General features: G+C 38.5%; 2 protein-coding genes and 1 pseudogene across 2 annotated transcripts; 1 reads left to right on the top strand and 2 right to left on the bottom strand.

Moving 5' to 3' along the window:
- Positions 1-7,876: 7,876 nt before the first annotated feature.
- Positions 7,877-38,770, bottom strand: PUM3 (pumilio RNA binding family member 3). Its single transcript, XM_063295090.1, has 18 exons — positions 38,703-38,770; positions 37,151-37,236; positions 34,974-35,150; positions 34,437-34,572; positions 33,891-33,966; positions 33,043-33,136; positions 32,765-32,831; positions 27,006-27,180; positions 24,769-24,872; positions 24,275-24,353; positions 23,465-23,563; positions 22,555-22,608; positions 21,796-21,876; positions 16,919-17,061; positions 14,937-15,159; positions 13,458-13,545; positions 12,514-12,604; positions 7,877-8,078 (listed from the first exon to the last, which is right to left on the bottom strand). The coding sequence occupies exons 2-18, from the start codon at positions 37,224-37,226 to the stop codon at positions 7,946-7,948; spliced, it is 1,896 nt and encodes a 631-aa protein (XP_063151160.1). The 5' UTR covers positions 37,227-37,236; positions 38,703-38,770; the 3' UTR covers positions 7,877-7,945.
- Positions 38,771-51,931: 13,161 nt separating this feature from the next.
- Positions 51,932-130,148, bottom strand: LOC134491372 (histone-arginine methyltransferase CARM1-like). The gene is made up of 13 exons (XM_063295088.1): positions 129,734-130,148; positions 107,790-107,915; positions 97,636-97,742; positions 97,202-97,306; positions 92,888-92,998; positions 83,904-84,081; positions 81,930-82,020; positions 61,129-61,210; positions 59,105-59,190; positions 58,015-58,104; positions 56,343-56,480; positions 53,503-53,592; positions 51,932-53,006 (listed from the first exon to the last, which is right to left on the bottom strand). The coding sequence occupies exons 1-13, from the start codon at positions 129,894-129,896 to the stop codon at positions 52,997-52,999; spliced, it is 1,377 nt and encodes a 458-aa protein (XP_063151158.1). The 5' UTR covers positions 129,897-130,148; the 3' UTR covers positions 51,932-52,996.
- A 4,936-nt stretch (positions 130,149-135,084) lies between these two features.
- Positions 135,085-135,256, top strand: LOC134492641 (U4 spliceosomal RNA; annotated as a pseudogene).
- Positions 135,257-144,179: the final 8,923 nt, after the last annotated feature.

Raw genomic sequence — 144,179 nt, 5'->3', positions numbered from 1 at the left:
ATTGAAAAGAGCATTCAGTCATGGGACTCTGTGATTGAATAATCTGAACTTGTGGTGGTTTTTCTAGCACACATGAGACATATATAAGCCAATGCATTTTATTGGATCATCTTCTGGGACTATATATTTCTCAGTCTTTTAAAATCTGCAAGGTAAATCATCTTACTTACTGCATAGAACTGAGTCGAACATTGTTAACAAGCTGAGGCACTTAGACAGACTTCTATAATGTGCCTTTATAGCATAGAGAAATTAACATTCTGTTCCATGTGATGTCTTTAGTTGAAATTGTCTCACCATTGGGGGTAGGGGAGATTAATGAAATCCTTGAGACACTGAAGGTAGAGCCTGGTAATAAGATTCTCTGATGCTGGATGATCTCCTAGCAAAGAAACAAAGTGTTTAACCTGGGAAAATCATAAACAGAAATTAAGAATCCAACTGGCCTTTCAGTGGGATCTCTCTTGATAGTTCTACTCAAATGTTCCATCAGGAAATTAGGATTTGGGGAGAAAAGGTCATTGGGAACAAGTTCTGCACATATAGAGATACCCAGCAACCAATTTTGCTCTCCCGTTTAGAAATATAGTTATTGAAAAGGTAACTAAAACCCACAGTTGACTGGCCTGTTGGTTTGATATTCAGTGCTCCAAGGCAGATAATATTTAATCTTACATTGTGTCTCATTTATAATTTAGGAACCATGACAATAGTTATGTCCCAAATATGATACACCTCGATAAGCAGGAACAGTATAAAAACCTAGTCAGCAAGCAATTCTATTCAAGTTAGATATGAGCTGAGAGATATATTTAGTTTCCTAAATAACAAATCTTTTCCTTGCAATGCACAAATTTATTTGGCTCATAGTGATCAGCTGTTTATATAACCTTTATTAATCTCTTTATACAATAGTACAATAATTGTACAAGGTATCACTGTAATCTGAATTTTACTAGTTCCATATGCCACAAGAACCCTTTTTGGAGTGTATCCTCTGTGGCTATATTAAATGGACATACAAAAATGAATATAAAAATAATCCCTGGAATATTCAGAGAAGAAATTGCTGAAGAAACCTGAGTTGATTTGGATAAAGAGTGTAGTTGTGACTGGCCGTACTGATTTCAGATAGTTTACTCTGTCTATATAAACTTCCTAACAATAAGAGCTGATTGTCAATAGAAACAAGTACAAAGAGAAGTAATGGTCTCCCTTTAGGCAGCCATCTATCAAGAATGCTTTTATTCACATTCCTGCTCGTAGCTAGAGGTTGGACTTGATGGCTTAGATGCCTCCATCCAATTCTATGATGGTCTGAGCACAACTGTTTGTTTTAGGGTATATGACCAATCCCTTAATGTAACTCTGCTATATTTCCATTTGTATACTGTCTAGGGTTAACTTCACAACTCCCTGCACCAACAAAATTTTGCCAATGTTTTTTCCTTACCAAGAGTTTTGTGATCTATATAGAAAACCTGTTTTTATTTTCTTACCTATTTAATACAGTTGCAGAGCTGAAAGGGATCATTTAGGTCATCTAGCTCAACTCCTACCAGTAGAAGAATCAAATTAAATATCCCTAACAGATGGCTGTCCAGCTTTTGCTTGAACACGTCCAAATGGAAGACCACCATCTTTCTCAGTAATCACTGTCAAACTCCTTTTACCTTTAGGATTTTTTTCCTTATCTCTTCCTAACCTTTGCTATCATTTTCTTCTTCTGTCGTCTCTCCTGAAGACTAAACGTTCCTTGGTCCTTAATCTCTCTTTATTGGATTTAGTCACTGGCCTCCTGATCATCTTTGTTGTCTTTCTCTGCACCTGTTTCAACTCACCCGAATCCTTCTTAAAGTGCGATTTTCAAAACTAGACACAGTAAGTGAGATGGGATCTGATCAGAATAAAGTCAAATTAGTACTTATTCTTGTGATTTAGAAATTATGCTTCTGTTGATGCAGTCCAAAGTTGCATTTGTCTGAGACACAGTCAATTTGGAATCCCCACATAGAAACTAACTAAGTCTTATCAAATAAGACTGTAAAGTAGGCTGTTTTGTCTAACATTGTTTCCACAGTGGCCAAATAGCTGCTGATGTGAAAAGCTCACTAGCAGAATGAATGTGAGGGCAATAGCACCACCCATTTTTGTTCCCCCTGATACTACAAGTAAGCTAAATTTATCTGGCTTCCTATAAAAGTGTCAAAAGGAATATTGACTAACCAATTAGGCAAATATAATTAATAAATGTTAGAGAGACAGATCCTAGGCATCTGTAAGGAACTAGCAGGACATTCAAATTGAGATATTTTATTATAGGAAGAGAGAAAGAGAAGATTAGGAACTTTAGCTATCAAGCAACAAACAATGACCTATATGGAATAAAGCACCTTTCTCTGCTTCTGCCTCTGAAATTACTATTTGAAAATTATCTCTTGATGGGTGGGAGGCAGGCAGAAGACTTGGAAAACTGGTGATATTCAGATTAAACTGATCAGCCCCTAAAGAGCTACCAGCCAATCTATCACTTCAGTCATTACTGTAGTCGAAGGTATTCTTTGGACATCTTTCAAGATACAGGACAGAAAGGTTACAGTATTTGCCATGACAGTCAGACAATAAAGTCACCATCATTCCACATATTTTTTTTAAAGAAGGGAGAGCTGGTTTTAGAAGATATGCAAATCAAAGGCAATCAATATGGCAAAAGAATCAGAAAGTCTTTGTGGGGCCTATCCTTAGGTAAACAGTGATAAAAAAGTGACTAGTTGAAAAGCAAACAGTTCTATGTCTATGTCTATGCACTCTGGGTAGATGAACAGTTCATTCCATGATTAGGGAACGCCGTCCATTCCCCCAATCCTGAAGGCACAGAACATACATTGCTTGCAGTTCTTTTCTAGATTTTTTAGTTCCTGCCTTTGAAATGTTTGTAGAAAAAAAAATTGGCCAAAAACAACATTTCAGATATAGGTACACAAATGCACACTCCAGGAATGAAGGATAAAAAAGCAGTAACCAAAACAATCCAGTGACAGAATACTTTTTGATAATTTCTTAAGCTAATTATTTGTTGCCAAAACGACCTGCAAATATATATGTTTATATGCAGTTGGAGAACACCTCCCCTTGTAATACCTATTTTCAAATTAATTATTTTAATCTTCCATGGAAGATTGAGCGTTGAGCAAATTTTATATTCCAGGACATTTTAAAACAAAATCTTTTAATGGAGAATCAGCAGCCCTGAAATGTATGCTTTGGCTTGGCCAAATCTCTTTGGAGAGGGAGATGCTGGATTTATTGAAAACAAAGTATTGCAGCCAACATTCGACTTAGAACTTCTAGTATCAATGCTTAGTAATGGGAACTACGAATTAAAAATCAATAGCATATTGGAGAGAAACAGATTTAAAGCATGCATAGGCAATGTAGATCTTGTGGACACTTCCTCTGCAGTCACTGACCTCCCTAGCCACACTTGATTTTATCTTTCAGCTACTTTAAAGTTTAAAAGTAAATCCCAAACGGACATGCTTCAAACACGATGTGCCTTCCTCTAGTATCCACTTTGCTTACAAGAATGCCATTAGGTCCTACGTGGACCTCAAAACTACTCTTTGAACATAAAATAGCAGGAGGCTGCAGGCCACCACTTACTTTGGAACTGTTTCCACATGTCCAGCAAACACACACACATAAACACACACATACAAGCTTGTGGCAGGATGTATTTGGGGAAGGGGAATAAAAATGGGTGCCAGGGAGCCCTCTCACCACTGCTTTTGGGTAGATGGGTGTTTTGTGACTGCCCACTCTCACTAGGGTATTATTTTTAGGAGCAGCTGAGTGCCTCTGGCAGTTGTTTTGTGGGAACACCCTCAACATGCTCTTAAAATGCTAAAATTCCACTTAGTCCAGAAAAGGTTGCCTACCATGATGTTAAAATAATTTTATGAAAAATAACCCAGATTCTATCCCAGTTGGGTTTTTTTGGAAAACCAAAACAATGTATGGAAACAATCTTTAAATATCAGCTGCTAGGAAGCAACAATGAAAGAGGTCCTATCACCCTTACATTTGCTTGTGGGCTTATATGATCCTTGTATCCCCAAAGGGATGGACCCTGTGATGATCCTCACTAAATGGGCTTGATCTGGCACTATCTCTGTTCCTAAATACAATATTGATGTTAAAGTGGGAAGAGACCATTACTATGGATATTGGACACATGAAAGAATACCATATGTAATTCTATCAGAACCAAAGTTCAGAACAGTCTTGGTGTGTGCAAAAGATTATAAGAAATGCTTTGTCTTTTTAAAAGATAGCTCATTTTAACAGGTCTGCAGCTGTGTCTCAGCCCCAGCTGTCTTTTGTAGCAATGTGTCTTTCCACCATCATTTCATTTTACTTCTTTCTCAAAAACCATGGAGATATAGGACAGCAACAAAGAATTGTTTGAAGTCATTTTCTAATGACCTTTACATACATAAGCCAATAGTAAGCCAACATGTATTTCATGTCCCAAGAGACAATCCTAGTAGCAGAACCTAGGAGCTCTTCCGAAGCATCTCGGAGGTGCTCTGGGTGCAAATGGTTGTGTCACTGCCAATTAGACCTAGTTGAGATTAACCTTTAAGCCTTATCCAGGGCAATAAAGTTTAGGCACTATGCTTTAGTCAGCACTGTGTTACCTAGGCAGACAGATTGTTTATCTGTCCAAGCTTTTTTGGCTGTGTAACCTTTATGTCAAGATTAGCTAGCATTATTTGCTTACTTACAAATCAGAGTCTTGTGTCAATGCAACTGGCCAAACATCACTGGCAGAGCATTCTCTCTCTCTCTCCCCCTCCTTTCTCCATAGTAAGATCTTTCTAGTTGATTTAGGATGGCAAATTATAAATTATTTTAAAAGGGGAAGATGAAAATAATTTACCGTCACTCTCCTTACCATGACCTGTGTCGGGAACAGGCAACCATTTTGGGCAGGGGAGATGCTGAAAGCATCTGGTGAGCTTGTTCCTAAAATGGTTGCCAAGGGAGAGTTGCCTGGTCCCACAATGGTTGCCATAGCAAGCATGGCCCATCCTAAAATACCCATTTAGCAGAGAATGCTCTCTACCCTCTGAGTGGAATGCTTGGAGGCTCCATAGCATTCCTGGAAAATAATACACGAGAGACTCATGCTTTGCTTTGTCTCATGCCAGCTTCCTGTTGTTGTTGTTGTTTCCTAAGAATAAGTCAGATGAAACAGCATGCCTAAGAGCACCAAAGGGTATGTCTGGGGGCATAATGATGTTATCTACCCTTAATATATTAAATTGTAAAACAATTTAAACATTTGAAATAATTTATGGAGACCAAAATTAGTCTCTTTCAGACTCATGAGGTAAGAGATTGCTCTAAGGGATGTGGCAGACTAAAACCCAAACTTCAGCAAGTGCTGCATCGCCACATAATCCCTTCCAGGAAGGGAGTTTTACATCTCTTTCTTCCTGGTCCTTGTTAGGGGAGTTTCTGATCCAGACTGAATCATGTGAGTTTTGCAAAAAGAGGAGACACATTTTATTCTTGAGACTGTTAGTTACTCCACTGGACTATTAAACAAAAAAACAGTGTTCCACATAGTAAACAAAATGGAACTTGTATGGAAACAGTGTATAGATATAATCATATAAAATATCTTCTGTTATACAGAAGAGAGGTTTTTGTTTTGTTTTTTAGGAGGGGGAAAGAGAGAAGTGAGAGCTTTTTAAATCATCCAAGGTTAAGGAAGTGGAGACAATGAGGTTAAGGTTAGTTCAGACACCACAGAAGCAGGCAGATAGCCCATCACCAAATTTATTTCCTACCTACCATTCTCCCCTTGACAACAACTCATCATTTACTGAGATATCCAAGACAGTTGTAGAGAGAGTTGCACTATCAATTAGTTAATTCACAGAACAAGATTTAAACAGGAGTCTAACAGATTTCAGCCTCTGCTAATTAAGGAGCAATTAAGATGTAATTAAATCCTAACCAGCAAAAGCTGAGGAAGTCACACTGACTCCAGAGCTGTGCTCCTAAGCCTGTGGGAATTTTGGCAAAGATCTGGCAATCTTGGTGCATATCTGAAGTCAGCAATGAAAATGGATTTTCCTAACTGAATCAACACATGGAAATGTGTGGCACTACTAAGTTAGTTAGGTAAAGGTAAAGGTTTCCCTTGACATTAAGTCCAGTCGTGTCCGACTCTAGGGGGCGGTGCTCATCTCCGTTTCAAAGCCGAAGAGCCAGCGTTTGTCCGTAGACGCTTCCGTGGTCATGTGGCCGGCATGACTACATGGAACACCGTTACTAAGTTAGTTACATTAACATAAATCAGGTCACATTGACTCAAAATAGCATCTCAAGTTACCACTCTGATTTGGAGAACCTCTTTGCTAAGTATGACCTTATTTCATCTGAAAACAGCAAATCTAGTAAAACCAGTCTAGACTGTGATATGCGGGACTACCCACTTCTGCCCATCCCACCATATATGGCAGGGTGAGCATGTGCCAAGGCCCTTCTGTGAAACAATGCCATCTAGCAGTCATCTAAGAGACATGCCGCCTCTGATGTGGGGCCTGCCCTTTGAAACTGCCTCCCTCCTAATTTCTGAAGAGTACCAATCCTTTCAGCCTTCTGGGGCACCAGGGCCTGGATATTAGTGGAGCCCCACCTGTTTGTTTTGTGCCTTGAGAGCTGATGAGGACCCTCATTGGTTTTGAATTATATGTTGCTTTGTGGCTTTCACATTATTTTATGTACTGGCTTTTTTAGTTGCCTGGAGATACTGGTTAAGATGGGCAGCCATATAAATAATTAATTAAAATAACAGGTGGAAGGTCCTGAATTTATTGACAATTTGACCCATCAGGTTTTGTACACCTAGAGTTTGAAATACAGAACACAGTCTATGTAATATTTTCTGCATTTACAAGAAGTATAAGAGCCCGCAGTTGTTCTCAACACTTTTAGAAAACAGTAGTGACAAACCATGACTTTCGTGAGTCTGTGCATGGAATGCATTGCAGGACAGGCGCTGATCTATCAGTTGCAAACCCCATGCCAAGGAGCTCCCCGTAATCCGGAGCAGTGCATTTCATCTCCACCATTATACGTGCTTCTCTTCAGGCTGCACACATGGTTGGCTGGACCAGTGCCACTGACAGGACTGACGGATGGCAGACTAATTTACTTGCTGCTTGTGTTTACTTTGTGAGTTACACCATTGTTTGACTTTAACTTTGAAAAGGAGGAGGGTACACATGTTCTATTCCTTGGTATTGTATATACCACCACCCCCGGCCCCGCGCAGTAGCTGAGCTACATCTTTCCAAGAAGAAGAAAAGGGGCCACTTTTCTTCCCTGCTTGCATTTTTTTTACTTCTACCACTACTAAGACGCACAGCTAATTAAATGAAGGTGGAAAAGCAGACCAGCCACAGCCTCAAAGACCGGAGGAGATAGGAACAGGATCAGAGGCAGCCAGACTGTATCTGCATCTATTTCTTTGTTAGATTTATATGCTGGCTTTGGTACATAGTGTTCCATCCTCCTCTTTCCCTCACACAAACAATAACCCCAGTGAAGTGGGTTAGGCCGAGAGAGGGTGGCTGGCCCCAAATCATCTGGGGAGCCTCCATGGCAAGGGGGGGGGCAGAACCTGGTCTTCTTGCTCCCCACCTAATGCCTTAGCCACTGTACCATATTGACTCCATATAAACATATATACACAGTGGGAGGTTAGAGACAGAAGTGTGCTTTGAGTAGCATTCAAGAGGCAAACATTTAAAAAGGTAAAAGCATTTATTGGAAAATTAAAATTATGTAATTTTGTCCAAACCCCTTTCCATTTAAATTTCTTTTAAAAAGGCATCTGGTTGCATAGAAGACTTGAACAATTATTAAATTAAGATAATAACTTCTCCAGCAATGCCTTTATTGCTGCTGCACTGTCTTTAGTCCTTTTTAGCTTTGGAATAATACTTTTTAGTCCATCTTTGACTTGTGTTGCAACTTCTTGATCAGAGCTCTGAAGAAGACTGTAAAAAAGGAAGAAAACAAGTATTTAAAATGTGTTATAAAAAGTATCCTTTAAAAAAGAACGCTCATTATAAACCGAGTAACACATGACAGACAAATCAGCATATGACTGAGTAGTTCTACTGTGTTAAGGAATTGGGGTCACCACCTCCTAGCAAGTGGGTAATGACCATTCAGTTTAAATATTCAAATTCTACAGAATAGTACAGAGACTTTGTGTTCAGCATGCACTTTCCATTAAGTTTAATTTCTTAAACAGGACTGTATTTACTCTGGAATTTTATTTATTATGAATGCTTTCATGCTGCCTCAACCATTTTGTCTCTAAGTGGCTAACAAGCAGCAATATACAATACAAACTAGTACTAAATCATAAAAATTGCCAGTATATCAAACAATAAAAATATAATCAACCAACATAATATGATACTCATAAAGAACATACCACTGCATATCATCAGAGAAAAATAAAATCTTGGGTACCTCTGCCTAGTCTCACTTCAGCTCTCAAATGCATTTTGAAAAAAACCATGTTTTTAAAAGTGTCCTGCATATTAAAGGGCATGAATCTTATATCCGGTGGGAGGGCATTCCAGCTCTAGGACCAGTGCACCAGCTAAAACTGGGCTAAGGCCCTCCTAGCCACAGCTTTCAACTGCTGTTCCAGGAGCTGAGGGTCCAGGGGTACCCCAAATTGTGTGGCAACACAAACCTGTCTAGAGCTAAGGTTGATACTATCCTAAAATCAGTCAGCTTCTGAACCCACAGCCACTTGGTCTTGCTATGACTGAGTCTCAACCTCTTTTCCCCAATTTAGACCCTCCCACCATGTCTCCTGGCAGGGATATATAACTGGGATATATAACATCAGCAAATCAATGATTCTGCACCTGAATGGCTTAAAGTAGATACTAAACAGGATTTGGGATTTGCTGAGGCATCCCATGCCAGAATGTCCAAGGGCTCACCTTTCCTTCCTCCCAACTCCGACTGGAACTGCCCACTCAAGGAGCTGAACCATCAGAGAACGGCTTCCACAACTATCAACTGTTGCAGATAGTCCAGGAAGATACCATGGTCAGGGATACCAAAGGACACTGAGAGATTAAGCAGAACTAGTAGGGTTGTCCTTCTTACGTCTAAGCCCTGTTACAGGTCATCAATGAGAGCAACCAGTGCTGCTCCCATCTCATGCTCAGGTATGAACCCTGACTGAAAATTGTCCAGATAATGTTTTCTCCCAGAGCTCTTTCTGTATTTATAGCCGACCACCTGTATAAACCAGGTCCAATGTGAGCAATTCCTGTGCAATGGACCTGTGATGACTTGGAATAAGCCCACAGTAGCTATGAGGGCCATGAAATCCTGACCCACTTCAGAAGCCACCCATCCACAGATGACAGGTTGAAATCATTCAATAATTTCAACCTAAGTTTGCATGTGGAGCAGAGATTCTAGGGACCATCAGGGTTTCCTGATGGACAAGAACCATTCCATTCCATTGAATGCCTCCAGATATACTCTTATGACAGTTGTATTATGGGAGTTGTAGTCCCAATATATCTGGAATAGCCACAGGGAAGGCCAGACCATCTGGTTGTGACCTGTAAACACATTTGACCATGACCAACAGCTGAGAAAGGAGAAATAACCTCCTCTGCTGGCCATGAACTGTATACTGTATCCAGTAGAAGAGAATATATGTAGCTAAGGGTTGAACCGTGGAGTCCTTGGTGCTCTCTGAGCTTGGTTGTTTTCATTACCCAACTTGGTAACCTCATCAGTGCCAGGGAGTGTGGGGTTTGCTCCCTGCTTATATACAGAAGCTTGCCCTGCCAGTGCTGGTGGGGGGGGTGGCTTTCTCCTTGGTGGTTCCTTGATTAGGGTGTTGTTGTCTGCTTAATTGTTTGCCTGGTGTTAACTCCTGCTTATCTGGGTGTTGGCTGCTGGAGAGGAGGTGTTCTGGTCTTTTTGCTTCCTTCTTAGCTTTTTTAAATTGTCCTTTTGAATGGTGTGTAAATATGGTTTATTTCTATATGTCTATTGATGGCTGGTTTGTCTGAGAGCCAAGCTTCCAGGAATTCCCTAGCATTTTTGGATTTAGCTTGGTCTAGGACGCTCAGTTTCTCCGTTCCCTTGAAGGACGACAGGCAAAAGCCTAGCAGAGCGCATCCATGAACGCCAACTAGCAGTCAGAAGACACAATGAAAACTCCTTAATCCCACAACACATGGACAAACTCAACCATACTTTCAACTGGGATAACTATGCTATATCTCAATACCTCTTTGCACAGCAAATAAAAAACTTTGCCGCTTTGATTGAAGCAGCTCCCCACAAACCTTTATTCAATATCTGTGTGTGAGATTATGAATTTTAAAAAGGAATTAAGCATTCTTGTCAAACGCAAGGGTTTGGTTGTAAGGTATAATGGAAAATCCCCACAGCTCTATTTTAGAAAGGCAGTAGCAGAGCACTAGAACTTCTCAGTGATAAACCTGTAAAATGGATGTTTGATTTAAGCCTGGTGTTTTTACACTGATCCACAGAAACAGCAACATTTTTCTGATCTGTATCAGAAACACTAGAAAATAAAAAAAGAATGGGATAATGAAGAAGGAAACCAACTATTTTCAAGAGATGTGTATGCAGTGGCTGATCATGATTGGCTAGGAAAGGCAACGTGTTTTTGTGGAGTAGTGGGTACCATCAGACTGACTACATAAGGTGCTTTGGGATGGACCTATAGACCATGCAGGCAGGGAAAAGGGCTAGAACTTCATGCATTCAGAACTCTGTTCCCCCCACCCAAATTCAGATTACTGGAACAAAGTAAGTTATTGTTTGCTTTTCAATGATCCTAATCAACATTTCTGTTAACAGAAGCAAGGAAACCGTAACCTTTCATAAGGGATTACTGGTGTGAGGACTGCAGGGAAAAAGCAATCTTGATTATCTTCTCAAGTTCAGAACATTTCAGGAATGGTCCTAACCTTGCTGGAATGGCCGATCTGGAACTAAAAATTTGCACATCTCTACATCTCCCCTGGACATTTGGACAGGGTACCACTTGGGTACTCAAGGGCAAGTCAGAACAAAAGTCCATACGAAGACCATGGCAAATAACTTCTATAACATGTGCAAGAAAACTCCTTATCACCAGGAGTCAAGCTTGACTTGAGGGTGTCTTGACCTTTTATTTTCCCCTCGTACTGATCATTATTTCAGGAGGCTTGATTAGAATCCTGGAACATAATTAAAAGCCTTTCTCCTTTTCTCTTCCCCTGCGACCTTGACCAGGTTGGCTGGGACGATTATAACCTCCTCAGAAAGCTGATAAGCAGGACTGTTCCCCTTCTGTCCAGCTTTGAAGTTCAGCTGTCCTGCAGCCATATTATTTTCTGGTCTCATTTTAGTTTGCTTTCACTGAATGCACCTCTAATCCTGAAGGAACATTTATTCTTTGTCAAAAGGCACCACGAAAATATTAGCAAACTCAATCTGGTATCGGGAGATAGTCCAGGTACAGTTCAGATACATTTGATCTATTTCTAGTGATTCTTTGAATAGATTCATCAGTTTTAACTTAATGGAACATGTTGCTATAGTGATCCCATCATTACTATTCCCTGAGAAAATGTACAAGACAGAAATTGAAACCGAACTTGGAAGTATTGTCAATGATTCAAATGGAGAAGATAAAAGCAGGTGCTCACAATTAATAAATACAAGTTAAAATATATTTTAGTTCTGTATCCCATCAACTACTTTTTAAATAGTTTTATAAATGAAGATGCTGCAAATACTTTACTAAATCATCATATTGATTTATTCTAAAAGAGAAGAGCTGTTATTTTCAGGCTGCTTGTTTGAAGTCTATGCCAATAATTGCAGCAAAAGGGGTATAGGAGCTACAGCTTCAAGCTCATTTGCAATGTGCACTGTATTTAACAGAACCAATAACGTCTGTATTATTCACATTACTGAGTGAGCAATCTTCATGGATTGCCTCATGGAATAAGTGGAATTACCACATGATAGAGAAGGAATGTGGTACTCCTGAACAGCCATGACAGCAAAGCCTCTAGACATCATAAATTCCAGGTCAGCCAAATATTACCTTCAAAGAAAGACAGTCTGACAGGAGGAGACAATCAACAGCAGCTGAATATTTTTAAAAATTATCGCAAAACTTCAGCTTACTTTGTTTGCACTTTAAAAAAAAAAACGAAGTTGAAAGCAATGAATCTTTTTTTGAAGGCAATTCAGCAATGCTCAACAAACAAGTTAACTCAGCTGTTGCCTACTTGCTAGCAGGCATGGTTACAGGCACTTCTTAAAATACAATTGGCTAAAAAATATTAATATTAAACAACTAGGTCACTGCCTAAAAACATTCAAGGATGTTTAATAACCTAGAAACCTTCTACATACCGGCACAGAATAATTGCACCACGATTCACATCCACCCAGGTTTTTAGAAGGTCAATTCCCACATGTTCTACCAGTATTCTTGCAAAACAACCTGTTAAGGAGAGAATCCAGAGCAGGCATTATACAATTTTTTAAAATCCCTTTATTAATATTTTAAATGCCTAATTGCTCATGGTTAATCTCAAAATAATTTGATTGTTCAATATATTTATATAAATATGACCACCATTAGCAATATTAAGAAATAATCAGAAATTTACAGCAGAATTCTTTGAAGAGTTTCCCCCCCCTTCCAAATTGTTTTGAAAAAAGCCTTCCTTTCCAAAATGATGGGAAGTCCAGGATGAGGTCCCAGAATTCAAGAGGCAAATTTACCTTTGTAGTTCTTGGTATTTTGCTCACTGAGGTATTCCTCATTTATATAGATTACAAAATATAAGTTTTAACCTGATTAAGGGCTCAAAAAGCAAAAAACAAAACTCGAAATATCACAAAGCAGTGGGAGAGAGGTGGTGGTCAGAAAATACTGTGATAACTCATTTAGCATCTCAGATAAGTTATCAATGAATACTAAAGCTGAATCAATACATCTGCATTCACTTTAAGGAGATATTGGTTAGATTACACACAGTGTTGGTTTGTAGCATTCAGAGCACACGTGCTTTGAATCTACTTTTCTATGTTATTCACATACAAATCAAATTCAAGGAAAAAGGAACTCATTCCTTTAACTGCCTTGCAAGAATATGCTCTTCCTTTTTAGAAATACTTTCCCATTCTTATTATGAGCAATTCCCCCTGTCCTTTGAGCCACTCCATTCACAGAAGCTTTTTAAATTAAGGTACCCAAAATGGAAACCAGGACCTAGTTAGCCTGCCCAGCCCTCCACTGATTAAGGTCTATTAATTAATTTCACCTTCAGTTTACAGATTTACCAACATACCTTCTCTGCCAGCCTCTCTCATCTTCTCATCTTGTTCTATTAGCCACTTAAGCACCAAGTGACCTGCTGGATGTTCAGCAATGTGGAGCTTTAAAATAAAATAAAGCAAGTATATGTCAAGACCTCACCAGGCTCACTCTTCATTATTCACCCATGTATAGCTTTTAAAACTCTTCAAAAGTAGGTCAAGTCATAGCACATGAGAAGCGTCCCATGCACTTTTCTTCATATAATTAAGTGGCTGTTAAGTAAACAGTGAGCAAATAGCAAGACAGTCTAAACTTTAAACAGCCAGAAATCTTGGTGCTCAGTCAGAATAGACCAGTGTTTTTCAACCTTGGCAACTTTAATTTGAATGTATGGACTTCTACATGCTGGCTGGGGAATTCTGGGAGTTGAAGTCCAAGCAGCTTAAAGTTGCCAAGGTTGAAAAACACTGGACTAGACATATACTTCAATTTGAAAAAAAAACATCATCTTCAGTCTCCAATAATGTCCTTCAATATCTTCTGCCACTAATCCTTTCGTAGTTCCTGAAAGCACTAGTCTGACAATTTTTGCAAAATGCTTCTAATTTTAGCCCAGTTAGGGTACTTTCCTGAACCCTCAGGATGTCTTCCCTCTGCTTACTGGCCTCTTTTTGCATTCCATCGATCCTGCCCTTTGTGTTGAGCAAAGAAGCCTCAAGGGAACCATTCTGGTCTAAACATAAACACAGCTCCCTCCATTATACAGAACGCTCACAAAGCAGTGTTTAGGATCACAGACAGCTATAATTCTATTTTAGTTTTCCTGTAAGACTTTCCACCTGAATGTGTGGAAAACAGAGCGTGTGTGTTGGGGGAAGGGGGTAACAGGGCACAAAAGCATAGAAGGCAGAGTACCAAGCAAAACCCTATCCTTTAACCAGGTTCAGATCTTCATGTATCCAGGCAAATATGTAAACACAGCTAATGCCACCAACATATATGCTAATGCAGTATTTTGGAATCATATACACATTTGGGTCCAAAGCAGTATGAAGAACTGTGTCCCAACTAGGCAAAGGTGAGTCAGTTCTGGTGTAGACACCCTGTTGTATGTTGATGGCTCATTAGAAAAGCCATGCTTTTCCCTAGTTTCTCAAGGTAGCTATGTAGATTCAGGAATATATGTGCCTGAGTTAAGGATGTGGCAACATGGAGAAACTACATGGTTACACCCTGTTGCTACCTCCTTTATGCCTCCTTAACACAAACATGCATTTTCCTGAGCTTGTGCAATGACTGTGAGACCAGGAAAAGTCATGGTTCCTTTAAGCAAGTTCCTGAATTTCAGAGTAAAACTATCAGCTTAGTCTTATAATTTTAGATGGAACCTAAATTAAGTTATTTCCCTAGATAATCACTATTATCTAGGAGAGATGAGTGGACAACAATCAAACAGAAACCTGCTAATATTTTGGGCTGCTTATTACTGTTTGCTTTGTGTATAGCTTACTTGCCCATCTTTTCCCCCTGGAATCATCTCTCTCGCAGCAAGACTAGCAATGGCTTTCATCGCTGGCTGCACATCGCCGACAGCAGCCTTGAGGATGCCTGTCACTGCAACGAATGCAGCTTTGTCCATCACCATTTCTTCAGCATCTACACTGAGGTGCTGTAATAAGGGAGGGGAAATGGCTTCCAGAAGCTCATGATGGCGAACATCTACATCCTTTTTACTGGTGGAATAAAGAAGACAGACATAGGAACATTTGCTCTACAAAGGAAAGCAGGTATAATACAAAATTTTGCTGTTCAAATAAAAAATCCAAATTCAGCAGCACATTACACTCATGTTCTTCCCAGAACTATCTCCAACAATAGAAGAAAGGTTTTGATTTACACTCCAAACCAGAGCCCTAGAGATCACCTTTGTTCATGTATACACTGGAAATTTGAAAAGCAGCTGTTTCTACTAAAATCAGTACAGTTGACTCTGCAGAGCAAAGTGTTTATGAAACATATTCTCATGAGAAATTGCTGGAATGGAGAATTCAGCTTCAGGCCAAAGACAAGTCTCATAACAGTTGCAATCCCCAGATCAGGCTCCATTTCCTTGGATGTGCAATTTTTAAAGGCCAAGAGTAGTCAACAAGAAGGCTATTTGTATGGCTGTTAAATTATTGTAATTGGAAAGATCAGCAAAGAGTCAGATAGTGGTGTAAATCTCATGGCTGCCATGCATATGGCCTGCAGAGGGGCACCATTTTTACTCAATTAGCAGCTGGCATATTTTGAGGTGCCATTTAATTACCTGTGGGGTGATATCAATCAAAGCTGTCTAGTGGCAGGGGCAGTGAGTATGTTTATGGTAGGAGTGAAGGTGACAGTTGGCTTTTCCCTATTGTACTTTGATCTATGACCCGAGTTTCAAGTCATTTATTAATACTTGCAGAGGTTTGTGGGATATAAATCTTTCAAATAAAATACTTTGCCTCAGAAGGGTCCAACAGCTATTGCCTGAGTTTTTTCAACATTTTATTGCATCAAACTAATTAATAGGAAAAAAACACCAATACTTAATAAAACTTAGGTCATTAATAAAACTTGGAAAAAATTGACCAGAATGCCCCAAAGTCTTTTTTCTTGCCACTTTTTCAGAAACCACTTGCCACTTTGACAGACTATTGATATCAGCCCACTGCTGTAAGTCTAGTGTACATTTGTCCTCCCAATACTGCACAATAAACTTCTGGATCACCTTGTTGCTCAAAATGTCCACACTGCCCACATGCAAACTAGATGACAGCCACCACACCTATTTCCTGGTTTTATCTTCCCTTAGTGAAAGGACCTTGGGAAAAAAAATAATTTCTGTTCTGCAAGTATTCTTTCACTGAAGCCTCTTAACTGGCACATTGTTAAAGGCTGACATCCACAACTCTGCAGAATTTCTGTCTCCTCTGGATTCAATAGCATCACTCAGCCTTGAATTTGTCAGACTGATCTGTATCCTTGTAAGATGAGCAGATTTTTCCAAAAAGTTTATATATGAAGGCAAGATACAGATAACCACCCAGCAAGTTATCTTAAAGCAAGTAAGATGTGGGACTATTGAAATGAATATTCAGAAATGAATCTAGTCCGTATCATAACCAGCTGGAGGTAAAGCATAATATGCGCTATTCTGCTATTGTTGAAATAAACACCTGCTGTTCTTATTTGCCAGCTGACTCACAGAATTATAAACATCTTATTTTACCAAATCCACTAAAGTTTATTTTTTTAAAAAACTATCTTGCTACTCTACGTTTTAAGGCCATTTATATAAAATAAAAGCACACATTAAATTCCACTTTGCACAGCATTCTTATGCAACTGTATAGCCATCATTCAATCCATTGGGATTTGGAAGAAAAAGTACTAAAAAACAGCACACCTTCAGACATAGCTAGAGAGGAAAAGATGCAGAGATCTCAAGAAATTGTACATGACTACCTGTAAGCATTTCCATCACCTTGTTGCAGGATTTTGATTATTGCTGGGGAAAAATATGTGGGGTCCCGTGGACTTAACAAATACAGCAGGACTTTCCTTCCATATTTGTTGTTTATAACACTGGCTAAGTTAGCATCCAATTCCTAAATGTTGGGGAAAAGACAAAAATTCCTGTTAGTAATGGTAACACTGTTTTCAGTTAACAATTTTAGCTTCAGTTTTTTTGGAGGGAAGCCAACTTTTTATCCTTATTCAAATCTTACCTATGACTAAATAAGACATTATGCTGATGCATGGCACTTGCTCCAAGAATGGATTAGCCACATGTTTATATGGGAATAACATCATCCCCATTCCTTGCACTTTCCTTTTTCTTATACTGCTGAGCATTTCCCCCCACATTTTTTTTTCATTTCAAAAGCCATCTTTAACAACCTTGCAGGTAAAATTAGTATAACGCTTTTAGACAGATATTAAAGGGCAACACTGTTTCATTTTGTTGTTCACAAACTTGGCTCTTCATTATGAAAAGAAAAGAAGTATGCATCATAAGTGCAAAGTCTAACTTAGACATCTTCCCTATACTATTGATCATAGTCCCTTAAATATATTTGCACACTGCTCTTTTGCAAACACAACAAATTGTAGTCATCCTCTTCATCCATCAAAATCATTTGGCTTAAGAGTATTTAAGTTTACTCCATTCATTCTTTATCCATGAATGAGCAGAGGAGGTTATAATTTTTGGAGCCTATATATTCAAATTCATCACATGATAGATCTTTTGTCTCTTGAGAATGTCCATCACTGTGTGACAAAACTGAAGATTCCCCTCTTGCTTTACTGCCACCCCTTAAAAAAATGGAGAAGACACGAGGACATATATATATCCTACAGAGCGAAGGAGTGGTCCTGGCTTCTTGCTCCGCATTGTTCCAGTGAACTATTTGATGGATATCACACTCTCGCCATACATGGGACAAGACAGAACTAAACATGAATCTGAAAGGCAGTTTGGAGCAAGCTAAGTTAGAGTTTTGACGCCCAGGTGGGATAGGATATGAAAAGTAACACAGCCTTTCAAACCGCTGTTACTATTACAAGCACAAGCACCAAAGTTCATAACTGTTATTGCTGCAGTTGTCTTTAATAACGGAGAAAGTAGAATTGCTCTCACAGGACAAGCAAATTACAATCATAAACAGAATGATTCTTCACTCAGGTATAGCAAGTCAGACAATAAAGCATAGGGAAGCTGAAAGGATAAGATCTTAACAGCCTAGCATTGTTTTGGCTCATTTCCCTCCTGTTCAAAAGCGTGGCCTAAGGTTGAAAGAAAGAAGGAAGAAAAGGAAGAGAGTTCACATTGCTGGGCAGCAACTTTCAACAAAATTCACTGGAAACTATTCCTCATATTTGAAGTATAAAAAACACATGCATAAGCAGCCCTGTTCAGGTGATGCGTCTGCCTACAGAATCCCGATGTGAACAGCAGTGAGCAACACCTCTCCCCTGTAAGTCATGCTGGGGACATCAGTGAATAGCCATTTCTCTGAACATGCAACTCAGCTGCCTTCAGCGGGGATCCTTTGCACACACCCTAAGGCTTTCCAAGTGAGCTGGAACCCTGAGAGGGCAGAAGACTCTCTTCATCTGTGTACCGTAAGGCTATCTGTTGCAGACAACTGTGCCATATTTGTTCACCACTCACAGTGCACCACTGAGAGGGGAGGAGGTGCTTATATATTCTGTTCTACGCACAAAGGACTGAAGAGGACTAGTGGTTTTCTCAAATATTTCACTGAGTTTCAATCTGGATAATTAAACTGTCAAATATTCATGTGCAACAATGAGAATTATATGAACCAACTGAACCAAGACATTTCCAATCATGTTTGTCATCAAAGGCCCACAAGCAGTGCTTTACTTTCAATTCAAATGTTGATGTTACCAATTCAAAACATAGTTACATATACAGTAGTTAAGTTTCCCACAGGTGCCCTCTAGAGGCCATGACACATTAAACAGAATAGACCTCCTTTGCATCTACAGTACTCCTACATCTGTATTTCCCAGATTCATACATATACATATGCTGTAAGTTTCATCTACTCTAAACCCATTAATTATCACCAGCATCAACTGCAACCATCAGCTGTGCCTCTTGATTCTGTTCAAACACTGTATTAACTTAAAAATTATGTGTAGGAACAACATTTACAAAGAAATGAAAATAGCTTGGGAGAACAGTGAAATATTGTAAAAAAATGGGTCTGTGCACCCTTGTTCTGCAACCTGCCTTGGCATGTATCTTGGTAGTTCCCACTGTCAACCACCACTCTTCTAGGGAGTGCCTCAACTGGTGTCCTCCTTGCCAACTTTAGCTTATGAGAGGGATAATGCCCTGATACTGTGTGTTACTCTCTGACAAATTAAAGGGGAAAGAATGAGGAAAAAAATGAAATAAATTATATACTGCCATCTCCTGGCTTGACAGAGTCAAGGTGTATGACTAGCAGAATTATCCTTCTTCCCTTGGGAGACAGACCAATCTCACAAGAGATAAACAGAATCAAGTGTTATTTTTAAAAAAGTCAATCAATCAAGCAGCAAACAACAGCCTAATCAAGGAACTACCAAGGATAGAACAACAACCCACCAACACAAGCAGGGCAAGCCACTATATATAAGGCTCAGAGAGCATCAAGGACTCCACAGTAATATAGTTCTCAAAAGGACAGCACAACTGAAGTGTCACCGAAGCTATCCCAATGGACATTGTATCAATTGTGCACAGCATTTTGTAGAGCACTATTGCTGCTTTGGAGGCTGTTGCAAGCGTGACCACTTTCTTTACCTCTCAGAGCTGTATGTTACATTAGCTGCTTAGGCTTTGGGTGAGTAAACAATGTTACAGTTGCTAAAGACCTAACTTGGGATAGTAAAATATCTTTCAAGTTTAAAGTCATCGCTTCAGGATATAATTATAACAATACCTGAAAAGTCTTTTGGGAATAGCAAACATGTCGCTAAACATTTCAGACCATTTGATTTTGGACTCTATTATACAACTTTTTGAGACAAAGGAAATGTGATGTTGGTCAAATGAAGGTTAGGGTCACAAGAGATTCAGTCATGGTTCTCTTTCTTCATCTTACTCAATCTAATCTTTATCTCTGCTATCCTCTAATTTAATTAGAACAGATATGTGCCTCATTAACCTGTCATTTCACAGCTTCCCCATCAGTAGAAAGAAAGTAAAAACTCATTAATTTCACCACTGAACCAGGATTTCAACATTTGCTTCAATTTTAGCTAGGTTACTCTGCTGATCTCAGAAAGCTAAGCAGGATCAGACTTAGTTAATATTTAGATGGGAGACTACCAAGAAATGCCAAGGCTGTAGCCTAGACCAGGAAATCAAAAATCATCCTGAGAGAATGCTTGTACTGTTGCCAAGAAAACAATACAGTTGTGTCACCAGAAGCTGAGCTCAATTCAATAGCACCTTTACCATTTTTGGCTGGAAAGCTGAAATAGGATAATAGGTAAATGGAGTTCAACAAAGATAGCAATTTAAGCACCATTATATATTCATACATATTCAAGATATGCATAGCAACGGAGCAATAAAAAGAAAGATGTAATGCAGTGATTGTGAGATGGTTCAAAATACATCTAAAGCATCAAATGTTATTGCCAGTTTGACTAAGATGGCCCTTTAAGATGAATTATTAGCCACACTCCTAATCTCCCTCCCTGCTGTCCTACAAACATAGTATCTGCTAAGATAACCCTTTAATTTTTATATTAATACCTACTGAGGTAGAAATGTTTTTTAGCTGCAGATGGAGACAAATGATTTTAACTAACTGTAGAGGACATAGGGAATGACCTCGAAGGACAGAAGGAAGAGCTGCAACCAAAGCAACGGTCAATTAAGAGGGATCTGAGTCTGAGCCAGGAAATTAGTTTGAGTAAACATCTCAGACAAACTCCTCCCATGTTTACATGAAGATAGAGGGAAGGAGGGAGAAGCACATTCAGACTTGCAAGATTCCGTTGCTATAGCTATTACAATAAAAGTAGTCCTAACCTAAATGGCAAAGGTTTCATAGTCTGGTCTACCTTTTTGGCCTGACAATAAGAAAGAAAGTTTCATAGGAATAAAATAGTGAATTGCTAGAGATTCCTCCACCCACTGCAGATAGAACTCCACTATATGAAAAGATCCTTATATGACAGCTCCATGAAGGCAAAAAAAGGAATAATATGAGAGTCATCCTTGAGACTCCCCTCCCTCAGCATGCTTCCCATAGTCATCTTTTGGCACTGAAGTTGTTTATTTTATCTTGGTCCTGGATCTGGGCATGGAGGAAGGAGGACGGAGAATGGTCTATGGAAAGTAAAATCCTAAGCATTTCTCCCCTATTCTTTCTATGCCTTCAGTCATCTCTTTTAATGTCAAGATACAAAGAAAAGCATTACACTGCCCCATATTTTAATGCAATGCATAATCATTCACTAGTAGCAAATAGATTTACAGTTAAAAAATTTCTACCACAAAAGAAAGAGTAATGGATAAATGAAAAAAGTACTCCACCTGAAGCATTCTAAATTAGCAAAAGCTAACACGCCACAGTAACTTGGATAATTCATTTCTTTCCATTTTAAACAACAAAACTGAATAGAGTATAATCTCTGTCTAAAACTAGGGAAATTTCCTATATATTGTTCTGATCTCTGTCTAAAACTAGGGAAATTTCCTATATATCGTTCTGATCTCTGTCTAAAACTAGGGAAATTTCCTATATTATATCATTCTGCTAGGTGAATGGGGTAGATTAAAAGTGAAGATTAGAAATCAGATTACTTACAGATATAATCACTTGTTTCACAAGTTTAGTATCATCAATGCAGTCAAATGCTGCCAGCAAAACCAAATGTGAAAATTCACCCTGAAACATGAGCCAAAAATTACAAATAATGTAAGACACAAGCCTGATTAGCTATTCAGCCAAAACAAGTCTTGAACAATAGTTCCTAATTATCAAAACTGATCATTCATCTCAATTCTGATTTTAAAACTTCTTTTTTAAAACCTTATTTAAATAAGGTTCTTCTTCAAAGCCAAAAACAACAACCCAACCCACCAAAATACCATACCTCTCAAATGCCTTAAATAAAGCTGAATTCCAGTGCCCATTTATTTAAAATTAAAAAGTGAACTTTGTGAGACTTATTCCTCAGTAAATATGCTAAGGATTATCCTTCTGGATTCTAACTATTTAAAAGTTAGTATGTATCATAACTAAACAAATCCTGTCCATTCCTTGCCACGGAATTTCTTTCAACTTTGTCAACCTCCAAATGGTTTATTAAATCTCTTATTTAAACACATGTGTTAATGTAATTTACATAAATTTAACATAATTATAAACATAATTCTCACAATTAATTCCTTCTGAATTCATATTGTGGCTAAGTATTCTCCCAGAAATGAGAGCATGAGACTGAAACCTTAAACTTACAATGAAAATGCTGCTAAGTACAGCATGGTTTACTTCTGAGAAAGCATGAATTGGATGGGATTGTGCTGCATGTGATTACAATAGGACACATTAAAAAATACTCACTGTAGCTATTTTTTCAACATACGTCTTCATAGTTTTTACAATGACCTTTCTGTCCTAACAATTGTGAGAAATGAAAGAATAGTGAGAAGCTTGACACTTTAAAATATATGTAACATAACCTGGTATGAAATCAGGCTGCTGATTTTAAAAACTATCTTCATAATAAAGCAAATGCAATACTTGGGGGATTGTTAGCTGATCCACATCTGGATTAGGGATGGAGAGCCATCCCTAATCCAGCCTTCTCTGGAGCCTTCTCTTGGAAGCCTTCTCTGTACTGTAAAAAAACCCATCAACTAATCTCTGCTTCGTTCAACCCTGAAATTGCTATATGAAGTGTAATACATATAATATTTCATGTTCTGTACTCTATTTTCTAAGTCTGTTTGTATATCACGCTTATGCAAGCTTATGTTAAGACTGTAAGGAACTAAATTACTCTTTCCCTCCAACTCCCCAAATACATTCAATTAGCAAATAGCATGAGCATTTTTCTTTCCTTCTTTGCTTAATTTCTGTTTGTGTTTTTTCCTACTGTCTCTTAATTTATGTTATCTGGTTAATGGTTTTCTTCTTTTTGTTTGCATATTAAAGCAATATTAAAACAAACCTACTTCCAATCTCCATTAAACAGAATATATAACCATATACCTATCTACTGCAAATCATATCTACTTCCTCTGATTAGTTGAAATTGGCAGGAGCGTGTATCCAACTGCCAAACCAACTACTAAACTAATCCTTGTTGGTATTTCTCAAAAGCTAACACCAAAAAACATGCATGGATGTTTCTCTATTTGAAAAAAATTGTGAAAATACACATCTGAGTTGTTGATCACTGAGACAACCAGTTCACACCAATCCATAGCCCAGGACTTTAGACACAAACGGGCTACCTCACAGGCAATACCTTGGGAGTCCCATGCCACAAGCAATGCATGGCTACTCTGGCTCCATCATGGGTATGTGCCAAGTAAATGACAGCTTCTCTAATTGCTTCAATCATTTCCTAAACACAGAGAACATCATTTTAAGGAACAGGTTTAAGAACTCATCATTGTCTTCAGTGAATATAGCTTGTTTAATCTTCAATGCATTCTCTCACAATCACACCGGCAATCTTTTTAGGTATTAAGCAGTCTCCATTAGTTCTTCCACCCCTTAAAAAATAGCCCTGATCCAAATCCTGAACTCAATCTCTGCTTTCTAAAAGACAGATTTAAGTTCGTGTGGGATCTGTTAACCCCTAACTCAAAACTATTTCACGGTTCTAGGATCCACACCACATTTTAATACCTAACAACTAAATTATATTAACAAAAGCATGCACCAAGAAAGAATTTCATTTCATATATGCAAATATGACAAGGAAAAAAACTTTATGCAACTTAATGTAAGGTGATGTCCTTCCATTTCAATTATGTTTTAAACGACTAGTTGTGCCAGAAAGCAGAGCAAGATACATCCCACGGAAAAAAATTCAATGGAGCATTCTCTCCATACTCTGAAGTGCAGTGTTAGGCTTCCAGATCTGACTCAGCAAGCAAAGTTGCACAGAGTCCAACCAGAATAGACCACCTTGGCTGGACTGGATCATTTTGTTGTTGCTGCTGTTATTGGAAAGCCCAAAACAGCACTAAATATTTGATATGATATATAACTCTATTTAACACGAAAACAGATTAAAAACATAAGTAAACTGGAAAGGATAAATACTTACAGATCTCTGTTTAGGGATGGCGTAAGTAAAAAAGTCCAAAAAAACTTTATGTACCAATGAATGCTTTATTACAGCTTCTCTGTAAGGTGAAAACAGTAAAAAGAAGTTTGTATTTACCTGATGTGAAATATTTTCAGTAACACAAAGAATGGTATTTGCCACATATTGTCATTTGCAGTTGGATCAAGACAGTAGTTTCAAAGCTTCAGCAGTTATCTAACCAAGCTGGAAGCAAGAAGTGTCTGTTCATTTTACTGGGGGGGTGGGGGAGAGGGAGAAAGACATAGTAGGCATAAGAATTTGGGGTTTCTGGGGGGGAGAAAACCCCAAGATCCCACAAAGTTAACAAAGGGGCAGGTTATCATTAGATCTCGGTAATAAAAAATATTTTGCTATTATTAGTAGAGAGATCACGATTTCAAATGGATTTCTATTCCTAGCCTTAAAAGAGAATAGAGCTTAAGCTTTCCATGCAGTTTGGCATTTATTCTTACTTTTGAGCCATTGGAATAAGGATCTGCTTCATCTCATCCATAATGGCCTCTCGCTTCTCAGGCTGAGCTTCTAACACTTCACCCAGAGTTGACTGATCAGCTGTCTGAAACAAGGAAAAAAATGTTATAGAGTCAAATGGTAAGAAAACAAAGGATTTTCAGTATATGTAAAGCAAAGTTCTCAATTGCAGTCAGCTATGTCTTAATCTGGCACTCTGGTTTTGCTGGATTAATTCAAAGACTCTAGGACCTCTGGCGAACCAAAGCAGGTTCAGGACTAAGAAGATAGCTCAGAACCACTCCAGACATAACATCTCAGATAAATATGGTACAAGGGTCCCTGAAACTGCACTGTCTGGAAAAGCCTTTGATTACAATGGAAAGCCCAACCTAATTGCAAATTGGCTACCACAGAACAAAGTCATTCTGAACTGACCTCTCTAAATGGATCTTGAGGATCACATATGATTTGTAAGAGGAATCAATAGGACTTCCTAAAACAATGAAGTCGCTTTTTAAAATTAATATATTTTTTCATTTATTTTTGACTGCTGGAAGGAATAGAAGGGGTTTTAAAAATTAATATGTAGGATGGAACTTGTGTGATTATTTGAAGAAATACAACAGTCTTGTGGTATCTTAAAAAGTACCATTCATATGCTTTCTTGGGTCACAGTTCACTTGATCCATGAAAGCTTATACCACAATAAATCTCTGAGCCTGAAAGGTGTCTACAATTGTGTTACACTTGCTGCAAAAAAATGAACATGGTTAGCCCTCAGGAAATTATAGTTATAAAATATTACACCTACTTCTTGACGAATATGATAAACGTAATGATCACAGATGTAATAGCTTTAAAAATGCCTCATTAAGTATTAACAGTCTTTTATAGAGTATGTTTATCAAAATTCCCAAACAGTAAGTTTCCTGTTAATTAACTTTCTATTTAATGCTTACCATTTAAAAAATACTTACCACCCCCCACCTAAGAATTTTGATCAACAATAAAACAGGGTGTTGTGTAATGGAATACATCATTTCAAGCTAACAGTAAGTGTGAAGTATAGCACAGCTATTTCAACTAAAAGTTTCTATCTTTTAAATTGAAATTACATATGAACATTAGCCATCTGCTCATTTGTAGTAATTTATATTCCATATTTAAAGATGCTCTCCAAAATACTTCTTCTGCCAATACAGGTTAGGTTCCAAAATTTCATACCAATGAAATTAAAATACATGAGAGCTTTAAAGCTGAATCAAGACCTGCTGATATCAACCTCTAGAGCAGTGTTTCTTAACCCTGGCAACTTGAAGATGTGTGGACTTCAACTCCCAGAATTCCCCAGCCAGCCATGCTGGCTGGGGAATTCTGGGAGTTGAAGTCCACACATCTTCAAGCTGCCAAGGTTGAGAAACACTGCTCTAGAGCAAATAACATGTCCACATTTCTGAAATGGTCGTACTTGGCTGTATTTGTTTTGGTAACTACTATTTTGAATGCATTTGTTTTAACGAAGCTAATAGAAGTTTAATTAAATATTAAAAGATATTCATTTTTTTCACAGCTGCAAAATAAGTTCCATAATTCAGAGATACGGAATCTTTGACTGCCAAAATGATTTTTGGTTTCTTAGGTGCCTTCAAGTCAGTCTTGACTCCTGGCAATAGCATGGAGTTTTCTTGGAAACATTTCCAGAAGTGGCTTACCATTGCGTAGGCCTGAGAGAACGTGACAGGCCCAAAGTCCCCTAGTTGGCTTCATGCTGAAGGCAGGACTAAAAATCACCGTCTCCCAGTTTCTAGCCTGGTGCCTTTAACCAATCCACCAAACTGTCTCTCACCAAAATTTTACTCAAGTATAACTCCTAGCTGTTTCAGCCACAAGAGCCAATCGTGATCCAACACTATTTGGAAGATCACAGGTTTTTGCACCCTTGTACTTATACAATTCTGGTTAAAAAAAACAAAATCCTGTAGCCTCAAGGCTATTCCACCCCGGGAAAGATCTAAGGTTCATGAGAGAAGCTAATGGTGAGCAAGTTGCATATGCCCCAGTGAAGCTATGTACAGGATACAGGTATAGAGAGATTCCTTGGAACAAAACTGTTTTGCTTTTCTTCTCATTTGCCTGCCCTTCCTTTTCTCTCATAACTCAAAAGTAATTTCAGATATCAAATAACACAAAGAAAAGCTCCAAATGTTTTTGAAGAAACAAGTGTATCAGTAATCACCTTATAGACCTGGAATGTATTACCATAAAGCTCCTCTGTCAACATGTTTCGTTGTTCCAGAATGGCTTTATCATTGTAGGCGTACTCCACCACTGCAGATGCTTCAGCATGCCGTAACATTCTTTTCACCTCACCTTTAAAACTTCTGATTATTTCTGCAATTTGTGGCTTTGTTCTGTTCCAGAAATAAATGTGGTTGACAAACAGAAGATAGGGACAAAAGTAAGACAATCAAGGATTCTAAGTCAAGAATGAGCTACTTTCTTCAGTTGGGAGAAATCCTTATTCCCAACCTAACCCTGGTTCCTAGGGCCACAGGAGCCATATTTAGTGATGCAACCATGGCATCTGGGAGTGGGGCTGACACGTTTGGGTCTTTTTCTTCATTGTTCCCATTTATTTGAGGAGTTAAAGACCAATGTTGGTGAACCTCTTTAAAGTCCTCTGGCATGTGCATCAAATTTTAGGCAGGGTTGGAATTAACCTTTCATACTAAGCTGAATTTATTAAAAAAGAACGAGTACAATACATTGAACACAATCTAAAGAAACAACTTTGTCAAAGTTACTTTGCGCTATGAATCGGTCATCCACAGTAAAGAATAGCATTCCATTTGGAGTTACTTTAGTTAAGAATCTCATATTCAGATAAACCAAACCAGCATTTTTCAGATTTATAGCAGGCATCAGAAAGAGCAAAACAGTAAGCAAAAAAGATCACTAAATTATTTTTGAACAGTTGAATTTCGTAAGACAGACAGTGATTTTCTGAAGTATGTTTATGAATGTGGTGGGATCACAAAATAAGTTTGCAAGAAAAATTCATTTATATTTCTGTTTTTGAAGCCCCCTTTAACACGTTCAACAACAACAACAACAACATGGAAATTTTGGAGCTATACATGGAAACATATGAGCAGACAGCCAGAAGCAGCTTTGAAGCAGCTGTGCTTATCTGAAAATAGAAGTTAAGTACTTTAAAAACCAAAAAAAGCTATTTTATAAATGTGTCCATGTGTTCCAAACTTCTTTCCAAGAATTTGCACAACCTTCTTAAGCAAACCTGCTTGACCCATCAACTACTGTTATAAAATGTATAATTCATACAATTATTACAAACTTAAAAAATGAATAATTTAAATTTACAAATGGAGCTACATATTGCTAGCATTTCTCTCTTTTTTGCCATGTTTTTAGAAGAAGAAAAATGTAAAACAAAAAAATCAGCAGAATAACTTTTTTCCTTTATTACCTTCAGTTCCTGGTATCTTCAATAGCAGAACAGTTTTTTTTTTTTGTAGCAGGGATATCTAGTCTAATTAGTCACATTTTCTGAGCAATTACATTTACTATCTAGGGATTCTATCATTTTTTTGGAAAACAACGTTTCCTCAAAATGAGACCTGCTTCTCTACTCTTTCACTTATTACTTTGTTTCATGGTTTAAAATGAATCTTTTCAAAAACTAGTAATAACGTATACAAAAGCCCTTCTTGTTAAGGTTTCCCTACTAACAGATTAAGACTGCTATTGTATCAAATCATTTTGGCCAGGTGAAGGGGTTGCATTTGATTGTCTCCTCTCACGTGCTTCATGCAAAATAGCCTGGGGGGAGGACCTGCCCGGACTTGTTCCTCACTTCTTCTTTTTCTCTCTGCTGGAAATGTAGCTCAGCAAGGCTTGCTCCAAAAAGGGAGCTAGGTCCTTTAAATGTTTTGCTTTTGTTTTTGCTTTCTGTAAATAAATTATTTTTATAGAAATGCTTGGTGTGTGACTTTTTTGACCTCTCCTGGGCTAAAGGCTTTCCCAGCATCTGCAACAGGTTATGTGCCCAGTAAAACAGCCCAGTAAAACCCAGAGAGAAAAGAGAGGTCAGCTCCACACCTCGTGCACAATTTAAAGGCAGGTAGCAAAGACCTGTGAAGATTTTCTTTGGAGCCACCTGGAGTTTTTCCAGCAACTGCCGGTCTGCAGGACAAAGAAGCTAGCTGAGGTGACTTGCAGAAGAAGGAAGAAGCCATGGCTACCTCCCAGCCCTCAGTGATGCCTCTGGAGCGCCTATCAGAGACCAACTATTTGAATTGGGCCCTGAAGATGGAAATGTATCTTCGCAGAGAGGATCTTTGGCTGCCAATTGGTGAGCAAAACCCCCAAAATCCCAGTGCTGAATGGCTTAGACAGGATGAGCGGGCTAGAGCCACCATTATCCTGGGAGTTGAGGACAATCAGCTAGTCCACGTGCGAGGCATGCAGTCTGCAAAGCAACTTTGGGACGCTTTGAGAGACTTATATGTAAAGGCAACAGCAGGGAGTAAAGTTACTCTGACGAAAAAGCTGTACAGAGCCTATCTTGCAGAAGGAGAAAGCCTTCCTGAGCACCTGCATTATATTCAGCAGCTGTTTGTTGAGTTGCAGGAGAGAGGAATGGAATTTACACCTCTCACAAAATCCTATATTCTCCTGTCCTCACTAAATGCAACATGGGACACGCTGATTTGTACCCTGGAGGCTATGCCTGAAGCAGACCTCACCCCATCGTATGTTACACAGCGCTTACTCGCTGAATGGGAGAAGAGAGAGGAAAGATCCCCCCCCATCTCTTCTGGAAAGCTGCAAGACCAGAAAATGAGGGAAAAGAAGGGAAAGGAACCTGAGGCCACAGCACTAGCCAGCCAGCGATGCTTCACTTGTGGTTCAGCTGGACATTTGCAAAGAGACTGTGCCATGAGACCCAAGAGTAGAAAGACAGAGCAGAAGAACACAAGGGCAACACAGAAGAAGGCTCTTCAGACAACCCAAATTGCACAGGTTGCTGAGAAGGGTAATTCTGATGTATGGGTGTTAGATTCTGGGGCCAGTTGTCATTTATGTAATTGTAAAAGCTCTTTTGTGTCACTGTCTAAAACTGAAAGACAAAGTGTATCTTTGGCTGATGGTTCTGTGACCAAAATTATGGGACAAGGTGACTTGTATTTATCCTGCTTAGGAGAAACTGTAAAAGGTGTGTTGTATGTGCCAAATTTACAATCAAACCTTTTATCTGTGGCACAATTGGCTGCAACAGGGTATATCATAACATTTAAGAAAAATGGTTGTGAGATACGTAAAAATGGGAAATTGTGTGCTACTGGTATGTTAAAAGACTCCTTGTACATTGTGCAAAATGCAAGGAAGCCAAGCTGCAAGGCTGCAGTTGGCAACACACCATATCATGACCAATGTGTACACCTGATGCACAGGAGATTTGGTCATGCTAATATCAAGTATATAGCACAAATGCCACAGCTGTGTGCTGACCTAAAGATAAAACCCTGTGACAAATACTTAGATTGTGTAGTTTGCAAAGAATGCAAAACACTGAAAGCTCCTGTGAGTAAGCACAGTGACAGAGTTACAACTAGACCTTTGGAAATTGTACACTCTGATATTATTGGTCCTTTTGCTCCAAGTCTTGGACAAGCAAGGTATGCAATGACCATCATTGATGATTTCTCAAGATACACATTTATCTACATCTTAAAACATAAAGATGAGGCATTTGAGAAATTTAAAAGTTTTGTGACATGGGCAAATGGAAAATTCCCTAGGCCTGTATCTGCACTACAATGTGATAGAGGAGGAGAATACCTTTCTCACAAATTTAGAAGGTTCCTAGTGGAAAAAGGGATAGAACAAATTCTTTCTAACCCGTACACCCCTCAGCAAAATGGTGTTGCTGAAAGAAAGGGCAGAACCTTGCAAAATGCGATGGAATGCATGTTAAAAGATTCACGCTTATGTTTTAAGTTCTGGGGAGAAGCTTTATCGACTGCTTGTTATGTTCAGAACAGGTTGTATAACTCTATGATTCAGGACACTCCATTCCATTTGTTTTATGGTGTGAAACCAAAGGTAAGCCATCTTAGAGTGTTTGGTAGCACTGCATGGGTTCACATTCCAAAACAGCAGAGAAGGAAAGGAGGCCCCACAACAAAGAAAGCCATCTTTGTTGGCTATGAACAAAGCCAGAGGAGCTACAGGTTCATAATGGGAGAGAAATTAATAATTAGCAAAAGCGCTTCTTTTGCTGAACAAAACTGGGGGAGATTAAATTCTAGCTCTCCAGTTGAACTGACCACCACAAGAGAACAGCAAGGACTTGCTGATGGTGATCTTTTGCCTGATGAGGACATTAAGCCAGAAAAGCAAACTGAAGATCTGTCTGATGAGACAGATGCTTCTCAGGAAAGTGATAGGAGTCAAAATTTAAGCCCTGTATTACCTCGCAGATCTCAGAGGAGTAATAAAGGCGTTCCTCCATCACGTTTTCAGGCTGAAACAGTAAAGGCTTTTCACATATTCACAGAACCTGAGTCTTTAGAACAAGTGAATGCTTTACCACCTGAGATTGCACAAAATTGGCATTCTGCCATGCAACAGGAATTAGCATCCTTGAAAGAAAATAAAACATGGAAACTGGTAAATCTACCTCCCAATGAACGCTGTCTGGGTTGTAGGTGGGTTTTCAAACTGAAAAGGGATGCTGATGGCAAAATCCAAAAATATAAAGCAAGGTTGGTTGCAAAAGGGTTCACTCAAAGGAAAGATTTAGACTTTGACAAGACTTTTGCACCAGTTACTAAAGGTGAATCAATTAGATTACTGTTAAAAGTTGCTGCACTCAAGGGAATGTCAGTTAACCACTATGACATTCAAACTGCATTTCTCTATGGTGATTTAGACCACAGATTATACATGCAGCAACCCCCTGGCTATGAAAAAGGGGAGAATCTAGTCTGTGAACTGCAGAAGTCAATCTATGGGTTAAAACAAGCTGCTAGATCCTGGAACCAAAAAGTAGATGAAAAACTGCAGAATTTTGGTTTTGAAAAAGGAAAAGCAGATCCCGGTGTATATATGAAGAAGGACAAACAAGGCTGTATGTATCTGTGCATTTATGTTGATGATTTGCTGCTATTCACATCAACAGAAAAACAAAGGCTTGATTTTGAAGCCTGCATGAAAAGCCATTTCATATTAAAAAAGCCTTGGAGTTGTGACCAATTACCTAGGTTTGGAAAAACACAGGAAGAAAAATGGTAACTTTCTGTTAAACCAAAGGGGAGATAATGGTAATGTGAATGGAAAGACATATAAAGTCAGAGAAGATTGGTTTGCATCTTAATCTGTAGTGTAAAAAGGGGAGTGTTAAGGTTTCCCTACTAACAGATTAAGACTGCTATTGTATCAAATCATTTTGGCCAGGTGAAGGGGTTGCATTTGATTGTCTCCTCTCACGTGCTTCATGCAAAATAGCCTGGGGGGAGGACCTGCCCGGACTTGTTCCTCACTTCTTCTTTTTCTCTCTGCTGGAAATGTAGCTCAGCAAGGCTTGCTCCAAAAAGGGAGCTAGGTCCTTTAAATGTTTTGCTTTTGTTTTTGCTTTCTGTAAATAAATTATTTTTATAGAAATGCTTGGTGTGTGACTTTTTTGACCTCTCCTGGGCTAAAGGCTTTCCCAGCATCTGCAACACTTCTCTTGTGTAATTTTTAGAGAAAGTTTTTGTACAGCAAAGGCAGGGAATAGCTATCCTTAAATGTTTTGCTCACCATTCTAAAGGAAAGTTTTTCAGAACTCTTTTTTCAATTTTTCCAATTCAGAGAAAAACAGAACAGGAGGAAATCAAGAGAAAAACTTTTTTTCCATCAGTCTTTCACATTATCTCTAACCAAAGATGAGGCTATGCAAGAATTGAGTATATGGATACATCGAATACTTACCCATACATGAGAAGTTTCTTTACAATGTTTCTGGAATACTTGGACTTGCTTAGTTCTGTGAAGCTTTCTGTGGAATGAAAAATCATACTGAGAAACTGACACCATAAAGCATTCTAGATGCCAAGATGGATTATTTGAGGCCTTCTGTGACTGTCATGACCACGGAAGTGTCTACGGACAAACGCCGGCTCTTCGGCTTTGAAACGGAGATGAGCACCACCCCCTAGAGTCGGACACGACTGGACTTAATGTCAATTGCCAGGGTGATAAGAAGATACCTTTTAATTCTTCAAATACTTCTTGCCTTTGTTCTTCAGTGCCGAACTGAATGTAACACTGAATGACACGTGTTGAATCGTGAGCAAATGCCATCTGAGGAGATAGTAACTTAATATGTCATTTAGGTAGCACTATATTTTGTGGATTTTACTACATTTATTTTCACATGTTTTCATGTTTAACAACATTTTAAAAGGATTATTATTATAGCTGGCTGGAGTTACAAAGAAATAACAAACCAAAAACAAATTATCTAAGAGCACTAAAGGTGATATGGCCTTCAAGAAGAAATAAACTAATCTAAAAATTTTGCTTCAATATTTTCACTTCTCTGAGATTTGGAATGCCAAGCAGTTCTTAAAACTGATACCCTTCTTATAACCTCACTGCACTTTATCCTCTTACACAAGTCTCTCACAAGTCTCAGGAGGTTTTTTTTTCCCCCCAATTTATATGGCCACCCATCTCAAAATCATGACTCTGGGCAGCCAGCAACAGTTAAAAACACCATAAACAACTGATCAGATCAGCAGCCAAGGTAAAACCTAAAAGAAAACATCAAATCAGGATCAAATCGTATCACAGGCTCTAACTAACAAATATCAGAGTTTGGGACAACAAATGAATTCTTCTACAGTTTGCCTTTATCTGTCTATAGCACCTTGTCATAAACTATGGTAAGATTGTGCAAAAAAGGAACATCAGATCATCCTCAGGTGCAGCTCCTATGGATGAGAGTAACACATCTTAGCATAGAGTTTTTCACTACTCACATATACAATAGTTCAGAAATTGGTGAATTACACTGCTTTCTCTTCAAAATATATACATGTTCTCTTTTTCTTACATTTTTAATTTTTCCATGAAGTAACTCCTGAAGGTCACTCAACAGCTTCTTGCGTTTTTCCTTGTCACAGTTTTTTCTACAATTGGACCCAAAGGTAAACCAATAGTTTATTATTTCATTTTGGCAGTAGAACTGTTCTAATTATCTGTTAGCACTCTCAAACTTGTAATATTAGATACTATCAGGACACATGTATTTGCAATAGCACATGGAATAGATCAGCCAAGTACACAACAGTATCACTGAATAACTTATGAGCTGAGCCTTTTGGGCACAAGTTACCTCTACCCCTCCGTAAAGATTTTCTTTACAATATGCAATCATATCTATCTATCTATCTATCTAAAATGCCAACATGCACTACTTCATTTATCAATTTTAAAAAATCCAAACATCACGCAAGCCCTCAATTTTACAAAGCTCTTGTAGACAGTTAAGAAAGATCATCTCTGCACAAGAACTAAGTAGAACAAACATTTCTTCATGGAAGAAAAACAAAATACACCATTAGGTTACTGAATATACAACTGTAGTAATTATAATTACCGCCGCAGAGTTTCCCAAATCTGTTTTCCTTTAATAACTATGTCATAATTGGCCTTGTCATTCAGCTGGCGGTTCTGCTTCAGCTCCTTCTTTTTTTTCTTGATGTCATCCCACTTAGGCTTTTTAGGTTGTGATCCTAATGATAAATAAACAAAATGTAGCTTTACAGCAAGCTAATATCTAGTGAATGCCATCTGTACTAATTAATACTGCACCAACTGTTTCTGGGTTCTTATGTTTCTGGGTTCTTATCCAAGATCTTCTCGAGCTATTTTTTGTTAATTTTGCCCCAATTATAATTTCAACAATGGCAGGTTTGAGAAAACTACTAATTTTTAATTGAGACAACATCTGCTAAAGCTTGCATGAACTGGACAATGTTAAATCAAAGCATGAGTCTGTCTAGTTTGATGTAGTCTGCTTTGAAAGTGACAGAGGTTCATTCCAACCCTTCTACCCAAGGGCCCTTTTTAAAACTGCAAAAACATTGACGGTGACTGTTAGATTAGCATATTTAACTTAAAAGCACATTCTTACCTTCTGGACCATCTTGAAGCTTGCGCTTCCTGGATAACTTTCCGGAGAGTTGCTTACTCTTCCAATGTTTCAAAACAGTTTTATCATTTTTTTTGCCTCCTTTTTCAGTTTTCTTAGATTTAAATTTGGGTTTTCTATCTTCATTTTTTCTAATGACTCTCTTTGGAAGACCAGGATCTGTTTTAATGTTTTAGAGAAAGAATTCCCAGAATCAACAACATGCTTATTTAGATCTGTAAGTATTATACTGTATTTGTTCTTAACCCAGCTTTGACAACTTAATTCAATTGCTTTTCTCCAAGTTCTTTCATCAACTGAAATTTAAATGTATTTTGTACAACCCATATTGTACTTAAACGTACTTAGAACATGAAAAACCTGATTTCAAGCAAACGTTAAAAATAATCAAAACATTAAAAAAAAATAACAGAAAAAACAGTATACACAAGCATTTAAATTAATTTCCAAATGATAATGTAATGACTCGAGAAAGAGAGACCCACTGGGCTGCAACATTTAGACATTACAAATGCCAGCCTCTGCCAGTATATACTGTATGGAATAATCACTATGCAAGTGGACTACTATTAAACCTGCTATCTATAGTGAAGGAAGACAGTATGTAGCCTTTCACATACTAGTACATCATACTCTCAGCAGCCCCAGTCAATTATTCCTAATGGCAAATGGTGCTGAGAGTTGTACTTCAGCAGTATCTGGAGGGATATAGATTTCCCACTCCTACGTTCATGGGTACACAGGAGCTTGCCATGGAAAACATGTTTTTTTATCCACATAGCTATTAACCAGATTTAAAAATTTATTTCTTATCTTAATTTTTCTTCATCAAAACTGTGTATTTTGTGATGACTTCCAGAGTAAGAAATGAAAGACTGAAGACGACTCCGCAAACAGTGGAGCCAACAACCATAGCGGAATGAAGAGCTGGCAAGTAGACTGGCTCTTCGATTATTCCTCTCCGGACAAGGAGAGGACTTGAGATCGCCCACAGGAGCTCCAGACAGCTGATTCTTGTGAGGAGACTGCCAGATAGCGTTCTCTGGCAGGTTTAGAGCTCTGGGAAATGAGGGAATAGCCATCTTGCTCAAACTGCAGTCAGTGCCTTTGAAAGGACACTAAGTTTGCATACTTCCTTTTCTAATCACTTTCAGAAATTGCTTGTTAACTGCTTTTCAGCTATTAAAAACATTTGGATTGACAAGTTTGACAGCACTGGGTGAGTTTCCTTCAATCCTTAGTGAAAGGAAGTTTTAACTACAAGTTTAAGAACTTAAAAAAATTTTTTGGAATAAACAGCAAAAGGGTGATTACAACTTTGATTTTAGAAAGTTACAAATGGACTAAGGGTCCAAATAAACTTGAAAAGATTTTGGATAAAGAATCCTTCCCATGGGAAAATGCTTTTATTTCGATTTTTTTTTTCAAAAAACGTAAAATTTTAAAATTTGGAGACTAGAGGGAACTAGAGGGAACTAAAGATTCAATTTAAAGGAGAAGAATGCATAAACTGAACTTAAAATTACAGAATAAGGCAAAATATTCTAACATTGGACATATTGAAGGATATTTTTGAACAATGGACTCAGAAGTTAATTTTAATAGTGTCAGCAGAGACATCTGCCTCTATAGAGATTGTCTAAAGATGTTATGGAAGAGGAACAAGTTCTATCTGATAAGATCGAGACTGAGTTGAAAGTGGATTTATAAATGATAGGCTACAAGAATGACATGGAAAAAGATGTTTTATCTGTCTGTCTGTCTGTCTGTCTGTCTGTCTGTCTGTCTGTCTGTCTATCTATCTATCAGTCAAATTTATATCACTGCCCCTCTCACAAAAAAGTGACTCTGGGCAGCATACAAAAGAAACTGGCTGATCTCCTAATAATTAAAAGGGATATGCAAACAATAAATCAAGAGAGTGACCTGGGTAATTTTCCTATATAGGATTTACAAAGGAAGTTTGTTAAAGTCTTGAAGAATCTTGTGAGAAGGGGCAAAGAAAAAATGAATAGAAATCATGCTGGTGTCAGCAAAAGTCGACTAAATGTTACCAGAGATAACATATCTATTTTAACCTTGATCAAATGAACCGACTTTATATTCCTTCCTTTTACTTCTAACAATCTTAATCTTTAGTCCATTCATATTGGTCTCACCATTATTCTCTGTAAGCTTCTTTTTACCACGCCCAGCTTTTCCACCTTTGCCAATAAATTTCCTTTTGGTGTCCATTAATTTAATGCTGCAAAACAGAGAAAATTATCATAACTGCTTCCAGTACCCCATTCCTCATATATGTGCAATGCAAGACTGCAGAAGCCCTAGAAACCAGCTTTCTCCAGTCTGAAACTTGTCAGATATATTGATTACAAGCCCATAACTCTCAGTCAGCCCATTCATTATTGGGGAGTTAAAATTTAAAGACATTTGAAAGCATCAGGTGTGGAAGACTGCTATAAACAAAAAAGGCAACGATAGATTTGAAGTTTCAGTTCTGATTTTTTACTGCTTGCATAGTTTTTGTGTGATTACAAGTAATTGTCACTTTACTAAAAACAGAAAAATTGGGGATTGGTATAATGTTTTAAGAAAAAAATCTGAATACTTGCCACTTCACATCAATGTGGCTGGGAATCTGAAAATAAACCCACAAGATACTGGTCTACTATGAAAAATATAAAAAATAATATAGGAAAAATAGCACAATAGCTGCACAAACTGCTCTGTCAGAATCCATCAAAAACTCAAGTCTATAACCATGCTTGGGAATATATTTTCATATCACCATTTGGCATTTTAATTGGTATAGAACACTGCATTATACCACTATTATGGCAGATGTATCATGATATAATCCTTTTTTAATACTTTTGTTATTGTCTACTTGGTAAATGCCCATCATACACATGCACTGGAGTGAATACCTAAGGCTTTCTTTGATTTTAGCCAATAAGGGCTCTTGAAACTGCAAATAAGCCTCAGGGCCCTTGACAGGAACTCAGAACACTATATTTTCAGTTCACCTTCTCCAAGTCTGAAGGAAGAACCATACACCATGATTGTGGGCAGTTGCATGGTCTTTGCCTCAGACAGAGGCAGACAAAACTAAGACCGTTTCAGGATGGATTGATCAAAAAAGTTTGGATCTACTATTTTTTATGTGACAGAAACTTGGCTTCCACCAATTCAAAATGAGATTCTAGTTTTTTTTCACATGCAACCACTATCTATCAGGGTTACTTTTACAATAGACAGTTCACCTTCTACAGCTTAGATGTATGAGAAACTGATTATCAACGTCACTGGACTGTTATGAGGATGAACAAGAACTGAAGGCCCAGGCAGGCAACCTCCACTGACCCCGCTACTGGGAGCTTATGGGAATTCTGGTCGAAACCATCCCAGGGCAGTAGCTCAGCCATTCCTGCTTGTGGGTAGCCACAAGAAGAGAAACAACCCTACACCACGCCTCCCCGAAAGACAGCCCCACTGACTTCCACAGAAGACTGGTGCAGCAGCAGATGGACTACAACTCTCATCATCCGTAAACAACTTGTTAGGGTTAATGCAAGAGGCCAGCACGTACGGAGGGCGTCAGTGCAAACTGAGGAAAAAGCCCATCGGACGCGAAGATAAGAGTCGAAGGCCATCATCAGAAGTCCCTGAGCAACTAAACCGTCGTTTTCTGCCTCCCGCAGGAAGACTCACCCGTTACCGGCCACACGTGTTCCGCTCTTTCCAAAAGACTTCCTCTCTCTTTTTTTGCTGCTTCCGGCGCAGGCTACGTTCCCGTTGATCGACGGGAAACTGAGATTCACAACAGTGTCATACACGCCCTGCCGTAAAACAAGTCAGAGAAATCCCGAGCAGCTCGATCAAGTATGTGAGGAATTGAGGACGCTAGAGCAGCACTTCCGGTTCCCAATTGACCGACGCCAGCCGACAGAACACCATAGATACTGAATGGTAGAGTGGCTCCACTGTGGCTCATCCGTAGCAGTGTTCCGATGGAAACTGAAAGCAATAGCTGCCTCCCGAAGTATCCGCCCGCTGCTAAATGTTAATAGTGGCTTGTTTCGGTGGGGTGGAAGCGGCCGTCTCCCACTGACCCGGGGAGCCTTCCTTAACCTCGTGCTCGTCCTGGAGAGGTTGAAGAGCTTCCATAATCCTCCAGCCCGGGTAGTGGAACATTGAAATCCAACCCCTGCCAAGGGCACCAGGTTGGAAAAGGTTGGATTAGAGTAACTCTGCCGTGGAAGACAGATCTCTGATGTAGTTTGGGGTACCTTTATGTGTTTATTATATCAATATATTATGTGTATGATATTATAATTGTATGTATATATATATATATATTCATATTTAATAATTTATATCCCACCTTTCCTTCAGGAGTTTGAAGGTAGAGAGCGCTCTCTCCTCCCCTTCTTCCCATTTCACCAACCCAGTGAGTAGATTGAGCTTATAAAGGGAGGGAATAGAAGCCTACATTTATTAAAAAGTTGCAAATCGTTATCAATCTGAGCCCCCGTCTGAAGAATGGCGGTCATATTCAGAGTCATTCTAATGCCCAGTCCCCTTTGCACTATGAAGATAGTGATCCTCAAGTGTTGCAGACTTCTCAGTCTGACCTCCCTTCCTCAATGAATGAATGAAGAGGTGCTATTAGATGGAAGGCTTGCGGGATATCAACTCAAAAGGCATGCCATGGTGGGTTTTTTTTTATTTTGTAAGAAAAGTAATGAAAGAAGTGAGGAATGGAAAGAGGGATTTTCAAAATGGAAAATTATGTCTGTATGATGGAATGAGAGAGTATTTTTGTGGGCTTCAGCAAATTGTATATTGTAGAGATGGCTTTGTCACAAGGTTTTTTTTTAAAAAAATCTTTTTTGGATTTCTGTGTTGTTGCTTTTTTAATCTTCCGTTAGCCATCCAGGGTCATGAGAATGAGATGGGAGGCCATCTAAATTGCTAAATAAATAAAACATTCTAACCTGAAACAATTTCTGATTGTTGCAATCCAAGGGCAGGAGGGGTTGGGAGGACAATTTTTCAAGTTGCATAAATCAAATCAACATTTTCTATCTGCAACAAGACTTGAATTTTAGTTTTATCAAAATTTACATAAAGTGATTGTGACTGAGGATTCTCTTAAACTGAAGTATTATTTTCAGAACTATTAAGATTCTGCTAGTTGCCAATACACAGAGCTGTAGAAACCATGAATATAATAGGGAGATTTTCCATGAAACAAGTGAAGATTGTCACAATTTTTCTGGTACAGCTCATGCCTTTCATGGCTGTGTAATAATCAGAAATCAGCAGATGAGGCCTTCCATTAAAAAAGTCTACTTGTTGAATTACGTCCTATCATGGAGACATAGTTGGCACACAAGTCCTATCAGGTGTATGTCTGTGATGGTGGTGGAAATCCTAGTTATTATTGTAACACTACTGTCACACATATTTTGGCTGTTTTTTTTTCCTTCAGTGCCATCTTGTGGTGGCCCTGTCTGGACTGAAAGGATGAATTAGTGCCATTAATGAATAAGGTGGATGATATTTTGAAATCTGACTTTTGAACCTATGTTAACGTTAATGTTTTTGTTTATTGATGGATATTACTTGGGCCAGCACATGAGCAAACAAGTTTTTGTTTGGAGAACCATAACGTATATTGAGATTTTTCCTTAGTTACTTTAAATTTAGTTGAAAGCCATGCTGTGTTCAAATAAAAGCAGAGATGCACTTTACTAGTTTGTCAAGTCCTTGCCACAGAAAAATTATAAATGCTTTTAAATATATACCAGTTTGAAAAAGATGGTGTATTTATGAAAGTTAAACTAAAGAGTGTAGGTGACCAGAAAAGTGCATGGTTTAATTCAAAGTCCTTTCTCAGGTTTTTAAGCCATTTTATGTTGAATAAGAAATTATAGGCACCACCAGATGGCACTAACATTTCAGGTACTATACAATCAAAACGAAGTTACTCTTTCCTCACGTTTGCCTGGAGAATAAAGTATAGCAGTAGTATTCTGAATATCATTTGCAAAGATTATGTAGATTATACATCATTAATACATGTGTTAGTCTTTCAGAGTTTCTTGCTGTCTGATCATTAGCCTCGCTCTGCTTTAGTTTCCTTCCTGTACATCCCCGGGACAAGTTCAGACTAGCCTGCTGCACAGAGGAGTCCCAATGAAGACTGTCAGGTTTTAAATGAACTCATATTGTCCTTGCAGGAACAATAATTCCCATTATAGTATCCACCCGTGTGGACATCTTGGAAGGGAGGAGTTACTTGGTTGATTTTACAGCTAAATGTGAGGCATTGCTGAATGATGGTAAGCTCAATTGCAAAAACTCCTCTTTTACCTTCCTCAAGGGCCACTTGAACTTATTAAAAAGGCCAGATATGCCAATTTTGGGTCTCATTTCAATTGCAGTATAGGAAGAATCTCTGGTGATCAACAGCAACAAAGAATCTTCTGGCATTGTAAAGGGATCTGTAATGGGATAAACATTCCTAGCCTTCAAAAGTTGCATGAATTGTTGGCCTCAACTGTCAGCTTGCTAAACAGAAGCAGCCAACAATGTGGTCTGATAGTAATGTGATACAACCTTACATTGTGTTAAAGTGTAAATTATGCACATTAAATATAGCCTTTTAATAGAATACTTCATGCATAGGATGAATGTGGCCAGCCCAAGACATTTTGCTGCCGGTGAAGGACTAGGTGGCACTGTTTTTCCAAGTCATTCACTGAAGCTGGCTGAAGTTGGTACAAACTCACAATGAGGTAGTGTCCTCCATCAACCCAAGCCTGCAGGGTAGTTTAGGGAACTAAAAGTATGCTGTGCTGCCAACAGATGGAAACATTTGGGGAGTCCAGAAGGAAAAGCTGGAAGGCTGCAACTGCTGCCCTGTAATGGAGGAACCTGAGGCAGTAGACCTCCTCTGCCTACTGATAAGACTGTACTGGTGAGGTGGACAACAGTGTTCCAGAACCAGAAATACATTTGATTTGGGGTAATGCAAAATGACTGTTTTTAATGCAACAGACAAACATGGCTATCGCTCAAGAAACCATACAGTTTTTCAGCTGAAATCTATTGTGGACTGCAAACAAGATAGACAATGAAAATACCATGTTCAGCCAAGCAAGTGATTTTGTGAAAAATGTTGTATAACAGGAAAAAGGTAAAGGATGTTTCACAATAAACAGTATTCTTATTTAATGAGCGAAACTTGCAGTAGAGATGACAAAGGAATCAGTGTTACAGTTAAAAAGAAGTAGCAGAAAAGGATGCATTGCACTAGGAAGAGTTAGTTGCATTCTGTGAATAGCTGCTAGTGACCTCAGAGGATCTTATTCTCAAAAAGTGGTTGCAGGATTACAGTTAGAATCAAAGGAAGTTCAAACAAGTTATGAGAGTGGATATTGATTCTTGCATTTGTAATACTACATTCTGCAACCTGTAGATGTTACAACTTCTGCAGCTTGATACAAATATTCCAAGATTCTTTGGCCTTCTGCTTATTTGAGAATAGATTTCCCAATTAAATGGAAAACCACTTGGAAAATGATAAGAGGTTCAAAACTAATTTATAATTTGGAATGGGAATTTGTAAAATAGCAAGCAGACAGTATCTAATGATTGTGCTCAAGTGTTCAGGAATATTCAGAACTCCTCTTTGGATAATGTTTATTGTCAGAAACAAAATTGATTTATCATGTGCTATTTCTGTAACAATGTAGAATTAATTGTAATGGTTTAGGAAACTAAAATGACTGCAGTTGCTATAAATAAAAAATACATATTCTAGAATTCCCCCCTTCAGTGTTGCTGATTAGTTTCTTATTAGTAAATATAATCCGTAGCTCCTTAGTGAACATTTCAAAGTAAAGTAGCTCTGGAATTCAGTTTTTAAGCTTCTAGAATTCTTTTTACGACATCTCAACAGTGGAAAAAGCAAAGCAGATTAATGGATTACTCATCTTGCTATAATAATAAACAAGGTAAAAATGTTTCTCTTAACACAGGACTGGTCAAGGCTGTATTACGTCTCATTTGCTTGTCAAACAAGGATGTCATGCTGTTGTGTTATGTCTTGCTTTGTTTTCTTAAGACGTTCGGGATCTGTGAGGGCCTAACATGTTCGGTCAAACCTGGTAAGATGACACTGAAGAGTGGATTCACAAATTCCCCTTGGCTTCAATTCTGCTTTTCCCTAGTTAGGCCCCTAAAATCTCTTCTATTATCTGTTGGCTTGATCCAAGGCAGCAAGCTAATCACGGTTTCTATTTTCAGAACTGGAGGTAGAATGGTGATGATCAGTCATCGCTTCTTGTTCTCAAGAGTTAGATGTAACCTCATACTTGCAACATGTACCAGTGACTGATACAAGGCTACCTGCAACCACAGCTGGGCTTCAGAAAATCCATACTGTCGCTACATGGCAGCAAAGTCTTTTCTGTCTCTTGTTGCTGCCACTAGTGCTCTTCTAAATTGTAGCCCAAATGAGGTAGCCCAAGACGAGCACATTCAGTGTGCAATTTCCATTTTAAGATTGCAGGTGACATGGCCTAGTTTTTGAATTTTCACCCAGCCTTTTGTATACTTTGCCTGAGAGAATTCTGGGGTATTAAAAATTTGCTGATACTTCTGTGGCATTTTGAATGGTCCTAATAAAGGTATTATCTAACAATAGATCTTTGATTCTCTTTTGTTAAATATGGATAATATGGTTAGTAGTAATTGCACATGCAGATCATTTGTGCACATTGTTCTTTGATGAGGTGACCAAATAGATGTTGTATAATCTTCCTGCTTAATGTACAGTTCACTGCAAATTAGTACTCTAGGAAACTGAGAAGAAAAGGGCATGTTCTCAACTGTTCAGGAGCACTTTCTGGCAGAGCATAGTTTTCATTAGAAATGTAGGAGGCTACTTGAAGTCCGACCATCCACTGCTTTGCTCAGTGAGGTCTATTCTGACTAGCAAGGGCTTTCCAGGTTTTCAGACAGAGATTATTCTTGCTTGATTTAGAGATGCTAGAGATTATCCTGCAAAACTCTATGGCTCAGTGGGAAGTATCATCTAAATATTTCTATGTGCTGATTTTGACTTTATCATTAGTACACTAACTGTAGTAAAGGTAAAGGTTTCCCTTGACATTAAGTCCAGTCGTGTCCAACTCTAGGGGGCGGTGCTCATCTCCGTTTCAAAGCCAAAGAGCCGGCGTTTGTCCGTAGACACTTCCATGGTCATGCGGCCGGCATGACTACACGGAACGCTGTTACTGCCCGCTGAAGCGGTACCTATTAATCTACTCACATTTGCATGTTTTTGAACTGCTAGGTTGGCAGGAGCTGGGACTAGCAACGGGAGCTCACCCCGTCATGTGGATTTGAACTGCCGACCTTGTGATCGGCAAGCTCAGCAGTTTAATCCACAGCGCCACTATGTCCCTTACGCTGGAGTAAAGTTTGAACGAGTGTTTCTAACTATTACAGGGTCTATCATGCTATCCAATGAGTGGAAAGTTCATGAAATTATTGGTATAGGAATGACACAGTTGCTAGCTTGGTGGAAAGGGTAAAAGATTATGAAGGGCAAAATGTTCTCTTACAAGCAGGGCAGAGCATCTTGAATGTAGTCTAGTGTCTCCTGTTAGAAGGCTCACACTGCTTTAGTTTATATGCCTGTTAAGAAGTAAAGTTGCCTTCAGGTCAAGCTCAACTCCTAATGAACTGTATCAACACATCTAAAGTTTTCTTGGCAAAAGCATGGCACTCATTTTATATTGCCTTATTTCAGGATGTTTTCCCAACTTCTGAGTCTAATCTAGTCTTAATTCCATAGTGATTTCTCATCTAAATATTAGCCAGGCATAACCCTGCCTAGTTTTTGAGCCCAGATAAAGCTGCCTATGTGCTGGATCTTCTTCTATCTTTAACTAAAATAAGGGGCTTTTCTTAGTTGCGATCTAGGAAAAAGCTTTTCCTAGCTTTTTGTGTTAACTTCTGTTTCTATTTTATTATTTTTTGTTGTTCAATTTATATACCCGCTCATCTCACATATGTGACCCTGGGCGGCTTTTTTTGTTTGTCTATGTGCCTTCGGTCAGTTTTTGATTCCTGGCAACTGCCTGGACTAGTCCCTGCAGTTTTCAACATGTTCAGAAGTAGCTTGCCAGTGCCTTCTTCCTATGATCGAGAGTGACTGGCCCAAGGTCCCTCAGCTGGCTTTGTGCTTAAGGCAGGACTAGAACTCACGGTTTCCCAGTTTCTAGCCTGGTCTCTTAACCACTACACCAAACTGGCTCTATCTGACATGCGTGACTCTGGGCAGCTTACAAAACACTATTTTAGAAAACACTATTAGATATATAAGTTGGACTGCAGTTTATTTTTCTTTATAGATATTTCCACTAAAAGTCCTTTGATTATTTAATTATTATCCAATCTACATGGATGTGGTACACTACTTACATATTTAAACTATGCCAAATGCTAGTTTGGTTGTGAAGACAATTATTCTTTTCTCACACACAATACTTCTTTCCTTCTTTGTGGGGGGGAGGTGAGGGAGGTGTAAATTTCTCACTCCTTGGAACAGTTATACAACATAGTATTTTCACTGCCAAATGCTTTTGGATACATGCCATTTGATAATTATTTGCTGTGTATTTTCAGCTAATTCTGTCTGAGAGGAATGCTTTTAAAATTGATAGCCTGAGATAAAGCCAAATACAGTTTATCAAAGGGCATTATTGCTGGTTGTCTTTTTGTGGTGACAGATTCATGTATTTCGTTTTGAGCTTATCTAAAAACATAATTTTCACTGATTTCAGTTATAAAATATGAAGCATTTGGGAATCATAGTCTTATTTTTCAAGGGAAGCGTAGTTTTCTTATTTACATTCTAGGTTTTTTTTTTAATGTGAGCCAAGTGATCCATCATTATCTTTGAAGATTTCCAATTTTGTTTTGTTGATTGTTTAAAGGTCTAGTTAACTTTATACAATAAGTAAAGTTATGTATCTAAATTGCATGATTGACTGCATGGAATGTGATTTTTTAAATTATTGATTATGTGCCATCAGATTGGTGTTCACTCTTAGCAACCAATCTTTCATGTCTTCCAACAGTGTACCCGTTACCACTATAACTGAGTCCATCTACTTTGCTGCTAGTTGTCCTCTTTCCTTTCACCGTTCCCAGCATTACAGCCTTCTCCAAAAAGCTTGGTCTTTGCATAATGTGTCCAAAGTAGGATAATCTGAGTGTGGTCATTTGTGCCCTGAGTGAAGACTCTAGGTTGATTTGTTTGATGATCCATTTGTTTTCTTGGCTGTGCATGGTATTTTTAGGAGCCTCCTCCAACATCAAAGTTCAAAAGTGTCAATACTCTTCCTACTCTGCTTCTTCAGAGTCCAACTTTCACTTCCATAGAGCATCGCAGGGAATACCATTGTTTGCACTGTTCTGATCTTTGTAGACACATCACAGCATCTGAATATCTTTTCCAAAGCCTTCAGTAGGGAATGTAGAGCTATCATATATGGGATGCAAAATATGGATGACTTACTTTCTCTTGATATGTTTGCTAATTTTCTTGAAATAATAGTCAAGATAATTAGGGGGTCTTCAATCTAAATTCAGCTTTTTATCTGTATTCTGTAAGTCTGTGTGATGCTCTGGGATAACTGATGAGAGTTTAGCCTGCTTTTTAGTTCCTCCCATTACTACTTATGATCAAGATTGTAGGCATTTTAAGATTGGATAGCACCTTTTGTTTATAGCACCTTTTCAGCATTGAGATACATGTGCAGTATAAAACCAGAAGTATGTAATCCAGATAGTAGCCTTCATTTCTTCAGCAAAGGATCGTTACCTTGTCGTGGTGCTGGAGCTTGAGCACCTCAATGATGCCATGAGCTAAACCGTGAAGGGCCACCCAAGACGGGAAGGTCATGACAGAGAGGTCAGACTAAATGCGATCCCTGGGGAAGGTAATGGCAACCCACCTCAGTATTCTTGCCGTGAAAACTAAATGGATCAGTACAACCAGAGATATGTCGGTATACCATCGGAAGATGAGACCCCCAGGTCGGAAGATGGTCAAAATGCTACTGGGGAGGAACAGAGGATGAGCTCAACTAGCCCCAGACGTGATGACGCAGCTAGCTCAAAGCCGAAAGGACAGCTAGCGGCCGACGGTGCTGGTGGTGAACGGCGAATCCGATGTTCTAAGGATCAACACACCATCGGAACCTGGAATGTAAGATCTATCAGCCAGGGCAAATTGGATGTGGTTATTGGTGAGATGTCAAGATTAAAGATAGACATTCTGGGCGTCAGTGAACTGAAATGGACTGGAATGGGCCACTTCACATCAAATGACCACCAGATCTACTACTGCGGACAAGAGGACCACAGAAGAAATGGAGTAGCCTTCATAATTAATAGTAAAGTGGCTAAAGCAGTGCTTGGATACAACCCAAAAAATGATAGAATGATCTCAATTCGAATTCAGGGCAAGCCATCTAACATCACAGTGATCCAAATATACACCCCAACCACAAATGCTGAAGAAGCTGAAGTAGAGCAGTTCTATGAGGATCTGCAGCACCTACTGGACAACACACCTAAAAGAGATGTTATTTTCATCACAGGAGACTGGAATGCTAAGGTGGGCAGTCAAATGACACCTCGAATTACAGGTAAGTATGGCCTGGGAGAACAAAACGAAGCAGGACACAGGCTGATAGAATTTTGCCAAGACAATTCACTCTGCATAACAAACACTCTCTTCCAACAACCTAAGAGACGGCTTTATACATGGACTTCACCAGATGGACAACACCGAAATCAGATTGATTACATCCTTTGCAGCCAAAGGTGGCGGACATCTGTACAGTCGGTAAAAACAAGGCCTGGAGCTGACTGTAGTTCAGATCACGAACTTCTTCTTGCACAATTTAGGATCAGACTCAAGAGATTAGGGAAGACCCACAGATCAGCTAGATATGAGCTCACTAATATTCCTAAGGAATATGCAGTGGAGGTGAAGAATAGATTTAAGGGACCGGACTTAGTAGATAGGGTCCCGGAAGAACTCTGGACAGAAGTTGGCAGCATTGTTCAGGAGGCGGCAACAAAATACATCCCAAAGAAAGAGAAAACCAAGAAGGCAAAATGGCTGTCTGCTGAGACACTAGAAGTAGCCCAAGAAAGAAGGAAAGCAAAAGGCAACAGTGATAGGGGGAGATATGCCCAATTAAATGCAAAATTCCAGAGGTTAGCCAGAAGAGATAAGGAATTATTTTTAAACAAGCAATGCGCGGAAGTGGAAGAAGACAATAGAATAGGAAGGACAAGAGACCTCTTCCAGAAAATTAGAAACATTGGAGGTAAATTCCAGGCCAAAATGGGTATGATCAAAAACAAAGATGGCAAGGACCTAACAGAAGAAGAAGAGATCAAGAAAAGGTGGCAAGAATATACAGAAAACCTGTATAGGAAGGATAACAATATCGGGGATAGCTTTGACAGTGTGGTCGGTGAGCTAGAGCCAGACATCCTGAAGAGTGAGGTTGAGTGGGCCTTAAGAAGCATTGCTAATAACAAGGCAACAGGAGACGACGGCATCCCAGCTGAACTGTTCAAAATCTTGCAAGATGATGCTGTCAAGGTAATGCATGCTATATGCCAGCAAATTTGGAAAACACAAGAATGGCCATCAGACTGGAAAAAATCAACTTATATCCCCATACCAAAAAAGGGAAACACTAAAGAATGTTCAAACTATCGAACAGTGGCACTCATTTCACATGCCAGTAAGGTAATGCTCAAGATCCTGCAAGGTAGACTTCAGAAGTTCATGGAGCGAGAATTGCCAGACGTACAAGCTGGGTTTAGAAAAGGCAGAGGAACTAGAGACCAAATTGCCAATATCCGCTGGATAATGGAAAAAGCCAGGGAGTTTCAGAAAAACATCTATTTCTGTTTTATTGACTATTCTAAAGCCTTTGACTGTGTGGACCATAACAAATTGTGGCAAGTTCTTAGTGGTATGGGGATACCAAGTCATCTTGTATGCCTCCTGAAGAATCTGTATAACGACCAAGTAGCAACAGTAAGAACAGACCACGGAACAACAGACTGGTTTAAGATTGGGAAAGGAGTACGGCAGGGCTGTATACTCTCACCCTACCTATTCAACTTGTATGCAGAACACATCATGCGACAAGCTGGCCTTGAGGAATCCAAGGCTGGAGTTAAAATCTCTGGAAGAAACATTAACAATCTCAGATATGCAGATGATACCACTTTGATGGCTGAAAGTGAAGAGGAACTGAGGAGCCTTATGATGAAGGTGAAAGAAGAAAGTGCAAAAGCTGGCTTGCAGCTAAACCTCAAAAAAACCAAGATTATGGCAACCAGCTTGATTGATAACTGGCAAATAGAGGGAGAAAATGTAGAAGCAGTGAAAGACTTTGTATTCCTAGGTGCAAAGATTACTGCAGATGCTGACTGCAGTCAAGAAATCAGAAGACGCTTAATCCTTGGAAGAAGAGCAATGAGAAATCTCGATAAAATAGTTAAGAGCAGAGACATCACACTGACAACAAAGGCCCGCATAGTTAAAGCAATGGTGTTCCCTGTAGTAACATATGGCTGCGAGAGCTGGACCATAAGGAAGGCTGAGCGAAGGAAGATCGATGCTTTTGAACTGTGGTGTTGGAAGAAAATTCTGAGAGTGCCTTGGACTGCAAGAAGATCAAACCAGTCCATCCTCCAGGAAATAAAGCCAGACTGCTCACTTGAGGGAATGATATTAAAGGCAAAACTGAAATACTTTGGCCACATCATGAGAAGACAGGACACCCTGGAGAAGATGCTGATGCTAGGGAGAGTGGAAGGCAAAAGGAAGAGGGGCCGACCAAGGGCAAGATGGATGGATGATATTCTAGAGGTGACGGACTCGTCCCTGGGGGAGCTGGGGGTGTTGACGACCGACAGGAAGCTCTGGCGGGCTGGTCCATGAAGTCACGAAGAGTCGGAAGCGACTAAACGAATAAACAAAGCCTTCATTTGCTGTAGGTTTCCAGTTTCTGAAACTACCACAAATTGAGGTCATTTATGTATCTGTTTTTTTTCAAAGAAAGTAAATACACCATTTGTTCTATATCTGTCTAGCCTTTTCCTCAGCCTATCTTAATCAGTGAGATTCAAAGGACTCTCTATTGTGTGTCATTCTCTAACCATTACTGGGCATTTATCCTACTAGTTTTGTTTTGTTTTTTGCAAACCATAGTTACCTGTTTTGGTTTGTTTTTGTGTTGTGATTATTAGGAATAGTCTGCTGGAGCAGTTCTAAGAAATTAATGTACTAATAAAAACTTCTGTACAGAATGTAGTGGTAAAGTAAAGTGTTGCTTAGTCTTTGCCTTTGAGCTGATTTTTCCTTCTTTATTGAAACACAATGTTGTACGTACCCACCAAAAATCTCCAGTATGTACAGGTTCTTTATCAATTTCATATATTTTAGTTCACATGTACGTACAAACAAGGGCAATAGTAACAGAAAGGTCCTGTTATATCTTTCTTCTTCTTGCTTAGAATGATTTCCAAAATTTGGCAATTAAGTACTGAACTAAAATTGCAAGATTTTCATCAGATAAAAAGCAGCTTTAGAGATGGGTGCCTTCACAGGATTACAATTTAGGTAGGTTGTATAGCAGTTTGTAAATGAGGGCAATATGGAAAAGGGACAAAAATCAAGTCCCATATAAAGAATGGATGTCATAGTAAAAGGAGTAATAGTATTTTCTTACGTAAGTATCATAGTGAAATCATGCTACTTAAAACAAATTTGGTATTAAACAAATTTGCACATAGGACTATGATTATTAGCCTATGATAATTAAACTATAGATTTGTAAACAGAATTTAAGTGAACACTACATAATTGATGAATAATGGGGACAGAAAGCGTAGTAGGGTTATTGGGCTCGTGCTCCAAATAAACCCCCAATCATATACTGGGTTACCACTGAAAACCGTGCTGGAGTAGATGAGTAGATCGTCAGATTCAGGAAGGCTACTCATATTTTTCTCTACCAACTTTTTATTTAAAGAGAAAGCAATATGACAAGACATATTAATAGACATTTATACATTTCTATAGTGAACATTTTTACCAATTTATCATCTAGGAGCTCAGATGTGTGTCTATGTGTAACATACTATTCTGAAAGAATGTAGTGGGACTAATTATATCCTAATTTTTGTATTTGCTGGCAAAGAAAAAAATATGTAAATCCAGGTGATAGGGATTCCAGCCAAAACTGGACGAAACACATCTTAATCCAGCAAGAGAGTTCTAGATGTAAAGAATACTTCTTTGTGACATTCAGCAATTATGTTGGTTCATTATATCCACCTCCTTGGACACATTACAATTAATACCTTATGGATTATGTTTACCAGATGACCAGTGCAGTCAATAACAGGCTTGAAATAAATGAAGATTTCTGTCTTTCAGTTTAGCAGCCTATTAAACCCAACAGGTTAGGAAGGTTAATATGGCACTTGTTTCAATAGCTGCTTAATAGGACTGTATCAGGGGCAAAAGTTTGAGTTTGCCAAAGCTAAGACACAACAGAAAAACTAAGTGATTAGGGAGCTAAAATACTAGCTGTGATTTGACAGAGGATTGATTATGCTTTGCTCCAGCAGCAATAAGCAATCTTCTCCCATTCACTCTTCAATCTTCTGTTGAAAAGCAGGGGCAGAGCAACTTCAGCTGCTTTTTCACAATGTGTCAGCTGTGGGTTGCATTGAATACCACCTTATTCAAGAGCACAGGTAGATAACTTGACTTCATTTCTCTTAGCCAATTCCTTTTTCCAGCCTTTTGCATACTTTTCTTTTTTTGAAGCTCTAAACAATCCCTAGCAAAATCCTAAAAGATGATTCCACATCAAATAGAGCTTCATGGTTAAATACTTCAGGTTGCACCCCTTTGGACATAAAATGTGACCAATTAAATGACAAAATAGAAACACAAAGTGAAAACTACAATAGGGGGCTGGGGAAGGGTGGTGGTGGTTGGATAATACATTTTTGAAAATCACACTGTTACAACCTCTTTATATTTTACATATATTTCATATTTACAGAATATATGAAATATACAGAAATATAGATGCAGAGGTTATATGCTCTTCAACCTAAAGTTTATTCTAAAACAGCATAAAGACTGAATTATTGAATGACTCACATGGGTTGTTTGTTTCTAACCATTAATATTAATATAGGTTGGTGACATCTGTCAAGTAAATAGTCTAGTACCATTTGCTACTAGATAGTTAATTATTTATTATTGGCTAGCTGAGAATAAACTCTAGATATTTAAATTTATATTGTAAATACTAAAGCAGACTTAAGTATGATCGTAGCCTTTTGTTCATATTATTCCCATACATTCTGTATATGTACAGAGAGATGAGGTAGGTTATGTTAAGAATATTCCAAGGGAAAGAATAAAAATGAAAGGAATGTCAGCATTACAAAGAGAAACCAAATATAATCTCCTGCAGCAGTACGATTCTGATCAGGTGGAACAAACAGAGTAATTCAAAAAAGAAATATGGGACTAACACTCCAAACTTAGACACATTTACTTGTTCCTGCTGATTCCACCAGAAGAAATTTCAAAGTATAAGTGCTAAGCCAACCAAGTACCATTTATTCAGTACAGTGGATAACAGCTCCAGACAGATGTGTTTAAAGATTGAGATATACTGTACATCTGAAAAAATAGTTTTCACGAATATTATACAATTTGTAGAAAATATTTTTTTTTAATATGTACATACAGATTTCACAGAAGCAGCAATGCCAATATGCTCGTATTTAACTGTTCATAGGCTCCTTGGTTTATTTATAATCCTGGCTGTTCTTCCAGCAGGTTAGTTTCATAAAATCTAAGCATACCTATAAAAATGTTTTAAAAAGTAAAAGTTGGATGATGTATACAAGATATTTCAGCAGATAGAATTTGCACAATGAAAGCTCTATCCGGAAGCATGCAGTGTCACAATGAAAGCTACATGGCTTCATTTATTTTCATTGAAATCATGACATAGCCAAAAACCTAATTTGGATCATGTGGTGGTCATGTCATCACATTTGCCATTATGATCACTCATGAAGACATTCCAAGAAAACTGGAGATAAAGGGGTAACCAACATTGTATCAAACAGAGTGGGTGAAACAAAGTATGAACATACGAAAGGCAGGGGTCTTGGGGTACAACTCTGGTCACTTATAGATGGTAAAAGTTTACACTCTGGGTTAAATGCTAACAAGTAATGTTTCTTCCATATTTCTTGAGAAGCGACAGTATTCAGTGTTTACTTATAAATACTAAAATAGAAATCATTTTTCAAGGCAGCAGGTACTATGAATTAAAGCTGAAGGACTTCTTACCTAAAGAATGGATTCTTTAAATCAAGCACATTGCCTGATTTAAAGCCTGTCTCATCCACTATGGCAACAATCTGGATGTCATAACTCTGCCTGTGTCATAAATAGGAAATAACAGTTTAATATATGCAGTTGGATATTTAATCTTTATTGAACAATAAATGGGTTGATATTCTTGTTTTGATCATTTGACCCTGGAATGAAATTACTGTTTTGTGCAAAAGACTAACACATTCTCCAGAACTATTTCTCATAAAAAAATATAGCATTTCTGATTTTTGGAGTAGGGGCTTTCCAGTACAGCTCCGTTGCTGGAAAACAAACACTCGGGTTCGGTCATGGGTTTATGTCACTACAGAAACAAAGAGGTTGAATTTTGGAATGGGTCTAGAATTAAAATAACTGCATTTGTCTTCAAAATATATATATATTTTTGAGACCCTTCAAAAGCACCTTTTGAAGAATGAACTCACCTATTATTAATGCATAACATTAACAGTAATGCTGTAAATAATGTTAAGATAAAATTGAACTATTACAAGTAAGCCCGTCTTTTGTATCTAGCAATCTAGATGAATTAATCAATTCTATCTTTCTCTAGGAATTTAAAAAATAACATATTTTTTAATAGTAATGTAAATAACATTCTAGAAAAGACAATATTAGGGCTGTGCGGGTTACAAAACTGATTTGGAACAGGTGCTTCAAAACATACTTTGAAAGCAGTTCTGTTTAGTTTTAGGATTCCACATAAGCCTGAAAAAAACAGATGATGTAAAGTTATATAATAAATGTGGCTACTTTTCTAAGTTAGTTCCTTAAAGTTGCCATATTTTTATCAGGCTCATACAGAAGAAGCCTGTAAAAAGATTTAGTTGCCTTAAAGAGTAATTGCAAAGAGTGGTTGCACAAATTCTGAAGCAGTTTTTCCAAACAATTTTGGAAACATGGACATCCCTAGAAAATATGGCAAATAAAAAAAAATTCCCTCAGATTTTGAATGTGTTGCTATTCCAGGCAAATGGAGTTTTTAACATCATTCATCAAGAACAACTATTTTGTGAAGGGCCACTACTATTATCAACTCTCCCTGAACTGCAACATTTATTTTCCTTCTGACCACACTAATAACACTTGGCCCACTTGACACATAATATGCATATAAAGTCCTCTTTATACATCTGTTAAAGAGGACTGTAGGCCTGAAAAACAGCACATTGTTTGAGACCCAAGACACAGTAAGTTCTGTTCTTTGCTCTAATTACCTCTAGGGAATGTTTTTTATGGAATCATTATTGATTGCTACAGAAATAGTTTTGTAAACAAAGAGGACTAGAATAGTAGATATTTATGTGATGGGAAACACTGCTTCACTGAGCCTAGTAAGTTACTGATACTCTTCACCTTTGAAATGTAGTTCCTGACTGAATATGAGTTATAATAGAGTCATTACACATGAGATGGGCAGTAGACAAATTTAAAATTAATTAATTAATTAATCCCCTTATGAAAATGTTTTTAAACAGAGTCTTGGAGCACTAGGAAATCCTAACTGAAATATCTGCTATTTACAGGAATTCTGTTTTTCAGTGGTTTCTACTAGAATTTGTGATCTGCTCCTCTGTACACTGAGCAGTTGATTTTTAAAAAGCTAATGGAAGCTGGTGTTTTATCACAAGCAGATATAAGCCTAAGATGAAGATAACAAAATGAAGTTTATAATTTTTAAATGCCCTATTTTAAGTGATCTTAGGTGCCCATTCCAAATGGAAAGGCAGAATACTATATATGTAAAGCAAGCCACTTATACACAGCATCCCCAGCAGGTGAGCCTGTGGTAGTAACCCAGGCTTCCCTTTTTATTTCATTCACAATTTCAGGTTGTGAATGGGTTTCTAGCCTGGAATTTGTGCCTGAAATTCCAGTTTCAGATTCTCATTTGGTCCTTTTCTTAGCCATTTTACCAACCAGACATGACCCTACCAACTCTGGAACCTGGATTTTGTGGGAAACTTAAGTTGAATATGGGGCTCTAAAACTACAAGGGGCTCCAATTGCAACCCAGTCATCACAACTTATGCAACGTAATGATACAGTCAATATGGAAACCCCATGAAGCGTTCAAGTTCCAATGTGCATATAAACATCTTCCTTGGTACACATCAGATTCCATGTCTTAACAGAGTTTATACATTTTCAACAGCACTTTTAAATTAAAAGAAGATGGGAAGCTGACATGTTGCAAAGCAGAGTACAGTATTTCTAACACTGCCCCAGGCTCCAAATGGACTCCACGGACAGATGTAATTCAGTGCTTAATATGGAAGTGCGCAACCAAATGGACAAAGCTAAGCAGGCACAGTAAGGAACATCCTGTCAATGGAGGGAAAGGAGACAGAAGGAGTGGAAGGGAACACTGGGTCTTTGGAAGTGGTTATGTCTTGCAAGTCAGCCATTTAGTGAGTGAGCAACCCCTTCAGGCAGCCATTTGGCAAGAGCACTTACCGATGTCTTCGGAATTCCAAATGTGCCCATCAGCCCCCAAAAGCTGGAGATTCTAGGCAACAGCAATGACTAACTTCTAGTATTCTGTATGCATGTGCTGTTTCTTATTTATATCTAACTATTTTCTGCAGGTCATGCTAACATCTTTTTCGGCTAACCACAGGACGCATATGCTGCCACAGTCAGATTGCCCAAATATACCTCTATTGACTTTACCAATGTTAAAAGTAACAGGAAATAACCCAAATTATTCCACTAAGAATAATTATTCTGCTAGACATTATGTAGGACAGCTGGACAGAATTAACCTTTCATCACCATGAAAGAAATCTACTTACCGTTTATTTGCTATAAATAAGACTTCCCCTGAAAGTGTTTCCCCTTCTTTGGCAAAGAGAGGAGTTTGGAAAAGGCAGCGCACTTGATACCAATGTGTCAGAGGCTCTGTTGGAGCAGTTGAGAGCCAAACTGTTACCCTTAAAATGAGAAATTAAATAAATGTGAAGCATCGAGAGAAACGGAAGCTAAGGTTGCCGTAAAGCAATTTCCTGAATGTTCAAGAGTAAGACAGTGACACAGTTCCCATGCTACTATTCTGGGAACAGAAGGAGCTTCCACTTAATAGAAAGGGTTATAATTCCCAGAAGACATCTTTTGCAGGTGCAATTTTCCTTCAATTCATAGAAGAAGACTTTCTAGTCAGTATATAATGTCTAAGGAACTATAGTCAATCCATAATCTAGTTAAGTAAAAAGATGGAGCACTATAAATCAATGATTTTAAGAGAGAAAGAGAGGGATGGATGGAAAATACGCCATAGAAGTCAATGCTGCTACACCAGTGTAATGGCTGTTAGGACCATAGCCTCAGTCACAATATCAGCTAGCTTTCTGGTTGCTACCAGTTTAAGACAAACACTAAAGGCAATAAATACTCTTGCACCTTAGCCATACTTCTCTGTTTACTATGTTCAGGATTACGGAAACTCACTACTTGACGTTCCTAAGCTAAATTACCTAAAACAGGGTAACCAGTGCTTCTGATTCAGGAGGTAGCAATCTTGATAGAGCTACATACCCACTGAAGGATCAGGTTTACAAACTAGCTTCTTAAGACCTGCACAACTCACTATACAGCTCACATTTTTCCTAGCTGAAGTTGCTATACAGCTGTAATTCCTTCTGGACTGAGATCGTAAAGCCATAGTTATCCTGTCTTGCTAATTAATGTTGCACTATTATATGGGGAAGCCTTCTTGGAAACTTCAGTTTAGAACACAGTACTAGGCTGCTAATTGGAGAGAATATATTTTTATTGTTCTTTGAAATAAAATTGCTGACTGTTCATCTGTTGCAAATCACAATTCAACTTGCTGATGCTTATTTTTAAAACTCTATGTAGTTTGGGATACCGGTATTTTATATGTCTTTTTCAACATATTACTATCCATGCAATAAAGTCATAGTTGAAGGCTATGATATGATTGATTCTCTCTTCTGTAATAAAATGGGTGATAATTGGGAAGAGATTCATATTATGGCAAAACAATTCTAAGATGCTTTCCAGAACGTGCATTTTTCTGTACCTTGGGCATAAAGTCTTTATTAAGCTGAATTTATTTTATTCTGATGCAGTTTCTTTATGTATTTTATTCCTTTTCAACATATTCTTTTAAATGTCCTTGTCCAACTGATGGCCAACTTGAAAGACTATGCATGATGGATGGGATGTAATGAAAAGAAGAAAAAACATGTACACTGAAGTTATTTACTGCTACCAGGAATGAGAAACGTGCCCTAAGATGACAAAATAGACTTAGAGTCTGGTAGCTGGCTGGGGGATTCTGGGAGTTGAAGTCCACATATCTTAAAGTTGCCAAGGCTGAGAAACACTGTCCTAGATCCACTCAGGATCTGATTTGTTTTTGATTCATCACATTATCTAAAACAGACTCAATTAGCATTTATTTTTGTTGTGGCCCACTCAATGTTGAAAAGAAAAAATACGTACAGTGAGCCAACAAATGCCACATCAAACCAAAATGCCAAGCCGTGAATTAATCCAGATTGCATCATTTGGAATACAAAAGGGATTTCCACTCTATAGAAGGAAATAAAAACAAATTAACAACATAATTAGAAAATCACAATTAAAAATATGAAAGTGTCATGATGATTGGCATCGTTAAAAAAAGCATTTTTCTAGAAATCAAATTAAATAGTTTTTCATCCAAGGAAATGTATCTAAAATAACAGCTTTTCTGGATGAAATATTTATTGAGCATATTTTCTGAGTTCAACATCATGTAGTCCTTAATAAAAAATGACTGCAGCCCAAAGGCAAGGAGAATTAATTTATTTAAATTGTGGTGAAAGGTGAAAGGTCCCCTGTGCAAGCACCAAGTCATGTCTGACCCTTTGGGGGGACACTGCTTTCGCGACGTTTTCTTGGCAGACTACAGCGGGGTGGTTTGCCATTGCCTTCCCCAGTTGTAATTACCTTTCCCCCAGCAAGCTGGGTACTCATTGTACCGACCTCAGAAGGATGGAAGGCTGAGTCGACCTGATCTGGCTACCTGAGAATCCAGCTTCTGCTGGGATTGAACTTGGGTCGTGGGGAGAGTTTCGGTTGCAATACTGCCGCCTACCACGCTGCGCCACACAAGGCTTCTATTTAAATTGTAGGTCATCAATATTCACAGTTAAAAAGTTTCCTAAGCCCATTAATACTCTCACTGCAGGTTTAGCAGACCCTACTCTGTATTTCAAGAACACATCTTAGGTGCAACACCAGCATGCAATGAGTGACTGTAACAACCATTCTTATCCAATTATCTAAGATTTGCCTAAATTGGATGGCAAACTATAAATTGCATTACAGTCAATGCACATGGGATGGGACAGTTTATACTAAATTACGTTCTACTTTAAATACTATGGTTATTTTAGTAGAGCACACTTCTTTGGGATAAAAAACTACACATTTTGAGTGTATCCCACTCAACATGCTGTACAGTGACTAGCTTGCTAATAAATTGAAAACTATACCAACAAATAGTGTTCAAAACGGAACAGTATAATATGGGAAAATAGACTCTTACCTATGCAAATCTTCCTCTTCTGCTTCTATAAAACTAACAGTGTATTTCACTGTCCGGGCCATCAAAATTCTAATGTCAAATGTGTCCTGCAAATAAAAATGGAAAAGAAAGAACATGTATCATCATCTAGAGTAGGGGTTGGCAACTAGGTCCTACAACTTCCATAAGAAATTCCAAATTTATGTTAAATATAAAAATAAATAACTCATCTGAAATCTTGTGAAATCACAACTTGTGAAACTTTAGTGTTCTCACATGATTTTTCACCAAGATTTTAAGATAGCATCTCAAGGCTTTATGTGACACCTGCATTTTCATGTGAGTTTTTTACATTCTTTAATGGGACTATGCAACATCTTAGTAGGTGTACATATGTGTAAGAAACAGAAACTGGCAGTAAGCTTAAGAATTCCTTCCTTATGTATATCACCAATCCATATTTGCAATAAAGAAGTCAAAATAAATGTTAAGTCTCCTTCAAGTTGAACTCCTGTTTTCTTCTTTGGCAAATTCATTGTGTTTTATTAGCAGTAGCATGGAAGTGATTTATTACTTTCACCTTCTAGATACTTTTTGACAATCCGGTCTAGCCTACAGCCCTGATAACTTCCTGGAAATCCCTCATCTAGGTAATAACCTATCCAAGTAATTATGAAGCCTGTTAAGCTTTTGAGACCAGTCAAGATAATCTAAGGCAAAACCTATTTCTTATTATATACTGGATAATGGCACATTGTAGAGAAAAAAATTGCAGCTCCAGAGCTCCAGACAGTCCTACATAATTCCACTTGATTTTTTTTTCTGTTTTGGAAAATTGTGAATAAAGAATATACATTTTTATAAATTAACCTGTTTTGTCTTATGCTTAAAAACAAAAAAATACCTTTTTTCATAAGCAACATGTTCTACATACTGTATACCATTTCTTCCTATGCAAATAAAATCCTCTGAATTCATTTCAGTAATAAATTATAAACCTCTCATTACTTTTGATCAGATTATTCTAAATTATGACTTTTTAAAAACCTAATAGCAATATTCTTCACTGATGAACATTTTCAAGCAATCAAATAACATGGACTCCTACTGTTATCTGTACCTGTGACAAAAATTCAACGAAGAGGCAAAGAAGACTTAGCAATATGGTTAAAGATGTTGGGGTTTATAACGTAATTTCCAGGCCCCTTTTCTCCTTTTTATAAACAAATATGCATGTTACATGTTGATCCTTTAATGCTGCTTTATATATTTTCATTGGTTTAGCATAATTAAATGAATTTAAAAATGAGTAATTCTGATGCTAATTTCTATTCATTTTTACAAAGAACTGTCAATGCTCTACTTCAAGATAAATTTATACACTCAGAAATGGATGTTAAGTAGCTGCCTAACCATTTTTCTTTTTTTCATATGAGTATAACATCACGCTAAATTATTTCATTAAGGGAGAGATAAAATAATTTTTCTCTTGCAACAGGGAAAGCAGTTTGGAGACACTGATCTTAACTAGAAAAAGTAGCAACAGGACATGAGCCAAGCAACTGCTCATGGGATACTATTTTTTTCTTATTTTGGATTGGAAATACTTATCCAAAAAAGGAAAAAGAAGGACAGAATCACAGAGTTCCATTTTAATGTGTAATATAAGCCTCAGGCAGGAAATTATAGGCTAACTTTACTAAGCTATAAAATGGTAAAAAGTGGCTTGAGAGGAACCTTTGCCAAGATGAGGACAATCAATTTTTATTTTATTATTTATTTATTTATTTTCTATCCTGCCTTTATTATTTTTATAAATAACTCAAGGCAGCCAACATAGCTAATACGCCTTCCTCCTCTTTTCCCCACAACCACCACCCTGTGAGGACCTTGAAAAAAATGTGTTGTCAAACTCACTCTTCCTGAAGGACAATAGAAGATATGTTTTGACAGATCTCAGCAGCCCCCAGATGGGAAAAAAATGGCTGCCTTTGGAACATAATGCAGAAGAAAGGAAAAAGAAAAAGCAATTAAAAATAACTTACTACAATGGGCTGTCTGAAGTACTCATCTACTGCTGCATTACGGAGACTGGACAGATTTACCCCATAAAAACACTGCTGATACCTGGAAGGAAAAATGTATTTGTTTTGCTTTTTTAAAAGTAAATTCAGAGAAAGAAGTCATATGGACCTCACATAACAATGCCAGATCCATGTGTATTACTGAAAAACACACACACACACACACACACGAACAAGAAGACTGCCCAAAGCATTTTTTTTAATCGTAAAAATATATATTCTGACTCAATGTAATTGTTGATTGGTAATTACTTAATACAGCAATTAACTCTCAAAAAATTCCAGAGCCCTAAGCAATTTGGTTAAAAATAAATTTTAAAAGAATTAATGGTCACAATTCAGCTACAACATTAAGTTGTGGTACTTATATGTAAGATACTCTCCTTAAACCTTGGACTGATATCCAGAAGCTGGCTTTTACAACCACACCATGCATGGAATCCGGCTATGGATTTCACAGGTGCTTTTTCAGAGGAAAGTGATATTTTTAAAAGCAAAACAGCTAAGTAGAAAGGCAGCAAAACAACTTAGCAATGATACTCTGGCCCTTGAAATGGGTATTAAGCACCAATTTAGGGATGACTGCAAGTAGGCAAGAGAAAGTCCAGACTTGAACCAAATCAGTATGTTCCTATATTAGGACCATTTGTAAGCATTAAGATGAAAAGTAATGGCCAAGAAAAGACTAGCAGGAAGGACTTATCAAGCAAAGGCAACAAGTACCTGGACATAATGGAAACTTTCAGCTTTTTGAACAAAGGCTGTGCTCCACATGGGTCTCAATAAAGAAAACATCAGTGGTGGTGATGGTGGTGGTGGATACTTGGGCTCACATAAAGAATTGTGTTGCAGGATTCTTAATCCTGGTCTAAGGGCAAAAGAAGTAATTGTAGACTTGTGACTGATGCCAATCTGAACTTTGCTATCCATTAGAAGGGTGAAAGAATTTTGCAAATGGGTTATTTTCCATACTAGAACTCCATATTGCATAATTTAATAGCAGCATATTGATTTGTAATTAGATATGTAATACAACATTCTACTATCTCATGATTTTTAATTTAATTAACAAAATAATGTATATGCCTCTTAATTCAATTCATGGACGAGGTACATGATGAACAAGAGCAAGCAAAAGTTTTCATTTGCGGCAGTGCTACGGACTTTCCATTTGGGCACTCTTTTCAGAACAAAAATGGAGATTAAATGGATCTCCAGAACCATGCTTTTGGGGAGTATCTTAGGCAAACATAAAATAGAAAACTACAGAAGTTAGCACAGATCTTCTTTTTGACAACTAGTGCATTTAATAAGCAAGAAATATGTGAACCTCAACAGCTATGCCTTATCCAAAAAATATCCAGCCAGAATCCAAAAAAACCTGGATCCAGGTGGTGTGAGTGGAGAGTGTTAGAGTATGATTATGGCATATTAATTTGAACAGCCTTTTCCCAGATGCTTGTCTGCAAGGGATGATGAGAATAGACCAACACATCTGGAGGATACCAAGTTAGGCAAGGGTGAATTAAAAACTTCTTCAACTGTGTCTCAGCATGTTTATTTAGTCAGTTTGAGGACCTACCTCTTCTCTTTCAAATTCCTACTGTACAACTTCACAGAATTTGGTATCTTTATCTTTATTCTCACATGCCAAACTTTAGTACCGCATAAAGCACTGCTGCAAGTACGGAAGCTTATGCAGAAGTGGTTTCCAGGGTTGGGTACAGCAAACTCCAATATTCAGAAGTTCTACAATCTCATCAAGGCATCATCTGATGCTCAATGATTTTAGGAAGTAACAACAACAACAAAACCATTTAAACTGGAAAATGACTGGTGTCTGTGAGAGAAAGAAGGTACACATTCATTCAAACAAATGCAACCCAAGGAAGGTCTGCCAAAAACACACTTCCCAACACAATGAGAACTACTCCCGTACAAATAATTTTGAACTGCACACCTAGTATTAGTTAAATAGAATATAATTTAAGTGTAGTTCTTCTATAAGAATCCAAGTTTAAGATAAAAAATAAAGATCAACCTATTATTCCAGAATCAGAATAACCTTATTGCTTTCAGAGATACTTTAACAATACATGAAGTAAATCAAACTAAAGTCAGATAACAAAGTAAGCACAACACAGAAGATGTGCAGGCTTTTTCCAACACAAAAATTAAATGTAGATAAAAAAACAAAACAGTTTTTTTCTTGCCTTAGAACTAGTTTGTTTCTTGCCTTAAAAAAAATAGAAAGGCCATAATTTATTTACTGTTACAAGAGAACTGTAAATACTTAGGTGCATGTTTTAGAAGATACAACTTCTAAAGGTATAATTTCTGGTTAAATAATCCAGATTGATTACTATAAATCTGAAATGGTAAATAAAGCAATGAATTAAACTGAGATGTTGTGCAGATTACAAGTATTGCGAGCAAACTATGGTAAAAAAAATTAGCAGAAGTATTGACATACTTCAGTCAATACTAAGGTAAAGGTAAAGGTTTCCCTTGACGTAAAGTCCAGTCGTGTCCGACTCTAGGGGGCGGTGCTCATCTCCGTTTCTAAGCCTTGGAGCCGGCGTTGTCATAGACACTTCCGGGTCATGTGGCCAGCATGACGACTCGGAACGCCGTTACCTTCCCGCCGAAGCGGTACCTATTGATCTACTCACATTTGCATGTTTTCGAACTGCTAGGTGAGCAGGAGCTGGGATTAACAACGGGAGCTCACCCCGCCGCGCGGTTTCGAACCGCCGACCTTCCGATCGACAGCTCAGCGGTTTAACCCGCAGCGCCACCGCGTCCCCCTTCAGTCAATACTACTTTATCTTAAACTTCATAAAATGTATTTTATATAAGCTTCAGTGCGATTACTGAGTTTCGCCTAGTTTATACATTACAGACTTGTTTGCATGCATTTTCAGAACCTGCTTAAATTACTGCAAGTGTTTTGTTCTACTTGTGGTAAAAGGTACCCCCCGCTACACATATGAACTGCATTCACTACCAAACCTATGAGATGCCCAAATACATGTGAACTGCTTAAAGTGCCCTTGTAAGAAAAGTTTACAGAAAGCTGAATTGATCCTGCATGGCAACAGGGAGAAGAATCAGACAGGAACCAGTGGCCCAGTAAACCAAATAGTTTATATTCACTGGCCATATCTCTGAGATAATATGGCTAGCATGCCAACCTAATAGGAAGGGATAAACAATAAGAAGTTCACACAGATCGGCTTATCAAAAACATTCCAGTGTCATGCTGTAATTTACACTGTGTCTGCCATATTCTTTGTCTTCTCTTTGTAATGTAGTAGGCCAGAGGTATATAAGCCGTGGTTCTGCTTTTGCTCGGACTGCTTAGCAAGCTGCCAATGCTTTGCTGGAAGCCCAGTGTACACTGTATCAGTATGCATGCTAATAAATTTAAGTTGTATCTTCAAAGGTCTTTGGTTGTTTTAGGGGAGTCAGGTTTTGGCCACAACGTACTAAATCTGTTCTTCAAAATACTTCAGAATGGCCATATTAGATCTGATAATCTAAATAATTTGTGATGGAAAAATGTCACCAAATTAAAACAGTGGTCAATGTCTGATTTTCTGAACAGGACATTTGAGCATTAATAAATATTTTAAATCCTATATGCTGTTTACAAATTGTATTCTTATGCCAATGCAGTAAGGAGATATAATCCAAGTGATTAAAACACTCCAAAAGAATATTCTGAACCAATTTTGAAGGATCAGATGATAATATTAAAACTAAGCTTTTATACTTCAGCTAAGGATCGTTACCTTGTCATGGTGCTGGAGCTTGAGCACCTCAATGATGCCATGAGCTAAACCGTGAAGGGCCACCCAAGACGGGAAGGTCATGACAGAGAGGTCAGACTAAATGCAATCCCTGGGGAAGGTAATGGCAACCCACCTCAGTATTCTTGCCGTGAAAACTAAATGGATCAGTACAACCAGAGATATGTCGGTATACCATCGGAAGATGAGACCCCCAGGTCGGAAGATGGTCAAAATGCTACTGGGGAGGAACAGAGGATGAGCTCAACTAGCCCCAGACGTGATGACGCAGCTAGCTCAAAGCCGAAAGGATGGCTAGCGGCCGACGGTGCTGGTGGTGAACGGCGAATCCGATGTTCTAAGGATCAACACACCATCGGAACCTGGAATGTAAGATCTATGAGCCAGGGCAAATTGGATGTGGTTATTGGTGAGATGTCAAGATTAAAGATAGACATTCTGGGCGTCAGTGAACTGAAATGGACTGGAATGGGCCACTTCACATCAAATGACCACCAGATCTACTACTGCGGACAAGAGGACCACAGAAGAAATGGAGTAGCCTTCATAATTAATAGTAAAGTGGCTAAAGCAGTGCTTGGATACAACCCAAAAAACGACAGAATGATCTCAATTCGAATTCAGGGCAAGCCATCTAACATCACAGTGATCCAAATATACACCCCAACCACAAATGCTGAAGAAGCTGAAGTAGAGCAGTTCTATGAGGATCTGCAGCACCTACTGGACAACACGCCTAAAAGAGATGTTATTTTCATCACAGGAGACTGGAATGCTAAGGTGGGCAGTCAAATGACACCTCGAATTACAGGTAAGTATGGCCTGGGAGAACAAAACGAAGCAGGACACAGGCTGATAGAATTTTGCCAAGACAATTCACTCTGCATAACAAACACTCTCTTCCAACAACCTAAGAGACGGCTTTATACATGGACTTCACCAGATGGACAACACCGAAATCAGATTGATTACATCCTTTGCAGCCAAAGGTGGCGGACATCTGTACAGTCGGTAAAAACAAGGCCTGGAGCTGACTGTAGTTCAGATCACGAACTTCTTCTTGCACAATTTAGGATCAGACTCAAGAGATTAGGGAAGACCCACAGATCAGCTAGATATGAGCTCACTAATATTCCTACGGAATATGCAGTGGAGGTGAAGAATAGATTTAAGGGACTGGACTTAGTAGATAGGGTCCCGGAAGAACTCTGGACAGAAGTTGGCAGCATTGTTCAGGAGGCGGCAACAAAATACATCCCAAAGAAAGAGAAAACCAAGAAGGCAAAATGGCTGTCTGCTGAGACACTAGAAGTAGCCCAAGAAAGAAGGAAAGCAAAAGGCAACAGTGATAGGGGGAGATATGCCCAATTAAATGCAAAATTCCAGAGGTTAGCCAGAAGAGATAAGGAATTATTTTTAAACAAGCAATGCGCGGAAGTGGAAGAAGACAATAGAATAGGAAGGACAAGAGACCTCTTCCAGAAAATTAGAAACACTGGAGGTAAATTCCAGGCAAAAATGGGTATGATCAAAAACAAAGATGGCAAGGACCTAACAGAAGAAGAAGAGATCAAGAAAAGGTGGCAAGAATATACAGAAAACCTGTATAGGAAGGATAACAATATCGGGGATAGCTTTGACGGTGTGGTCGGTGAGCTAGAGCCAGACATCCTGAAGAGTGAGGTTGAGTGGGCCTTAAGAAGCATTGCTAATAACAAGGCAACAGGAGACGACGGCATCCCAGCTGAACTGTTCAAAATCTTGCAAGATGATGCTGTCAAGGTAATGCATGCTATATGCCAGCAAATTTGGAAAACACAAGAATGGCCATCAGACTGGAAAAAATCAACTTATATCCCCATACCAAAAAAGGGAAACACTAAAGAATGTTCAAACTATCGAACAGTGGCACTCATTTCACATGCCAGTAAGGTAATGCTCAAGATCCTGCAAGGTAGACTTCAGCAGTTCATGGAGCGAGAATTGCCAGATGTACAAGCTGGGTTTAGAAAAGGCAGAGGAACTAGAGACCAAATTGCCAATATCCGCTGGATAATGGAAAAAGCCAGGGAGTTTCAGAAAAACATCTATTTCTGTTTTATTGACTATTCTAAAGCCTTTGACTGTGTGGACCATAACAAATTGTGGCAAGTTCTTAGTGGTATGGGGATACCAAGTCATCTTGTATGCCTCCTGAAGAATCTGTATAACGACCAAGTAGCAACAGTAAGAACAGACCACGGAACAACAGACTGGTTTAAGATTGGGAAAGGAGTACGGCAGGGCTGTATACTCTCACCCTACCTATTCAACTTGTATGCAGAACACATCATGCGACAAGCTGGCCTTGAGGAATCCAAGGCTGGAGTTAAAATCACTGGAAGAAAGATTAACAATCTCAGATATGCAGATGATACCACTTTGATGGCTGAAAGTGAAGAGGAACTGAGGAGCCTTATGATGAAGGTGAAAGAAGAAAGTGCAAAAGCTGGCTTGCAGCTAAACCTCAAAAAAACCAAGATTATGGCAACCAGCTTGATTGATAACTGGCAAATAGAGGGAGAAAATGTAGAAGCAGTGAAAGACTTTGTATTCCTAGGTGCAAAGATTACTGCAGATGCTGACTGCAGTCAGGAAATCAGAAGACGCTTAATCCTTGGAAGAAGAGCAATGACAAATCTTGATAAAATAGTTAAGAGCAGAGACATCACACTGACAACAAAGGCCCGCATAGTTAAAGCAATGGTGTTCCCTGTAGTAACATATGGCTGCGAGAGCTGGACCATAAGGAAGGCTGAGCGAAGGAAGATCGATGCTTTTGAACTGTGGTGTTGGAGGAAAATTCTGAGAGTGCCTTGGACTGCAAGAAGATCAAACCAGTCCATACTCCAGGAAATAAAGCCAGACTGCTCACTTGAGGGAATGATATTAAAGACAAAAGTGAAATACTTTGGCCACATAATGAGAAGACAGGACACCCTGGAGAAGATGCTGATGCTAGGGAGAGTGGAAGGCAAAAGGAAGAGGGGCCGACCAAGGGCAAGGTGGATGGATGATATTCTAGAGGTGATGGACTCGTCCCTGGGGGAACTGGGGGTGTTGACGACCGACAGGAGGCTCTGGCGTGGGCTGGTCCATGAAGTCACGAAGAGTCGGAAGCGACTAAACGAATAAACAACAAAAAGCTTTTATATCTATATATTTCAGCCAGAAGCCTAGAGGTATTTATTTATTTATTTAATTTCTCACATTTCTGTACCACCCATCTCACAATCGACTCTGGGCGGTTTACAATTCAATTAAAATAACAAGAGATTAAAATCATAAAAACAAGTACATCATAAAAATATAAATAGAAAATATAGAAAATATTTAAAATTTATATAAAATATAAATTCCTCAGGGCCACATGATCATCCTTATAGATAAAGTTAAAATTTGGCGGCCGACGGTGCGGGTGGTGAACGGCGAATCCAGTTATTGGTGAGATGTCAAGATTAAAGATAGATGTTTTGGGTGTCAGTGAACTAAAATGGACTGGAATGGGCCACTTCACATCAGATGATCACCAGATCTACTACTGTGGACAAGAGGACCACAGAAGAAATGGAGTAGCCTTCATAATTAATAGTAAAGTGGCTAAAGCAGTGCTTGGATACAATCCAAAAAACGATAGAATGATCTCAATTCGAATTCAGGGCAAGCCATCTAACATCACAATGATCTAAATATACGCCCCAACCACAGATGCTGAAGAAGCTGAAGTAGATCAGTTCTATGAGGATCTGCAGCACCTACTGGACAACACACCTAAAAGAGACGTTATTTTCATCACAGGAGACTGGAATGCTAAGGTGGGCAGTCAAATGACACCTGGAATTACAGGTAAGCATGGCCTGGGAGAACAAAACGAAGCAGGACATAGGCTGATAGAATATTGCCAAGACAACTCACTCTGCATAACAAACACTCTCTTCCAACAACCTAAGAGACAGCTTTATACATGGACTTCACCAGATGGACAACACCGAAATCAGATTGACTACACCCTTTGCAGCCAAAGGTGGTGGACATCTATACAGTCGGTAAAAACAAGACCTGGAGCTGACTGTAGTTCAGATCACGAACTACTTCTTGCACAATTTAGGATCAGACTAAAGAGATTAGTGAAGACCCACAGATCGGTTAGATATGAGCTCACTAATATTCCTAATGAATATGCAGTGGAGGTGAAGAACAGATTTAAGGGACTTGATCTAGTAGATAGGGTTCCAGGAGAACTATGGACAGAAGTTTACAACATTATTCAGGAGGCAGCAACAAAATACATCCCAAAGAAAAAGAAAACCAAGAAGGCAAAATGGCTGTCTGCTGAGATACTAGAAGTGGCCCAAGAAAGAAGGAAAGCAAAAGGCAACAGTGATAGGGGGAGATATGCCCAATTAAATGCAAAATTCCAGAGGTTAGCCAGAAGAGATAAGGAATTATTTTTAAACAAGCAATGCGCAGAAGTGGAAGAAGACAATAGAATAGGATGGACAAGAGACCTCTTCCAGAAAATTAGAAACATTGGAGGTAAATTCCAGGCCAAAATGGGTATGATCAAAAACAAAGATGGCAAGGACCTAACAGAAGAAGAAGAGATCAAGAAAAGATGGCAAGAATATACAGAATAGTATAGAAAGGATAATAATATTGGGGATAGCTTTGATGGTGTGGTCAGCGAGTAAGAGCCAGACATCCTGAAGAGTGAGGTTGAATGGGCCTTAAGAAGCATTGCTAATAACAAGGCAGCAGGAGAAGATGGTATCCCAGCTGAACTGTTCAAAATCTTGCAAGATGATGCTGTCAAGGTGATGCATGCCATATGCCAGCAAATTTGGAAAACACAAGAATGGCCATCAGATTGGAAAAAATCAACTTATATCCCCATATCAAAAAGGGAAACACTAAAGAATATTCAAACTATCGAACAGTGGCACTTATTTCACATGCCAGTAAGGTAATGCTCAAGATCCTGCAAGGTAGACTCAAGCAATTCATGGAGTGAGAATTGCCAGATGTACAAGCTGGTTTCAGAAAAGGCAGAGGAACTAGGGACCAAATTGCCAATATCCGCTGGATAATGGAAAAAGTCAGGGAGTTTCAGAAAAACATCTATTTCTGTTTTATTGACTATTCTAAAGCCTTTGACTGTGTGGACCATAACAAATTCTGGCAAGTTCTTGGTGGTATGGGGATACCAAGTTAACTTGTCTGCATCCTGAGGGATCTGTATAACAACCAAGAAGCAACGGTAAGAACAGACCATGGAACAATGGACTGGTTTAAGATTGGGAAAGGAGTACGGCAGGGTTGTATACTCTCACCCTACCTATTCAACTTGTACGCAGAATACATCATGCAACGTGCTGGGCTTGAGGAATCCAAGGCTGGAGTTAAAATCGCTGGAAGAAACATTAACAATCTCGTATATGCAGATGATACCACTTTGAGGGCTGAAAGCGAGGAGGAACTGAGGAGCCTTATGACAAAGGTGGAAGAAGAAAGTGCAAAAGCCTGCTTGCAGTTAAACCTCAAAAAAACCAAGATTATGGCAACCAGCTTGGTTGATAACTGGCAAATAGAGGGAGAAAACATAGAGGCAGTGACGATTTTGTATTTCTAGGAGCAAAGCTTACTGCAGACGCTGACTGCAGCCAGGATATCAAAGAGGTTTAATTCTTGAGAGGAGAGCAATGACAAATCTTGATAAAATAGTTAAGAGCAGAGACATCACACTGACAACAAAGGTCCACATAGTTAAAGCAATAGTTAAAGTATTCTCCATAGTAACATATGGCTGCAAGAGCTGGACTGTAGGGAAGGCTGAGCGAAGGAAGATAGATGCCTTTGAACTGTGGTATTGGAAGAAAATTCTGAGAGTGCCTTGGACTGCAAGAAGATCAAACCAGTCCATACTCCAGGAAATAAAGCCAGACTGCTCACTTGAGGGGATGATATTAAAGGCAAAACTGAAATACTTTGGCCACATAATGAGAAGACAGGATACCCTGGAGAAGATGCTGATGCTAGGGAGACTGGAAGGCAAAAGGAAGAGGGGCCGACCAAGAGCAAGATGCATGGATGATATTCTAGAAGTGACGGACTTGACCTTGGGGGAGCTGGGGTGGCATTGACTGACAGGAAGCTCTGGCGTGGGCTGGTCCATTAAGTCACAAAGAGTCGGAAGCGACTGAGCGAATGAACAACAACAAAGTTAAAATCTTCAAATTGAACTTAACTTCTGGTGATTTCATGGATGCGTCAGTGCCATTTTCTCGGCAAAAGTATGGAACAATTTGACATTAACTTCTTCCAGAATATTTTCTGAAATTCCCAGTCCAACCTAAAGCTCTGGATTTCCCACATGATCTCACATCCAAGTATTAACCAGAGACAACCCTCTTTAGCTTTCTAGATTAGCCAAAACCTTTGTAAAATAAATGTATCATTGTATGTACAATACAATTTGGGTGAGGCTGAAACTAAAGAATTACTACCACTGCAAAAAATATAGTGGAAGGTATATCAGCTCCCTACACATCCTCAGAAATTCCAAGAGATCTTCCGGATGATCAGCCTTTCAGTCTCCCAATCCTTCCCAATCAGTTTAAAGTGCACCCAAGATTGATTCAGGCTGTTTGCAGATCTATTTAGGCATAATGACACTATGAGTATGGTCACGTCCTTATATTTGCAAGTATAGAAATCAGAGAACTGTCAGCCAATTAGTTCTTCACATTTCTAATAACTGAGCATAGTGAGAACAGACTGGCCCTTGAAACACAAGGCAATACTGTAATACACTGAAATTTCTGAAGCTGCATTTGCTGAAATGGCATTTCTCCCTTCAAAGTTAAAAAGGCTGTGGCATATAGACATACTGTGATTGCAATCCCCCAATGGTGATGTTGTACAGCTGGCTAGGGGTGGGATTGTGGCCATGTCTGCCCTACTTCTGGGATGCACAACCATCTGGAAGACCACCAAGATGGTAAAAGGGAAGTGCCTATATACTTTCCCCGAATACGTATCTCCATTCTATAACCCTGTTCTTAACTTTTTTTCCCATTTTGTCACCAAGCCTGTGTATCTCAAGCTGTGAAATAGTCTGTAAAGGGAGTTCTGTTTGGCAAACTCATTATTCTTTCAGCTTCAGACAATTACATTTTTATTTTCCTGCAAAGACTGTAACCATGGGACTGTTATCTATTTTATTATTTTGCAACTTTTAGTTTAGATTTTTATATTTACGTTCAATTATTCAATTATATTTGTAAAAGAGCCTACATCAGAAGGCTACATCTTGCAAGTGCAATGTAATGAATGGGCAAGCATGTGTGTCTGTGTGTACCTACATAAGCAAATTAGACTGTATACACTATCTGTATACATCTATGACAAATATAAAATTATGTTTGCAAATGAAAGTGCATAATTATCATAAGTATATTTGTGCATGCAGTAGGAGAAAGAAAACTTAAAGGTAAGTGCAAAGAGAAGAGGCTATAAATAATTTTCTCTACACATCATGATTATCATGGGGTCCTTAATTACATCTTTTTAATGAGCTGTTAAGTGACTCCTAAAGTAAACAAGAGCCTAACAAAATCTATCTTAAAATGCACTGCAGACATCTGTCTGTGTACTAATAAAAAGAACACTGAATAATTAAGGAGAATTTAGAAAGTCTTGTTGAGATTCCCAGTTCAGAATAAATTATCTTGCAGGTGTTTCAGTACTTCTGTTTATATATTACGTGTAAGTGTATATGGTTGGCTTTGTATACAGCCAGTTATTTCCATTGTAACAGTAAGAAATAGGCAGAACAGAAAAAGAATCTTGTAATCATTTTGTTGTATTATAAAAGGACTATATCATTTTAAAACTTAGGCAGCATCCATGATGCTAGACTAGTCATGTAACAATAATATACAACAAATGGAAACTTGTGATAATTCATAGTAGTGGTAGTGGGGAGGAGAATGGGTAAAAGGTTACATTCTGTTTGCTTTTCAATGCAAGAAAGCAAGAGACACACAAAAAAGTCTGCATTCCAAAGTATGTCCACACAAATGCATTGATACAGCCTATCTTTACCATCTAGTATATGGTCCTAAGTATACCATGTTCACCTGACCCATATGGTAATTGCATATACTGCCTGGGGAGTTCTTATATTACAGAACCGTTTTCATGAAATACAGAGGGTCATCTTGACCATAAGCATAATATTCTACTTTTCTTGTTTTTGAAAACTAGCTTTGAAAAGTGTTTCATAAGAAGGAGCCCATGTTGTCAGGGCAGAGTGTCTCAGATTTAATCTCTAGCACCGCAGGCAGAGCCACTCAAGATCAATGACCTGAGTAAGTATAAGTCACCTTCCTATGTCCCTTTGATACCAGTGGGAGCCCATTGGTCTGAAAAATGCAGGTACAAATTGTCATACATCCATGAAGCTCTCTGGATAATTTTGGGCTAGTTATTATAACTAAGTACAACTTAGCACATGAGGTTTTTTAAAGATAAAATTGGATGAAAGGAATGGACATTCCTTTGAACATTGGGAACATTAGGATATAAATGTAATGTAACATAACATAATATAAATTATTTCATCTTAGAACATTATTTAAATCTAAAACTAATAAATTACAAACATTAAAATGTAGATCTAAAGTCTCTTAACCTATATGACTTAATACTCTGGAGTTCTTGGTGAAGAGGAGCTCCAAGAGGAGCCAGCAGCACGGGAAAAGTCCAAGGTGCTGATTGGCCAGGGGTCAGGGGAGGATTCGAATCCTCCAATCAGTGCGCGCCAATGACGGGCAGAAAAGCATGCAGAGGAGAAGGCAGCCTGATTGGCTGCACAAGGCTCCAGGCGTGTGAAGGATCAGGGTAAAAGGCAGACGTGCGAAGAGCGAGCTGCTGGAGACAACCTGTCATGAGTAAGGATGGCGAGCAGGGGGCTTCCATCCAGACTGTTAAGCGCATGCGTAGCACTGAGGAATTCAAAGAGACACAGATCGGGACCGCCTTAACCTTTGGGGTTTATATGTCTGAGTTTTCCCCACGCTTCTTCAGTTTGTTAGGATTCCTGTTGTGTACAAGCAATAAAACATTAGAGACCAGTTCCTTGTCTCAGCGTGGTTCCTGGCTGTTAGGACACAACCGATCCTCCAAGCCGCCAGCATCCACGGAAGAGTCCCTACCTGCATCGGAGACAGTGTCTGTTGCCAAAGAGGAATCAGCACCTTTGCTCTGCTCTGAAGAGGACTCGAATCCTGCTTCTGCTGCCATCGAGGATCCATTGCTTGCTGAGCCCAGCAGTCTGTCTTACTTTCAGCCTTAAAACTCCACGATCTTCCAAGCAGCTTCTTCATGCCTTGAAACTCCAGAGCCAGCATGTGTCCTCGGTTCCGTCCAACCATGCTTTGTGTGCTCAGCCGTGTGCAGGTACTTTACACCTATCTCGTTCAGGATCTGTGTTTCAGTCCAGTCCGGGGCTTCCAGCCAAGCCTAGTCTTGTTCCAAGTTCCCAGCCTTGCTCCAAGTCTCCAGTCCAGAGAATCCAGCCTAGTCCGGGGCTTCCAGGTGAGTCCAGTCTTGTTCCGAGTTTCCAGCCTTGCTCCAAGTCTCCAGTTCAGAGAATCCAGCCTAGTCCAGGGCTCTCAACCAAGTCTAGCCTTGCTCCGAGTTCCAGTCTTGCTTCAAGTCTTCAACCCAGTCCAGAGTTTCTAGTCAAGTCCAACCTTGTTCCCAGTTCCTAGTACAGCTTTGAGGTTCCAGTTGCTGCTTCCAGTCCAACACAAGTCTCCAGCTATCTAGTGATCCAGCACCAGAGCAGCTCCAGTATTGTTCCAATTCGAGACCTGTTGCCTTCAGCTTCATCAGCACATCGCATTCCAGTCTCATTCAGCCTCCAGGTCCAGTCAGAAGTCCTGTTCCGCTGCCCTGTTGTGGCCCAGTTGGGCTCATTGAACTCAAGTCTTCATATATCAAGGACTTATTTATTGTAAATAGTTATTTAACAAAGAGTATTTTTGATATTACTCTGCCTGGTTGCATAGTCTAAACAGAACACTAGGTAACATCATTAGTGAGAGTGAGTGTGGGTTGCTCCCTGTTTATATACAGTAGTTTGCTCAATCCAAAAAATGCTAGAGAGTTCCTGGAAGCTTGGCATTCAGACAAATCAGCCATCAGCAGACACACAGAGATAAACCGTATTTATATTCAGTTCAAAGGGACAATAAAAAAAAACCTAGGAAGGAAACCAACAAAAAAACAGAACACATCCTCTCCAGCAGCCAACGACCAGATAAGCAGGGGTTAATACCAGGCGAACAATCAAGCGGAAAACAATACCTTAATCAAAGAACTACCAAGGAGAAAAGAACACCCCCACACTCCCTGGCACTGATGAGGTTACCAAGTTGGGTAATGAAAATAACCAAGCTCAGAGAGCACCAAGGACTCCATGGTTCAACCCTTAGCTACATATCTCTTCTATTGGACTTAATACTTTAAAAAATGGTTAACAAAACAGAATAAAAACTTTAACACTCCTAGTCAAACCCCTAGAACGGATAGGCATGACATAATTTGGCATGTCAGGCAAATCCCATGATTCCTTTTCCCTTTAGCCTGGCTGCCTTAACTGCAAACAAAGCAACCTGCTGTGTTACAAACAGGTACCTTGTAGGAGGAAATTCAAATTGCTTTCAGCATTCCAAATCCTCAAATCATCAAGGCCTGAAAATAAATAACAATCTCTATATTTAGCATACAACTGGCATCCCAATATGTAATGTGCCAGATCTTCTATTGCACCTGGATGCCTTGGAATCTGCCTTGATACATCATTGTATCCATTTCCTCAAATTGGAGACAGCTTAGACTACACAATAATCCCTTTTCACTGGAAAAGCCAATTACTTTTCTTCTTGAAACTGGGATTTAATTCCTGCTAGCCATTTCAAACATAATATAAAGATCTTGTTTGCTCTAATTACATATTTTTCATCCATAGGCAGAGTTTAGAAGCAAAGCTTCACGTCAGTTTGAAAGTAGGTGTTTTATTTGTACAATACCTTATTTTCTCCCTTGTTCATCCTTATATTCATATACATAATTCCACTGATGTGCATCCACACCTTCTCTTCATACCTTTTACATTCTATGCTTTAATTTGATTCCTCATTTATCTCTCTATACATAGTCCTAAAAATTATAAAAGGTTTTATTTGCCAGATGAATATCATACTTTCTCACTTCTGCATTTTTCTGACCTTAAGTTAGTTTTGGCCTGTTTCTATCAATCTGTGAATTTGTCACACCAAATCTTACAAACATTTTCATTCAAATTTCCTTTCTTTTCCTAGAACATGTGCAGTTGCATACAATTTTTCTCTATGCAATGGTTATTTTGCAAATTATCTTCCAAATTTTCCCTTAATGTACACACATTTTGTGAACTGCAAACTATCACAACATTCTGAAATGTGCAAAAATATATGAAATGTACGAACTTCTCAGTTATTCTCAATAAAGTTCACTTCTGAATAAAATAAACGTGTGTAGGTTACAGGAGCTACAAATACCCATTTACAAATGTTTATTACTTTCCATAAATGCAGAAATATGTAGATTATTGTGTCCAGTATAAAGAAGGTTATTTGCAAAAGCAACTTATATAATGGCTAAAGCTCCTCCCAGCTTCTTATAAAATCTTTGAAATATACTCCCTGTTGAACTGAGGGACTTAGCTGCTTCATCTGCTTATGAAAAGGCCCTAAAACAAATACTCCTTTTTAAACAAGCTTGTTGATTTTAATTGTTGTTTTTTAATTCTTTTATTTTTATTGCAAATTGCCAAGAATCGGTGTTATAGTAAGTTTAAATCAATAAATGAGCCATGTGTTTTCTACCAATAAAGCTTCAAATGACCTAAGTAGGTACAATCCAGCCCAGCTAAAGTGCATTTAATCAGTAAAAGCATCAGATAAACTTCTGTGCTTCCTCTCAGACTAGATAGGCTTACTGTGCATGAACTACCTTGGCGCAATAATCCTTGAGTTGTTAGTAGGACATTATGTCATATAATAACATGCACGTACACCTACAACTGCTCACCTAGCAGTTCGAAAACATGCCAATGTGAGTAGATCAATAGGTACCGCTTCGGCGGGAAGGTAACGGCGTTCCGAGTCGTCATGCTGGCCACATGACCCGGAAGTGTCTATGACAACGCCGGCTCCAAGGCTTAGAAACGGAGATGAGCACCGCCCCCTAGAGTCGGACACGACTGGACTTTACGTCAAGGGAAACCTTTACCTTTACCTTTTACACCTACAACATAATCCCAAATTGGGCACCAAGGAGCCTGTCTGACTACTAGGGCAAATGAGGAATGATAGATGAGAGGAAGAGTCTCTATAGGTTATCCCTCACATCTATTTCTCACCTGGCCTATGGTTAAATAAGTCTCTGTGTTTAAGAAACAAACTTCCTGTTTGTCTTGTACCTCTTTCTGTTCAAGATGTACTTAGCTAGAAGTGAGGCTTTTCCACCCCTATGTATTTCTTGATAAATTGAGTTTTTACTTCAAATATAATGAACGTCTGTTAGCAGTTATTTATTTATTTGTTCATTCATTCATTCAATTAAATTTTGGTGTCACCCAACTCCAGAGCGACTCATCGATTCATTCTTTTATTCACTGGTAGCTGGCTAACCCATGCTCTGCATCCAAGAACTATAGATTTTTCTTTTAATAGGATGTTCTGTATTCAATTACTCAATATTCTTTCAGCCCTCTGTTTATTTTCAGATACTCTAACAAGGGGCCCTAATGAATTCAAATCTCAAATATCCTTGCTATTTCAGGAAATAAAGGGTTTAAAAAGAAGAAAAACAGGCTATAAAAGGGGCAAGTGACAATGCTTGGAAACTGACTAGTAAGTTCAATCAAGCTTAAATACATAAAGTGTAAGAGTTGAGTCTGTTATGCCTTGCATTTGTTTTTGCCAGTCTCCAAGATTAGCATAGTGGCCATGTTTTCATCCCACAAATATACTTCATTTACATATCTATGAATGGTGGTTCCCAATATTCTATGCCATTTGCCCAGCAGAAGATATAATGAGCTTGAAAATAAAAGGACATCTGCTGCACGGACCTATCCAGATGGATCAACTTTTTGCCTTATCAAACAAGAATGCAAAATCAGAATGCAAGACCAGGTATCAGTTTGAACAAACAAAGTACACTAGAAATGACTGAGTGGCTTAAGACAAGGAAATGTTCAGAGTTATAAAAACAGTATTGAGTTCTAAATTCTTTCCCATTGTACCTGACTAGTGATTACATCAAAATATTTATAAATATTAAAATTGCTTCTGGTTAGTATCTTTATATCAAATATTTTCCCTTAAAACTGTACTCTTGAGTATGTGAGTTTGCCTCAATTTTTCATTTTTCACCTTTTTTCCTTTTCTAACAACATGGGCATTTATTTTAGGAATAATGATAAATAGTGGTGATATCAATATAAATATGTTTAGAGTTTGGTGGTGATTTTCAACTATTTCTTAATGATACAATGAGTCTAGTTTTATATATTTATTTAATCAGTGAAATAATTTTAAATTTTATGACAATTGTAAATTGTATTGATATTTTTGTATTGATACTTTATTTTTCATCCACTATGTACTTTTTCACTTCCTTCTTTTTTCTTTTATGTAGTTATTTATTTTATTCCTTAAGTGTTTTAAAATAAATTTAGGAAGGGAGGAAGGGAGGAAGGGAGGGAGGGAGGGAGGAAGGGAGGTTCACAGATGCAGGATTCCAAAATTATGAAAATAAGCATTGCATAAAATCTCTGCAGAATTCTGATCAAATGAAGTTGTAAGAAGACAAAACAACTGAATCCTTCATATACATTCTGAAAATGCATCACTGAAACAAAACAAACCTTAAAATCACTTTTTAAAGGTATAAGCCATGTTAGCAAAAGGTATGCAGATCATGTTTGTCCCATCCTTTCTTATAGCACCTGCCCACTGCAATCAGAAAAGCAAGAAACAAAAAAGTAGGCAACTGGGAAACACCATTTTGTACACATATGCCCAAATTTACTTATAATTCCCTTAATGCAAGCATTTTGAATGCTATTAATATGGCTGTGTACATATTTACCATATGTGTACAGTATATCCATACCCACTCTTGTCCATTGGAGAAGACCAATTTAATAAGCCTAAAATCTTTACATGGTAGTGGATTTGGAACTACTTCCACATCACTGTTCTGGTTCCCTGTTCCTTCAAAAGCACTTTGAAGCTGATCCACAGGTATCTTCAATGCTCCTAATCTCAGAAAGCTGCAAACACCATCAGTTGATCAGTATTCCTGCAGCTGACCCACCAGAGGATGTGAAAAACTGAATTTAAATAAGGACAGGCATAACCCATTGTGCACAAAACAGCTGGTCTGAGATAATCCACAGCCAAACCAAAATATATGCTTTGGTCCATGCAAGGAACAAAATGGGAGAGAAGTTGCTAGAACGGAATGGAAGAGAAAATAGACATAAACAATCTAGCAGCCAAGTCCGTGACCAGCCCACCCAATAAACAGCAACTCATCCAGGTGGACAGAAATCTTTGAAGAAGCATTTCAAATAAAAAACACTCCACCTTAATTAGCTCATTATAACTGAGGGTGGGGAATTCCTCTGACAGTTTCAAGATTCTCTATTTAGCCCAAAGGGTCAGACATGACTCCGTGCTTGCACAGGGGACCTTTCACACACCACAGTATTAAAGATACTCTACTGAAATATGAAGGAATCTGGTAGCACCTTTTCTAACTAACAAATTTTATTTAAAGGCATAAGCTTTTATGAATTACAGCTCAATTCATCAAATGCATGGAGTGGTTAAACCAATGTTTTTCAAACTTGACAACTTTAAGATGCGTGGACTTCAACTCCCAGCATGCTGGCTGGGGAATTTTGGGAGTTGAAATCTACACATCTTAAAGTTGCCAAGTTTGAAAAACACTGGGTTAAACTGATACAGGATTTAAATTAGGGTAAATGGGGGGGGAGGGGGAGGGGAAGGCAGGATGGTTATGCTGATGCAATAATGTAATATATGAAAAGATCACAAATTACCTAATCCATTAACAATTGTAATGTGTTAAAAGCCATTGTGTCTTACTAAAATCTGTGTGGTTCTGGCTATTTATTTATTTAAACACTTTATATAGTTTCTCATCTTACAACCTCTTTGATTTTGCTCAAAGCAGAGAAAAACTCAGAACTACAGTAGTCCAGGTTTCAGTTCTGCCAAGCAGTGGCTGATCTGAAATGGTTTAGGAAACCTCTGGAATACAACAGTTTATTCCAGGTTCAAAACAGAACATTTTCCACATTCCATACATGTCGTTACATTCAAGCAGTGCCCTCCCTCATTCATGCTTTTATTTTATGTTATGTGCTTTTATTGGTGATTTCTCAAAATTGGAGTGATAGCTACCAAGAGGAGCTGCATCACCTTCAAGGAACTACTGTACTGTATCCTTTTGCTGCATTTTAAAGAGCTCAGGGGTGGGGGGAGCAACTCAGAAAGATGCTAGGGTAGTTGTTCCTCTACAGGGGATGGGAGAGAACAGATGGTTTCAAAACAGAAGGTCAGTGATGCAAGAGTTCATGTCAGAGTGAAAACTGGTCTAAAATGCAAAGTAGGTATGTATACATTAATATGTCATCCAAACAAATTCCTTTATTTATTATGATGTCTCCAAAGGGAATCAAACTGAATTATTCTAGCTAAAACATAGAACTATATGACACAAGCAGTATAGAACTCCAGCTAAAGTATTCCTCGCTTTGTAATAGATGAGAACATGTTCAATATGATGAAACCTTATTACTACACATTGAATTAAACTTAAATGTTTAAGTGTTATGATGTCAGAAGGGAAGCAATTACAGGACACAGGTGCTACCTCTCTCCTAATGTCTCATTCCACTCTTAGATTTTGCTATGTTCATTACCCTTTGATATCACCACTGACCTATCTTGAGGAAAATTCTTCATCAAGGAGCAGAGCAGATTCTTGGAAAAGGCAGTGATGGGGCAACATCCATTCAGTCCTTAACATGACCCTAGCTAAAACCCTAAAATGAGAACATTCAATCTTCAAACCTAACTTCAGTGTTAGAGTTCATTTCTAAAGCATGTGACTGGATTATAAATTATCTTACTTCTTACTGAATTATGGCTGCCACAATATTACTACTTCAGTAGCATTACTACCCTGGCCCATTCTGATTTTTCCTCACACTTTTTGTTTTTGCTTGTTTGATTTTTGTACTGAGGCTCAACCAGTACTGCATTAACCTTGCATTACTGCTGCCACTGAAACACAAAGCATAAACTCTTTCCTTATTATCTTCCAGTGCTTTGCTTTGAGCAGGTATACACCATACTACGTTATCACTACCATTTTGTTTGCAAGTGATACTCTTATAATATAGAATAATTTCTTTCCTCGGTAAGAACTGTTTGCCTGTAATTAAGAAGGCATCAAATGGAGAGTGGCAATGTGACCCAAGCTTCAAATTACCAAGTCATTGCATGGTAACTGTAATTGCTGCACAAATAATATGACTGCAATGTCTGGCAGCCTATAAAACCAGTGTGTAGGCCTTAAGAATTAGCCCTAACTGGTATAGTTGTAGACCAATAAAATAAGTATTTTGCAGTTACTTTAGACATCTATAATTCACTACTGCATTACAATTCCAAGAAGCTGTTTCATTTGGAAATTCCTGCTAAATTGCCAAGCAAAATATTTTTTCTTTTTTTTTCATGAAAAAAGTGAAATAATTATTACCAAAAATTGGCCCTGGAGTAGTGTTCCATGTAGAGCTGTTCATCAGAAAAAGGAGCCAAATGAATGTCACTAAATGTTGGAAACATCATTCCTGGTGAACAAAAGATAATATACAGTAGCAAAGTTCAAATCTTCTGTGTAGTCCTTAAAAAATTAGTGGAAATATCCGAGAGGCATTATTTACTATCCACCCCATACATATTTTTTTTTAATAAATGAACAATAGATATTAATTTTTGCTTTAATTTTTGATCACATTTTAGTAAATCCATTGACAGCAAGAGAGCACTTAAGATGGTAATGCCAACTTACTGCCACAAACTGATAAAGCATTAATATTTTTAACACATTAGCAAGTAGATATTCAAATATATTCCTTAAATTAAAAGCAAGAAAGTTTCCAATTCATCCACCACTACTGGAAAAATGGGATATTTTTTAAGCTGAAGACTCAGCATATAACTTATAGTAAATAATTATTACTAATCATCAACTTTTTCAGAGATTCATTGAAGATAATCTTAGACACTGTCAGTATTAAAAACTAGTATATTAAGGAATATCAAATGACCACAAAGCATTTTACAAACCATATGACCATTTCAATGCAATGTAACACAGAATTATGACCACATTACAGACTTATACTGCCAGTTAGTCACACTTCACTTAAATAAAAGCTTAACTCAGCATTTGGGAAGGACCATATGAAAGCATTTTAATAGGTGAATTGCTTAATAGCTTAAAAATATAGAGAAGAATTAGCACATGAAGGGGAGACAAGACATTTACAAGAAAACATACATCTTTTAAATCAATAACTGTTAGCTAGGAAGACAATTGATTCCTTTTTGTAGTTTGATGGACAAAGTATTGTTAATGCTGCTTTCAAAAAGGTTTTGATTGTACACTGAAATCCTAAAGCTCTTTTGTCCCAAGCAAATCACTGAACTCAGTTTTATTCAGAGTAAGTTGTGTCAATTTAGCAATATTACAATCTACAGGCAACTCTCAGGATTAAATAATATAGAAGAAATATATCCTTATTGCCCCTTTTTACTCTACAGATGAGGAAAAAAATAACATTAGCACAATGCCATTGAAATAGGATTTAAATTTTAGGAACAAGAACAACAAAAAGGACACATTTAAAAGAGCAAATTACACAAAACCAGAAGATCTGATTCACTTTAAAATGTAGTTAAAAGTTGTGTTTCCTGAGTTAGAAGAAGGGTTGGCAAAAAGCAGAAAACCACCTTGTCAGAGCTTGACTTTTCATGCTGCACCCAACTCTTCTGTTTATCATGTATAATTGCACTAAATAAATAAATAAGCATAAGAAACCCACATATTCTCTAAACTGGTGCTTTATAGAGAAAGCTTGCCTATGTTATACAAGTTTTAAATAGGATTTAAAATTATTTTTTCCTCTACCTCCAGTTGATCCATATTTTAATGCTACCAGAGCAGAAAGAGACTGGGAGATCCCATTATTACTTGGTTGATTTGTGTTAAGATATTTATCTTGTCTGGAAACCAAGATATCTTGGTATCTGGACTGAAACTGGGGACAGGGCTGCTGGGCAAGATAGAATCATATCATCTATTTACTGCATCAAGATAACTATGGGTGATCAGACAGGGGGTAAAAGGCAATTAATACGTAATACTGTATGCCAAAAGGAAACTAGCAGTCTCTCTTACAGCAGTGTCTCTTATTAGTGGCTATATCCCATAAACTGTGAATTATTTATTTATTCATTTATTTCTCAAATTTCTAACACCACCCATCTCCCAAAAAGGGGGACTCTGGGTGGTTTACATTAAATCCACAATTAAAACCATAAATATCTAAATTACAATATAAACAGCCAATAAATACTAATAAATGTAGAATAAGAAGAATTATGCTTCTGTCTGTGAGATCTGTTTGTGAGATGCAGATCCTCAGTATCTGCAAACATAAAGACTCACCATTTGACTTCAGCCATTTCTTGGAGTGAAGGTAACTTTCCAGCATCCTTTCATTGAACAGCATGTAACCCATTGGTTCAGAAACTATAACATCTACACTTTCAGGTAGGGTGATTTCCTCAATTTTTCCTGAGAGAACACTGATCTTATCAGCAAGATTGTTACTCTGGACTAAAATCTGTAAAGTAATAAGATTGTAAATATATACTGTTTGTGTGTGTGTGTATATATATATATATATTAGCTTTGTTGATTCCTAAATAATTTAATGAGACTTCAAGTCAGTGGATTAATAGAACTCTGGCAGAGCTGCCTCCAGCTGTCTTCACTTAGCTTTTTTATGGAATTAAGTTTCCAAAAAGTGACATAAATAATATATTGTGTTCTTGCATTCTGTACTGTACACTCAGCTTGTTAAATACGTCTGAATCAAAGCTAAATTAATTAAGATATTTATTTATTGATCCAATTTATGTAGCCACTCATCTCACTGACATGACTCTGGGTGGCATACAATAAAACAAACAATTAAAACAAATATTAAATAACCATTCAAACATTTAACATAAAATATAAATAAGATCACAGGAGAAGGCACCAAAATCTCACATACAATACAGCATAACTATCTTGGGGGCTTCCCTGTGAATAAATTTTAGCTATATGAAATAAATAATCACTGCAGCTTGATTTTTATGTATTGGAATTTAAATAGAGAAAGCACTTCCTTTTGCAAGATAGCAAAGTGTGAATAAGCCCTAAATACACTGATTATGTATATTTTTCAGCATTATTTTCCACTTTTCAGGCCAGAGATACTGCTACATCATTTAGAACTAAATTTCTTTGCTTAAATTGAATTCTAACCACATTTCCCATTTTATAAAATAAGTGAAGAAATAACATTTAAATGAACTGTTTAAAAGCATGCATGTTCATGAAAGTCATTAAAGAAAAGATTAAAGGTTCTTTGCATTTAGACACACACACACACATGCACATATCTAAATTTAAATATAAACTAATCATAAGCTAGTCTCTTTTACTGGTTAAAAAATTATCTAAAAATAACTTCATGGTTAAAGTGAGCTACAGTTGAACAGAAGAGTAGAAAACAGAACACTATATTAGTTCCAGGATTTTATAAATTATGATCGATTTTTTTCTATAATGGGCCAAGTTATTAAACAGGTAAAAGGGTCTGCTTTTACTTAAGAAAATGAAAGTAAACTGCCTAATACCAAGAATACAAATTCTTACAATTTTTAACACTCCAGCTATTCTACAAAGTCATAAACTTTATACTGACACATATTCATAGTTCTATGATAGTCTTAAATGAATAAACAACAAAATGATAGTCTTAATCTTTTGGTGAATTCATGATGCCAAAAACTCTGAATTGACTCAATTTTGTCCCGCAATTCTTTTCACATTAATTTTGTAAGACAGAAATATCTGAGGTCAAACTGAATTATCAGTTAACAGAGTTATTAGAAAGCTTGGCAATCAATCTTCAGTGCTGATTTTTTGAGAGAAGCATCAGACTTCAAAGGCAAAGCAGTCTATCCCCAGAGCCTTCAGAAGAAGACAGCTGATGAAAACAACATCTGTTGCAGTCCTATTTGAGCTCGTGTCTAACCATTAAAAAATGACATGATCCCAAACCAACGGTTTTCAAAGCTGACTGCTCTTTTGGAATGTCTGATAAAGATTCCTCCAGTGTAAGTATGACATATGTCACCTCTACATCATGTTACTGTCATACTAGACTGCAGAAATGGTCTATGATCTGTAATGCAGAGAAGTCAGAATTGTTAGCAAAGGCTTAAAACATAATGCAAGGCACAGTCATGAGCCACTGAGAAATCTGTAATGGATGGCAATGTTGGAACTTGGAAGACAAACAGGAGCAGACACTTCAAGATTTGACAATGATGGTATTTCAAGACAAATTCACAACTACACTCTTAGAGCAGCTCGAATCTGAAGCTTGAGAACCTAAAGAGTCTAATGCTTGAGTTTCAAAAACTGGCTGCAAACTCTGATTAGTTACAGAAGAGGTTAGACTACCAATCCTCTGCTCAGGAGCCTGAAGATGTGGGCAAGATAGGTCTGGAGGAATGAGATTGGGTTGTATTGGAAGCTCACTAGGGATTCACTAATCCTTAAGTAAGCCACTGTCACATCCAGATGTTAAGGAATTGGGGAACAAAACAAGGCAGACTCGTGTGACAATAAAGCCATTTTCCCCTCAAAAGACAACCGAGCAAGATGTCATTCCCAAGTTCCTTTTTTGGGAATGAATATTTGGGAAGATTGGGTGGACTAGGAGATGAAAGGACTGAACGTGGAGGCTTCTGCGGCACTACTAATGGGTAGAAGAATGCTGCTTTCTACAATATTTAATTATACAAGTACAGCCAGTTATTTAATCTGGCATCCATATTTCTATGCAGCTTAACATAATTAATAGTATGACAGCTAAATGGGCCACCCAAATTCTGTAATATTATACTCATTCCTTTCTCTTCTTTTTTTTCCCCTCTGGATATAACATTATATGGAATTCTGCCCTTTTTCATCAATGCACACAGTTTTCCAAAGTGGTAATTTAGCATGAGAAGGGAAATATTCAGCATCTAGTAATTTTTATCATTTAGATTTCAGAGGAATGATAATAAAAATTTTAGGAGAGGCCAATAAAAATTATAATTATGTTACAATTGCAGTATGTCTCTTTATTAAAGCTAATATTTTGTACAGAGCTAGTAGGCTTAATGAAAATAGATACAGATAAAATTTGTATTCCCGTTTTTCTACTTGTTATTCATGACTAAATTCCCGAACTGAATATAAAACGCGTAAGTTGGGTGCTCTTAAATCTACTTTATCACTGAAACCAGCAATAATGAAGAAGACCTTTTCCACTCCCACTTAACTGTTATACAAATCTGGTTAACCTGGTGTACCTTCCTTTGGCAGAGACAATTTGATAATTCATGCTCTGGTAGCTTTCTACTTACACTGTTATGTGCTATATGAAGACTTGGCAGATATTGTATGACTAACCAGTTCTGGTCACTGGGAACATTATCTTATCAATACTTAAACAGATTCATTATTTCTTTAAGATCTCAGTTCAGCTCCTGGTGCTTGCTATACATTAATGTTACCCAACTTGGAATGACTGCTGCAAATTCTTGAAGTTGGCAGACCCAACACTTTTGGATAAGGCCAAATTGAGGAGGGCTAACCTACTCAATGTAGAACACAGTTCTCTAAAATATTTTTTCCTATACCATTCTCTACATGTATTGAGGTCATCCTCAAAAAGCTTTTTCCAAGCATCCCCACTATTTGCTGAAAGTTGCAATAACTCTAATAGGCCTTTCCTATGACTGACACTATGGTCCAAAGTTTTCTTCTGATAGGCACGAATGATGACTATTCTTCTTTTAGGCAACAGCCAGAAACTTCATTGATTTTCCAGGCCTTTCAAATACTGTAAAATGCTTCAATTAAAAGTGATAAAACACTGGGCTTTAACGTTTAATATGAAGTTTTTTGTTTATTGTTTTTAATAATAATATTAACCATCCCTAGAACAAATCTTGAAGAAAGTGGAACACAGACATATTAAAGAAGTAGGAAATTTCTTGGAATGGTACAGCACCAATAGCCTTCTCCAAAACAGCTTGTGATTCATTAAATAGAAAACCTTGCCTGGTGGCAAATGCAACTAGCCTCTGGAAGAATGATAGCTTCTTCTCTTTGGGCCTCTGTTCAAAAGGAACCCTGCTGCCAAAACTCCCAGAAAGATTTCCCTTTCCCCAGCCTCATGTGCCAAATGCCTCTGTATTCCTCAAGGACTAATTTTTTATTTCTAATGATCCCAATCAGTAGTTGACCTCGCCCATATACTGTAGAGAACTTTTTCCTTATGCTAGTTGCTCCCATGCTCTGTTTGTTCAAGTGCTGTCCATAAAATTCCTCCAGCTTAACATCACATTACTTCTCAGACTTTGCAGAAGTAATTTAAATCCAAATTCTAAACACAGCTATTTGGAAACATCTCACTATTTCTGTAGAACATGCTCCCAGCTAAACTTGGGGGCACAGGATTCAAAAGATCTGTTACAGTTATACAGAAATATGATTAATACTATAAATAGAACCCAAGCAGGTTCAATGGGATTTATTTTGATACAAAAGTTAAAAAGGACAGCTTTAATCCTATCATCCAGCTTTCTCTGGTCTCATACCACAAGGTGTGCTATAATGTAATTTGGGCTCCATGAAACAGATCTGTAGTCCAACATAGGAAGATAACAGACTGGAGAAAACTGCATTAATACTTTTTTTAATGCACCCTTTGACAGCATTTATTTGAGATGAAGTAAAGAATGTTTCTTGCAACTGTAATTCAAGAACAAATCATGCAAGAAAAATCTGAAAACCAGATAGGTAAACAAGCTAATCATTTGCAAAATTCTACACTAGTGGCAAGGGCTGAGTCCATAGGGTGAAAGGTGAGAGATTTCCAACTTCCTCTCCCAGAAACTTCCTCTGGGTTTTATACATCCTGGCCTGCCTTCCTGCTTTGGAATAGCTGCTTCATAGTTTTACAGAGGCCACCAGCTATCTGCTTAGGCTGTGTAGGTGGCATTCTCCCCTAAACACCAGCATGTGGGACATACAGGGATTCCCACAATCTGTACTGGCAAATCAAAGAAAAACAAATATGATAAAAATGAAAAAAATTGTACTGTGCCACCTATCATAAGTCTAGTACAGGTAGTCCTTGTTTAGCGACCACAATTGGGACTGGCAACTCAGTTGTTAAGTGAAGCGGTCACTAAGTGAAACCATGTCTGTGCTTATGATCTTATTTCAGCTTTCCTTTGCTTTACAGACCTGTGAAGGTTGTAAATGCAAGGACTGGTCACAAAGGTACGTTTTCATCACCATCGTAACTGTGAACAGTCACTAAACAAGTCAGACGCTAAACAAGGACTACCTGTATAAATTTGATATGTGTGCTGTGGGGAAAGCCGCTACCCTCTTAGGAGTCAGAATAATCTAATAAGCATTAATTGTAAATTAAACTATATTAAAAATAAGAAGAGAGATGTAAATTTTTCCCTTTCATTTTAAGCAGTCACCTGTGAAAAGAATCATACTTGGTGAAAATAACCCCAAAGCACTGCTAAAATCAGACAGCATCTTAAAAAAAATCACTGTGGTATAATGAGACTCCAAATTGTATATAAAAAAACCACAGTTCACTGGACTTCCGGTGGGGACATGGCAGACTTAACAGCTGAGCCCACGTCCTCCAGATGGCTGCTTGCAGCCAGAAGATCACAAACAGTGTTAACGCTCAACTGGTAAGAGCAGCTGGGAGGCTGGGACGTCACCATTTTCCAAGCTGCCCTGTAGCCTTAAAGGGACGCTAAGACTGGCCACCCCATTTCTAAATCACCCAATTTATATTTCTTTTAAGCATACCCTAAGAGAGGCTTTCTACAGCAAGGAGAAGCGCGTTCTCTTGGTGCTTATTGTTATTTGGGGGATTAATTTTTAAAAAATTCTTCTTAAGTTTTGGACTTTGTTTTCCATCCAAATATTAAGGACGACTGAGAGTAAATAATTGTCTCCCTGTTATTATTTTTGTACTAAATTTGAAGATATTAGCATTTCCCTACACGTTGAATCGGCTGTTTCAAACCTTGTTTTTTGCTTCTACTTTCCCTGGGGAACTGTCTGCATATCTCACTTTTGCTTATGTAAACACATTCTGCAATTCTTTCGTATCTTTGACTTTTGTTAGTTAAGCTTCTAAGGGGTGCCATAATCTACTGCTTGAGACATGGAAGATTTTAAACAGACTTTCTCTGACTCTCACCAAGATTTCAAACAGATTCTTTCTGATTCCTACCAAGTTTTTCTGCAAGGCATTCAGGACATTGTGGAAAATATGAGGTCTAAAATGTGTCATCTTGTTGGGGATTTTGTGGAGGAAACTGAGGAATTTCATAGCAACAGAAATGTTTCTTCTAAGAGTGAGATCGGGACTTCTGTTGAAATGCTGGATGAAGATGGGATAGACGAGTGGAAGAAATTTAAGGGAGAGAGAGAGTTGCAAGCCGTAAGTGAAATTGATTTTCTGATGGAATGCCATGGAAAAGAAGGGGCTATTATGTATGGGAGGTCTCTGGAAGAGAAGTTGGAGTTTTGAGGGGGGCAGTTGGGCTGTTCGATTTTTTTTTTTAAAGAAAAACGCTGTTTGTATTGTGGGGATATGTAAATGCTCTGGTTTATTGTGAAGTGGGATAAGGGTTTAAGAGTATTTATCTGGATTATTTTTAGGGTTTGGCTGATTTCATTTAACGATTTGGATTAAGATTATTAAGGTATAATAAAAATGTTTGGTTTTGTGTTTAATAATTATTAAGATTAAAAATTGTTGTATTATCAAGTATAACGGCAGACAATTTATATGTTTTTTAGTTTGATCTTTATTATAGTAAGGTAAAGGTAAAGGTTTCCCTTGACATTAAGTCCAGTCGTGTCCGACTCTAGGGGGTGGTGCTCATCTCTGTTTCAAAGCTGAAGAGCCGGCGTTTGTCCGTAGACACTTCCGTGGTCATGTGGCCGGCATGACTAAACGGAACGCCGTTATCTATTCATCTACTCACATTTGGATGTTTTCAAACTGCCAGGTTGGCAGGAGCTGGGACTAGCAACAGGAGCTCACCCCGTCACGCGGATTCGAACCGCCGACCTTCCGATCGGCAAACTCAGCAGCTCAGCAGTTTAACCCACAGCACCACTGCATCCCTTTTATTATAGTAGACAGGAATATATAAAATAGTAGTAGGAAAATAATTAAATAGATGTTGTCTTTGGGGGGTAAGTTGATTAGGATATATATATATATACATACATACATGGGGAGGGAACAACTGTATTTATTGATTTTTATAATGTGGTAATGGAATGATTTATAGAAATAATGTGATTTTGGTTTAATATAGAGTAAGGGATTGATTATGGAAAATTGTTGTATAATCTTACTGTTAAAAGAAGTCACCTCTTTTTGTAATTTTGAAAATTTTCTCTTGTGTTTCTATACTTTTTTAGTTTTTCCTTTTTTTCTTTAGTTTTTTGTTTTTCTGTAGCTTTTATCTTTGCATGAAACTTAATAAAATTCTGTAAAAAAAAGTTCACTGACCATGTGCAGACAACATAAGATCTAAAGACCATCACAAATACTAAAATCTCAGAGATTAAAGCATTTAACTGGAGGACACACATTAAAATAAAGCATAAAATCCTGACAGAGTTTTAGCTAAACTGGTTTACCTACAGTATACCTACCCAAACACCAATTCCTTGAAGTCTGTTTCTGATTCAATGATGCCTTGACTCACCTTTAGTTTTTCTACTATGTCAAAGCTTACTTTTGAGGCTCAGCAAGGACGGTAAGGCCCACTTATGTTGGCCTCCCCATGGCATCTTTTTGGTGTTCTCTTCCATCAAGTTCTCTTTCAAAGCTTAGATTTCAAAACATTCTTTTTCTCTAGAGAAGGAAGTTCCTTAGGAAATTCTCTTTTATCTTACTTGGCTGTGTCTGGATTTGTCTTCTTTGACTGCACGTTTCCAGCCATTGCTCATCTGTAGGTGAGTATTAACTCTTCTGCTTGATAAGTATTTCCATTCTGGAAATTGGCTGTAAATCTTACGATGGCTGGAGCAAGTAAAGTCAGTGAATGAGGTAGTGGGTTTGGCCATTAGCTATATCTACATTTAACTTAATATTGTTTGTGAAGTGCCTATTGACCTACTGAGATGGTCACAACATTTTAATTATAATCCAGATTATATTACATTTAAATTAGTCTAAACCGCTTTAGAAACAGTCAGCGTTTTGCATAAATTGCTCAGCTACTTCCCTGGAACTAAAGAAAGGGAGGAAGTAGCATTCAGTGAATTCACTAGCCTTTCTGAATCATGTAGTCTAAACCTGTGATGCTAATCCAACTTCTCCATCTTGGCCAGACGGGGAACGAGATCAGCATAACTTGCACATTCCACATGCTGTTACTATATCTGAAATGAGAGAAGAGCAATCCCAGGAAAAAACTGCTTGCTTTTCCCTGAATTATGCCGAGTATGCTTGGTTGACTGTACGTGGATCCATCCAAGAACAAGAGAACCTGTTATTTAGTTAACTCCTTTCACAGAAGATGAGTTTCAATTAGCAAAGGTTTTAGCATATTTCACTATGGCAAAAATGCATATCCATAGAACAGTAGCCATTAAAGATGGTTCTAATCAAAAGTAGTATTTTACTTTAAATAGCAGTAGCATATTCAATTCTTATTCCCTGCTATAAATTTACCAGTGAAATGGTTCCAGCCTTATTTGCATTCTACTGAATAGGCTGACCCATGTTTCTCAAATATAAAGCAGCTGTTGCAAGGATGCATTATAGTTGTTAGTGAAGATAGTAATCCCCTTAAATTTGCCTCCACCATTAAAATATAATTTTGTTTAATGACTACCCTACCTTCACACAGATCTCTAAATGTGCTAGATTGCAGTTGCTTAAGTGGAAACAAGTCTCACTGAAACAATCAAAACTTGCTGTCATTTAATATGTAGCTTCAGACTGAATTATGATCAAGACACAATCCTGATGAAACACTGTGAAATAAATTAGCATTTGATAGACCAGTGTTTCTCAACCTTGGCAGCTTTAAGATGGAGGGACTTCAACTCCCAGAATTTCCCAGCCAGACCTAGGGAAATCTGAGAGTTGAAGCCCACCCATCTTAAAGTTGCCAAGGTTGAGAAACATCGCGATATACAATAACCCAAACTGTTTGCACTCCTTTGTTTAAGCCAAAAATACCTTGTTTTCTGCATGCACAGCAAAGCAAACTAGTGCAGTAGCTAATCAAATCTAACATACTCACCTCAGCATATTTTGCCACCGAGCTAGCTTCAACGGCATAGACTTTTCTAGCTCCAGCTTGCACAGCGAAAAATGAAAGAATACCTGATCCGCACCCAACATCTAGGACCACCTTGTAACATAAAAATGGATGGGGATGAATATACCATTGTATAAAGCTTTGTTTGTATTTCAGATCTTATCAGCAGATTCAGAAAGTATAAAAACCCTCCTGCCAATAAGTGCTATCAAATATTTATAAATAGTATATATGAAGTTTCCAATCCTCAAGATCTCCTAACTAAAACAATGCTAAAGTTTGCTTTGTTATAGTGTGAAATTAAAATATTTCATCAAATTCATGCCATATTTCTCTGCATAATTTTTCATTAATTATATTACAAGAAAACCAATAACAAGTCTTGAAATCACAAGCTCTTGGTATGACTAATTTGGAGAACCTACAAATAAATTGTAATTTACTCTTCCGAGGGAATTCAATAGTTATTCATGCCACAGTATTTTAGTATAGGTGTGAAAAAAAGCAAGGACAAATGCTTTAGGATTATTAATTTAACACATGTAGATCTTGAAAATTCTTTTCAAAGCATTTTATTCCATTAGATACAGTCCTAAAGTCAAAAAGCAATATTGGAAGCATGTATTTTTTGTTTAATCCAATTAGCAAAAGCAGTGAAATAACAGAACTACAGTATTTACAGAGTTGTTATATTAACAAAACCAAATGATTTGTGCTCAGGTAGACAGCATTTGTCACTATCACTCCCAGCAGGGGAACTAAATTAGACTATACTACTTACTTAAGAGCCTTGTGTGGCACAGAGTGGTGGGCAGGAGTATTGCCACTGAAAACTCTCCCTGCGACCCGAGTTCGATCCCAGCGGAAGCTGGATTCTCAGGTAGCCGGTTCAGGTCGACTCAGCCTTCCACCCTTCCGAGGTCAGTAAAATGAGCACCCAGCTTGCTGGGGAAGGTGACGACTGGGGAAGGCAATGGCAAACCACCCCGCTACAGTCTGCCAAGAAAATGTCGTGGAAGTAGTGTCCCCCCAAAGGGACAGACATGACTCGGTGCTTGCACAGGGGACCTTTCACCTTCACTTACTTACTTAGTGTGCCACCTGACTCCCAATGACTCTGGGTAGCTAATAAATTCATACATTAGGTAGTCTCATTGGCTCTAACACACTCAGAATAAATGAATTGATTTTTATCAGCTCAAGAGCAACCCACATTTATGTTTTCTAGGACTGCTGTGATGCATTACAATCCTGAATCTTTCATGTGTGTGTGCATTTACTGAACTTTTCCTGCCCTCCTCCATCCCTTAATTTACTTCCTTCCACAGACCTAGTCAGCTTTGATTTATTTGGGAAATAAATGCAAACATACATTACTGTTTTGACTTACTAAATAAAGACAACTGAAGTAATACAATAACACTATCACTAATAGTTCAAGTCCTAGATTTATTCCTAGATTTGCTGTTAAATTTACTATATTTACAAATTCTATTGTTAAACGATTGTTGCTTACTAAGTCAGTGTTGCCTTTATAATATAGCTTATTTTATTTGGACTGAGAAGTTTAAGCAAAGTCATGCGGGTAAGAAAATTTATTAGCTGCCACTGAATAAATCCTTCAGTCAAAACATCTGGTTTAATAACTACTACAAATTATGTTACACAGATTTATAAAGCTCAGAATCTGCAACACTTTTACCAGACTGTATTTGAATAACAACTTGTAGTATATTTGTTGAACAATTTCAAAGTTTTGCAATTTATGACTGATTTTCATCAGTTGGATTAACTTCCCCAGTTGTATGCTGGCTGCATACATCGTGAGAGTTGGGACCAGCAAGTTCTGAAGATTCTCCACCATTCCTTTAAATTATGTTTTATTGGTGGATATTATATTTACTTTATTATGATGGGTGATGGCCCCTGAAACTTCTCTTAGGAATGAAAAGACAGATTGAAAATATTCCAATACATTTTAAACATTGCATATAAGTTATTTACGTTTCCCCAATGCCACATTCAGGCAGCGAGCAGAGAGTAATGCCGCACTGAAGGTAGGGGGTAAATTTGCTTCGGTGTTCAGAGCAACAATACATTGCCTCTGTTTGAAATCAGAAAAAGATGGAGAAGGCAAACAGTGGAAGGCAGAAGAGACACATCATTTCTATAATGGAAATGTCTCACGTCAGTGCACTCTGGCATGGATCTCACAGCTCCAACTGATCTAGTCTACAGACACAAATTTAGCTATTACTGTTGTGGCATTTTTTCCAAGATGTCAGAAAGCCACTAAACTCTTTTGTGTAGAAAAATACAATGCAATGATACTTGTTTCTCCCAGACAAATGCACAGCATTTGAAAATGAAACTCTGAATGGAACCTGGCTAAGTGGCTTTAGTCCTTAAAAAGTAATTATAAAATTCATTATTCAAGTCATTATAAAAAGTCACGATGTTCCAGTGTTGTCCCAATAAAAGATGGCAGTGATGCTAAGTTAACACCCTTGCTCGCAGTCACTCAGTTCACTAAAAAGCAGTTAAAGAACATTCCCAGTTACCCAGGAAACTAGGCAGCCACACACCATTCTGACATGGTATTTTCTATTTAAAATCTCTCTTTAGTCCAATGAAAACAATTCTACTATGTAACTATTATTCCAAGTGTGATTAGTTGGATTTTGTTAAGGGATTTTGGGAGTTCTCTAAGTCACAACAACGAGCCTTTTTTATGTAAGGTAAAATGAATCCTTTGAGCGACATCATCTCCAAGCTTATTTTCAATTTGTATTACATGGTTGAATTAAACTTTCTTATTTCACCAATGGCAAACTCTCAGTGTCAAGAGTCAACACAACATTACATATTAATTTTAAAATGCATATAAAGTTGAGTAAGCATTAATAATAAAATATAAAAAAACACTCCTCAATAAAATTACATGAGATGCAGAACACTATAATCTTCCAGCCAATTCAGCATACATTCATTTTGTTAAAACTTAAAGGACTGGATCTACACTAAAGTCATTTCCTCACTATTGATTTTCAGCATCTTCTAGAGTCATCCCAACCGTATCTTATCAAATAACACTAATGAGGACAACTTTATATCCTTTCTGTGATTGTCAGGTGATACACTTAAGTCACTAGTGGAAAAATAGTCTTAGTCACACTTATAGTAGATTAAATGAAATTAACAGAGTAAGTTAATTACAACCAACAATTATATTTCAAATAGATGCTTCCACAAAATTCATAAGCCATGCATGAAAGCTTGCCAAAACATTGGTTATTTTAAGGAAAACATGGCCTTTGCCAAGCAAGAGATCCCATCTCTCTCTCTCTCTATTAGCTTGCCTACTCTCTTTCAAACCTATCTAATCAGGTAGCCATTACATGTGTTGTGTTAGCTAATTTTTTTAAACATTTCAATTGCTTTCCTAATAATGCTTAATATAACAGTTGTTATTTCTCCCCACTATCACCAAATGTTTGATACTTTCTCTAAGCAGTACTCTTGGTTCCAACTTTTACATAGATAGATAGATAGATAGATAGATAGATAGATAGATAGATAGATAGATAGATAGATATAGATATTCTGATGTTATGGAGGTGCACCATGAAAGGCAAAGGCTGAGATGCTGCTCTCACATATGACTTCCAATCTATGGTTCTCTGTACTGGTATGTTGGAATGATCTTGGGAGACCTGGGGGTGCGGGGAGAACAGATGCTGCCTAGGGAATGATCAGATAAAGGGGGGGGTGCAGGGGGAGCAGCAGCTGCATAATGGGCACAGAAAGAAACTCAGAAAGGATCTTCCCCAACTTATTAGGCTGTAAAAAGAGATGGTGGGAGATTTGTACTTTCAGACTTGCAAGATTCTGTTAATGTAGCCTTATAATAAAGTAGAATTAGCTCATCTAGCTATGTTTCCCATCTGGTCTACCTGGGAAGGCTGACCCTCCCTCACTACCCTTTGGGGATTTCCAACAGTCTTTCAATGAGATGTTAGCTTCTCTATAGCGGGAACCAGAGGGTGGACATGACAAAGTTCTGCACAGTAAACACTTCAAATACTGAGGGTCTCTGATTCCATACCTGACATATCTTCTCAAGTAAGATACAAAAAAATCAGTGCCTAAAAACTTAAGGAGCTGTGGATGTACAGAATGGACAATACTGATCAAGGCAGATGAATTTAATATTATGCATACCTTAGATCAACGTTACGGCCAACTTTGTAAGAAAATAGGTATAAATATTTGAAACTGAGAAGATATTTGGCTTACCTTATCTTTAAAATCTGTATGATTCTGAAGTATTGCTCTGTGATATGTAGCTGTCCTTACAAAATCCTGCATCATATTCTGTTGTTGAGATAAGCAACCATAAAACTAGAAAGAAATAAGGAGAAATGTAGTTGCTATAACTTTCCCACAGCAATATACAAAATAAGAATAACGTCTTTCCTGCAGAAACCCAAGATAGTGCTCCAAGGCATCCAGATTAGAAACTGCAATAAACCTGGGAAATATTGACAACAAAAAAGCCATAGCCACTTCCAGTTTTTTAAAAAAATATTATGGCATAAGCTTATACCATATGTTAATCTTTTATGTTGCTCCAAGAATTTTCTTTTTTTCTGCAACAGGTTATCCTATCTATTCCCCCTGGGAAACAGTGAATATATCACTAGTAGGATTATGAAACAACGGCTCTCTACCTGAAAATATTGAGCTGCAGAGGAGTCTTCTGTTCTCTGACTGAACACAGAGTGTTCCTTATTTATATTCCTACAGCTGTTCAGTGCATTTGAAAACATCTTATATTCTGAAAAAGAAAGAATGAAGCTAAAGTACTTAGAAATTAAATACAAAACCAAGGCAGGCAAGCAAGACAAATGTAAGAAAGAATTATTATCAAGTTGCTCTTTATCCTGCACAAAATGTAATTAAAAATTCTTCTAAAATATGATGTAGCTGAATATAGACTTTATATTCTATGCTCTTTTCTACACAATTCCTCCCTAAAACAGCTTAACTGCTGGTTTCATTAATCAAAATGGTACCTTCCCTCATTTTTGCAAAGCTCAAAAACCTTCAGAAGTGGATTATCTGGACCCTTTCCATTCAATTTCAGTCCCAGGCATGAGACCAAAATAGCATTGATCACATTTGTGGATGATCTCTGGCAGGGACAAGATGTGGGTGGTACATCCATCCTTGCGCTCTTTGATCTCTCAACAGCTTTCAATACCATTGAACTGGATCAATTCAGGGGGTTGAGAGTGGGGGCACAGTGCTGTGGTGGTTCCCCTCGTTCCCCCTGGCTGGTTCCACTCAGTGTTAATAGATAGTTCTGAGAAATTTCGCCCAAAGGCCCAGACTCTGTTTGTTCCTCTTTAACATCTGGGTGAAGCTGCTGGGTAAGGTCATCTGTCTGCACAGGATTAGGTATCATCAGTAAACTCAGCTATACATCTCTATCCCAGGCTGACCACCTTATCCTTATGCAGTTGACTTTTTTTTTCTGGGTGCACAGAGACTGGGGTGGGGGTGGAAAGAATAGGCTTCATCTCAACTCTAGCATGATTGAGTGGCTTTGGGTTTTAAGGTCCCCCAGATCTGGCTTTGCATGTTGTGTGAACCTGGAACTTAATATACACTCAGAGAAAAGCCACACAATACAATCATTAAAATGTGTAAAAATATTCAAAGTATTATTACCTCATTTTTCTTATTGTAAAAGAGAGAGCCAAATGCCATAACTTATATCAAAACAAAATTTGATGACATGGTCAAATTATGACAGGAAATATGACACATTGTGTTGAATATCTAAAATATGTATTTTAATAGGTAGTCCTCGACTTACGATCGTTTAATAATGGTTTAAAGTTACAATGGCCTCTGAAAAAGTGCCCTATGACCTGTACTCACACTTAAGACTGTTGTACCACCCCCGTGGTCACGTGACTGCAATTTAGGTGCTTGGCAACCAGCCTGAATTTATGACCAGTTCCAGTGTCCTGCAGTCACGTGATTGTGATTTGCCTGGTTTTTGCCAGTTTCCAGAAAAAAACATCCACTGCATTGGGGAAGCTGGATTTGCTTAACAACCACAGTATTTCACTTAACGACTGTGAAAGGAGAGTAAAAGTAAAGGAGGGGAGAGGTACTTTCAGACTTGGAAGATTGTTACTGTAATCTTACAATAAAGTTAGTGTTAGTACTCAGGATTGGTGCTTCTTGGCTGGACTATCTGAAAGGGCTGACAAGTATGGAGATAGCCTTGAAGAAGGAATGCAACAACCATTATGAAAACCTGAGCTTAGTCCAGAAAGATGGGTGATGGGTGGGTGGGGAAAGTAAGGAAGAAATTAATGATTGCCCCACCTTGATTCTTTGATATAAGAGGAAGGGAGAAGGAAATGAAATTGTCAGGCTTTCAAAATTTTGTTATTATATCCTATAACAATAGAGTTCCAGTAGCTTCTGTTTCCTGACCTAGCCTATTTTGAAGCTGGCAGCATGACTGGCAATGTCCGCTTTTATTTGATTACCAAGGTTTATTGTTAAATCTGAACCCCAGAGTATTATTATTTTAACTATAAATATTGAAAGCAACATAGCTTTATAAACTGGGTTTCTTTCCACTAACAAATTAAGGGCAAATGCAGGTTTAGATGTCCAGGCTTGGATGTTACAACAAGCTGCATTCAATTTAAAACAAAAGGAAAAATTTCCACTTCTCATGGCAAAGGGTGAATGGTGGACAAGTTTAAGGAACACTGTGATTCTCTTTTCTAACACTTTATCATGGTTTAACCTAGGATGTCTCAAATATTATAGTAGTGACCCCCCCTAAAATGATAAATGAATGTGTGTGCCCTCCCCATCAATAAATTATTTCCTTGGGGTTATGGTTCAGTAAAAATTAAATTTGTTTTAATAATAAACATTTTAATCTATATATTATAGGTACTCAAACTTTACTACAACTCCCTCCTTCTACATTTGTTCAAGGCTGGTTTAGACCCTTTTATCTGTATTGCTACTTGTAACAATTCAGATAAAGAGGACAGCATGAGCTTGTTAATTTAACATCTGCTAATGGGAGGAGCAACAATAGTTGCAACGAGAAACAATGTTTCCCATAAAAATATTTTTAGCAAAGATCAACTGTCTGAAATTCCAAGTTATAGACAAGATATGTCATCAGACATCATTAGGTATTGTCTGCTAGACAATATCTCTAGCAGAAGGCCAACTGTCTGAACGTGTGACCAAGTCACCATACAGAGTGCCATCAAACCATCTCCAGGTGTTATACTCGCTATATCTAAAGAAAAGTGGCAAAAGTCCACAGATAGTTTGAACCTCAGTGTAGACCCAAAGATCTAGGGGCTTGCTGGCTCCAGTGTGTCTGTCTGCTGCAATTTCTGGAGCTCCTTGGCAAGCTGGGAAGACATGGATTGGTATATTTTTGTTCTTCACATCAACCTGGTTTGACCTACAGGTAGTCCTCATTTAGCGACCACAATTGGGATTGGCAACTTGCTTGTGAAGTGGTCACTAAGTGAAACAGCAACTGTGCTTATGATCTTACTTTAGCTTTCCTTTGCTTTGCAAACCTGCAAAGGTCATAAATGCGAGGATTAGTTGTAAAGTAACTTTTTCATCACTGTCATAACTGCAAATGGTTGCTAAATGAGGCAGTCACTAAATAAGGACTACCTGTATTCTCTCTGAATTTTAAGAACTTATTGGCTCCCTGCTGGCCATCAGGTGGCAACATAGGGGAGGAGATGAGCCAATGCATTTTCTTCCTCTGGGAAGGTAGGTGTTGGCAGCAGGAAGTATCATGAAACTCATAAGTTTATTTATTTATTTATTTATCAAATTTTATCACTGCCCATCTCCCCCCCAAAGGAGGGACTCTGGGTGGTTTACAATAAAAGCAGAGTTAAAATTCAAGACAATTATAAATATAATAAATACAATAAGAATAAAAATGAGATAGAATCTAGATGGCTGAGCGTTCTCTATCAGTCCGTGAATATAACAGGCCCTTCTAAAATCATTCTAGGGCGCTAGCCATCCCCAGGAGTGGCTATTCCCCTTCCCGTTCCAGGCCTGATGACAAAACCAGGTTTTTAGTTTTTTATGGAAGATCAGGAGTGAGGGGGCCTGTCCAGGGGAAGAATGGGGGCTTCTCCAGGGGAAGAATGTTCCAAAGGACAGGAGCTACTGCAGAGAAGGCATGCTTCCAAGACCCCGCCAGATGGAATTCTTTTATGGATGAGGTCTGTAACATGCCCTCTCTCTATGACCGGGTGGGACGGGTTGATGTGATGGGGATGAGATGGTTCCTCAGGTAACCTGGACCCTTGCCATGTGGGGTTTTAAAGGTAATAACCAACACCTTGAATTGGACCCAGAAGCAAACTGGAACCCAGTGCAGCTCACACAACAAAGGTGTTACATGTGCAAACCTTGGAGCACCCAAGATTGCCTGTGCGGCTGCATTCTGGACCAGTTGTAGCTTCTGGATATTCTTCAAGGGTAGCCTCATGTAGAGCACATTACAGTAGTCTATTTGGGAGATGATCAGGGCATGAGTGACCGTTCAAAGGGCCTCTCAGTCCAGGAAAGGGCATAATTGGCGCACAACATGAAGTTGAGCAAAGGCCCTCCTGGCCACGACTGCCACCTGCTCTTCGTGCAGGAGCTGTGAGTCCAAGAGGAACCCCAGGTTATGCATCAGGTCTGTATGGGGCAGTGCAACCCCATCCAGAACTAAAGATGACAATTTCCCAGATCCTGAAGTGCCATTAATCTACAGCCACTCTGCTTTCCAGGGTTCAGTCAAAGCCTGTTGTTCCCCATCCAGGCTCCCACAGCCCCCAGGCACCTGGAGAGGGTGGTCATGGCATCACTTACTTCACCCGGGATGGAGATATATAATTGAGTATCATCAGCATATTGATGATAGCTCATCCCATGGTGATAGATGATCTCACCCAGAGGTTTCATGTAGATGTTAAAAAGGAGCGGAGAGAGTACTGAGCCCTATGGCACCCCACAAAGAAGTGGCCGCGGGCTGGATCTCTCACTCCCTATTAACACTGATTGGGACCAGCCCTGGAGGAAGGAGGTGAACCAGCATAGAACCACACCGCCCACCGCCAACTCCCTGAGCCAACCCAAAAGGATACCATGGTCAATGGTATCAAAAGCCACTGAGAGGTCAAGAAGAGCAAGGATGGATGCACTGCATCCATCCTGCTCCCACCAGAGGTCATCCACAAGTGCAACCAATGCAGTCTCTGTCCCATATCCTGGCCTGAAACCTGACTGAAAGGGGTCTAGATAATCCGTTTCATCCAGGATCCTCTGGAGCTGCAGTGCCATCATTTTCTCAATCACCTTCCCCAAAAAGGGGAGGTGGGAGACTGGATGAAAATTGTCCAGTACACTAGGGTCCAGTGATGGTTTCTTGAGCAGGGGGTGCACCAGAGCTGCCTTAAAGGCTGCCGGAAACCCCCTCTCTCAAGGATGCATTTACCATTGTCTGGACCCAACCACACGTCCCTTCCCGGGCTGCCTTTACCAGCCAGGAGGGGCATGGATCTAATTGGCAAGTGGTGGCATTTACAATCCAGAGGATCCTGTCCACTTCCTCGGGCCAACAGGGTCAAACTGTTCCCAGATAACTGGGTAAGTACATTCCCCAGGCATCTCCACAGACCCTGTCTCACGCTCGGAGTCCAACTTGGAACAGGTCTGAGCGATTTTATCCTGCAGTTGCCCAGAAAACTCCTCAGCACGGCCCTGTAGATGGATTTCTGGATCCCCTCTCCCCAAAAGGGATTGGGTAACCTTAAACAGGGCCGCCGGGCCACATTCCATGGCTGCAATAAGAGTGGAGAAATACTGGCATTTCACCGCTCTTACCACCACAAGGTAGGCCCTAATAGCAGCTCTAGCTTGTGTTTGGTCAGATTCAGTCTTCCTCCAGCAGTGCTCTAGGCGTCTCTTAATCCTCTTCAGAACCCTCGACTCCTCCGTAAACCACGGGAAGTGTCAGGTTCGATGGGACAAGAGAGGCCTCACTGGCATGATCTTGTCCAAGGCCCCGGCCGCCTCCCTATTCCTGGCTGCAGCCAGGGCCTCTCCTGGACTGTGCAGCAGATCTTTGGGTATAACCCCCAGCTCCCTCTGAAACCCTGCCAGGTCTATCAGGTGCCGGGGGTGGACCAATTGAATGGGTCCTGCCTCCCTGCGGAGGGGGGTGGCATAACAGAATCTCAAGATCTGACCATGACAAAGCGGAAAGATGTAACTCTCCTTTCAGTTCACATTGCCACTGCTCTGACAAGAAAACTAAGTCCGGTGTGAGGCCACTGTCTCGAGTTGGGTCCCAAATAATCTGAAACAGGCCCATGGCCACCATGGTGACCATGAACTCCTGAGCCGCTTCCAAGGCCCGCCCCAGGGAAGGCAGATTGAAGTCCCCCAGAACCATAAGCCTGGGGAACTCCACCACCAATCCCAAGATGGCCTCCAGCAGCTCAGGGAGGGAGGTTGCTACACAGCAGGGAGGCTGGTACAGTAGCAACACCCCCAACTGTTATCAGGAATCCAACTTGAAAAACAGGGTCTCACATCCAGCCACTTGTGGAGCAGAGCCCCTGAAGGCCACTAGAGATTCCCAGATGACAACAGCCACCCCTCCCCCCTTGCCCTGAAGTCTCAGCTGATACCACACTTGAAACCTGGCCAGGCACATCTCTGAAAGAGGCACGCCTCCTTCCAGGCCCAGCCAGGTTTCGGTAATACACACCAGGTCTTCCCCCTCCTCCGTGATCAAATCACATATGGGGGTAGCCTTGCTGTTAACTGACCTGGCGTTACAAAGCAACAGCCGGAGATCAGGGCACCCATAAGTCTGCTGTCCAGGGCCTAGGTTTGAGCACAGATGGCCAGAACATGCCACCGGCAGTAAACACCAGGGGCATCTTCCTCGAAGATGGCCCGCCCTCTGGCTTCCGTCATAATGTCCCTGGCCCGTCACCACCCCAATAACCTGCCCCATCCTACAACCCCCAGAGTCCCTGAGTCCATTAGCCCCCAATTCTGGACCCCCAAAATCCCTGGTTAAAAATAGGGATCCCTATTTTAAGTTTCATCAAGTCAGTTCTAAGGGCATGATCAAGAAGGGAGATATGCTTCCCGCCACCTACCAATGTGTGCCCCCTTTCCAGCCATTCACTCTAGTCAGTCTCTATAACTTAATCCTAAATTGGGGGGAATTACTGAAAGCAACTGAAACTGCACTTACTGCTTCTCAGTGTCTCTAAATATGGTGCAACAGGAAAGACTGATCTTCCCTTCTCTTTTTGCCAGGACTAGTTCAAAATCTTTCTTCAGAAGACTGAGATAAGTAGCATCCAAATATAACAACTGGCTACCAAAGCCAGCTAAAATTATGCTTCCATCTGCGCATTTATATTTATTTCCAAAAAATTTCTGAAGCCAGTATTAACACAGAAATTTGTTTACTTGTTGAGCATTTAGGCATAGGTGAAAAGTACACAATCAGTAGTAGGTAGGCTGCACATTTATTGCTTAAATTCTACATGGATGGCTATACTTTGCAAAAGACTTTTATATATTAGACACACTAAATATCTATTTTATGGCCAGCTTGATGCTATTCAGATGTTGCACACATGTTCCACAGGAAGCAGAAAATACTACATATGATTTACTGCTCTCTAAATGGTGGAAACCGGATGGTGGAATGTAACAATCCTCTGCATGAATTCAGGACAGATTAACAGTTGTCAAAATAAAGAGAAAAGAAACAGGAGATGGAAAATTTAAATCACAGTAAGTCCGAAGCCACACATAACGATGCAATTCTCAAATAAATCACCGAATATATTCCATTATAAACGATTAGAGGACTGTAAACTTTTTTTGGTAAATGACTTAAGTTAGGCCTTAATATCACCATATTTTGAGTAGCCCTAAGTATAAATAACAAATGATTAAATGTAACAGGAGATGGTAAGATACAAAACTCTGTGTAACAAGAGAAAGGTATCTACTGATTTAAGTAAAAGTTACATGTCTTTATTCCAGATTTTATTTTTTCCAAAGATCCTTTTAGTTTCATAAAAAAGTTTAGAAATTTCATCTGAAAAGCATTTTTGAAATTGTTATATATTTTATTGTGTAAGGCAAAAGAGCAGGAAACATGTATAAAACTAATTTGGCTAGTTGGAATTTTTAAGAAAAACTAGACAACCCTGTGACCTGTTGGGTCATCCTTTGAGAGAAAGGTAGTGCAGTCTGATGTGACGAGAATGAACATTAAATTTTAGGCTGACCATACTTTTCTACCCCAATGCTGGACGGTCCCATGATCATCTAAGAAGAGTATATATCATAAATAGAAAAATAATTGTAGTGGTAAACAAACTTCAATAATAAGTCAATATTTACTTACCTAAACAGATAAACAGAATGACCATGGGCAGGCAAAAAAGCAGTGGGAGCGGGAGTGACTTCTGACTTCCTGCCAGCTTCCCCATTGACTTTGCTTGTGGGAAACTGGCAGGGAACATCAGAAATCACGATCACGTGACCGCGGGGTTGCTGCAACGGTCACAACTTTGCCAGTAAAACTGGTGTGAACATCATGGAAATTTCAATTCCACAGGAGTAATGGGTCCCAGTTTTTTTATGCATTCTTTAAGTTAGCAGATTTTAGGTAACTTGATTCAAAAATCGTTGCGATATAGTACACCGTTTGGGCTAACTTGAGGGTACAAACAGACAAACACAGAGTTTTAGTAGTATATAGATAAACAATTTTATGCTTTTATGCATGTGTGTGTGTATATATGTGTGTGTGTACATACATGTGTGTGTATCTAAATGTGTCTGTATGTCTCTGTGTGTTTATATTAGGAGACCAATACAAAGATAGCAGAACTTCCATCACACTATTTAAGAAGTTACCATCATTATCAAGAACTTAGGAAGAACTGCTAGTTTCTAGAGTTGCAAGCCTGTTTTATTGTCTTTTTCAATAAAACAGAATGGAGCAACACTACTCATAATTCCAGTAGCTCATGATTTTTTTAAAAGAAAGGTATATAAATTACAAAAATTGTGATGTGTGTCTCACTGATATAAACCAGAGGTGCAAAATGTTTTGAGGTAAAAATGCTTCAAGGTCATTTTAATCTCATCAAAAATGTTCCAATGGTAGAATGGCCTGTTATGACCTTGCAAGAAAGGCAAACCATTCAAATCTCCATTTCACAGGTTAGACCACTTTCAGTAATGTCAGAAAGACACTGGAACATCTTTAGTGAAGTCAAAAAAGCAAGATGTATCAGAGCCTCATACTTCTGATAAGACTACTGTTTCACAGTAGATTTGACCTCAAAATATTTTGAATACCTTTAATATTAACATAATCTGAGAATGTATTTTCTCCTATTCCACCTTCTTGTTATTCCAAGCTTTGGAGATAATATAAAAATATATACCCCTGGCAATTTTAATGTCCAGAGGTATGATTTAACAATCATTTGTATGCATTATATGCTGTGCTTCTGACAAATACTGGCTAATGACAGTCATGAAATAGACATAAAAGCTAGACATGAAAAAGTAAATGAGAATGTTTAAAGGGTTCAAATTCATGCATACTTCTTTGATCTCAGTGAAACTTACTTCTGAATAAGAATAGCTTTATGCTACAAGTATAAGGCATTAGGGCAGAGAAGAAAGTGAAGTAGCTGTGCATGAGCACAAAAGTAGATAAAACGAAGTTTAGCTTCTGAAGCAACTGCATGAGCCTTGCAAATGATGTAGCTACTTTAAATCTGCTTTTAAAATTTTAAAAAATGATTTCTTCTATTGCTCTTCCACAAAGCACCTCCCTCTCAAATTCTTTGCACAGCCTTATATGACATTATAAATTTACAAGGCACATGTAATAGAATAGTTTTCTGCTGTTTTGAAATTGAAAGCACCTATGGGAAAGCTGGAAAAACAGGAGGGAAAGGGAGAATGAACTTAACCCTTTTTTAAATGGTCCATAACTTCACCCAAGTCATCCTAAAACTAGTTTTCCATCAGAGCACATTGATGGTTGCCTGTATTATCTCTCTCCCCACATAGACAATATATTGAAAATAAGTTTAGGAAGGGCATTTTGATCAGAAAAAGAGCCTAACTGGGAAAGGTTTAAACCATCTATTTTTGTGGCCACTTTTTAAGTAACAGCAACAACAACAACCAAGACAGAGCTACTGTATATGCAATGCAGGGCAACATTTAGTTCTCACTGAGATAATCCCATACTATAATTTTAGTGAGTTATTTGTATATTTAAAACATTTCTGGATCCTCTTTAAAGATATAACCTCCCCAACCATTTCTATGATTAAAAAAACTAATTAAAATAACAAAAATCAATCTACAAACATCGGCAATAAGACATATATAGCCAAGGAATACTAAAATTAAACAAACTCAAGAGTAGGCCAATCAGAACAGGCAAGTCTTCAACTTGCTTTTTAAAAGCTTGGAACAACAGGTTCTCATGGACCTCAAATAGTGACTCATTTCAAAAGTATGGGACCACTGTTGCAAATCATCTCGTGCCTGCCAATTTTACAGCCCTCATTCAAATGAATGAGTAGCTAATTGATCCAACAGATAATCTTTGAGTATGAAGGCTATAGCTTTGAGTATGAAGAATCTTTGAGTATGAAGGCTATAGCTGACTTCAATAAATATAGGACTAAAGGAAACAAAAATCTTCAGATATATATAATACCCAGCCACTTACCAGAATGTGACGTGAATTGTAGTAAGGCGCTGTTGTAACCAAGTGTTATCAAAATGGATTCTTTTCCTACACGGCAATATTCCGTATCTTTATTAACCAAGCATTTAAATACACATACCCCATCAACTGCAGGGAGAATAAAATATAACAAAAACACATGAATATTCATGTTTATTTACTATATATAATGTTCATTACTGGAAGATTTTTAAACTTTGGTTGATAATACATAACTATGACTTACCCAAAATTCATTGAGACAGAATAAGCCCCCCAAAACCTATTTTTATATAGCACAGAAGAGACACATCAGAAAAAAAGAAGTGTAAATTGATTGTCTTTCCCCCTTATTTAAGGTTCATTTCATTATGCAGTTTAGTAATGCCAACATTCTTCATTTATTCTACTCCGCAAGGTAGTTTCTGAGTATGACAGTCTACTGCATGTACCTTCTTGTTGAAGGGATATGAGCAGCAGTATATAGGCTTGTAAAGTACTTCCTATATATTAAAGATCCTAACTTGCATAGGACTGTGTAACTATGCTTGGGCCAAAACTGGGTTTGGATCATGCATATTGGCCAAATGTGAACAGCTGACTGGTATTGTTCTTAATTTTATCAGCAAATGCTGTACAACTAAGGCTGCTAACCTAATCTACTTCCTTCTCTTGCTATAATGCAGTATGTGAAAGCCTTGATTGACCATAACCATGATGGCCAAGAGAGGTAAATGTCTATTGGCCCATCTGATGACAACTCTGACATATGGAAAATTGAAGGAGTAGAAGGAGTGTAAATGATAAAAAGTATGAATTAATAAATGAAATGAAAGAAAAATAAATGCACCGTGTGCTTGTGAAGCTAACAGAAATGGGAAGGATGTAATAGATCTCAGTTAAGATGGTCTTGTGGATTTGATAAATATATGTATGAAAATAATGGTATCAGTTGAATTATGAATGACCAAAAATATATGTCAGAAAATACAAATTTATGTCATCCGAAGAGAATTAAAGGTCTTCTTGTTTCAAATACATAGTTCAAGCAAAAGTCTATTCATGCATACAAATGGAAATGGATGACTGATTTGATCGTTATGTTGAATGATAGAATAATTGAACAATAAGAGTGTGATGAGAGGTTCTGAATATAAGACAATTTTTTGGTAGAGTCAAAAGCTAATCTTGGGAAAAATGAACATGAAAGAAATGGACATGTGTGAAAGAAACAAGACTGAAAGTATAATGGCTACAGGAAGATAAAGTCATATAAATATAAATCTAGAAAACAGATTAATCTCCCAATGGAATATACAGGACATGTAGGTAGGGGGAAGAATGAGAAAGTCATGGTTCAGTGGAGTTGAAATCTTCTACTATAGTGGTAACATTTAAAAAAAAAAAAGGCAATGTAGATATGGTTTGTGAAGATGTGAATATGATTGAGGGAGTGAAGTTGGGATTGCTATCTGTGCTTGGGAAAAACTAGAGGAACAATCACACTTGGGAAAAACTAGAAGAGGAACAATCACATTGAGGCAGTACCTCAACCCAACTTCTGTAAGAACTTTGGAAGAAGGCAAAGGTTGTATGTCACAAAGACTTTGGACTTTTGTTTGAACTAACTATTAAGTATTAAAGGACTGAGTATTAAAGACATATTTACATGGCAACATCACCTTGCAAGTCCTAGAAGGGTGGAGAGCAATAGTCTGTTGTTGGGGAAGGTGTGTGCTGTAATAAACATTGTGTACAGATTTGCTACACTGTGGTGTGTCCAGTCCTTGGAAAGCAAAAAACCCTCACATAGGAAAAGGTTTAAAGAATGGTGTGGGTATGAATTATAGTTACATTTCCTTTCCTTTCTCTTACCTCCTACATTTAATTTGTTTTGCTCACTTCTTAAACTTCGCCTATTGCATAATGTTGCTTACCACAAAAGGATATGTGATGGGTGGATGTGTGTGTGTGTGTGTGTACACACATACGCATTTATTGAATCCACAGATAGTTTGGTATAAAGGAACTTCAATGCAATCAAACATGTGTAATATATGACATAATTGCACTGAGGTGTGTGTGCTAGAAAAATAACTGAAGATATGTGAATGAGATGCCACTTTTTTCCATTCTTGGGCTAGTGTGGGTCACACGTTGGTTGCAAAAGCAGGCAGTTTGTATCACATTTCACACTGCACTTGCCATAATTAAAGAAAAACAAACATCAAGCTTTTTTGTAAAAATGAACTACTACAATGATATGCCACAAGCCAAATATTTTTATCAAAGGTTAACTTTTTACAATATAACTTATCTCAACATATGAGGCAAACAGCCCTGACATACTGTGTTTCATTACTTTTGGCAGTGGAACTTTATTCCTGCATTCTATAAAAAATCAACTTAATCAAGGTAATAATTTTTTCCCATTAAGTATAAATATTTAGTATAAAGCTCCTTTATTTCTAAATGAAATCAGTGTAATTTCTTCCCTTTGTAATTCTTTGTTGTGTAATTTAGTCTTTTTTTGGCAAATTATGAAAAATGCTTAAACTAAAAAATGATCACATAAATGCTTTTCCTTTCAGACTTGGTATTTTCCAATAAGAGAACTATCATTTCTTGTCCTTTAATTCCTTTGATTCATCATTACTTAGTCAACATGTTGCTATCACTTCTCAGGAAAAAAAAAAAAAGCATTTCAAAAATCATCTAATTAAGCAATCAAGGTGCTGCAATGGTAATTTACAATATAATCTTATGATGTCTATTCATAAGTAAACCTCACTGAATCTACAGGAAAACTGATGTGGAAAGCCTTTTCTTTCCTAATCCTGCACAAAATCTTAACCCTCTAAGCTAACCCTCTATTATGCTTGCCACTATGATGGAGTTTCTTGTATTTCTTGCTGGTGTTTTTGTATCTGTGTGCTTGATACTTAAATGATGTAATGTGCCTATGGACTTTGTATATTTTTTAAATAGATTTTTGAAGACATATCTTCAAAAGATAAGGCAAAGAAGGATATCAATTACTTAATAAAGAGAGAGAGAGAGAGAGAGAGAGAGAGAGAGAGACTTCAACAACAGATGAAGCTGACACAGGAGCAGAGGGGAGGGGCCATGCCCACATCATCCTGAAATGGCCAAGAAGCATCTTTTTGATCCCATCCACTATTGATTATCTGACTTTGCCTTTTAAGTAATAGGTGGCAAAGTGTAATGATTTTGCATATCTTGCAGCTGTTGTTGGATGTTGTGGCTTAAGAGGGGAGATTGCTACCTTAGCAATAGTACAGCTAAGTACAATTTAAGTGTGTTTCTCTCATGTGCTGGGGAAGAGACAAGGGCAACATCATGGAGACGCTGAAGAAAAAATACATTGCCAGGGTACATTTGTCATCTTGTAGGATGTAAGTGGGAAAAGACTCATGTACCACATAATTGGCTCAAGAATGGATATAATAGAAAATGGGGGAAAGGAGTAATAAATTATACAGAGAACTTCTACCTATTAGCTCTTGCTGCAAGAAATATCACAATTCTGATAAAATCAGGATATACTTTTTATTTTAAAATTAAGCCTTTATCAGAGAAAAAAATATTATCAAAAAGAAACAAAGGAACTTTGGGACAAAAATACATCCTTGCCTTATATGAACATAATCCATCTGACATGTGTTTTAAGGCAGGGACATTACCATATCCCTTGACAGCAAACTTTGTCACTTTTTCATGTTCTTCTAGATCTTAAAGCACACTACTTCCTAAAACTCTCTTTAGACTTTCTACCACTATTTGGCAGATATTTTTTTTAACCATGGCTGCAAGCAGTGAATACTAAAATTGCTGCTGTCTACTAATGCATAAGCAACTATTTACATATACTGTAAATACCTTGGAGATTTCCTAAAATGGATATTGTTATAAAATTGTTATAAAAGTATACACCGGCAGCTATAGAATACAAAAACTGAAAGACATAAAGTTAATTTCCTCAAATATTTTCCAACAATTCAAACTGACTGCTTTTTTACCAGCATAAAGTACAAAAATGCACATGTGATCAAGCTCTAAATGCAAGCATCTTGAAGAACAAGTTATGCATAACTTTCCTTTCACAGCTCAGTGGTATTTGAAATTAAAACTCTGTACTTTTGTTGGAAATCTGCCAACCCAGTCAGATGCTTTACTTGAAAAATTATTTATAACATCTCAAGTTCTCTACATACATATTTTCAAAAGGTATCGTTCTATTAGGATGATAAATGTGCTAAAAAAGCCTTGTGGAAGTTAATATTTTACATAGATACTACACATGATCTTAGTCAAAAGGATGAGAAGCAATATTGAATACATTACAAACAACAGAGAACAAATATTTATTTATTTATTTATTTATTATTTTTATTTATATAGCCACCCATCTCAAATACATCACTCTGGGCAGAAGAAGTCGTTTCAGTTTATTTCAGGCAAAGATAAAGCAAAGACACAAGATTAAGTCAAATGCAGACATATAATCATGAGGTTCACTTATTTAACTAACCCAGTAAAGAAACTTAGAATAACTCTGTAATTATCTGCATCAATTCAATATAATTAACTCATGACTTTATATCCACCATCAGGATAGCAAATACACACGGTAACTGTGCTATTCAATTCTGCAGCTGAGACTGCAATTGCTCTGGAAGAATGCCCATTGAAGGAAGAGTGGAGTGGCAAAGCAGGTGTCTTCACAGACTTCACAGATGGATAGTATGAGACCAATTTTTTCAGTTTTATGATACATAGCTTGGCACAAGGTTTCACAGCAGCTCCCTCCCAACAGAAACGCACATCAGCACCATGGCATGTGAAACGTTATGCTGTACAGCGCACATTGAAACGGTGAACATGACATACTGCCCCCCCAAAAGAAAGAAAACATTAAGGGGAAGGTTTTAACGGGTAAACCAAATGGAAACGGTTAACTAAATCAGGAGCATTAACATAGTGAGCAGGCACCCATTCAGGATGAGGAAAGTTTCCAGTGGATCAGGTACTGGAGGGTGCCTCGAAGCTTGCAAGAATCAATTACCTCCTTGACTTCAAAGTGCTGTTGCCCATGAATCATGATCGGAGAGGAGGAGGAGGTTGGGGATGCCAGCAGGAAGAGTGGTGGACAGGCTTGAGCAGGCTGCAATGGAAAACAGGGTGCAAGCGTTTCAAATTGTGAGGCAGGTCCAACTTAACAGTAACTGGATTGATAAGACCAACAACAGGGAAAGGGCCAATGAACTTGGGAGCAAGCTTTTTCGAGAGCTGTGGGGACTTGATGAATTTGGTAGAAAGATAAACCTGATCCCCAATTTTGAAATCGTGTTGCAAAGAATGACGTTTATCGGTTTGGAACTTGTAAGCAGCCTGGGCATCAGCCAAAGCCTGCTGAATCACCGGCCAGGAATCAGCCAGCTGAACAGCCCAGTCAGAGGCAGAACAGGACTGAGGAGGGGTTTGTGGCAGCTCAGGGATAGGAACAAAGTCACCACCAGAAACCACACGAAAAGGGGTCTGCCTGGTGGAGTGCTCTGATGGACAGCATTGTTGTAAGCCACCTCAGCAAAGGGCAACAAGTCCACCCAATTGTCCTGATGGTAATTTATGTATGCTCTAAGGAATTGTTTGAGGGCAGAGTTCAAAACCTCTGTAGATCCATCAGTCTCAGGATGCGACGAAGTGGACAACACCTGCTTGGTGCCAATCAATTTTAAAAATGATTTCCAAAACTGGGAAGTGAACTGTGTCCCGCGGTTGCTGACCAAACAGGAGGGTCTACCGTGGAGACGGTAGATGTGGATGAGAAATAGGCAGGCCAATTGCGGGGCTGACGGAATGGACGCACATGGAATGAAATAGGCTTGTTTGGAGAAAAAATCTTTTACAACCCAAATGACAGTTTTCTTCTGAATGGGGGGTAAGTCCACAATAAAGTCCATAGAAATCTTGTCCCAGGGACAGGATGGGCTGGCGACTGGCTGCAGAAGCCCCTGTGGTTTACCCCCTTTTCGCTTTGACATGGCACAAACAGGACAGGAAGTAACATAGTCCTTTACATCATGCCTTAAGGTTGGCCACCAAAATTGACGGTGAACCAAATGCAATGTTTTGACAAACCCAAAGTGTCCAGCAAGTTTATCATCATGGGAACACTGTAAAACATCAGCCCTTAAAGTTTCAGGCACATAAAGGCAGTGTTCCACCCACGCTAGACTGTCTTCAAAAGAAACATTGTCTCTATTAGCTAGTAACCAAGTATCAGATTTCAGTTCCTGGAGAAAGTCCTTCTGTAACTGACAAGGAACTTGCATTTTTTGCCTCCCAGATGGGGCTGGGGGCGGGGTTGCCTGTGCACGGGTCTGGCTCCAGGTGACGGCAACCAAGCCCAGTTGTGGTTCAGTAAGAACAGTCCCCACTATATCTGCCACATGGTCAGAGTCCTGAGGTAAACGTGACAAAGCATCGGCCAGAAAGTTTTTCTTTCCCGGAATAAATTTTAACTGGAAGTTAAACTGACTGAAAAATTGAGCCCAGCGAATTTGTTTAGGACTGAGATGCCAGGAGGTGCAGAGGGCTTCCAAATTCCTGTGATCAGTCCAAACCTCGAAAGGGCATTTAGCGCCTTCCAGGTGCCGCCAGGCTTCCAAAGCGGTTTTTACAGCAAACGCCTCCTTTTCCCAAACATGCCACCGGCATTCTGTTTCAGAAAATTTTCTAGACAAATAAGCGCAGTGTTTTAAGTGATTGTCAGAATCCCTCTGTAACAATATAGCCCCAATTGAGGAGTCAGAAGCATCAACTTGGACCACAAAGGGGCGTTCAGGATCGGGGTGTTGTAAAATAGGCTCAGCAGTGAAGAGGGTCTTTAACTTCTCGAATGCCGCCTGGCATTCAGGTGTCCAATTCAGCACTGCCCCAGGGTTTTTCACCTTGCGTGTCTCTCCCAAACCCTTGGTACGCAGCAACTCAGTAAGGGGCAAAGCAATCTCAGCAAATCCCTGGATAAACTGCCGATAATAATTACTGAGCCCTAGGAAACTTTGTAGTTGCCTCCAGGTGCGGGGACGTTCCCAACTTAAAATCGTCTGAATTTTTTCAGGGTCCATCTTAATGCCTTTGTCAGATACCCTATAGCCTAGATAGTCAAGTTGGGTTTTGTGAAATTCACATTTGGAAAGCTTGGCATAAAGCTTGGCATCTCTAAGCTTACTTAACACCTGTTTGAGAAGGCGTTTGTGTTCCTCCTCGGATTCGGTGTAAATGAGCACATCGTCCAAATAAACCAGGACCCCTTTAAACAAATGATCATGTAATACTTCATTAATCAATTGCATGAAGACTCCAGGCACCCCTGTTAACCCAAAAGGGAGAACTTTGTACTGAAATGAATCCAATGGGCAATTAAAAGTGGTTTTCCACTCGTCTCCAGCTCGTATGCGAAAATAGGCTTCACAAAGGTCGAGCTTGGAGAAAATCTTACCCTTTGACAAATGAGCTAACATGTCTTTCATTAGTGGTAGAGGATACTTGTTGCAGATCGAGATGGAATTTAACCCCCGATAGTCCATACAGAGTCGAAACGTGCCATCTTTCTTTTCCCGGAATAGCACAGGGGCCCCAACTGAGGAATTTGCAGGTTCAATAAACCCCCTTGACAGATTTTTGTCGATAAAGTCCCGTAATGCCCCAAGCTCCTTCTGAGTCATTGGATAAATTTTTGGCTTGGGCAATTGAGCGTTAGGAACCAACTCTATGGCACCATCAGTTTTCTGATGAGGGGGTAGCTGATCTGCTTCCATTTCTCCAAAAACGTCTGCAAACTCTTGTTATCGATCGGGCAAGCCCTTTAAACGTGCCAAACTAGGGCGCAGCATGGCAATTGCAGCCCTTCCAACCCCTGCTCTTGAAGCCCTCTCTGCGGCAGGGGCTTGGTAAAACCCATCCTTAAAAGTCAGAGTTCTGTGTTCCCAATTTATATGGGGGCTTCGATAAGTCAACCAGGGAATTCCCAGAATTACTAAGGGGTTGCCAACGGGTGCTACTATAAATTTTAAAGTCTCACGGTGGCTGCCCATTTGCATTGCGACAGTTCCAGTGAAATGGGTCGCCCCCCCCCGCTGTTGAACCATCCAACTGTGTGAAGATCAAAGGCTGCTGGAGGGGAAAGCTAGGCAGGTCCAAAGCAGCAACCAGATCAGGGTGAATCAGACACCTGGAACACCCAGAGTCAGCTAAAGCCCAGACCCCTGTAGTCTTTGTGCGGGAGCCCAATTTCACTTTTACTGCTAGAATGGGACAGTCAGCACTCACCATAGCATCTTTGCGCCCATCCTCCTCCACCTGCCCGCAGGAGCTTTTCATGGCAGGTGGCTGGCATTTCCTGCCGGCTCCTTAGAGTCATCTTCAGCCTCTCCCGAGAAGTAGGGTACTTCTTCAGCATCGGCCGCCCCCTTGGCTGCCGTCTTCCGCCGCAATGAGGGCGGCGATTTGGCCAGTAGGTTGCCCGCTCGGTCTCCAGCCTTGGCTTTTGGGCAATCAACTGCTCGGTACCCTTCCTTTCCGCATTGGAGACATTGACCCTTCGCATAGCGCCGATCTCTCTCCTCTTCCCAGGCTCTATAGCCTGGCCAGGTAGCAGTTGCGGCACTTCGGAGTCCCCTCACAGTGGCTGGTTGCTTTTCAGGTCGTTTGGTTTGCATGTAGGTATGCTGGGCATGCTCAGCCTTGCCGCCAGACAGATCCATTCATACAATGTCTCTGGGTCGTCTCTACACAATGCCCACTGCAGGACGTCCCTGTTGAGTCCCTCTTTAAATCGTTCTATTAAGGTTGACTGAGACCAATCGGGGATTTTCCCAGCTAAAGCCTTAAACTCCAGGGCATAATCAGCTACAGACAGTTGGCCCTGGATAAGATCCTTCAGTGCCTTTTTAGCCCTTGCCTTGGCTAGAGGATCCTCAAAATGCAGCTTTAACGCCCACATGAATTCCTCGAAATCCTCAAGCTCAGGGGAGCTAGCCTCACTTAATTGAACATACCAGTCAGCCGCTCACCCCTTCAGCTTGGTGGCAATGGAAATTATTTTAGCCTCTTAGGAAGGGAAGCAGGGTCCAAACTGTCTCATATAACTTTTAGCATTAGTGAGAAAGAAAGACAACTTAGTTGGATCCCCGTCAAACTTGACAAAAGTCTTTCACCCCCGCTCCTGTTGGAGCTGAATTAGCAGCTGCTTGAGTGGTTGGGCCCCAGGTTATAGTAGTTCTCCTGTCTCGGGGTGGGGACATTGATGGATGAGCTCTGCGGGGTGGAGATTCATCTCGGCTCCGTCTACAGCCCCGCTCCGCCGGTGGTCTGGGTGAGGGGATGGAGGATGATTGCGTGGAGCTGGAATCTCCTTCGTGCCTCGGCTGCCCCCCCCCCCCCATGACAGAGACAGGGCTTTTAGCATGTACTCCATCAATTCTAATTTGGCCTCTACCACTCTTAGCCTTTCAGGGGTTTGAGATTCCTCCCTCCCTCGCGCGTTAGGCTGTCTCCCTTCTGATACCGTGGTAGATTCTACGATTGGGGTCAGTGGGAACCGATACTTCCAGGACGCCTGGGACGTCCCTGGCTGGGGTTCCCCCATTTCATCCCAGGTGATCAACTCTGCGGGTGATTCGCTGGGTGCCGATTGCTCTGGTGCTCTCCCATCTTCGGATTCCTCTACCTCAAGGCTGGAACTTGAATGCTGCCATGAACCTGAAGGTTCTGGGGTGAGGCTCAGTTCTTTGCTCCTGACCGTTGACTCGGGCATCAAGCTAGTCGGCTCCTCGAGTCTCCCGGTCGTGGGTTTGGATTTGGCCATCGTTACCTGTTTTCCCTCACAAGAAACTAATCTTGGTAGGAGCTAATGGTACGACTTTGATGATTCTCAGCTTTATGTAAGGATTGCCTATTCTAAAACACCATCAGACTCATGAACAGGATCATAAAGTTATCTGATTTATTAAAGAATAGTATGCAGGATCACAAAGAAAGCTGAGAATGGAAAAAGCGTGCCAAATGCAAACTAAAAAACCCTCAGTACAGACGAGATCCCTCCCCCTGTATAATCTTCCCAGGCTCACAATCCCAGGTGCTCCTAACGGCTTCTGATGGTCCGCGGGAAAAGTCCTTGAGCAGAGCACATAACCCAAACACATTCCATTGAAATGAACATAGGTACAGAGCTTGGCACAAGGTTTCACAGCAGCTCCCATCCAACAGAAACGCGCATCAGCACGATGGCATGTGAAATGTTACGATGTACAGTGCACACTGAAACAGTGAACATGACAGATACATAGTTTATTTTATTTACTTCATTTTAAAGATGTATATGGTATTTTTAAAAAGTAAACCTTCCTAAGGCAGTATATGACAAATGTTATTTTTTAGAATTTAAAATAATTACAAAATCAAATGAGGTAATAAAAGAGCCCTGTGAACTCAAAATTCAATTATATGCCAAGATAAACTGATGATTCTTATAATGATGGTGCTTGACAAATGTCTACTGGAGCAGAATCTCACAAATGATCACTATTCGAATTTATTCCTTATGCCTGCAGCAGGAATTTCAAATTAGGCAGACAAATGGGGTAAAGGGCAGAGTACCATGTCAAAATATTAACTTCTAATCAACTTTGGAAATACTAGATAGCCTTCTGGAGTATTAATGATCAGTTTGGTCTAGTGGTTAAGGCGCTGGGCTAGAAACCAGGAGTCTGTGAGTTGTAGTCCCGCCTTAGGCATGAAAGCCGGCTGGGTGACTTTGGGCCAGTCACTCTCTCAGCCCAACCCACCTCACAGGGTTGTTGTGGGGAAAACAGGAGGAGGAAGGAGTAATAGGTATGTTTGCTGCCTTGAGTTATTTATAAAAATAATAAAGGTGGGATAAAAATTAATTAAATAAATAAATATTTTGATACATCATACAAATCCAGCATACAATAAACTCTACATTGTCAAAGTCCAGGTGATGGAAGCTGACTACCATGCTAAAGAAATATGGCATACAGACATTTGTCTGACTGGATTGGGGAAGTAGGATAGTGGATCAGAGATGAATGGACTTCCATGTGAATACAAAAGTAGACAAATCTAATCTACAAAGAACCTTCTCCAAGGGATGAATTAATACCACTCCTATACAATCCTTCATTCATCATTTTTAGATATTTATACACAACTATAGCATCTTGTCTTGTGCAAGCTAAATGTGCCTAACTCCTTTAACAATTTCCTTATAGGATTTGGTTTCCAGACCTCTTACCATGCTGATAGCTCTTCTATGAACCGACTCCATCTTTTCCAGTTTAAAGTACCAAGGCCTTAACTAGGCAAAATACCCCAACTGTTGCCTAACCATCACAGAGTGCAATGGAATTATTTTCTTCCCATGATCCAGATGCATTGATTCTATTACAGCAAGCCAATATTTCTGCAGCAGACAATCCTTCTAACTTGTTTTTGTGTGCAAATTTGAGATCATTTATAAAGATTTTGAATAACTGGTATAAGGACAGAGTCCTGAAGAATCCCACTTGATATTTCCTTTCAGGATTATGCAAAACCATTTACTCTTCGAATGCAGTTGTCTAACCAGCTAGAGTCCCAGACATCCCCCATTTCTTCATCTTCTCCATTAGGGCATGATAATAAACTGTCAACTACTTTACTGAGATCACAGTACACTATATCCATAACATTCCCTTGGTCTACTAAACTAATCATTTTATCAAAGAGAGCAAGCCAGGGGGTGGGGCGGGAGCTGCGTGTGGTGGAATTAGTCTGACACAACTTGTTTTTGAGAAACCCATGTGGTTCCTAGTAATGGCAGCATTAAGTGTTGGCATGCATGCTTTTTAAAGAATATATAATTTTATTGAAGAAATCTTTAACAATATAAATATTGGAAAAGAAACAAATAAAATAAGAAAGAATAGTGACTAAGTAAGAAAGAAAATAGAGACAAGAAAAAGAAAAAAGAAAAGGACTCCAATCTTTTTGACAGCAGTTATAAATGCATTTTGTATTTTACCTTTGCTCTTTAAGGTGACATCATAATTTACCCTCTCTCACTAAGGTGACATCATAATTTGGCAAACATGCTGTTCTAGTATCTTACTCAGGATCAATGATAGATCAATTGTAGTTTCCCAGATTCTATCTCTTTCTATTTTGGAATATCAAGACTACGGGTTTTTTCCCAACCTTTTGGCACTAGTTCTCTAGGAATGAAGATAACGATAAATAGTTCTGACATCACGTTTTCAACTTGCTTTTCAACTTGTTAGTGAGCTTTTACTATTCATCAATTCAGGCTTTTTTTTCAAGTTTTCCTTTTGGAAACTTGAAAACTGTTTGTGCCTCTGTCGTTTCTAGACAGGACTCCTTCTGTCTATATGTTGTGACATAGAAAGATATGGATTTCTAGAATATGGTCTACATCACCAGTATACGATGATGAGGGACGTTAGGCACAGATGACTGCTCATTACAATGATTGCTCATTACAGGAGAAATAAGTTTGGCAAGAACCTTGTAAACCTTTTTATAATGGCTTTAAACCAGAAAGGAGGAGGGAGACAGACATAGAATCATACAGAAACTGATGGGACTGCACATATAAGAACATGTTAAGAACATGACTGCACATGATAATGGAGGAGCTAACAAAAAAACTACTTGGAAATTTCAACATATGGTGATAGTGAGACTAATAAAGTATGGCTATCAGAACATACAATGTCTGTAAACCAATCCACAGAATATGAGTAATAAATAAGAGAACGATAAAATCCTATTATGGAAAGGCAAATATGACCTTATTGGTATCAAAAAACTGTGGTGGGATGAGTCATGATTGGAACATAGATTTTGAAGGGTCTTTCTTGCTAAAAGAAAGGAACATATAAAGAATCCATATGCCTATGAAGGAATTAATGTCCCTGAAGATGGAGATTCTGTTGAAAGCATTAAGTAAGACTAAAAGAAGTAAGAAACAACAGGGATACCATTGTGGGCATTTATTACAGGCCACTTACCCAAGCAGAAGATGTAGACTTTGTCTTTATAAACTTTCAAAAGGTTATGTGGTACTGGTAATGAGACACTTCAGCTGCTTTAATATCTACTGGAAAACTGAGCTAGTAGTGGGCGATCCTTTCAGAAAGATCAGATTCCTGATCTTTCTGAAAACATTTCATTTTTTAAACAATGAAAGAAGCAAGAGAAAGAGAAAGAGAAAGAGAGAGAGAGAGGGAGAGGTTATTTATCCTGGAGTGTTCTGATGAACATAGATTGATGGACTGAGATGTCAGGTAAACTGAGATGTCAGTTGGTGGAAAGTGATCCTCTTCATATGGCTATTGTGAAGTTAAAACTGGAGAGGATACAACTTATTGCTTTGAGTTCTCTGAATGAAAGGTAGAGAAACTGTAATAAAAAAGAAAAATAAAACAAATGCAACTATTTAATAATATCTTTTCCAGCTTTCTTAAATCAACAGGAATTGGATTTCATTTAACGTAGATACTTATCATTCATTCATTCCATCTGGTAACATTCAAAAGTGAAGCATTTTCACAGGACTTTAATATAGAAATCTGCTGCTAGCAGTGAAGACAAGGTATTAATGCCTCCATGGCGCATTAAAGATATTCAGAGCTTCAGGAGAATGCTCTATAAAATCCACCTACTGCATATGCCAAAGTTTTATTCTCATATTTCTCCTTGCACATTTGGGCTGACTGCTAAAAGATCTCCACTTCATCTCTGTGACAATATGAGGAGCTCAATATTCTACAGACATTACAATAGATTTCTGCAGTGTGTGTGTTTTTGAGCTGTTTCCTGGGGAACCATAAGGCTCTTCAATTAGAAGATCAGAAATAGCAGACAATTTTTCCAGAAGACAGCTTCCCATTTCCAGCAAATGATCATCCCCCAAAGTACATAGCCACAAGGATGTTCAAAGGTATATTCTCCTTTTACACAGGGTGACAGTGGTTTCCAGCAGACTTGATTTGCACCAAGATGAAAAGAATGGACACTTCAACAAATATCCTACAATCTTCTATAGCAAACAGGAACTCAACAGGAGACATGAGGAGCTTCTTATTGGCCTTTTGAAGCAGGAAGATTTCTCAGTGTAAGAAACTTTGAAAACCAGTGGTGTGGGTTAGAAGAATCCTTACTAGCTTGCAATCTGTAAGGCAACCAACCCTCTGATTAATGGCTTTTGAACCAATAACATTATCAGCTGCAAACCCGGTTTGTGGGCCCTTCACAGTTGCTGGCAAAATCCATTTACAACAGCAGCAACAGCACAAAAACAGCAACAATCAAAAAGCCGTATCTTGCAAGTAAACATTCCTGTTGACTACAGCTATTTAATCTGAGCAACAGATCTCATAACCTGAATGGTGAATTAGGACAAAAAAGCTTCAGATGCAGCACAGAAAAGATGTCGGACAAAAGGAAAGGTAAAAATTACCCACTAACTAGACAAATAAAAATAGGTACAGCGTATTTGCCCATAGAGGGACTCCTTCAATCAGGGCCCAAAAGGTACTTTCAAATAAGACACTGTCAAATTATACTTTAATCTCATTCTTCTCCCTATCCAGTCATGACTTTTATTGTCCACAGAACTTCTCTGGAGACCAATCAACATCTTATTTTCTGGCAAGCATTTAAAAGAAATTCCTCATTCATTTGATTTTTAAAATCCCATAACCTCTAAGAATTCAGGGTAGAAGGAACTGCTCTGACCTCACAATCAATATTTACTTTCGTGAAACACATCATCATCATTAAGGGCTCCCCATGTTCTCTATTCACCAACACATAATAACAGCAGTCTTTTTTTCGAAAGCCCCAGAAATTTGGCATTTATTTTCTAAGATACACTGAGATAACATCATTGTTCTCAGCATCTGTGAACTGCATACTTAGTGCAGAGCAAACAGAAGATGGCCTATATCCCAGCAGCATTCTGTTTCATTATTTTCCAGCAGCATGGTTCAGTGGCTAATGTACTGGATCTGCGCCCAGGACATTTTTTTCAGTGCCCAGCTCAGGCAAAGATTCAAAGGATGGCTTTAGACAAATCTGTAAGTATAAGTAATAATACTACAGGAACCTTAGGAGAAGACATGGTAACATGCTTTACATTTTCATACCCTGATCCTAAGCTTTTGCTCCAAAATAACTAGCTTTGACATCACAGGAGAACACGACAATGCTTTGTTTTATGAAATGCTTTCACTACGCAGTGATTTATTACGTAACGCCTATGGAAGTTTTATTACTAGATTATCTAGACTATGGACAAGGGAGAAAAGATTCATCAAGGATTTTTAACCAGGCTTTTTTGTATATCTTGGAAATTTTTACAAAAAAGCTTGTCACAGAAATAATATACAAACCCATATATTAGGAAATCATTTGCAAAATTGTTAGTTATTTCATGATAGACAACACTTCAAACAAAAATATATGCTCAGAGAAATATGGACCCATATATGTGGAATTTTAGGTGCAAACTTTAAAAAATCAATAAACTGATCTTCAGATATTAAGAAAAATAAGAGAAAATAATAATCACTAATTTGCCCATCTTTAGACTAAACTAAAGCACCTAAAGTCTTTGTGCAAAATTCAGTCACAAACTTTATTTCTATGGCTACTATAATAAACCTATGCAAATGTAAAGAATTCAAGCTTCTACATATGCCCTGTACTTTAGAATAAAATAGCCAATAAATTATGGGTATTTCTGCCTCATTTCAGCATAGTTCATTTCACTCTCAAAATAATTTTTGTTTACCACCACATTTACTTGTTCTGCTTGGAATTAGTGGTCTGCAAGTTTAACTTTTTAATCTCAATAACTGCTGAATTTGCATAACTGATTCATTCCTATCCACTAGCTATAACATTTCATTAAATACAGAACTTTACCACCTCCTCCCCTCAGTTCCAGAATATATACATAGGGTAATACTTTTTTAAAGTACCCTTATATACTCGACAATAATCCCATCCACAGATAAGACAACTCTCAAAATTTTACTTTATTTTTATTTTATTTATTTTATAACCCACCTTTATTATTTTTATAAATAACTTAAGGCAGCAAACATACCAAATACTCCTTCCTCCTCTTATTTTCCCCACAACAACCCTGTGAGGTGGGTTGGGCTGAGAGGGTGACTGGCCCAAAGTCACCCAGCCGGCTTTCATGCCTAAGGTGGGACTACAACTCATGGACTCCTGGTTTCTAGCCCAGCACCTTAACCACTAGACCAAACTGATCATTAATACACCAGAAGGCTATCTAGTATTTCCAAAGTTGATTAGAAGTTAATATTTTGACATGATACTCTGCCCTTTACCCCATTTGTCTGCCTAATTTGAAATTCCTGTTGCAGGCATAAGGAATACATTCTTAATAAATAATTAGTGACCATTTGTGAGATTCTGCTCCAGTAGTAATTTGCCAAGCACCATCATTGTAGGAATTATCAATTTATCTTGACATATAATTGAATTTTGAGTTCACAGGGCTTTTATTACCTCATTTGATTTTGTAATTATTTATTCTATACTCCTTCCTATTTTCCCCTGTGAGGTGGGAACAACATCAGCAATCCTGTGAGGTGAGTTGGGCTGAGAGTGTGTGACTGGCCCAAGGTCACCCAGCCAGCTTTCATGTCTAAGGCAGGACTAAAACTCTCAGTCTCCCGGTTTCTAGCCCATTGCCTTAATTGCCATATCATGAAAAAATGTGCCACCCATGGATAAGCCAATTATGAAAATTAAAATATGAAAATTTTGAGGGTCAGCTTATCCATGGGTAGTGCATTTTCATGGTATTTTGGTTAAAAATTTGAGGGTTAGCTTATCTGCGGATGGGCTTATGCTCAAGTATATACAGTAGACTCTCAGTTAACCGGAACCCAAGCAACCGGCACTCTCAAGCAACCAGCACAAAAATCGAACCAGGAAAAAACTGGCACTCTCAAGCAACCAGAAAAAACCCCCGGCACTCTCAAGCAATAGGCAAAAAAATCTGTATCTCTCTCCTGCCATCTAATGTGTATTAAGGTTTAATAGAAACTCTCAAGCAACCAGAAACTACATTTATCCAGCATCTACCAATCCCCATGGGTGCTGGTTAACCGAGAGTCTACTGTATATGGTACTTATCCCTCCAGCACTGGTTAAAGGCTGCAGTAAAATATTGGGACATCATATGTATGTACGTATGTATGTATAGGAGTGTGCTGTAAGATAACTTGGCCAGGATATCTTTCAACCATTTCCACTGGCATATGAGAAGAGGTTCTGGATCCTGTTTCTTGGCTATCCTGATCTCATTTCTATTAATCCTTAGTCAATTGTAGTCCATAGTGGAAATACTATTTTGAAAATGTATTTTATGACATCCAGAGTCTGTACCTTGACCAGTACTTGCTACATGCACCTCAGGATTGATCCAAGATTGAGATTGTTATTGACTGGAAGAAGTCAGCTGTTTTCTCTCATTAGTTCTAGAGGTGGGAACTAAAGGAAGAACAATCCTGTAGGCCACATATCCCTGTCTGAAAAAGTATATACAGATGACTTAAGATTTATAAAATAAACTCAGCTAGCTTCATCACTGCATCCATAAACAGCAGCTGTATAGCTGTTTTTATTTTTAGCTACTCAATATATTACTCCAATATTTAATTTTATAATGCCATAGAAAATACTTATTTATTGGTGAATCTATACCCTGTTTATTCTATTTATTCAACATGTAATTAGCACAAGCTGCGGTCATTGGTAAACAGCTTTCTAAAGAGCACATCTCCAGTATGAATTAGTAAAGGCATAGAACTCCTTCTCCCACAATGGCTAAACATATATATTTCTGATCTGTAGGAAGGTTTTACACTTTTACAGTTACATGCTGTTCCAGTAGGCATTAGAGCAGTCATGCCTACCACATCACTGCATTTTTAAATATGACATGAGTATCACCTTGCATTATTGTTATGTTTCCAATACGTCAGAGAGGATCTAGGGTACTTCTTTGGGGATGAGATACAGAGACAGCAGATGTTTGTTTATCCTGCTAAGTCTCCATATTTAATAATAAAATATACATAAAAACACATTAGAACTGAGCACAACCAAAGAAATGTTAAAATAAAGAAATATCAATGTCTTACTCAAGACTATAAAATATAGTAAAATCTAAATTTCTAGTTACAAGATATAAATTTTTTTCTCTTTCAAACTCTGGAATTCAGATTATAACATGTTTATAATTATAAGGTGTTTACAATTCTAAAATTATATGCATTTTATGTAGTAAAATTTCTAATTTTTTCTTGCATATTTGGACTATGCTGTATTTCATACATTTTATTAATTTTATCGTAAGCTGTTTTGGAAATTATTATTTTTTAAATGAGGCATAAATAGAAACAAATAAATATTAACATATTCACTAATCTACCAGATTAATATTTCATACTAGAAGGAATTGAAACCAGTATAAAATGTCATATTTCAAGGGCATGACTCTTATACTTTTCCAGAATCAGTAAATACCTATGGTAATTTTGTCTGCAGCTTTAAAAATTGCTTTGCAATAAAAAGATTGATATAAAGATCAGGATCTTGATAAAACTTAGTATTAAAAATATTTTAAGAAAGTTATTTCGCCCTATATAGAAGAACAATTTTAAAAGATATTCAAATTAATGTTTCCTCCTGATAGCATAAAAATATAGCGATAATTATGATGTTCATATATTTAAAACTTCTATATTCTTAACCATGATTTCAGATAACTATTTTAATATTCTAATATTCCCCCATTTCCTTAAAAACGTTAAAAATCTGTTGCCATTTCTGTAAATATTTTTAGTTCAAACTTGTTTATGGAACATTAAAAAAAAACTTTTGAGATGTTAAACAGTTTTCCACAACAGCAGTCCATTCTATCTAATATGGTTCTCGTACTACAAGAAAATTGGAGAGAAAGACTATACTGGCCACAAATAAACTCTTCCCTTAAAGTAAATCTAAGTCTTACTGTACCATTCACTGACATCACTGCCTTCCCTCAGTATCCATGTTCTCATTTTGCTAACAACTTATTTTACTGAAGAGCAAAGACAACAATAACAATACTAGAAAACACAATATAATTTTAACATTCAGGGACTTGGAATAAAATATACTGTACAGTGATACAGACATCTGGCTGACTCTAGGCATCTCTAGTTTACTGCTGGGTCAACTAAGTAGACAAAGATACAAAGTAAGAAGATACAATGTTGTTGTGGGAAAAATAGGAGGAGGAAGGAGTATTAGGTACGTTTGCCGCCTTGAGTTATTTATAAAAATGATAAAGGTGGGATAGTAAATAAATAAATAAATATTCAAAAATGTGTCTTGGAGTGCACAGGGTGTGAACACAGCACCTGTCTTTTTCCATAATTGTGAGGCAGCTACAGATGACAACTGCAGCATCTCAGGAAAAGTCACTGCTGCTTTACAAAACTGCAAATAGGTACAACATTTGAATTTGCATGCTCCAAAGCACCTGTTTGGATTTCAATCTGAAGTGGGTAATCCTAAATTGCGCCTGTAATCCAGTCCTTATGGACTTGTGCATTACAATGCCTTAAAAGCCTTTTAAAGGCACCCCTAGAGTTTGCAAGAGATGTACCCCATGTAGTTTCAGGGGCAGCTCAGACATTCCAAACAGCAAAGTTTGGTTACATGTTAGTTCATTTTGTTGATTTGCCATTCGTAACGTCTGAGCTGACCCTGAAACTACACGGGGTGCATCTCTTGCAAACACTATGAAGAAAGCAATAAACCTGGCCCTCTCATCTGCTAATCCAGGAGCCTGATCTCATTTCTATTAACCCTTAGTCAATTGTAGTCTATAGTGGAAAAAAATGCACATTACAGAAAAATATTCATTCTTCTTAAGATAATTTTTATCAATTGCAGGAACAGCCTACCCAGGAATTGATTCTGTTGTCCCCTCACGTAGCACATGCTAAATGAAAAATATAGCGACGCGTGAGCACTGTTTGCCTTTCTATTATTCTCTGCCTTAGAGACAAATGGATATCCTCAACAAAGCGTGGAGAAGTGTGTCACAACCAGATAGGCAGTTTAACTTTCCTCCAGGTGGCACAAAGTGTGCCAGCATAATTCGCTCTGTCCAGACACCTGTTCTCTGTTCTGCCTCACTAGCAAGGTCAATGAGGGATCCTGTCCTGATGCCCTCCATATGGGAAACGTTAAAGAAAGCAATTGGCAATCTCCTACTAGCAGGAAAAATATTACACATGCTTGTTGTAATGTGTTGGGATGAGCAGGGCAGGAGGTAAGTTAGCTAAACCTTTAAGTGTATTCATCTGTCTGAATCTGACCCACAGGGTAGATGGGGACTTTTTACCTCTCCTGGCTCCCTGGAAATCTCCACTGACCAGGGGATCAGACATTGTGGCCCCTACCCACCCCATGGATTATCCATGGATTCTCTTACTTACTCTCTCGCTCATCCTTCTCTCCCCTTCTTTCTCACATACTCTGTTTTTTTGGTTGCTCTCTCATGCTTTCTCTTACTCATCTGTCTGTCTCGCTTGTCTCTCATCTCTAACTCTCCACCTTCAAAAGGTGACTGGGAGCTATTAACAAGTGCTGGATGGAGAATCCTGCTTAGCCTGTCACTGCAGGCCTCCTGTCAGTCAGAGCATTTTGAAAGTACTGTACCTGTCGAGCTGTCTCATGTCAGACTGCTACATACGTGCAAATAAGGAGCCTGCATAACGTCTGTTGCTGATCATTCCTGCTGCCCAAATCAAAATGGCCATGGAGGGAAGTTCCTAGGATCAGGAGGTGAAGGATGTGCCTGTAGCAACCATAAGCAGCAAATGGGAGTTGGGTAGCTTCTAGCCCTGCTGCAACATTACTACAGTAGCTGCTGAAGCACCACAAATTGTGCATCTTGCAAAGCTTGGGCAGAGGCCTGTCTGTGTGGGAGCATTAGGTCAGAGAACCTCTTGTGCGATGTGAAAAAAAGTTGGAAAATCTGAGTATAAACAAGACAATAAAGACTGATTTTTTAAAAAGAAAAAGTTATTAGGAAAATCTAGGCAACCTGTACAAATCTAGGAAAGTTTAAAAAAAACTTTTAAGAATGTCTGCCTAACTCTTTCAGACATGAACAAATCTGAGTTCTAGCCTCTCTTCTTAGGCATTATCACATGGAATAAATAGAAATATAGATGCTTATCACTTGTGGATGTGATGGCTCCCCATGCAGGTTTCTGCTCCCGCATGGTCTATTTACCTGTTTCTGCACACAGAGCACTCAGGAGGCAACGAAACCCCGTTTGCACAAGTTCCCTGTGATCATCTTCTCCAAATTCCTGTAGCTCTCGCACACGTACCCACAAAATCCTCCGGCACACCTCTTTCCCCTAGCGCCCAAGAATCGCAAGCGCAGCCACTGCAAGCACTCCCAAGGACCAGGGCGATGGAGGAGGGGGCAGGCTGCTGCTGGTGAGCTCTCTACGAATCCCGCCCCCCCTTCGCAATTTTATGATTTAAGACAGAGAGAAGACGATCCTCAGGACAGCCGAGGAAAAAAACGAAGTAAGTGATAACGCGGCGCAAGGCCAACGACGCGCTGCAGGAACTTTCCACAAAGCCTCCCGTCTTCCTCTCCGCGCCCGCGGGCGAACACGCCTCATTCTCTCCGGGGACCCCGGGGCCATTCGGTCCCAATGGGCAGCCTGTCTCCCGCCACTCCCGGCCGCCCACACATGCACGCGCAGCTCGCTGTACTTAACCGTCCGTCACGGTCATCTCCGCGTCCTCCCCTCGCGCGTGCACCTCCAGCCGGAGGGCTTTCTGGTTGGGGTGGGAGAGGCGCAGCCCTTCCCGGAGCTGCTCCTCGCTGAGGAAAAGCAGTTTCACGCTGTACTGCAGAACCTGGCGGGGTGGAGTAGCCATGGATTCCTCCCTCGGCCACGTACAGTTGAGGCGGCGGGAGAGGCTGGTTCCTGCAGGAGGGAGGCGGTGGAGGCAGCTTCTCGCCGGGGCGCCTTAACCCGCTTCGTTCGAGCAAGGAAGAGCAGGGCAGGGCAGAGAATGGATGCGAGGCAGGCAGTGAGTGGCTAGCTTTCCTTTCAAACGAGCTCCCCATCGGAGATGCCGCCTAGCTCTCTTTGGCATTTGCAGCAAATCAGGTTCCCTCTCTTTTTTCCTCCCTCTTCCCGCACTTCCTCTGTAAAAATCTCCCTCAAGCTAAAAACGATTTGCGCGCGCACAAGATACGGAGGGAACGTCAAGCGAGCTGTGGCGCGGTCTCTTCCCGTTGGCAGCAGCGACGCCTGCCGGCCTCCTTTGGAACTGAAGACGTGGGCTGTAGGAGATCGCAGCGTGCCGCTGACACACACACGCGCGCACGTAGCCAGCCATCCGTTCATCCACCCACCCACTTTTGTGGCTCGCCCTCAATTGGAGTAACCTGGTACTGCTAGAAGTGTAGCAATGATAAGGATTACCAGATTCCTCCATCTCTCTCTCTCACACACACACACATTCACACACACACATACACATTTAAGTTGCCTTTAACAGCTTCTGGTCAGGCAGGAGGGAAACATCAAGTGACAGGAAAAAGTTCCACCTTTCAAATTAGATTTCTCCAACCTGGCACTCACCCTCCAGGGCCTAAATGAAAACATTTCTACTGGTGGTGGTTCTAGATTTTGGAGTGCTATATCGTATTAGGAGAACCAGTTTGGTGCAGGGGTTAAAGGCTCCAGGCTAGAAACCAGAAGAGTGTGCAAAACCAATTTGAGCCAGTTGTTCCCTCTCAGCCCTAGGAAGAAGGCACCGGCAAGCCACTTCCCAAAAGGTTGTCAAGAAAACTGCAGGGACTTGGCCAGGCAATTGCCGGGAGTCAATAATGATTCAAATAATGACACATTAAAATTTGTTGAAAGCCACAGAAACCTTCATTGCCAATTAATTGCTATTGCCAGATAGCAGGCTGGTAAAAAAAATATGTTTGATCTATCTGCTGTTATTTTGAAGATTCCAATTCAAAGAGACCTGAACTGAGACATAAAGCGTGTTACCAAACCAGCACAACTGATATTCCACTCTGTACCACAATTGGATCCACTTTCCCTTTGGCCATGTAACTTTGTTCCTCCTTGTACTCTTGCCTGTGTCCTCACAGCCGGTTCATATGAGCAAATTGATCCCTCACGTGGCATTGTGCTCACAATAATTTAAGATCAACTGTGGGATAACAGATTTTACAAACTACAACTCCTGGCAGTCTTAGCCAGCACAGCCAATGGTTCAGAATGCTGGGAATTATAATTCAGCAACATGAGGGATTTTCCCCACCCAATTTCAACACTGAATGCACTTTCTCAATAGTTTCTTTATAACTGAGAAGATTGCAGTATGTTACATAAATAAACAATATTCTCTCAAATTTCTCTCAAAATTTATAAATACTTTGGCCATTTGAACAGAGAGGAAAATGTCTAGTTTGTAGAGAATTTTTTTTTTTTAACTTTAAAATTTTTCTTATAGGTATTGGATGATTTTGTTGCTAATATTTCCAGATAGGTAGCTGTGTTAGCTTTTGAAGTAAAACCAAGAGTTCTGGGATGCCTTAAAGATTAGCCAATTCATCCACAGAGGGTGTATGCAATAATACAATACTTAGACTTCAAGGTGTCACTGTTGCAGAGAAATTCAGAAGTACCGAATACATCACTGAGAAGAACCATGTTTATTGCAATGATTGTTGGGTGGCTGCTTTACAAGAAAGAGGGACCCAAACAATGGGAAAGCAAACATTTTTATAGAAGTCGAGGGCTACAAAGCAGGAGATCCTAGGGATCTGATTTGCTGGCAACTTTGGGGGAAGCTAGGCAGGTCCTTGTCCATGTACCTGAGGTAATTTCTTTCATGGCTGGTATCCATTGGTGTCAGCCCTGGCTCGTTCAAGCATTCACCCAATGACAGTCAGGAGAACCAGGTCCTTTAACTGTTTTAATGAAGCGAAATGATCAGGACAAGAGTAAACCTGCGAATGGAGAATTCCCGCTAAAACATACATTTAAAACTACATTCCCTTAATTGCTTTCTTTTCCTTCTTCCCACCGCAGTATGTCACCCCCCTTCTCACCCAAGTGGTGTTGCTGGTGTATCTCTACTGACTGGCCTTGATGTGTACCACCATAAATCTCTAGCCATAATAATGCAATTCACACTCCATCCCAGCACCCCCTCCCATCTGGCGACAGAGAGTCTGACCCAGTAATAAGGAAGCAATGGAAGATGCTCCGATAAGGGTTTCTGTGAACCTTTTGGTCGGAGGAATCTGACAATTGGGCTTCAGGGCTGACTGACTCTGGTCTGGAGAACAGATCTCCTGACGTTTCACCTGCAACTGTGGCTGGCATCTTCAGAGGCAAAGTGCAGACCACAGGCAGCTACTGAGCAGGGACTGACTGGGGATTGTTCCTGTTATTGTCTATTCTCTTGTTCTAGTGTTTTCTGCTTTATTGTTCTATTATTGTCTGTTCTATTGTTATTTCTATTGTTAGGCAAAGCGGCCTGTCAGGAGGGCAGCAGAGCTGGGGAACTCCATTGTGAAAGAAATGGAATGTTGAGGTAATCAGGCTGACTGAGAATGCAGCCTCAGGGTTTCTTCCCTTGTTACTATGTTGCAGTTCCCTTAGCAGGGCTCTGCTTGGGCCATGCAGTTCTGTGAGCTGGTGAGGAGGCTACTGTCCTTTTGATTAGATGGGGTTGCAAGGATCTTTGTCTGGGGGCAGGGAGAGTCAATTTGGGTCTGATAGGATTAGGCAAAGAGAGGACCTCAGTTTGACCTTGGTCATGTCCAAAAGATTGGGGGGGGGGGTATTGCAGCCTCCATTTGGTTTGCTATATTTCTTTTCTCCACCACAGTCACAATACCCTTTGTTGTTTTTGTTGGTAAAACCTTCTTGCTCCACAGTTATTCCAAGTAAGGTAATAATAATTGATCATTGAACTAACTCTAAAGTGTTTCTATTCAATATAATGAACCAGGGCATCCCACAGTTATCTTGGGACCTGATACTGCAGTAATTAAACAAACTTACGTATTCAGGAAGTCCACACATAAAACTATAAATAATAACCAACCAATACAATTGATTAAATGATATTTTGAGTCTAATAACATACAGGGCCATCAAATAATCAAGCTGAGATCTCTAGCAGTTAAGAGTCCATAAGGAATTTAATCCTTTCAATTCAATGCGCAAAGGATGAAGTTAATACGAGCCTTCTCACCAAGTCAATAAGGCAAGGAGTTTAAAGATGTTAGCAATCAACAGACTAACACAGAGATCTTCAGTAGTTAACAAAAAGGGTAACCAAGAGATCCAAGACGGTCATAGTCAGCACCCTAGACTGACTATGGGAATTTAGGAAGACAAGTGGATACAGTAAAGCAAGCTGAAGAAGAAAAAGGGGGAGGAGGTTTGCAGAAGTTGAGTTCTTGGTGAAAAGTAAAAGACACACTGAAAAGAAATTAATTAATTAATAATTAATGCATCAATAGGAAAGAAAAAAGAAGCTACCTATCCTTGTCTGCTGTCTCAGTATGTGATGAAAGCTGACCTAGCCTCTTTTGGAGAAGGAAAAAGGGACTGAAGGAGAAAAGAGAGTTGCTGAGTAGGAGTCCGTTCTCTGGATAAAAACAAAAGGGAAAGAGAGAGAGAGACAGGCTTTGGGCTTAAATAGGAATCTTCAAATCAGCACTGCCTCTATGGCTTTCTAGTCTTTAAGCAATATCTGCTACAACGATGGACTTCCAGTGCCCCCATTGTGCTAGACTGCGCTTCCAGACTGGGACTGCAGAGCCACCTCCATGTCCACAGGTAAACTGCAGAACAGCCTTCTTCGAACCCAAAAGACTACACACACACACAGACAAGCTGATCTGAGAGGGTTTACAACAGCTGTGTCTATAGGAGCTCTCAGCAGCATCAAAACGGCAGGCACAAAAGAGCGATTGACGCTCCAGCCCTTTTGGTGTGCATGTGATGCGTGTGGCATCCATTAAAAAGGGATGCAGGAGGCCCACCATTTTTACATTGTTGACTGCCCCTTCTCCCCAATGGCCTCGGTTCACAGGCATGGTTGGGGTGTTTGCAGAACCTAATATCTTGGGAACACCTTGCCCGAGTTTTAATAATGAAAAGGCTTTTCTTGAGCCTCTGCCAAGCTGCAAAGCAGTCTCTCCTTTCAAGTGCAGGCTATCTTTACCCAAAATTTGTGAGAGCTTCTAAACAATTCCCTTTGTTGTGAAGACAGAAGGACTACACAATAATGTCCAGGAAGCTAAAGCTCTTCTACCTCTCAATAATCACTTTCAAGGTCAATGTTATCAAAAGGGAAATAGAGAATGTCCGGCTTTTCCATCAGGAGGGATCAGCAGCTCTTTCTGCTTTGGCTAAAGTATGATGGATTCTAATTCTGCCTCCATTTCTAATTTTTCTCATTTAAGCAGCTCTTGCTATGAGAAAAAAATATTTTTAAGGGCAGTTAGGATACAGAGTAAATCCATCAGACACAGAGAAATTAAAAAGAAGTAATGACTTAGTACAAGATGAAGATTACAATTACAAAACAATAAGGAAGCCAGAGCTAAACGGTCATATTATAGAAGATGGGAGAATACACTTAATAGAATACAGTTCAACATCTTGTTGGGTTATTGGCTTTTCCTTTGGGCTCAAAAGGATATTGCCAGAGAATGTAGATCCATAATTGTCAAAAGGACTTGCCAGGTTTACCTAATGCATTTATCTTCTGTCAAATCTGCCATTGTCTTATTAAAACCCCCAAACCAACCACACAGAGAGAGTTTATTACAGCCACAAACTAGAGTTGAAAATAAAACATGTTAAAAATAAAATAAGAATAAAAACACAAAACAAGATAAGAAAGTTACAATTGGTGGTGGGTTCATCGGTGGGCAGTCAAGGTGTGCCTAATTTCACAGGCAGTATAATAGTATTTGGCTATGTTCAAGGAAACTAAATCATACTGATTTGATGACAAGTGTGTATAAAAAAATTCAGGCTTTCCTGGGTGTTTTACCAAGGAAAAAGTTATAAGCTTTGTGCAGTGGCAGTATCATAGTCAATGAGGTTAATCCGAGGCACGATTATTGCTAATTGAAAACTCTTCCCAACTGCACACATAGGAAAGCTGAGATGATTCCAAGATCATGTCTGCTTGGAAAGGTCGTTCTTCAGTCTTTTTTAATAATATCTCATTTCCTAATACTGTCAGATTTTGTGGAGTCACCAGGTCATCAAAGTTTGGGCTAAGGAGGTACCCTACTTTCTACCAGACAGAGGTCCTCTTTGCAAGCCCCCGCACTTGCCTGCCAGCCTATGCCTAGCATATAAGGGTACTGGTTTCATTCTGGCAGTGGGGCTTGATTGCTTGCCAACAGAGTTATTGTTCTCTTGGCCTGGCCTGAACAGTGGGGCCTGCTCAGACATATGGGATACAATTTAGGAGGAAACAACATATTTTTTTAAAAAAATCCATCACAAACACCTCAGATTTGTTGTTCTAAGGAAAAATCAAAATCATTTGATGTTGGTTACGTTTTGCTCCTGGAGGAAAAATTGGATATAATAAACTTGAAAAAGTAAAACATAAGATAGAGATCGAGAATTATTTAATTTCTCTGGTTAGTTTTATAATAGGATTGGCTATAGGTTCCTTCCAAACATAGCTATCCTTTTACTTATCTGACATTTCAGATAAATAATAAATTCCTTTTACTTATTTGACATTATAGATAGATAGATAGATAGATAGATAGATAGATAGATAGATAGATAGATAGATAGATAGATAGATAACAGATAGACAAAGGTTTATAACTAGCCATTTTTATTCTCTGATGTATAGATTCCCAGCACTTTTTTTTCATTGTGAACCTCTCTCTGCTTTTCCTCAAATTACAGCAATATCACTGCCCAGGAGGTGTCACTGTGTTGTTAAAAGTGGCATTTCCAGTCAGTAGCAGTTACAAATGGTAAGAACAAGAAAAACATTTTCTAATTCTGGAATTGTTTAGTAATATTTCTTTCTAATAGGATCACCAACATTATTAAAATAGCATTTCCTGTGCTGGAAAAATTAAAGGGTGAAACAGTTCTACTTAGTATCCAAACAGTTTTTTGAATAAATTATTCTGGATTCTAGTATTGTTGAAATCAAGGAGGCACCCACATTTTAAACATTTCAGAAGGTACAGCCATGCATAATGTGAAATACATTTATAAGACAAAGATAACTTACATTTGTAAATGAACATAATTGTCCTAACAGTCAGGAATCACGCTGAGATGAGGAATAGGTCTCTAGTGTTTATTACTGCTACATAAAACAGAAAATCCTAACAAACTGAAGAAGCGTGGGAAAAACCCAGACAGATAAACCCCAAAAGTTAAGGCGGGTCTGATCTGTGTCTCTTTGAATGGCTGCTTAATTCTTCAGTACTATGCATGCGTTTTCCCCCCTGGATAGAGGCCCCCTCCTGCTTGCCATCAATACTCACGACAATAATAGCTGATTTAGCTATATTAAATAGCCAATACTAGATACAGTACTTGTTATTTGTCAGCATAATGGATTCCCTTCCTATGCAACTCCCCATAATCCCAAATGTATTTCAGAAACTTGATTCTTAAAAGTAATTTAGACGGTACACGGTATAGTGTAGGAAAAAAGCAGCAAATAGAAACTATGTGATATAACTGCAAGTCTTGCATAATACAGCATTCATACATACCCATCATGATATTCCTTTTAGAGTAAACAACGTTATGCAAAGTACAGAAAAGAAGTAAGAAATAGTAAGCCAACAAAATTAAGGCATGAGATAAGAAAAAGAAAAGGAAATATAACTAAATCTAGTTTATACCAATACTATTCACTCCATATCTAACCTCTCCGTATCTTTCCATCCTTCCAAAACATTCTTTTTCTACCAGGGACCATCATGTCCATATACCACTTTATACACCGCCTTTGTTCTTTAAACTTTTCACCACTTTCTTTTTGACAATCTCTTCAACCACAATTTTCTAAATTTTCCTCTTCCCCTCAGTCCATTCACTCTTCCTTTAAGTTTGTTTTGTGGTTTGGTCCTCATTTACCCTATCTGACCAGACCATCTCAACATACTTCTTTCATGTTGGTCACTCACTTATATATTCAATCCATATTCATTCAGTGCCCATTCATTCTTGACCCCATCTCTTCTTGTTTTACCACACATACTTAAGAATCTCATTCCCACTGCATTCAACTTACTTTTGCATTTCTCCTGAAATATCCAACTCTTATTTCCATATAAGAAAGTTGGCTGAAGCATGCTCATATACACAGCCATTTTGTTTCTTTTAGCAAACATTCATTTTCAAAAACTGGACTGCTTTAATGAAAAGCACAAGAATATCATGGAATGGAATTAACCTTTTATTTTATGCCTTGTTGAATATACAGGTAGTCCTCCTTTTGCACGACTGTCCACAGTTATGACAGTGATGAAAAAGTAACTTTGGAACCAATCCTCTCATTTACTATCTTTGCAGGTCTGTAAAGCAAAGGAAAGCTGAAGTAAGATTGTAAGCACAGTTGCGATTTCACTTAGCAACCACTTCACTTAATGACTGAATTGCCAGTCCCAATTGTGGTTGCTAAACAAGGACTACCTATAAGGTAGTGAATATAATGAATATAATATAATGAAATGTTAAATTTTAGCTTAGCACACATGTTTTGTCACAGTGACTACCCTCTGGAACAGCATCCCCCCAGAGATGGCCCACACCCTGGGTTTAAAAACTTTTGAAAATTTGGATTTTCCCCCAGGACTTTGGTTAGGATGGGTGGTGAACCCATTCTAGAATCTGTTTCTGTTCTGAAGGTACATCTTTCTTTCATTTTATAGTTCTTAATGTTCTTGATGTTGTACACCAGTTGGACAGCCTTCTAAATTAGATATATAAAACATATATTGTAATGACACTGCTATGCATCTCATATCTGCTCAAAACCTTGGCAATATTCGTTAGTTTGTTTTTTCTAATCCATGAAAAAAAAATTGAATTTTCTCATTTTGCGATTGCAAGGAATTAGTGAAATTCCAGTATCTCTGTTCAGGCAACCAATATTTTACTTGGTTTATTAAATATTTTATTTGACAATCCAAATAATGAATAAGGTACAACCATGTCCAGGAAAATGATTACTCTAATATTTTGTTAAGAACTACATGGCCTTTTACATGATTCTTGGAGTTAAGAAAAAGGTATTCTGGCACTCACCAATAATTTTCCAATGTTATTCAGATTGACAAAAGAAAACTTTGGGTTATATCAAATATTTAGTTAAACCATAATGGATTCTTCTGCGGCATGCTTCTCATACGGTCCTAAATCTACTCCTGTTAAGAGATTGTTTGGAGCAGATTGGGCAGGACATAGACAGGTTGCAAGGAAGAAAGAAGGGAAAGTGTTTGGCAGGAATCAAAGTCTGGTTAAGAATGGCAATGTAATCAATAACTCTAAAGAGCTTATGCACAAGAATATTTATATTTGTAAGCATACGTTTTTAATTTGCTTTATAAATAACATGATTATAACATAGAGTGAGGTGTTTTCAGGTGAAATTTTGTAAACATTAACAGCCCAATTCCAATTCCGTGAGAAGTAGAGGTAAAATCTCCCTCAGGCTTGGCTCAAACCCTGGCACCACATGGACATATTCATATTGTTTTCTTGGCGATAATAAAGAGGTGATGTCCTAACAAGCAGGAACCACGCCCAGACAAGGAATAAGTCTCTAGTGTTTTATTACTGCTACATTAGACAGAAAATCCTAACAAACTGAAGAAGTGTGAGGAAACCCATACAGATAAACCCCCAAAGTCAAGGCGGGTCTGTTCTGTGTCTCTTTGAATGACAGCTCAAATTCTTGCTACTACACATGCGTTCTCCCTCCTGGATAGGGGCCCCATCCTGCTCACCATCAGTGCTCATGACAGGTGATTTGACATTAACGTCTTCAAGGAAGTTTTTTGATTTTCCTGTCTAGTCCAGAGCTCTGGAATTTTCTAGTGATGTCCAATCCAAATCCTAACCAGGTCTAATCTTACTTTTTTGAAAACAGCCAAGATTGATTAGGTTCTACTAATGCAACAAGATTGTAAGAAAAATGGGTGCATGTAACTGTGAACGAAGAATCTGATTCAATGTTTAGGCAAATGTACATCAAAGTGACACTGTTATGAAACACCCATGCCCATCCATAGGAATTGTGGCTTACATTTTCTCACTTGAATTTTACATCTAATATTTTGGATTAAGCTCCATGTATAGAAAATTAATTTTGATAGTGGGTTGTTGTTGTTGTTTGTCCCTTCAAGTCAGTGTTGACTCCTGGTAACAGCCTGGACAAGTCCCTGCAGTTTTCTTGGCAAGATTTCAGAAGTGGTTTGCCATTGCTTGCTTCCTAGGGCTGAGAGTGTGCCTGATCCATGGTCACCCAGCTGGCTTTGTGCCTAAGGGGGACTAAAACTTACAGATCTCCTGGTTTCTAGCATGGTATCTTAACCACTACACCAACCTGGCTTTCAATAGTGATTTAGCTAGAATTAAATTACCAAGTGTCTGTTATTAACTTAGAATTTAGAGTTAGGTAACAAATCCCTTAAAAATCACTAAAAGTGAACATGGTCAAATCCAATCACATTTCTATAATCAAAATCACCAAGCCATCCATATCAAGGGTTCTCCTTAATTATTTTTGTAATATTTATGTATGTGTTAGGGTATGAAAATACATATAATTAACAATATTAATTACAGAAAATAGCAGCATAAATCCAACAACATAACAGTATAATTCTGATAAAACCTACCCAAAAAATCACAAAGAAATGTGAAACTTTCAAATTTGCCAATGTTTGTTTTGGTTGGATGTTAAGGAAAATAGAAAAAAGGAAAAGAAAGCATAAGAAAAAGCATCCTCTGAATGTGTTACTGAAAGGTGGTGCTAAGCGGAAAATTAAATGAGTTTAGTAATAGAAGTCAGATTGCCCCAAATGCCCTATGGAGAAGTAGCAATTCTCCTTTGGAAGATATAAGCTATTATTTTATTAATTTTAATTTTATTAATTTTAAATTGCTTTTAGTAAAAATATAAAGCTATTGTTTTCATCTTAATTTGTCATTTAGAATGGAGTGGTATTAATAGGCTTGTGATTTTTGTCAGAACTGGAATCTACCAAATGCCGACTCTTACCTCTCTTTACAGGGACATTTCAAATCCTGTAGAAATATTAATTGCCCAATTCTTGGTGGATTGTTTCCTTTATCTACACTGAAAATACCCGGGTTTCACCCAAAAATGTCCATAATGTGTACACAGACAGGTAGATCCTGCTTCTTGATCATATCTCCTTCTGGGAAGAGTGAAAGGGATACTCCATACCAGGCCACTACCTATATCATAGCTGATAGTACTATCCTTAGTAAAGAACAGTGGTTCTCCTTCACACAATATTGTCTTGTTCTGCTTTTGGTTTCCTGAATCAGGGATAAATAAGTGTGAGAATTAATCTAAGTAATAAGCCTCTATATATTTCAGAAATAAAATGGATGGTCAATTAGGGAAAAATAACCTTGCAAATACTGTGCATGCTGTATGTGGATTGATGCAAATCATGTAGCGCTGTTAAGGTTGAAGTAGCTGCTCTTTTCTTGGAAAACAGCAGTGAGAAAACACACCACGTATACTGTACTGCAGACTTATACTTTCTTCCATAATCTATCTTTATAAAAATGGAAACATTTCAAGTATTTTTGTAACAAGAAAACAAATTTATTGATTTTAAAAGACAAGACACAATTTTGTTTTGAAAAACACAAGAAAGCTAGCCTGAGTTCAAGTCTGAAATATTCAGAAAAATCCTACTATCTTTAGTATGTTCCAGTCATTTGTTTAAACAACACACTAAAAGTTAATATATATTTTTATAATTATAAAAGTTCCCCAGTTATTGTACAGTACACAATACAAATTGCCCACAAACTATTATTTAGCTCTTGCCAATTTTGAGAGGACATGATATACTAAAAGATTTAGCATTTTCACAAAAATCACATCAGGAAATACATATTTACAGAATCAATACATTATACAAAACCCATCACGTTATTCTGTAAAGAAGTTTTCTTTAAATAATTAAAAAGTATATTCAACTGTAATCCAAAAACTGGAAAAGAACATTACATTATCTCACACATACAATCTACAAAAAGTTGCTTACCTCATTTACATTATATATTCAGTCAATTTAAAAATAAAAAGATCCAATAAGTTCTACTAGTGTTTCCTGCATTTCTGTGCTTGTGGGACTGAAAAGTATAATTTTCCACTTAACAAAATAAATGATGGCAATTAACCCACCCAGGGAAAATAAAGAAGGAAATTAAATATAAAAGAAAGAAACAAAAAAAGAACTATCAAAGTAAGAAAGCCCTGAGTGATAGTAAGGTTACTGATTGGTAAGAACTAAAATTAACCAATTAAGTAGGCACAAACTTCCCAGGTTTTTACAAAGGCACACAAAAGTTTATTTTATTTTTATACCCTCACTAGTTAATAGTTTTTTTAAAAAAAAATCAGGTTTCTAATGGAAAATCTGTACTTTTTAAGGTTTCAGGGAAAAGCCTGCTTTCCTTAAATTTTTGTTTTTCATATTTAAAATTGAAATAATATTTTTATACTGTTGTCTGAATTTCAGATGTGTATTCCAATCTAGATATGAACATAAAATCCTCAAGCTACCTGGAGTTTTGTAAACAGGCAACTTTCATTTCTATTAAATACAGTCCTTCCTATATAATCAAAATTAAATCTGCATTTCCATTTCAAGATTTAAAGGCCTAGAACAATTTCTCTGTGTTGTTTTACAATAATATTTACTCCTTTGTAGACCATGCAGGGCCATTTTTCACTAAAAATTTGAGAAATTAATTGCTATTTAAATAGTATCTATACATATGCTTATGGTTTTTTTTTTCTCTAACCTGATCATAAAGGTAGATTCACTAATTCTGCAAAGGTGCAATCCTATCTGGTTCTGCAGATTATCAAGAAAAGATCATTTGCTTCAGAGTTTGCTCCTGCAAGTCACACTGTTCTTCCAATTGAACAGTGAATCACACAATCAGTCGCCTCATCCATGCCTTATTACAGTCAGAACATACTCATTTCCTGGACTTCAAAATGCTACAATGAGCAATCTAGAAGTACTGCTGTTGTGTAATTTGTAACAATCTTCCCTGGATTTTTTTAAAATAGGAAGCTACAGGGGTATGCAAGGTTCATAATCAACCATGTATATTAGTGTATTTTATGATAAATTATCAATTTAAATGAGAAATCCTTACCAATTATTACTCAGGGCTTCTAATCTCAACATAATAATCAATTTAGTAACAAAAGAAAAAAGCCAAAAAAGCAAATAAAATTGTAGACAAATTACTTTAAAAACAAGGTATGTTATTTCTGCCAAAAGACCCTAGGTAGTCACTTTGAAAGTGGCTTATACTATTTAGTAAAATTGGTAACGTAAACTTAGTTCTACTGGCACATAGAATCACTAGCAGCAATGATCAATGCATGCAAACTGAGAAGCATTTACAGAAAATTATTATGAATAAATTCATAAACCCTTTGAGTATTGCATTTATGTTTCATTGTACATTAATTTGAAGAGCTTGAAAGGAAAGAAAGGCTTGTCTTTTTTGTTTTTGCACTGAACTAATTACCAGTATATCCAAAATAGGCATAGAGGGAGCACAGAGTGTTTACTGATAACTCCTTGGGATCAATGCACTCAAATTCTGCACTACAGTATTTTCATTCTATACTTACACAATTTGTGACCCGCCAAACCGAATGCACAGCCGTAAGCTAGGAGCTGCTATTTGCCAACTTACGCAACTGTGGCAGTCCCAGACAGGCAGCAAAAACAGGAGGTTTGTTCAGCCTGATTTGGGCAGCATACATAATTTGTAGGCAGTGTCTGTCTTGGGTAGCCCCAAATCTGATCTAGAAAATGGTTTGGTGTGTCATAATTATTACCATATTTCTTAAAAACGCACTGCTGCATCACTTGTGACTTATTTTAATACAAACACTGACTTAAATTTTGAATTCCATAAAAATACACTTGTCTACGTTCAATAATAAACTTGAAAGTGGAATAATGTGCTAAAATAAATGTACAATTCAACATAGTTGCAGGCATAGTGGTAAACCTATCTGTTCTCATGCTATTGAAAGGCAAGATGTTTCCATTTTCAAAATACAGCTTGCCTTTTAATAGCAGAGAGTTTTGCAGTAGAGTATTCAAGACACCTCCAAGTCCAGACAATTCTGCCACTATGAACACATGCATGTCCATTAGACTGCAATCATTGGCAATATCCCATGGATGATTGTGGATAAAAATGGTACCAAATAGACTTCACTCCAAAGTTCAAGTCTTTGAAACACAGGTATTTACATATTTTGACACTAACTAATGATTTCTCAACTACCTGGAAATAAGTTTTCTTATTAAACATTTAATTGTGAAATGTTTTCAAATCCAATTTCTTGGATCGAAAAACCTGTAATAGTAGAAATACTTGCTTCTATAGGCAGTATAAATTAGGGAAAGGAATCCTTTGGGCTTCCAGATGTTGCTGCACAACAGCTCCCACCACTGGTCATCAAAGCCAATGGTGAGGGACATCAGGTATTGTAGTTCAGCTACATGTGAACAATCATATGTTCCCTACTCCTGGTAAAATTAATGGCAGTGAATAAACTTAATTCAGATGTCTATCTCAAATTAAAGCATTTAGTGCTGAGCATTTACAAGAAAATTAAAATACATAAATCCTTAATAGATAATGCCTGGGATGTTTCACATTTACATTCAGATTATTTAGGAAAAAAAATTCCTATATAGGAAAAAAATCTCTGCTGATTTATGGAGGGGGAGGTAGTCAGTGGTCTCTGGATGAAGCACAAATCCTTGTTTTTTTCCCACAGTTCCTTTGAAAATTGGATATATATATATATCCAATACATGCTGAGTATGTTCTGGGGAGTGGGCATCGTGCA

This window comes from Candoia aspera, chromosome 2, assembly GCF_035149785.1.
Source record: "Candoia aspera isolate rCanAsp1 chromosome 2, rCanAsp1.hap2, whole genome shotgun sequence".
NCBI classification, from domain to species: domain Eukaryota; kingdom Metazoa; phylum Chordata; class Lepidosauria; order Squamata; family Boidae; genus Candoia; species Candoia aspera.
Note: the sequence above shows the minus strand (reverse complement) of the source record. Positions and strands in the feature narration are given on the sequence as shown.

Excerpts from the sequence above, each read along its gene's own strand:
- PUM3 (XM_063295090.1), bottom strand. The coding sequence starts at position 37,226 with ATGGACACCAAAAGGAAATTTATTGGCAAAGGTGGAAAAGCTGGGCGT. Across the intron at positions 32,832-33,042 it reads AGTATTTGAAGAATTAAAAG|AAAGCTTCACAGAACTAAGC; the intron begins GTATCTTCTTAT and ends TTCATTCCACAG. Across the intron at positions 24,354-24,768 it reads CTTATTCCAATGGCTCAAAA|AGAAGCTGTAATAAAGCATT; the intron begins GTAAGAATAAAT and ends TTCACCTTACAG.
- LOC134491372 (XM_063295088.1), bottom strand. The coding sequence starts at position 129,896 with ATGGCTACTCCACCCCGCCAGGTTCTGCAGTACAGCGTGAAACTGCTT. Across the intron at positions 97,307-97,635 it reads CTGCAGCTCAATATTTTCAG|TTTTATGGTTGCTTATCTCA; the intron begins GTAGAGAGCCGT and ends ATTTCTTTCTAG. Across the intron at positions 56,481-58,014 it reads GTGGCATTTGTTGGCTCACT|GGTAACAGTTTGGCTCTCAA; the intron begins GTACGTATTTTT and ends TCTCATTTTAAG.